The sequence below is a fragment of the Homalodisca vitripennis genome, chromosome 5 (assembly GCF_021130785.1).
Source record: "Homalodisca vitripennis isolate AUS2020 chromosome 5, UT_GWSS_2.1, whole genome shotgun sequence".
Classification (NCBI taxonomy): Eukaryota; Metazoa; Arthropoda; class Insecta; order Hemiptera; family Cicadellidae; genus Homalodisca; species Homalodisca vitripennis.
The window spans coordinates 74,157,994-74,279,889 of record NC_060211.1 but is presented as its reverse complement, the minus strand read 5'-3'; the positions used below and the strand labels follow the sequence as shown (position 1 = coordinate 74,279,889).

Sequence of the window (121,896 nt, the reverse complement as noted above, 5' to 3'; positions counted from 1 at the left end):
TCGAAAAATAAAGCTTATAACTGGAAATTTAGTTGCCTATATAGTTTTTTGCTCTATGGTATTGTCAGCAGTAGTGAATTCTACAGTACAAGACACATCATTTGCATGATGTCTTGCCTTATAGGTAGATAATGCACTTCCCTCCTCATCTTGCGGCGTTGCCACATTTTGATATCAGCTGATTCTCCGTTTGAGGCGACGCGACGATGTTTCGCTTCGTTCCAGATGTTTACATCCGTTTTGTTCTTCAACGATCAATTTTTCTGTACTATTATTATTAGCTCTCGTTCTGTGCCATAATGTAAACACGTGTTAATTTAAATCGTGAATCGTGAAGGTAAAGGATTGAGGGAGATATTTGAGTTAAGTAAGTTAAGATAAGCAGTTAACGATCACTCGATTGTTGAATTCAATCGATTGTCCCATCACTAGTTATTCTGTTACAGCTGGCAACTCTGCGCCACAACTCTCTGACTCAGGCTGTATTGATACTTTCATACTATAGTGTGACTGTTGGTGTCGATTATTTGTCTGCTGGTTGAGTGTTTTGGAATTCTCAGGTTTAGTTGTAAAACATTATACCTGAACCTGAATCCTCCAAAACTTATAGCCTGTAATCAAATTAGTTGTTTTCTCTTAGCGACTACAAGTATATAAATCGTTTTGTTATTAATTAATACGTCTACACACAATCTTCAAATTTATTTATATTTTGGACAAGATTTACTAACAAAATCATGCCGCTTACTAACGATGTGAGCATACTAGAATTTTATGGAGAAAACGAAAGATATAGATGTGGTTATTGTAAGTCTTCTGACACTAATTACAGTGATGGTAAGTACCACACTAATCGTACATAAATCTGTTAGGTTATGATGAAGTTACATAATTTTAGTAAACACAGGCCTAGCCTCTGGTTAGGTATTTGCTCTTCTCATTTGTAAACCTAGCCTAAAATTAGTTTTAGTCAGTAACAACTCTTCCAATATTATTTTTGGTATACTGTGACCTTTTAAAGCAAAATAATTTCATTTTCAGGTGGCTCACCTTTTCTTTCAAAAGGCCTTGTGGCAAAAATAAAAATTATTGGAAGAGAGTTGTTAGTTTGCAGTATAATAGCTACCATGACAATTGAATAAGTGAACCAAATTATTGTTTATTTGGTTGCAGTATAATAATAAGTGCCAAACACTCAAATGATCGATAATATTGAATCATCAATATTCTTCAGTAATGAATTCTCGCAACAACTGCGGCTGCAGTATATTATAAGAGGTCACCACTGCAATCATATTAGGGTACCAAATTATCAGTTAGAAATAGGTTACTTAAACTATCAAATACAAAAACATTTCAGTTACAGTTATTTACAATTAATGTTTATCAGATCTTTTTAATGTATTAGCCTAAATTAAAATATTGTTCCAAATTAATTCAAACAAAGTAATAGGATAATCACTTATATGGTATTTAAGTAATGACCACTAGTATATATGTTGTGTCACTAGCTGTCAAAAACATTTATCCTTACAGTAAAAAGTAACTAAATGTTAAAACAGTTTTGTTTTGTTACATGTTATTGATACACATAACGTAGATAGTTTTTTATTCATCAATAAGTTATTAATATTTTATATTTCAGACAGCTGAATTATATTAGGCTATAAACTTAATTGAAAATATCTATAACTTAATTTGTGTCAACATTTTTTTTTCTAACGTTTAGATAGTCATAAATATGATTCTATTCTGGTGGTGGCCTCCTATTATACTGCAGCGACAACTGCTTAAATCAAATTACGTTATATTTGAATTAAGTTGTATTTCAAATTACAGTATAAAAAGTAGAAGGGCCACCACCCAACCGGAAAACCGGGAATAAGTTAAGCTAGGAATTTTTATGAGAATTGGGAAAATGATAAAATCAATTTTTCGTCTCCAAGAACTTATAAAATCGAGACATAATTTTACAGCTTCTTGGATCAAGAATTTATTAATTTCAAAACATTGTATTATACGCAACATGGATTGTGAAATTATGAATGAAGATTGACATGTTCGTGAGCCTCATCTCATGGGTTGCTTAAATTAGTGTAGTGGTTTATTTTAGTTCTACTCTTATGCTGCGGCAAGCACACTCCCCCTCCCCAAAAAAAAAACATGTAACAATCTGTTGGACAACTTAAAATCGGCCGACAGTTTCGGTCTTTGGAACTAGTAACAGTAAAGAGGCAGAGCGTTAATGGCTGCGATATAAAAGGGTTTTTATTCAGTCGTCGAAGTGGGGCTATAAACAGGCTTGGTTCATTGTTTGACATACCCAGTCTTTCAGTACACCAGAATTTCATTTGAATTTTTACCAGGCCTGATAATATACCTTTTGAAAAAGAAAATAGTGGGCAAGCTATAACAATTAACGCCAAGAAAGACGCGTTTGCATCCAACATGTTGCACAGCAATGATAACTGCTGCTTGCATCTGTCGTGAGTGTTACCCATATGTACATCACAAACATTACACTTTGTTTAAGTCGCCAGCACTCACGGCCCACTGCTTACCACTCGTATCGCGGCAGAGACATCGGTTAGTCTATGAATGATTGCTCCTCGCACATGTTCTGATTGGTCATCATATTACATAGATTAAAACAAAGTGATGTATTATATAGGTTAAAACAAAGTGATATTTTGTTTTGATATCAGTCACATCCAAACCTCGACTAAACTGTATTTATACTGACAAAAATTGCAAGTTTTGTGTCCGACTGTAAAAATTGTATCTTAACGGGTGCAAGACTTCTCGTGAGCGCTGCCGCAACCATTGTCTAACAGTTGTTTGCAAGAACTGAAGATCAGTCTCGACTATTAAAATTTCAATTATAAACATTGCCGAGACATCACTGCGTGCATAAACACTTCGTATTGACTCGGAACAACCAGCGATACAACTGTAGCAAGTACTTGCGACAGTTGTCGTGAGTAAAATTGTTTATCTTGTTCACATTATGCGTCTGTAATTGTGCAAATTCTCTTGCAATTTTACTTGCCAGTGTAAATGTAGCTTATGTTGTGACCAGTCTACAGACGGCGGCCGACCGAATGAACCACGTACGTCTGTTTCGTCGTCGCAGCAGGATTGGTTGGAAATTCCGTCAATTCTCCGATCAACTATTTACCTGAACGACTTCCCCGCACACGTGACGATTGGTCAGACGATTCGAGCTGTTCAAACCAAATAGTCCAACATGTATAAGGGGTGAGCCTTATGTCATGATGTTTCGTAATCCATGACTATAATCTAACTGTTTCAAGAACTCTTGAAAGTGGAGTCACGACTAGTGTTGGAGAGCCGTTTGTGAGAATTAGAGAGCTATGTCGGAAAGGTAAGAAAATAAAAATAGGTACTAAAACAAGAATTGATTCCACAGCAACCGATAAGAAGCTAAATGTCTAACGCCAATATGGTACTGTGTAATCTTATCTGCAAATTGGCTCCATGAAACTGAATGTTCAAGGCGTTCGAGTGATGGGGAGGTTTTGCAATGCAAGTTAAAGTTATTTTTTAAATGTTTAAGGGTATTAATAAGAGGTGAGGTGGTTGCAGTTGGTATGACATGGGGCATGAACTTTTATTCTATCTTCTTTTTACATCAATTCAAGCTTGTAGCATGTAGGTAGTTTTTTTTTTAATTTTCTTGATATAAGAGCACAAACCGAATTGAAGTTGATCCAGTAATAGTGCAAAATTACCTCTAGACATCCTTCTTAGACATTAGCAAAATATACTTTAATAAACACTTAGTAATGCACATTTTTATATAGTCTACACCAGATATATATCTGGTATATATATACAGAGTAAGTTTTATGTCCTGGCACACCTGGATATAATTTAAACGGCCCGAGATATCTATGTGAAACCTTGACCCTACCTATTATAACATATTTTTTTAATTATTCAAGTTGTTGAAAATGTTGCCCCCCTTTCAACAAGTATAGGGATTTGTATTTGAAAATGTGTTAGTTGCCCCCCTTTACTCAATTGTAAATTTGTCATAAAATCTGTTAAAATAAACGTAGAGACCTCTAGTTTGCATTATTGGATTTCTTTTTTTATTCGCTTTAAAATGAGGGGTCACATGATAGGGGTTTGTATTTGAAAAAGTTTTGTTGAAAAGGGGGGCAAAATTTTCAACAACTTGAAAAATTAAAAAAAATTGTTATAATAGGTAGGATGAAGGTTTCACATATATATCTCAGGCCGTTTAAATTATATCCAGGTGTGCCAGGACATAAAACTCACTCTGTATGTTTATATATATATATATATATATATATATATATATATATACATTTTTCCCTCTCCAGTTACAGAACTCAAAATTCTTTGTCACAAACAGTGTTCAACTGTATAATAGCGTTAGTAGTTTCAGTTAGTACAACTTTATCTTTAATACTGCATAACTACTACCTTATTTAGTGATAAGGTTTTTAAAATACCAACTAATAAATGTTTTTACAGATTATAATTTTTGTGGCTTGACAAAATTCAAAATTGTCATTAGATGCAAAGATAATAGTTATATGTATCACAATAAGAAGCCAATGTAATAATGATAAAGGCAAAATTTCACTGAACATAATTATCATATTGACTGGATGCTGATCTCTGCCAGACTTATTCATGCCTACTATAGTTGAATTAATGACAGAAGGGTATTGGGACGAGCTCGACCGAAGACAGCCGAACTGCCTCACGAAGGCTCGCCCTACCGCTCCACCAATCACAGCCGAGCACTTTCCTTTTCGACGGAGGCAGCGTTGTCACGTCTCCTCTGTTGTAGCTGTCATCCGGTAGGTATCAGCTGAGTGATGCGCAGTAGCAAACATCATTGGTTGTTGGTTATGTATGTTGTTTCGTGTGGTGTTATATTGCGCTTCTGTGTATTCGTGGCCAAGTGTTTAAACAGTCTTTTTCAAGACTAAACCTTATTTGAAAGACAAGTGTACGCACGTACTTTCTAGTGTTACATTTTTGTGACAGACATTATTTAATTACTGTTAATTCCGTACCATGTCTCAGTGCACTGAAACAGTGATAAAAAAACGCTGTAGGCCTCGCACTCGCGTGATAAGTGTGCCTTACACCAAGGTTGGAGAAAAAGGCGTTCCATTGCGAGGCCAATCCCGGGAGTTGGTTTGTCGAGTGAGAGACTACTTCCAGCGAGAGAAAATTAACAAAGGACCGATACTTCCAGTAGACAAAGTTATCGAAAGAACTGCTGCGGCTTTGGAGATAGGAAAAAATACAGTTGTGAGAATTGGAAAAGAGAAAATACAAAGTGAACAGAGTGGCTTGAAACTGAACACTCTCGATAAGAAATATTCAAGGTTTAAGCCTGTTACGGAGCTGGACACCTTTCAGAAAGATGCCATTCGCCGCCATGTCTACGGATTCTTCGTAAGAAGAGAGTATCCCACAGTAAGGAAGCTACAAGTAAGTCTTGCAGAAGCAGATCTTTTTCGTGGAAGCAAATCATCTGTTGCCATTATATTGAAGAGATTGGGTTTCAAACACAAGAAATTTGGCAGCCGTAAAATATTAATGGAAAGAGGAGACATCATTGCTTGGAGGTGCAGATTTCTTAGAGAAATAAAAGATTTAAATTTTGAGGAAATAGTTTGGGTTGATGAAACTTGGGTAAATTCTGGGCACTGTAAAAAAATTGGACGGACTGATGATTCTGTTGAAGGTACGTTTCCTGTTCCCGTTGGAAAAGGGGGGAGGATAATTCTTTTGCATGCTGGCAGCTCTGCTGGATTTATTCCTAACTGTGCATTACTTTTTACATCAAAGAAAACCAACGAGTATCATGAAGAGATGAACCACAAAGTATTTTCAAAATGGTTTCAAGATGCTTTACTTCCAAACCTAACGAGGCCCTCGCTCATTGTAATGGACAATGCAAAGTACCACTCAAAAGTAGTTGACAAACCACCTAACAGCAGTTCTAGAAAGGATGAAATAATAGAGTGGTTAAATAATCATGACATACAGTATGAAAAGGCGATGTTAAAAGCCGAATTGTTAGAACTTATTCAAAGAAACAAACCTCAGACAAAATATGAAGTCGACGAAATTGCGAAGAAACATGGTCACCGAGTACTTCGGCTGCCACCATACCACTGTCACTTCAATCCTATAGAATTAATCTGGGCTCAAGTAGAGGAATATGTTGCAAGAAGCAACAGGAAATTTAACATAACTGAAATATTACAGTTGACGAAAGAGGGGTTGGAACGTGTAACAGAGTCTGATTGGAAGAAGGTAGTAGACCACACGAAGAATATAATCCTAGATGCTTGGAAAAATGAATGGTTGATGGAAGACTCCGTTGAGCAGATGGTAATAAACATCGGCAATGACAGCTCCAGTGAAGAGGATTCGGACAGTGACAGCAGCGACAATGAAGAGGAAGAACGCGGCAGTAACGTGAATGGTATTTTCCCTCTCTCTCCGGTGGCAGAAAGAGTGTTGGACTTCGATGAACTGTAAAAAGCCGTATTGATTGATAGTTTGTAATGATTGGTAAATATTACACCTTACATGTTACTAATAAAATTTGTTAAATGCATTTTAATGGCACTACTTATTTCCTGGTTAAACTGTGCAGCAAAGTCAGTTGGCTTTTTGTATATGTACTGTTTAGTATTTAATTTACTCAGAAATAGAAGTAATTCCAGAGGTTTTAAAAAATGGGCGCTATTGAAAAATAAATGAAAAAATTATAAGACTTAAATAAAAATAATCGACTCACTAAATCTTACATTTTGTAAATAAATCCACGTTTTCTATATATCAAATTGATTTCCAAAATTGAATGATAAGAAAATTTTTAAAAAAATACATCATCACAAATCTGTGGTTTAAAGTTAGTAACATTTAGTACAAAATTAAAAATATAACAAGTTTCGAAATATTTTTACAGATTTTTTGTCAAGTAATTTGATTACATTAAGTTGATTGATAAAAGTCACACTGAAGGAAATTTCATATCATAGTCGGATTGACGCCCTAGTCGCAAATTTTGCATTTTGGTCACCCTAGCAATTTAAGTTTAGACTCAACAATTAACAATTATTATCCTATAACGGTTTTAACAGGATACCTTTTATTGGTTAAAAATACTATCCTAAACGAGCTTTATCAGGTTCAAACTACAGTATCTTTATTTCTTTTAAGTTGATTTTTGACCGCGGCACAGTGGTCATTTCAATGGATTTGCTAAGACTGATAAGACTGAGTAAATAATTATAACTTAGCAGACTTGCATTTACTTAACGAATATAATTTTAATTCTTTTCACTATACTCCTTGGTGTTTAGAAGGTAATTATTAATAACAGTAAAATGTACCTTATTCAAATTATTATTATTAGGCCTATGTATATATTTTCAATAATACACTCGTGGTTTCAGTAAAAATCCTTTACAAGGTTTGGTTTCTGACTCAATTACTTATAAAATAACAATTCTCAAAACAACGAACGCTATTAATTTATCGCTTCGATAAATGTGTCCACATGTTTCCGCTGCGAACCACCCCTACCTAGAAGCGGTTGATGTGAACGCTGTGGATGATCGAGTCAGACAGAACAACTTGGCAACACTGTAGCCGACCGGTCCCGAAGAGCCCCGAACTTCGGCCATCGCTGCCGGGTCTCAATACCCTTCTGTCTTTAATTCAACTATAGTTAGTTTTCAGGTTTATCACAATAAAACAAATATGTTTTGTAAAAGATAATTCTACTTGATATTTTTAGTAGTTTTACATTAATATACTTGCACCAAAATAATATAGCTGATCATCCAATTCCTTTACTAGAATAATAAGAAATTTTGTTGGTTGATTATTCATTTATGCAATAAATTTGGTATAAAGTGAGTAATTGTTTTCTTTATTTTACCTTAAAATTTAAAAATATGTTCTTAAATGTTGAAAAACTGGACCACTCAATTGTTGAAGCACAGTTTCGGTCAACATCACATTAATTAGGGCTTTTTTGTTTTTTTTTCTGAATTTTATCATTGTTACCAAATTAAATTTTTTGACTCAATTAAATGCCACAAAACCCAAATAAAAAGTATTAACTCTGCTAGTTTAAATGTTAAACTTAAATGATGTTTAGTTTTTAAGTGTCAAAAGGTGGTTTTTTAATTTATTTGAAATTTTTAAACCGTCCTTGGAAAATTCTCTCCCATTGTGAGAATCAGTCATCTTCATTTCTAAATAAGTAAAGTGATTGAATTTATTTTTTCATGTGGTCAAATAATATTTGATGTGGGCTTGAAGCTGGTGTAATACACATAGTCCGGTAAAATAAGGATGCAACCTCGGAATGAAAGATAATAAGCTAAAAATTTGCATACGTCTTTATTTTGATGGTATAAAACTTACCTCAAAAGTCTCACATAATCACGTGTACGCGTCTTTAGATATTTAAGGTCAAAGTTCACGAAAATCAGTTTTTTGAAAATATCTCGTTTCCCTTACGCTAAATGACTTTGAAGGTGGTAAGAGAAATTGTAGAACGAAAAATTTCTCTTCAACTTTTGTCTGAAGTAATTTTATGTACGCTCAACTCTTTTTGAGATACAGCGCAAAGAGTAGTGGACCGCTTACCTGTATATACGATAATGCGAGGTCAGCCAGTAGAATACAATAAATAAATGAGTTATATTGTTAATTATTCACTTACTATTATTATTATTACTTAATACTATTATTATTGTTAGCATTATTATCATTATTATTACATTTTTATTATTATCATTATTATTATTAAATTTTTATTATTATTTATTATTTAATATTCCATATTTATAGATATTAATTATAAATTATATATTCTCTAAATAATACTTATTTTATTTTTACCAAACATACAATATTAAAAGAAATATTTCAAATGAATTTTAATTATATATTTATTTATTGATCCAATAATCAATTTATTAAAATTGCAAATATAAAATATTTGTTTTTATTATTAATGATTAATATTTGTGTTTTAATTTTCTTCTTCTTCTTCTTTTTCCTCTGGCTGTTCAATATTGGATTCATTATCATCATTCTCGTTTACAAAAGTATCAGAATAGAAAGATTCAAGAATATCAGGTGCATATTCACTTCCTTCATTGAAACCATCTGGTTGATGAAGCGTTGAGGCATGATTGTCCATTACACTACCCACAAATTAAAGTGCATCGCAATCCTGATTTCCTGCATCCGCAATTAGAACCACAACCTTTCTTGCAATTGCAAAATATTGTATTCAGCAGTTCTTCTGGTGCTGGTGGTAATAATGTTATTGGTTCCATTTTGCAGTACTCAGCCGAATTCCTGGGGTTCTAAATCATTTCCCAACCAAATTTGGGTCTGATAATAGACACGAAGGATATGCTGACGAGCTGCTGTACTTGAAGGTGGAAGACTTGATAACTGCACTGGTTTGTTGCGTCTTGTTGATTTGATGAACTGGGTGTATCGAAAAGAGTCTATATCATCTTCTGATTTCGGAGCATTATACGTTGCTAAGAAAATACTCCATTTTCAAATAATTCTTGTACAGAGCAGTTTTTTTTTGTTTAAATAGTTCAGCTGATTGATTTAAATCGTGATGTTTTTCGAACATTAAAAAAAACGATATTTTATCTTTTTTATAAAGCGCAGAAGTCGTATCATATCCACTAAACGCGTGTAAAAATAATATGTGTTTCTTAGAATGAGGGTATTTATCAAAACTTTTCGATAAATACAGTTTTGTCTCCACATTACTCTTACCCATTTTTTTTGAAAAATATTTCTTGTTGATGTGATTGAAAACGTCCTATCAAGATAACTAGCAAATCAATATCTTCTCCTACACTGACAGAAGTAACTTTTTTAAAGTACAGACTCTGCAATAGCTGTTTCTACAATGATAATATCACTATTATCTCTGGCTTGTTTTGTAGTGATATTAACAGTTTTTAATTTGTTGATAAGCATGTCTATAAATATTTTTTTATTAGATGAATTCGATAAAAAATTTTCTTGGCTAATTGGCACCTCCATTGTTTCATCAAAGCGGAGTTCGTAAGATTTTGAAACACCAGCAGTTCTTCTTAATTGTTCCATTGCTTTAATGTTCTTAGTGTAGTCTGAGTAACCATCAAATACAACAACGATACTTAACCCATAATGTGTTTGTAAATATTTGACGTATTTATTCAAAATATGAGAGATAGTATCATCTTTATTCCATACAACGCGATGCAAGAGATATCAACCATCGATGATATAATATTCATATGATATAATATTCATAGTAATATAGTAATATGGAAGAAAAGTATTTCTTTTAATATTGTATGTTTGGTAAAAATAAAATAAGTATTATTTAGAGAATATATAATTTTTATAATTAATATCTATAAATATGGAATATTAAATAATAAATAATAATAAAAATTTAATAATAATGATAATAATAAAAATGTAATAATAATGATAATAATGCTAACAATAATAATAGTATTAAGTAATAATAATAATAGTAAGTGAATAATTAACAATATAACTCATTTATTTATTGTATTCTACTGGCTGACCTCGCATTATCGTATATACAGGTAAGCGGTCCACTACTCTTTGCGCTGTATCTCAAAAAGGGTTGAGCGTACATAAAATTACTTCAGACAAAAGTTGAAGAGAATTTTTCGTTCTACAATTTCTCTTACCACCTTCAAAGTCACTTAGCGTAAGGGAAACGAGATATTTTCAAAAAAACTGATTTTCGTGAACTTTGACCTTAAATATCTAAAGACGCGTGCACGTGATTATGTAAGACTTTTGAGGTAAGTTTTATACCATCAAAATAAAGACGTATGCAAATTTTTAGCTTATTATCTTTCATTCCGAGGTTGCATCCTTATTTTGCCTTATTTTACTGAGTTAACAGCTGTTGTATGTGGTTCAGCCAGACAAGCTGTTAAGTGCGAGGCAGGTTATCACTTGCTACTAGATCCTAGGTATGAAGTGGTGTTTACAACGTAAGATGTGGGACTGCTTCCTTAGAAATGGTGCTTTAGACGGTGTAACCATTGTGGTTTAGAAACTTGATTTTCCAAAATATGCGTTGTTATCCATTCAACATGTATATACATTTTTTAAACTTAACTCCAAACAGCTAGGAAATTTTTTCTTAACTTTTCATGTAAGAAATTTTGTTGACTAATAACAATCTTTAGTTTAGTGTCTGATTTGGTGAAATGTAATTGTGCCTAATCTGTAATTTAAATGTTAATCCAACAAACTGAATAACCATACAGTTGGCCAACTGTAATAATTTCGACATACTGACTTTAATATTAAAATTTCCACTCAATCACTCACTGTCTTATGCAAAAAGCAAAATTAATTTGATTATTCTAATTCTTGTTTGCAAATTAGGTATACAAAATAAATCATGTCATTGTCAGTGGTTAACTGGAAATAGAATGCTATAGACCTGCAACTTTTTGTTTATTGATCAATTGTTTCTTGTACTAATATAGACTTTTTAGGATTAATACAATATTATTGGATGCAAACTTGAAATAAATACTTTATTTATATTGATAAAATAATCAATATAATCTCAGTCCTTTGTTTTTAAAAGCTGTTATATCTCGGTAGTTTGAAAGAGTAGCTAAATAGAACCTTTTAATTGTTTAACTTGACCTCATTAAATTCTAATATACTCGTAGATGTGTACATTGTTGTGAAGCGTTATTCTGTTTTTGAATGCACGGAATGTCAAGGCAGTTAAAATCCATTGTATGATAATGGGGATTTATGGTGAAAGTGGAGTTAATGACAAAAGGGTACGGAAGTGGGTTAGGCAGTACATTGAAGGAAGAACAAATGTCCAAGCACCACAAAGTGGTAGACCTTTCACTGTGAAGAATGACTAGGTTAGGAAAGTGGATGGAAAAATTAAATATCGCAGACAGTTCACAATGATAGTGAAATAGATGAATTTCTTTTAAGTTTCAACGCACTGTTGTAAGAGTTAGCACAAACTGATTTTTCCTGCAAGGTTCTGAAAATACAGACATGTATGAAACAAAACAGTTGTTGGCAGTGTTCTTTATTCCATATAACCCAGACCTGATCCCTCTGACTAAAACTTGTTTTTTCCTACACATGAAACACAAGTTTCTTGGTAAGCACTTTCAATGTGATGACAATGCACACAATGGAGTAGGTACGGCTTTCTTTATTGGTGGAATATTTTTTTGTTTAAACAAGTAGATAAGTTGTTCAACTGCTGCACAAAACTGTGTAAAAAAATTGTTTAACGAACAATTTTCATATGCATAAAGTTTGAAGAATATCTTTGTTTTAATTTTAAAATGCTACTAGCAGTTGCCCGCGCCCTTCGCATAGAATTTTGTACGTTTTACACCTGTATGAGAACTTCTGGTTGGAGTGAATTATATTTCTGACACCAATATGGAGTTTGCCTTCTTCCCATGATGAAGAATATATGTTAAAAAGTGTACATTTATGTTACAAATATAGCCTCGAAAAGTATTTAATATAACTAATAAGAATACACCTTTGAATACTTTTGTATTTTTTTTTTGGTACAATGTACATTTTAAATAAATTGTTAAACGATATAAATTGATCATGTATATAAATTAAACAGAAATTTAGCCACCAAGGTAGTTAAAACATCAATAAATTTGATCTAATTATTTACTTACTTCATTTATTTACCTCGACCTCTACAAGTACCTGAAAATGGATTCTTAGAATCCGAAATATACATTGTACTAATAAAAAAATACAGAAGGGTTCAAAAGTTTATTCTTATTAGTTTTATATTTATGGTCATTTTAATTTACTTGGGTCTTGGCACTTTTTTTGTTTCAAAGCTGATTTAGCCTCTCTCCTGATCAAGAAAACAGCTCTGAGAAGCCTATTTTTTGTCTAAAGACAACTTAAATAGGGTTCATAAAAGTCTTTAATTGTATGGTAGAAGTTAAACTACATTGCCTCATATCTGCACTGCTGGAAGTTACCCACAGGTTTGGACGAAATTTAGTAAGCATTGCATGTATAAACATGCAATGCTTACCAGCAGTGGTCTTATGACAAGTTATACAACAAATTATATTTCCGACGCCAATGTTTAGTTTGCCTTGTTGCCACAATCAACAAAATATCATCAAAATGCTTTAACTATGCCCATTGTAATTTATTTCGTTCTTAGTATGTTTTGTTCCATAGTTGGTTTTGTTCCATAGTTGGTTTTGTTTTGTTTTCCGATCAAAAAAAAGTATATCACAGAACAGAGAAGCCTATTTCTATCAAAAGAGAAGTAAAACGGGTTTTATATCAGTCTTTAAATTTATATTAGAAGGTTTTTTAATATTTTAGAACATTTAGAGTTGGAATTGATACATTAGTTCAAAAGAACAGTCCAGGGAACTTTCGTCTAACATAGTTCTTATCGACGCTTCAAAGGCAGTCTTCAGACTGAAATTCTGACCATCTTAAGTTTTAGGATTTTTGTACGGTAGAATAGTACTTACCTAATCGCTGAAATCTAGAACTACATGAAAGTTATGGTTACTATTTAGAAAATGTATTCACTGTAAATGTAAAGAAATTTAAAATAATAAAATAGGTTTACACAGAACAGGTGATTACATTTAACAGGCTCATTCAATTAATATTACACAACTTTAGTGACCAAGAGGGATTTTTCACTATTTTAAAGACCAGTGGGGTTCAGCCCGGAGAGATTTTTGAAATAAGAATAGGCCTATATTCATCCCAGGAGCCGTAAGAATGTCCATGAAAAATTTCAGTACAATCGGTGGTACAAACACACTAACACATACACAATAGCACATTGAAATAAAAAATGAGGCAAATATTGTTTTAATTATTGTGGTAATTAATTTGTCTTTGACAGTTATAGTACGGTATTTATGACAATAGTGCAATAAAAAGTACACATTTATAAATACAATTAATTCTAAAATTTAATATAAAAGATAGATGAAAAAATATGTAAGTAGATTAGTATCACTTACATTTTAGGTATTTTAAACTAATCTGATTCATAAAATTAACTGAATTGAATGATGTGTAGAATGAGTATAAGTGATCTGGATAGCCTTTACTATTTAAAGATGGATCCTTGCAATCATTAGCTCAATGATCAGCTAAGTTAAGGATACTTACATTATTGTACCACTTACGTACTAATAAGTCATAAGTCATTAAGAAGTTTTCTTAATGATTCTCACCCTCCCTGAAGCCCAAAATTGCCCCTTAACCCTCCATCAGGCGCTTAAAATTAAAAACACCATCAGGCGCTCACGGAGGTTTCCTCCAGGTTAGCGAAAAATGGATATCATAGTCGTTTAAACTGTTTTCATTTGTTTAAAACCCTGCAACTGGCTTTAAGCGATTATCGACGCATTAACTACAGTTTCAAAATGGCACTAAGCTATTTTCGACGCATTAACTATGTCGTAATATTATCTCTCACAGCAAGTCTATTTTTACTTTGTTTGAAGTAAAACATACGTAAATCTAAAGATAAAGATTCAAGGTTTCATATTATACCATAAAACGCTCTATAGTTAAGTTAAATCTTTCATTATAAAATTCTAAACTTGGATGTTCACATTTCCGATTGCCATTTGTTTGCGTAATTTCCGAATACGCTAAAATTACCGTATGTTTGTAAAAATTCCCTATCGTGAGTTTACGTTCTACACGATCGTAAGTGTCGTCATTGAAAACAGTGTATTCTTGGCTTTCAGAAACATCTTTTCAATAGCCAGTAGGAAAATTAATGTTTATAAAATAAGCGTTTGAAAAGCTCGTGTTTTGTAAAATCCCAAAATGCCTAATGCGTCGAAAATAGCTTCATTAAATTTTGTTATTTTTGTTACTTTATCGTTGTCTGGAAATAGTGAAAATCATATCAAAACAAAGAAGAAGAAATGCTCTAAGCAACAGTATAATAGACAACGAAGACTATGAACTAGTATTTTATTTTTGTTCTGTTGCGCAATCACCGACTCAGCCAGTAGAGAAGAACAACGCATCGCATGGTTGCCATGTTGATATCTTTGTTTGTTATTACGCCATTGCCGGTATTAGTGTATTGCTTGCTATTTATTAGGATATTTTAGACATTTCGTTATTTAGTGTGTATAAATAAAAGTTTGTTTATTGTTTTTTTTTTTTAATTAGTGAAGTGAAAAATGTAGAGGTTAGGTTAAGTTTTAGGGAACAGGTTGGATTTTTGTGAAACTGAAAATAAGCCTATGTTCACGTAGGTTCAGTGTTTTATAATTTTGTAGAAAATTTAATTTTAATTAAAATTAAATTTTGATTTAAATTTATGCAAAGGTATTTATTATAAAAGTGAAAAAGTTTTTTTTTACTTTTTCTGAAGGTATTAGCGTTTTATTTCTATGACCGTCGCTTGTTTTATTTTTTTAACAAAAAAATAATATAAATAAAAATACATTGTTGTACATTTTTGTAAACTTCAATAAACGTACTATCTTTATAAATAATATTTGGATGAAAAGAAAATTGTTAGCTAAAAAAGTTAGGCATTTATTTCACAATTTTGACTTTTGTAAAAATTTAAAAAAAAAGTTTGTTCCCATATAAAAATATCTTATACAATGTAAACTTCTATAAATGTCATATTTTTCTCTTCTAAATATATTTATCTCTTAGAAAAAAATATTTGTTCATCCAATAGATTCCAAAATGTCAAAATGGTATACATAATAGTGCTATACAAACTTTTTTCAGATTTTGTAGTTTTTATAGATATATTGTTCAAAAGTACCAATAAACTTCTTTTACCTAAATATATTTTTTGTAATTTGTAATTGAGGTATATAAGCAAACTTTTGTATATTTTAGAATTATTCTAAAAACTTTCATATTACCTGAGAGGGTGCTATACATTTTGAGAAAAATTTATTCTTTACTAATATTTTTAACGTTAATCTGTAAAAAAAATAAAAATACATTAAATGATTCAACCTTTAATATTTTTTTGGGAAACTGCATTTATTTCTAAAGACATTGATGTTTTTAAAATGTTTTTATCTTAAAAAATAGATGAGCAGTGATTAAAATACAAAACCCTTACAAAATCACCAAAAAGTGCCTGCCATTTTGGGAAAAATGATGGCCAGTTCCAGGGTTAAATATTCATACTGATTTAATTACAATGTAATATATTCATTTTTTAGAAATTAAATAAAAATTACTCTCTTATGTGATGAATTTTCCAAATAAGAAATTCAAAATTAAAAAAATGTTATTGTATAATAACAACATGATTTATTTTAAGGAATAATGCAATTAATTGTAAAAATGTTTAACCTACTGTAATAATATATGGAAATTAACTTAGTTTTTAACTTCTTACAAAAACAACTTACTTCAAATCTTGAGATATTATACAATTGTAATGTCAATTATTACTCTAAAATCAAAATTTATTCTTTAATAAACATTTTTTTAAACACTACACAAAGTTTCAAAACATTTTTCCTTCTGGTTCTTATAACGCCGATGTTCACTCCATAAACAGTACTGAAATGTTCCCTAGCACACTGGTACTGTACTGACAAGTCTCTCGTCTTCATTCTCCATTTCACAAAATTCAAATAAAATATATTGTAAAACTTAAAAAGAAACCATCACAGGTCACACATTTAGGCGCACACGGATTATTACTCCATAAAAACTAAACACTGTAAGGCGCTCACGGAGATTTCGTCCAAGCACTACAAACACAACATCGGGCGCTCACGGAGGAATCGTCCAGTCTCGCACGGAAGTAGACCTCATACTGACAGATTTTGACAAAGATAAGCGGGAGGCTATTGTTTCGCTTCCCCGAAAGATGCTCGTGAAGTACACTGCGGGAAACGACTGCCAACATCAGAAAAGTAGTACTATTTTTAATAATAAAAAATACACGGAGGAAAACTCTGTTTAGCGCCCGATGTAGGGTTAACTAAACTTTGCACACTGAAACTCCTTCACTTTTGTCCAAATTGGCCAGAAGTGGAATACGGACGGAAGTCTAGCATGCACAGAATAGAATATTATTATAGATCAACTTTATTCCCTTGTGGCCTAGGTGTAGAGAGCAATCTTCAGTTAATAGATGTTAAATAAAACTGGCAGAGCCAGTAATGCATATCCACTTATAACTTAGGTAAGTGGAGGAGGGTGGAAGTACCTTCATGATTGGAGTTATTTTCCTCCTTCTATAACAACAAAACAACAACAAATATTTGCATCAAAATTATACAAAAGCTGGCAGCCTAAATAAACAAGCCATATTGATCGCTTACAGGTTATATTGATGGCTGATTAGTTTCGAACTTTAGCCAATCACGATACAGCTGCTCACTTGCCTTTACAAACATCTGTTTGCACTAATAGCTCTGCCAGTTTTGATTTAACATTTGTTAGCTGAAGATAATGTTCACTAGAAAACTAAGATGTATAGATATGGTACATTTTCTTTACTGTTTCCACTTATCTAAATTCTTTCTCAAATCTAAATTCATATGTATTATTGACTTAGCAAGGTTACTGACTTAAACGTTTGTTTTTATTTTGTTGCAAAAAGACAGTTTTAATGTAAATAATATTTTTTACCATTCTTATGGAAATAATAAATTTTGGTTTAAGTTGTAAATCCATACTAAAATGTTACAGGAATGTGGGCACACGGCTTGACTGTTCAGGACTACCAGGACTTGATAGATCGAGGATGGAGACGAAGTGGGTGTTACTGTTATAAACCGACCATGCACCTTACTTGCTGTCCAATGTACACTATAAAGTAAGTATTACTAATCTGAGCTGATCACTTCAGAGTACAAACTGACAATTTCTATCTGTCTTAAAAGTCATAATACATTAATTAATTATTCATTGACTTAGCATTAGCGAAGTGTGTCACTTGAGGGCTGGACAAATTTTATGTCTGTCTGTCCGCACGATGTGAGAACTAATTGACTTATAGACTTAAAATTATACATGAAGCTTCATCTCTTTCTTTACAGGCAACGTAAAGTTTGATGATGGTACATGTCAGTTCACTGAATTTTGCTAAGGGTAATGAACATTGATCTTATGTGTAACCATTTTCATGGTGGCGATGACAAAATCACAGAATGAACAATATAAATACAATCATATGAGATTTTAACACAATGATATAGTAACACATGTAGTCACAAACTGTTAGAATGAAATAAGATGTAACATTTTATATTAAATCTCAGTGAAGCCTGTTATGGCAACACATGGTGCGGCATACTCCTACTTTGTGTATAAAATGTGATTTATCACAAAATAAAGAATTGTACCATTTTTATATTAACAAATTTGTGTGTACAAATTAAACAAAAATTTTGTAAGTTTTGAAAGGTTTTAGTTTTACTAGACGAGTCAGTGAAAGTGATTGTGGCAGATATGATATGAGACAACTCTTTGTATTGACAGAAAATCTCTTTGTTTTATTTGATAACAATTAAGTTAGTTAGTATACATGTTAGGAAACAACAAAGTGCAGAAAATATGTTAAGTTTATAATGCCGAAAGAAGTTTCAAATGCAACCCTGATAAGCAGATTACAATAATGGTTTAGAACAATGACAATACAATACAATATGCTGATAAAGATTTTGTTGTGGTTTGGTCAAATACTATACAAAGTCCTAACATTGCTTCTATTGATTTCTATGTTGTAGCACATGAAACTTAAGTTCCTCAGGTATCACAAAAAGGTTAAAACAACCTTAAACACATATAATTGAAACTAATTTGGAAGTTTAACTCTAAGCCATAATAAAGTACTTGAGTGAACAGTTTGAATAATTAACATAAAGTAAACATTAATATAAAACTAATTATTGCAAAACATTGCATTAAAAAAAAATTAAATTGCAACAATCTGAAACACTTTACATTATGAATTATAAAAATTAAGTAAGTATGATTATTGTTTGCAAAAAGTGAAATTTAAGCCTTGTCAGTAATTGAAATCAGGAAAAGTGTGTTATTAATTATATAAAGTATGCTAACAATAAGTATGTTAAAAATTTAGTTGACTTATAAACTACTCAATTGTCTCTGGAATGGAATGAGATCCATACCCCTCCCAAAGGTCTGTTGGCGAATGCACTAGGGTCGTAACGTAATGGAGTTATAGTCTTAGAGCTTGGGCTCACAGAGTACTTAGTCATTATCGCTGCGATCAAGATCTTCAGCTCCAAAACAGCAAATCTCATAGCTGCGGACAGATTAATTTGGACATAGTTGGTTATGCGCTTTTAAACAGATTGTGTATGACAAAGCACACTATTTTTATGCCCATTTGCAACCGTTATATGTTACACAAGAAAGGAAAACTGTAGGCTTACTTTTACGGAACTGATGATTAGTGTTAAGCATAAGTGTCTATAATTTCTGTTATAGGCTACACATTTGTAACAATAAAGAATACTCTGTAATACAGATAAACGATAAATTGTGTTATTATTGTGACAAGTTTTTGTTATTTATTCTATTTTAAGCCTCAGCTCTTGGCTATTGCTGGTTTGTTTTGGGTCACTGTGGCTATTATTTATATCACGATTTGAACTCTTGATCTCTGTTAGAGAGCTGTGACTTTATCCACTAGTCTATAGAGGAGGACATTGTGACAAGTTATTAGTAGCAATAGCAATATTACGAAATGAGTCATCTGATTTATTATTTTTATCAGTGAAATGTATACCATAATGAAGTTTTATGGATCATTGTACTAATTAATGTAAAATTTATTTTATTTAAGTTAGTATTATATTCAATAAGTAATTTGTCTGGCACTCGTAGTAATTATTCATTTGGATTTAAAGTCCATTTCTTAGGATGTGAAATGAATAAAAAGATTTATTTTAGAAAAAATTATAACAAATTTTGATTAATAAGTTTTGTACCACTTGGTATTTCTTGCATATTTAATTAAAAAGTACCAACCTATTTAAGAAATATAAGGAAGTGGTTGGTTTAAAAACTTAAGTGTTCTAATAATGGACAATTTCCACTCCACCATGGACAATTCATTTTAAAAATGGGTCCACCAATGTCACAACGAGGACTGAAGACTTCAAATAAAGACCCAACAATTCTTGAAAATCACTATTTTCAATCACTGAACGTTGATAAAATTTTGAAATTGTTGTGGATAATCTTAGCTCTCGTAAGTTTCATGCCAGATGGGTTCCAAAAATCCTTACAGAAGATCCCAAAAAAAACAAAGGCTTGTTGCATCTCCAAATTTCCCTGAAGACTGATGAACATAGTAGTGAACTTCACAGTTATATCATAACTGGTGATGAAATATGTTAATTGTGAGACAAAAAGGCAGTCTGTGGAATTGGAACTTGGGCGTTTTTTTCAAAAAAACTAAGAACATGTACCCAACCTTTGTCAGTCAGAAAGATCCTAGCAACTGCTTTCTGGGACAATAAAGGTATGATTCTAGTTGATGTCGTTGAATGAGGCATTTAATGCATAAAGGTATTATAAAACATTGAAGAAACTATGGCAAGTGATACAAAGCAAGCGTCATGGAAAACTGAGCTCAAATATTTTGTTGTTTTTTTTTTTTACGACGATTACACAACCAGCCAACTTACCCGACAGCTCTTGGATGATTTTGATAGAAGTTCGATCATCCTCTGTAAAGCCCAGATCTAGTGCCAAGTGACACCTCTTTCCATGATGAAGACCTGGCTTACAATGCAACGCTCACAGTAGTGGCACCAACCTTTACAATGGCGTTACCCAGTGATTAAGATCTAAGGTGGTATATTTCTTAAAAGTTGGCATTGAAAAACTTTTGTTACACTATGATTTTGATTATGAGGGATTATTCTTCTTTCTTTCACTTTAATAATTTTTTTATTTCAAAACCTCTGTTACTTTTGGGACAGCCCTCATAACTCCCATACAAGATCATTGACATTTATAATGTGTAGTAATGTATTACTTGGTATGTATTAGTAAGTAATTAGAATGAATTTTGATTACCAATGCACATCCTTGGTCCATCACCAAATGGTGAGAATATCGGCGATGGCTTGAAGTTCTTCCCTGTAAATCTGTCAGGATCGAAGACCTCTGGGTTGGGATAATATGTAGGATCTGATTGGATGCTCTGAAAGGGCACTATAACAACTGTTCCTTTCTCAATCACTAGGTCTGAGTCTGGAACCTTGTAGGGAATAGTGCAATTCCGGAGGTGAATGTGGGCTATGGGGAAGATCCTTTGGGCCTCTGCAATCAAAAGTTGTAGTTTTTGGATAGTGAAATACTAAGGTAAATTTTATCCTGGTCATGACTTTACAAAGTAAATTGAAACTCAACATATGTTTGATAATAAAATTGATAATCATCAATAACTGTTGTAAAATAATTTTATAATCATGCAGTGATAATTAATCTGCAGGTCATGAGATTAAAATTTTATAACATGTTTTGAAACCTTTAAGTCCATTCAGTTATATTAATAACACAAAATTTAATTACACTGTCAAACTTTTATTGAAGTATTATATCATGAAATATTTAACCCATTGCGGATCGTGAAAACGGCGCGCGCGCGGGCCTTAGAGTACGAATTAATCCGTATTGCAACGCAGCACCCGCAGTGTTTGCACGCCTACCTGCCTGCTTAGCGCGCTCGCTAATTATACATGTTTTGTTTGTTTGTTTTATGTTGTTATTTATGTTATATAAACATTATACAGATCATATTAGACAAGTATATTATACTAGAAGTATATTCATAAATATCCTCGGAAGCACTACTTTGAGCGTTTTTATTGATATTGAAATGATGTTGAAATAGAGTTTCCACATCCGGTGGTGTCCCAGGAACAATGTCTGAAATAGTCTGAACATCTGAATCATGGTCACTAGCCCGCTCGTCACTGTCAACATTAGTATCCGCGTAATTATGAAAACGTGGACAAATACGCGTGATAGAACCGTCTCCATCCTCAATAACACTATCGATATCACTTTCATCACTTCCACTTTCTAATAATAGTCTATCTAATTCAGATGATCGTAAATTGTCACCCATTTTATTTACGTACACGCACACGAGGCAAAGGAAAATAGAACGCCACGACTGTACGCCTCAGACAAACAATTTGTCGCAAATAATAACGTTATTGACCGATAACGAGGGGAGTATTTGTGGACGAGTATCAGAGATAAGATAGGAAGCCAGTCCAGGAAAACTGACTATAAATATCTCCGAGGCTTATAACAGCGATAAGCGTTCAAAACAAATGAGTCATCCGTACCACGTCATCCGCGTGAGGGTCACGTCATTGTGCTTTTGGTCCACGCCTCGCTCCGCGTCACCCTCACGTCGTTGATCCGCAATGGGTTAAAAGCTTCATTCCCAGAATACACTATTATATACTAGAACTATATATCGGGTGTGTCATAAGTCACAATAACATTCAAATGGGAGATAGGTCAGCCAATAACTAACCCAGGTTACAAAACTTGATCCCAGTAACATTCTTGTAGTGTATGAGATATTGACACCTTTTTTGGAAACCTCACAAACAAATACTTTCGATTTACATTTCATGTATTACTACTATAAAACTAGGACTTTTGTATTATCTTTCTTTCAGCGTAAAACCATAATGTCAGGAAATCCAGTTCAACTGAAAAACAGGTGAATGCCATCACTATTACCTCATTGAACTAATGATAATTTTAATTTTAAAGAATGCAATGTACCCAGGGAGGCATTGCCTTATTAGGTTCCATTCTCTGGCCTCCCAGGTCTCACTTGCCTCTCAGGTCCTCAGTAAATCCATTGGATTTTTACTATTGGGGTTACCTTAAAGAAAAAGTGTAAACTGTACGTGTATGTGATATTGATAGGCTGTGGAAATGTATTCACTACTGCGAAAACGTATTTAATAGCATTGCACATATATGTGCAATGCTACTGAGTGAGCAGCATTGCATTCAAGAAGCTGTTTCAGAATGCAGTGCTTCCTGAAGTGCGTGAAGATTCAAGCGATCTTTTATAAGAAGATGCTATGCCTGGATACCAATTGGTGGATGACAGTTTGAACATTTATAGGGACAATTTCAGGATAAACCACATAGCAGTAGCAAAAATCTTTCGCCTTTGAGCCCTACATTGACTCTTTAATATTTTGAATAACAATTTTAAGTGTTTATTTTATAATAACATTTTATAAACCCTATTTTTTAAAGTGGCAAATTGTATTATTATTATACCATTTTGAAATCCTCACAACAAGAACATGTTTTTAAACAAACATGTTAGTAACTAACATTTTTTTTAAAGAACAAATTATTGAATCTTGAATTATTGAAGATTGATTATGATAAGTACCCTAAAATGGAAAACAAATAGTAACAAAAGTCCTAATTTTGTAGCAGTAGTGCATGAAATATACGTCTAAAGTAGCTGTTTTTGTGGTTTCCAAAAAAATGTCAATAGTTTTATAACTAAGCGACTTTTACTACGGTTATGAATAGTTAATTTGGGTTAATCATTGGCTAGCCTAACACTACTCTGAATATTTTTGGTAACATAGGACACCATGCATGTTAAAAATAGCCTTGATTATATTAAAATAATATTGGTTATCTTTTGGAAATGATTAAATCACTGATTACTGAATATGCCAGCCTTTTTTGTTTTAATTCCAGCCCTAGATGTATGTATTGTTTAAATTTCTTAAATAATGTTTAATTCTGATTACCACTGTTCTTTTAAGAATTAATGGTGATGAAAATGAATCCATAAACATGCTGTTCATCCAGAAATCACAATTCCACGTAAGCTTTCACTATATTCAAAGGAACGTTTTATCTACTAGCATACAATTACAAAAGTACAAGTAATAATCATTAAATTGGTTTCAATTAATGAAAAAGTTCTTAAAAATTAATTTCATCTTATTTTCTAATATTGCTTTATTTGAATTTTCAAATTTATAAACATAAGCAAATTACGTTATTCAACAGAATACGTGTAGACTAACTCAAATGAATTCAATACTTCTCGTCACAGGCAGTGACTAAATTCAAATCAACTCTCAATATAACGAACAAAACATATATCAAATTCACTTCTACTCAACTCATTCATAAAAAAATAACAAAAACATATGGTTGTTCAATAATAGAAGATATATTTAAAATTATTGTTGAACTATTTTATATTATTGATTTGTGATTCCCAAAATATTAATAACTGAATGATTAGGCCAGATTTTATAATGTATATGAAATCACCTTCAATAATAATTATTTATACCATTACCAGCTTATCCATAGAATGTCAGAATTATACTTCTTTCTGTTTTTAATTGACTGATAAACAGTTACCCAGCTGACACAAATTATTCAACATATTGATTACAGAAGATCACCATAAATAAATTTTCAATCCCAATTTATTCAGTATATATCCTTGAACTTACCTTTTCTCCAATTAGCATATTTTAAACGTATCAAAACTTTGTTGACATAATTCTATTTTGATACCATTTTGTCACTTGTCTATTTGGCATTAAGTAAACTACAAAATAAAATCGACCAGATCTTCACATCATCATAGCGGATCCCAATACCCTTTTGATCTTCACACCATACCTCCACAGAATCTGAACCTTGTCACACATGTCCTATTGGTTATCACTGTCTGAGTAATTGATCCATCACTGCCCGACTAAGAGCAGCTCTCCCACGTCATCAGTATCTGTGAGCTTGTTAATATTCATTGACTATTAAAATTTTAATAATTGTTAGATTTCTTCCCAATTTCAAAATTAAATGTTGTTTCTTCTACCAAAATGCCCAAAACCTATGATTCTAATATTAAGTCATACCTCATTTAATTTTTTTCTGCATTTATTCTAAGAGTTATAGTTACCTTTATACAGTTCTTAAAACAAGAATTATTAAGTCGATTTGTTAAATCAAATATCACTATTTATTATTGAATTTTAACAGTTTATTTCTAACCTTATATTGTGTCTTTTTTAAGAAAATAAAATAAAGAAAGTTACAATGCTTATCCAGAACTTCACCTTGTATGACCTGATTCAAATAAGTCATCTCTTTGAGGGCCTGGTAGGACCACTGCCCGTTGTACTTGGCCAACACTTCATCAACTTCGGCTTGTAGTCTCTTTTGTGTCTCAGGGTAGTGGCCGAGGAAGTGTAGAACGATGCTGGCTGTAGTTGAGACAGCCTCTGAACCAGCAGCAAGAAATGCAAACAATTGAGCCGCTAGTAGTTTTTCTGTGAATTCTGTAAAATTGTTATTGTTACTTTCTCATTGTAATACATGAAAATATGTGACGATGCTTAGAATCAATATTCATGTGAGGTATTCAGAGTAAAATCTTGGCTCTAAAAAAGTGGATCCTTGTATGAGTTTTCGCCTCCTATTTGTGTTCCCTGGCAAAGATTCATGGGTGATTCAGTTTTAAATGTGGCATACTGAACTAACTTTGAAATGTAATTTCTAAACAATATTTAAATATGTTTTACTTATTAAGAGCATTTACCCAAAAATAGTTGTAATGAATTTGATTAATTTGTTTCTAAATGTAGTTAAAATGTACAGTTGCATTTGGAAATTGCATTGTACAAGATATTAACACTCTAAAGTTATGCAACATTTAATTTTGGATGAAAATTATACTATTTAGACCATTAACCCTTTGAATGCCAATGTCCGATTTTACCAGATGTCAAAAGTCTGCCGAAAAGTGGCAACATCCGATTTTACCGGACGTCGAAAATTGGCCAAAAAATGCCAATGTCCAAATTTACCGGAGGTTCGGGAAAAAACCACTACATATCGAAAACTTTATATTTTTAAACTAATATTATATTAAATTGTTTGTGAAAAACTGTTCTTTTCAGTGTTATAGTACACTTCTGATCAATTGATTTTAACGAAAATCAACCTAGAACTAACATATAAACATTTTTGGTTGATATGACTACATTTTTCAAGAATTATAGACAATTGAATGCCCTTTCCAGTGATATGGACAAAGAAAAGGATATGATTTTTTTGGTAATGATATTTAGGTTGAAAAATGAAATTTAAATAAATCCTGGAATTTTTTGAAGTAAGTCCTCATTTGATATTCCTAAATTTAATTTTATGGTAACTTTGTTATTTTATGTTAATTAGCCAGAGTTTTCAAAGAAAATGTACAAAACCAGAATGTTGATAGCTTATTAAATAATCAAAACTGTGAATTTTTTACTGAAATCTTGTAAAATGCTTTCAAAAGGGCTGGCTGGCACTTAGGTGCACCCACAAGAAAAAACCTGGCACTTTTCAGTACACCCACTCAATAAATACTTGGCACTCAAAGGCTTAAAGAAAGCAAGTGAACGATTGATGTTTATGAAATTCCCCACACATATTAAAAAATCCAGTCCAATTTTTACATTAAAAAAAGAGACATTGTTCTTGAATTTTCACCAGCTTACAATTCTACAATAATGTCAAAGAAGATGTCTGAAACTGAATTCCTCGTTGTGCTGTGATAACATTTTGATTTAGGATAAAAAAATTAGCTGAAACTATTACAATAGAAATTAAATAAATAAACAACTGAATTTCCTACAAGAATGTAATTCTTTATTACAATATCACGCACTATGGTAGTAAAAAATATTTTAGTAATATGTGCTGCCAAGAAACACAAAATACTTACAGTGTCTGCATAACCGTATATTATGTGGGAGATACTTGTAGTAGTAATCTTGGACAAAAATCAAACCAAAATTATTATTGAGTGAGTAAGCGAGCGAGATATTCTGTTTTTATTTCATAGAATGTCGAGTTATGTTTGTTAGTGCTGATTCTTTTACACGTATTGTAAAAAAAGTATTGCATTACTGTTACTCTTTAATATTTAAAGACCTCTCTAACATAAACACTACACATTTTTGGAGTTTTGAGCTCACTAAACATGTAATCTTAATAACTTATTACTTAATCTCGTCTGTTTAATACAGATGAAAAAGAATACAGAAAAAAGACAATATTTTAAATAATTAACCATTATTGTAACCAAATGACGAATTACTAATCTCCAAGATTATGTAAATAAAGAACTTGTCTATTGTCTATTGTTTAGGTTTAATATTATTCTAACTGTTTTTTTTTTGCATTTTTATTATCTTGTCAGGATTTTGTTTGAGTGATGCTCCATAGATACTTATTCCATATTAGGTTAAATGTGAATAAATGAGTGCATAATTAATTTTTTTAAAGCACTTTGATTGAATAACTTTTACATGCGCCATAAGTGCACTGTCAATATATTTATTCCAAGAAAGATGTTTATCCATGATTAAACCTAACAATTCCACACAGTTTTCTTGTGTTATGAGATCATCGCTAATTACAAGCGCTGATTATAAACTTTATCAAATTTGATTTTAAAATTTAATAACAGTTGATTTTTTAATAACTCTTCAACGTCTGCTAGTTCAAGATAGGCAGAAAGTAAAACCAGCCAAGTAATTGTTCAACAATAGGAATAAGATTGTCCAATTAATAAGATGGATAAGAGCAGGACTGAACAGTTCAAAAGACAGGTGATCTCTATAGCATACCCTATTCGTGCAATCTCATAGTACACTGGTGAAACAAAAATAGCCAAGATTTTATTTTTGCCATTAACTATAACAATACTATAGAACACCAATAAAACATTAAGTTTGTTGTTAAGTTCATACCAAATAAGGAATAGAAAATCTGAATCTTTTTACAACAATCAAAGCAGTTATTAATAACAATAAATAATGATATATAAACTGTAATTTTATACAAATAGGAGTTACATTAAATACATATAAATCAAAAGCTTAATTATTAATAACAGAAATGTATTGTTGCACAAGGAATGTCAGGGAATGAAATAAAAAATTTAATCAAGCTGAAAAGTGTCATTCATTGATGGGAGAAATTTGTTAGTGCCGAACATCTACATTTTATTTATCTGGCACCTTATGAAAAAGCAAAACTCTTAATCAATGATAAGAGATTTTGGTGCAAAATAGCTCAAAACTTCAATATAGATTATGTTTCCAGGCTTCCAAACATCTGGAAATCAGTAATAAAGGTTTAGAAAAAAAGTGAAAATTACTATAAATTTTGGTTATGTCATTGGTCTATGTCATATTTTACAAAAATAGGAAACCACGTTTTCCTAACATATGACAATGGTTAAATGTTCGAATAACTATTATACTTTCAAATCATCCATCAAATTTCAGACACAGAATTTATAATGTTATTCGGCTTATAAAAGGATTGGCAATTAACAAATCTTGTACTTTATTGTTTACTTTCTAAGCAGATTTAGGGAGGCGGGGTGTAGTAGATGGGTTTAGTTCCTTTGTTATCAGCTAAAACAACAGTTCTTAGAAAGTGTCATTTTATAATTAATGGTAATCGAAGAATTCGTATAGGTTTATAAAAGTGATTTCTAGCATTGCATATATTAGTTGCCAGTGGAAATCATATTTTTCATTTCCATCTACCCTACAATAATCATGCAAGGTATTTTAATTTGAACTTCAATTACCAATTTCTAATAGTAATAAATTATTTTTAAACTCACTCAAATTACTGTCCTTTGCATCAGTATTGTATTTATATTGAAGTTGAATATCTTCACCAGATGTGTCAATGTCATTATCATTGGATAGTGTTGTGTTATTTGTATCGTCCTGCTCTTTCAAAGTTAGCAGCATCTGGAAGAAGTCTTCTCTTCTTACATTGTTCTTGAGACGATGTTGAAGTGTGGCTTTGGTGATGTTCATGAAGTAATTGTTAGCATCTGATGGGATGGCTTTTATACCCAGGAAATTTGCCAATTTAGGATAAAATTGTTTTAAAGCTATTCTAAGTGGAGTAAAAGCAGAGTTTCCTATTGATTTGTTGACCATCTCTTTGAATTTTTGTAATTCTGAACTCTCAGATTTGATTTGCATCCCAAATGCACAACTAGCAATCACATCTGTGGAGAACGAGAACATCACTGATTTGGTATCAACTTCCTCTCCGGTCGTAGCATATTTCTCAAGCTGTTCCACCAACTCTGCTCCGCAGTTGCAGATCTGTTCTAGCATTCCCTTCAGTTTGCCAGTAGTGAAGGTTGGGGTCAGCTTGTTTCGAAGGTACCGCCACTGACTGCCTCTGAGATTTGTCAAGTTCACTGTTAGTGGTTCGTTCTCCATATCTAATGGCAAACCTCTGTCCTCAAAGTATGAAAAGTCTTTTATCATAATCCTTTCTATGAGCTGTAGGTCTCTCACCATGAAGATTGGCTGTCTGAACTGGTAAAATCCACAATATCTTTCCTTGTGAAATATTTTATAAATCTCCCTAATGACATCTGCATGTGCTTTGTTTCTTGCTAATAAATCATAGTTTGAATCGCATACCAAGAGATGAATTGAGACAAGGGACATTTCTATCTCCCCAATAGCGGTAAAGAGGTGTAAGATAGTAATAGAGAATGGTTAAAAGAAGAGACAAAACTATGATCACATCCAAGTACCATGTTTCTAAGATGAATGCCATTTTTTGTTGTTGTTCCTGGAAATGAAAATATATAAGTCAAAATTAAGGCAACTAAGTTAAGAGCGTAATATAAGCTCTGACATTTGCTAATTAAATATTTTAACAATTGGATATTTTTCCACATTGATTAAAATAAGCAGGGCTTTATTAAATGTTTCTTTTAGAGAATGCAGCATTTATTGTTTATACTTTCTTTTTAAAGCATGGTTTGAATCTTGTGACCATGAAGAACAGTTTTGAAATTTTTAAAACTGCATTATGTAGGACTGTAAATAACAAAAGTGATCTTTATTGTGAGCATTTTGTGAAACATAGATGTTACCTTTTAAAAAATTGTAATGATAGAATTGTAAAACGAGTATTTGTGTAAGGCAGTAAAAATGTCAATAATTAAATGATAGAGATATGAATTATGTGACAAATATAAAGTGTAATTTTCACAGTATGCTATAGATAGTAGTGATGACTCAAATTTAATGTTAAAAAGGCATAGTAGGATAATAACATCTATGTATGCATGGTATGTTTGGATTATAACATAGAAAGGTTTAATATTAGTGTTGTTTAAAATCCTGTTTCTTTCATTAGTATTGGCCTAGTTTTTAAGGGTTTTTTCTATGCCAGAATTTTTATTTAACATAGTAAACTTTAATAAGGGAAAATAGTTCAAACAAATTAGCAATATTAATAGTGTAAAGTAACATTGATAAGGAAATAGAATTTAATATTAGGTAATAAAAACACATACCATAAAATGCTGTTATGTTATACAGGATGGGGCAGCATAACTTCCTTTTTTTAAATGCACGTCATTTATTTGGTTAATGTCATAGCGGAGTACTAGCTCTCGTTCGAGAGGTGGGGCTATAAAGTTTTGTCCTTGGCACAGTTCATCATGTGGTGGAACAGTGAGGAGCTTGCGTTTGACGTTGAGGCCAACTTTCCAAGTGGATGTTCAGTAATCGCAACCCAGCGCGCCATTCGGAATCGCTTTAATTTAGCCCCGTTGACCCCTGTTCTGGAATGGAAATCATTTGTTATGTGGACAAACTTTAAGTGCGACAAAACGAAGAACTGGAGTCCCACAGCCCATTAGATCACCTGAGAACATTGAGGCAGTGAGATTACGATCACCACAATGTTCAGCGCGCAAACATGCATCTACCCTTGAACTTTCCAATCGTTCTGTGAGGAGAATTCTCCATGAAGACCTACATTTCCATCCATACAAGATGGTGATTGTGCAGGAACTGTCAGAACGTGACTATAATAATCAGAGGAACTCGTGTTAGGTTCTTCTGGATGTCATTCCTGAGGACGCTATTGTATTTTTTAGTGATGAAGCCCATTTTCATTTGTGTGGGGTCCGTGAATAAACAAAACATGCGCTAGTGGGCTGACACCAATCCTCGGGAATTGCATGAAAGACCTTTGCATTCACCTAAAGTGACAGTGTGGTGTGCAATTTTCTCATCTGCAATTATTGGTCCCTGGTTTCTTTGAGGAAAGTGAAGTCACAGTGAAAGTAAATTCGGGCTGGTATGTACACATGTTACAGGAATTTCTTTTCCCACGGCTAGATGAGTTGGATTTGGGGGACATTTGGTTCCAGCAGGATGGTGCAACGGCACACACCGGCAAGAGCATCGATGGTTGTTTTGAGGGAACACTTCCCAGAATGCCTTATCTCAATGGTTGGCTCAATCTCCTGATTTGTCTCCTTGTGATTTTTTTCTATGGGGTTTTTTAAAATCCCATGTTTTAATATGAACCGTACAAAGACCCTTCAAGATTTAAAGGACAACATCCAGAAATAAATTGCCAACATAACGCCTGCTATGCTTGAATGGGTAATGACAAACACCAGAATTACCTTATGTATACAGAATGGGGGACATGACCTACCTGAGTTACTCTTCAAAAACTACATAAAAAACTTTATGTATGCACCTACATTGTAAAAAACCAAATACAGTTTTTCTGGCTCATACAATGCATTTTATTAAGTTTTGAAAAATGGAAGTTATGCTGCCCCACCCTGTACAAACTTTACAGGTTTTTAATTGCTGTATAAAAGTATATGATTTAGATTTATTTTTGTGTATTTGTTTAAGTTGTCCTTATTGTCATTCAAATATAGAAAGAGTAAACATTACTTCAGTTAATAATATAACTGTATATGTTTATTTACCAGTTAGTACTACTCTAGACTACAGTTCATTTCATTCTCGAGATATCGTGATACAGACATAAACAGACAGTTGGACAGAACATACATTTTGTCCAGTTCCCAGATAGTTAAAAGAGTAATTTTCCCAGTACCAGTAGTGGCTTGCACCATTATTGAGCTAAATCTTGTTTATGTACAAGTGCAGTTTCATGCATAACGTCCACAGATAATAATATTCTGTGGATGGGGGATATCCTATGAATAGTTAGGCTACTCAAATGTTCAGACAGATCCTGTAATGAAACTGTCCATCATCAAACACTACATTGCTTATTTAGAAATGAAGTTAAATGCTAAATTTCAAGCCCTTAGCTCAATCTCAAGATATCCTGTCAAAATTAGATACATAGACAGACAGATAAACAGAAGAGGGGGTTTTTCCAGGGTGATTGCAAAATATTATACAAACTTTCAAGTCTGTAGTTCCATTCTTTTTCAGTATATTTTCCTTAATTATAGGACTTATAGTTATGCTCAGCCAAATCCCATAGAGAGATATACACTATTATCAAACTCAATGTTTATTAAAAAATAAAGTTGCATGGAAAATTTCCAAGTTCATAACGCAATTAGTATTCAATGTATTTAGTCAAAAACAGATAGACTGAGTGGGAGTTTGCCAGCCCTCTTGTTGATAGCTAAAAATACCAAAATTACATACAAGTCTTTGAAATCCATAACTCAATTAGTTCTTGAAATTCTTAGTGGAAAGGAGACAGACTGAGTAGGGATGTTGCTAGCCCTCTTAGTGATAGCAAAAACGTAAAATATTTCAGTTCTATAGTTCAATGTTTTTCTTGAGGTATTCTGCAGAAAGTTAGACTTCACTAATGCTTAGACAAATCCCATAAAGGAACATGTATAATCATCAAACTAAATGTTACCTGTACAGTAATGAATCTTCATGCAAAATTTCCAAATCTATAGGTCAATTCGTTCTCTAGATATCGTGGTGACAGACATACATCAGAGAAATTTTTACCAGCTCGCTCAGAACAAACCTTAACGCTAAAGCTCAGCTAATTAGAATTGTTTTGTTCACATTTGTATTTTCCTGAACACCACTATTAAATATATATTACAACTGTAAAAATGTCTCAAAATTACAGTTTTATTAATATGACCTGAACTTAAATGAAATGAAATTAATCTTTATTTTGAGGTGGAGTTACGGCTTCCATTCAACCTCAAGATATTATACAACCTTGTATAAATAACAATAATATTAATATTTACTTCCAAACTGAAGAACATAGTAGACAAGTGTAAAATTAAAACTGAGCAATACACTATTTATGGGATGGCATTAATATAAATAAATACATTAAAAATTTAAAACTTCATAATCAGTTACTAACTTACAAACTGAACAATATACTAAAAAATAGGAGATTAATATGAATTGCATATGAAACAACATTAATATGAAACAAAATAAATTAAAGACAACATAATAAACTTATAAACGTATTCAGTTGATCAATCGAATTATTAAAATACGACAAAAAATCATATTTATAATAATGTAGAAACTCCAATTATTTGCCATTCATGAAACACACAACCCACAGGCACCAATGACCACCATTCCTACAGGTCTCACAATAAATCCTTTACCATTGTCTGATGAGGACACGGCTCTAAATTGCAATTTCCACAAACGGCAAGCTTGAACAGTGAATGAACTTTTAAAAAACTGATGAACAGTGGACAGGAATAGCAAGTACAGAAGCTCCCCTACGTGTGAGGATTGTCCATTGATATCAGATATGAGAGATATGATATGTCTAAAATTGTCGGACAGGTAACTAAGATTCGATTCAAATATAAAAGAGTAAGAGTATGATAAACACATAGTTTCAAGAGAGATAGTTTTTTGAAATAAGGAGAAACATGTTCAGCACAACCAAGATTGAAAATAAATCTGATACAGTAGTTGTACAATATGTAGCTTAGATAGAATAGAATATGAATGGCTTAAGTTTCCTTGGTCCAGATTATCATTGTACTAACTGTGAACTCTCCAACATATATGGTTTCAAGATTTCGTGTTTTATTCTGTCATTCATTGGTGTACCTTTTTATTTACAGGTTACATCTGAATTGTATATGCCAAATTTTATGAGTGTGTTTTCGTATAGATAAAAATAATTATATGGGTATATGTGTTATCTTGCTTGATGATTATATTGTCAGTTTGTGGTGTTCGCTTATTTAATCTTTGCAACTCTTAACAAATTTCAAAACTAAACTAAAAAAATAAAAATACTACAAAACACATTAATTGTTTTAATATTGACATCAAATTAAAAGTCAGAGCAAAACTGAATGAATGAAACATAGATGCTTTGCTGCTGGTCTTAAATTTAGTTACATGATTAAATTAGTAAATGTGGATTTTCTAACTTTTTTTCATCTAGTTGTAATAAATGTATTGTACAGACAATTTTAAGTGTTTTTTGTTTTTTTAAATTCATATATTTTTCGTGGTCTATTTTCATGTATTACAATAATTTATAAAATGCCTACCATTTTAGTACTAATTTACATAAATTATTTTTGATAAATTTTTTACCTAAATTACATTTTAATAAAGACACAGTAACATATAAAATTATGATGCCGTTAAAATAAACCACCTATGAAATTATTAAATTTTATCTAGCTAATATAAACACACAAAAGTTAATCTTGTATTTCATTTCATTTTTTTGTGTGGAAATAAACGTGATTTGATTTGATTTAATCAAAGCTAGATAGGATATACGGTTTATTTTCAAGCTTACTTTTATTTATTTAGATGTTAGAAACACACTCACCTAATTTGTCAGTACAATCCAGGGACAACCTGTACATATAGCCTGTAGATTTTATGAAGAAATTAAATTGATTACACACAAAAAACGTTAAAAATAATTTTGAGTAGCTTATAATTTAAAACACAAGACAGTTACCCATAGTAAAATGTGGTTCATATTTTTTGTATTATTGTAAATAAGTTTTGATTCAATGTATATGAGGGACTAAATTACTTCAAATCGTATTAAGGTACATTGTACTAATAACAAAATAAACTGTTTACTGAATGTAAATATAATCAGATTACTGTATACAACCTTTAGTCTCGCATGAATGTACCACTGGTTTGAAAATGCCAAAATTCAATGAAGCATTAACCACAAGACCACTATTGTTTGTTCTTCTTAAATTTTTTGTGTCCTCTTGTAAAAAACACTCACTTAAGACCATCAGTTTCAAAACTAATGTTATTATCATATTATTTCACAACTAAAAGAATGTTTTTTTTTTAACCTGAACAAAAAATGGGGGGGGGGGGGGGTGGGGGGGGGGGGGGGTGGGGGGGGGGGGGGGTGGGGGGGGGGGGGGGTGGGGGGGGGGGGGGGTGGGGGGGGGGGGGGGTGGGGGTTTTTTTTGGTGTTTTAGTTTGTTTTTTATGAAGTTGTAATATGGTTGTTTTGTTATAATGGCTAATCCAGACAATCCAACTATTGATCAATTTGTAAGTAATATTATGAACCATTTCATTGTCAAGTGCGATTGATTTTGATGCTGTGGACAATGAAGAGGGTGAAAATATAATTCTTCATAATCCAAGTGAAAGTGTGGATTAATGAATGGAATCCGTTTTACTAAAAGTATATAAACCATAATTAGTCTAATTTTCCAAATGTTTACTACGAACAACATAGTTTGAGTGCATTTTATTGTATTTTATGTGCTATTTTACCTTTTGTATGTTATAACAATTTTATAATACAAATCTATTTAGAAAACCTTATGTCTCACACAGGAGTCAGATTTTATAACAAAATTGCTGGAATATATTAAATTAGAAACCAATGGACAAATAAATTAAAATATATCCTAACAAACTTTTTATTTTCTAGGACATTTCCACACAGTGGATAAATTTATGGAATCATAACCATTATATATAAATAACTAAATTCAAAATTTAAGAGTAATATTTTAAAATTCTGAACATGTTTATCTTTAATTATTTTGATATCTTCAAGATTACACTCATTTAAATTTTATTTATTTATTTTGTAATAGTAATATATGAGTAGGAAAAACATTAGTTAAAAAATGGTTGTATTCAATTGACATTGATAACACAACTTAATGTTGATAAATATGAATAAAATATTTGTTACTGTTATCTATATATATAAAAATGAATGTTTGTGTGTTTGTCCTTTATGGAATCGTGAACTATTGGACCGATCATGATGAAAATTTGTACGTATATGTATTTTTTCCACGGAGAAGGTTTATAAGCTATGCCCATCCCTTTCCCGATTCAGGATTCCGCCCCACTGGTTACAGAAATACCCATAAGAAATGCATTGCAGCAAACATATGTTAACGTCTTTTCAAATTTTTAATCAGCTGTTCTTTGTAAACATATATTACACTTATAGTTTTAAAGCATAGAGTAAGCTTAAGAGAAACGACAAATTTTGTTTAAACTGTTTTTGCAATCACTGTTAAACATAGACTTTACTATCCAGATAATACAATTCAAATTTGACGTAAAAATTCACCTTTAACTGCAATATTTATTTAATATAAACCATGCTCATGCTTGATCAGAAGAGTAATGCAGATATCATAATTACTATCTTACGTTGGCTACAAATATAAAGAATGTTATTAAAATCAACCTTAGTTGTTTTTTTTGACAGAAGTATGGTTCTCAAAACTCTGTGTGTACATATTCTCTCGATCGAGACAACAAAGCAAGCTCAATCGTGGCATCGGAGATATAACTAATTTAATCTAAAATTTATTATAGTAAAAAAAAAAATTTACTAAGTAATATAAGGACTTCGGTTCTTAAGATTTGCGTGCGAAGCCGTGGGTAACAGCTAGATAGAGGCAGGAATATGGTACATACCTTCATAATACGCCCAAGAGGCTCACGATGGAACGACTATCAATTATCTCAGCAATGTTTAGAATGTGATAGAAAAAGAAATAAGTGAATATAGTGTACTGTTTTCAACGGGAAATTGCGTGCGAAGCCGCGGGCAAACTTTTGCAAAAAATTATTGAAATGCGCAGCAAAGCGCGCCGGGCCCGCTAGTTGTTTTATAATTACAATATTTCAGTTTTTCCCTTTAAATGCTATTGAACGAATCTTTTTATACATGTAAGCATTTAAATTTGTAATGGTGGCAAATATGTGTAACCCTGTTACATAATAGTTTGATAATAATGTATTTATCATATTCAAAACACGACTTTCAAAGAGAATGATCACATACTTAATTTGACATTAATAAAGGATTAATGTGGACACAAACCTCTTTTTTGTTCTTCTCTTCATCCTTTTCATCTTTTCCATTTTTACTATCAGATTTGTCTGATTTACCGTCACTCTTTGTACCATTAGCCTCTTCTTCTTTTTCTTGTTCAGTCTTCAAAGCCTTTGTCAACCGAGCAGATAGTTGAGATTTCAATCCTTTAGTCGACAGTGAAACGAGCCTCCAACTCTTCACGAAGATCATGCACCTAAAGAATAAGTTCACCAAAATGACTAACTTGCTGTTTTGGTGTAAAACTTAAGTAATTTTGATAGATTTATTCTACCACACAGTTTATACTAAGAAACATTAAATTGGATACAATAAGATATGTCTGAAACTGCACATGTATTATTGAATAACGTGGTTATTGATTGTAATTACTGATTGTACGATCTCTTTTTTTGCTATTTACTTAGACAAAAAATTTTTTTAATTAATTATTCATTGTTTCTACTTGTTTAAGAGAGCACTCTAGTTAGCTGTCTGCCATGCATCTGAGGCTCTACTTTTAATATGGTTATAAATAGAAACTCGTCTCAAATCCATAAACATGGAACTTAGATTCTAATATTTCACAAATTCTAACAAATTATAAAAAGTACAATTATCTGTTAATAATGGGTTATAATTTTCGCCGGTAATTTTGTCATCTGCAGTGAATGTGTTAAACTTGATTTCTTGTACAGTAGAACCCCTCATATCCGGCCACCACGGGACCGAGCCCCTGGCCGGATAACGATTCGGGCCGGATAAACCAACCTACAGTACACAGCACTTGACGAAACAAAACAATTGTACTGTACTGTACTAACCGCACTGGAAATAATCAACGAACTGTTTACAGGTTAAACCTATTAGCTCAACTGAGGACAACACAGGAAAATGTAAACAAATAGATACACAAAAATAACGCAAGAGTCGTGGTGACTAGTGCGTGCAACTGCGCGTCTGCAAGCCGTGGTAAATAAATTTTCGATATTGGCTTCCGGGAAGTGGCCGGATAAAACCGAGGTGCAGTAAAACCGAGGCCGGATATGAGGGGGTTCTACTGTAGTTACTATACCTGAAGATTCCAAAATATAAATAAACATTGATAAAATAAAAAAAAAGATTTTTACAACTTAAGCATTTAGTCACAATATAGACTAACGCTTTAAGGTTGTTTTATACCTGAGGAAGAGGGTAGTTTTCAATCCTCGGACTGTAGTTTTATACAAATTTTGTAACATACATTGATAACAAATATCTGAAATCCTATTATCCTTTCAAACCATCTATCATCTATTATATAAAAAATGATTGTTTGTGTGTTAGTCCTTTAATGGAATCATAAAACTATTTGACCGATCATTACGAAAATTTTGTATGTATATGTATTTTTCCACGAAGAAGGTTTCTATGCTGTCTATTGATGTAACTCGCCTCCAGGTGGCGTTGCCAAAGATAATAGTTTTCAAAGCGTCTGCACATTATAAACTGCAATTACGAGACAGTTACGAATATTTAATAGCCAAACACTATTTGAAGGCGCTAAGTTATGATGTATATTTTGTCTTGAAGATAAATTTTCTGGTTAAACTTAAAGCTTGAGTGTTAGACCACTTTATAATAAAACACGTGTACAATGGCTATAAACATATAAAGATTTTCTTGATCGTGGCAACAAAGCAAACTCTACATCGGCGTTGGAAATGTAATTTACTCGAGCCAGAAGAGCACATACACGGGTAACACTTACGAAAAGCGTGCGAAGCCGCGGGAAACAGCTAGTTTAATTAAAACAATTTTCATTTCTAAAGTGAAATTTATGGATTTAAGACAAGTTTCTATTTTCAAACACTGCTTTAAACTTTAGCTCCATGTTAAAGGCAAAGCATCTGATGTACATCTAGGGAGCCTCTTAATTTGTAAGCTTTTCTTCTATCTTAAATGTTGAAAATATGACTTTTAATTTATTTATACAATATTTTATTATAAGCAACTTTAATGTCAATTCTAATTCTATTTTTACACTAGAATAAAGTTGATAGGAATAGTTAGTTATTTTAACTGCATTTATTTCAGGGACACATGAATATGTGTTATATATATACACCAAAAAGTTTAAATTTTAAGCCAAAATTGTAGCCTTGATTCTCGATTCTGAATTCATTACGAATTCCGATGTTATATTTTGTAACTAAAAATATAGGCTAATTCTAAAAAGTGTTATCACTATTTCAAATATGAGTAGGTCCACAATAGCTATGCATTGAGAAATATATTGTGAATTTGGAGTGGTGACAAATTATATGAGACAGAAAATTGACAAATTTATATCCATTTGAATGGAATATGCCTTTTATGAAAACAGTGCTGCTGTAATTAGCCCTGTCACAAGCAGTGCTACAAAATTCTTGGTTTTAACAATACAGAGTTTGTCTAGAAAATAATGTCAGTGATATTTTCCTTTGAAGTTGTATGTAACAGCATACTTAGATTGGTTGTAAATGGTATAGGAAGAAGTCAGCCAACAAATGCTGGCTCAATCAACCTTCTCCTGCCAGCCTGAGAATAAGGACAGAGGTTTCTTTGGAAGCTGTTTAGTGTCCTTGTACCAGTAAAAATGCAGAACTCAATAGTAGTAATAATTTTCATATCAAAAATTTTGTAAATATGCTGAAATCCTACGACTGTTTCTGCCTGAACTCTGAACCCACCCGGTTGCACTCGTGTTTGGACAATTTTATCTCTAACTTTCAGCCTGGTACTGTGGCGTGTGAAAATAACTCAGCCTCACCTATCGGACCATTTGGGACTTCTTCTCAGAATCAATTCACAATACCTAACATTGAACAATGAAGGAGTTTCTCATAATAGCAGACCTAGAACTATTACATACAGATTGACAAACAACTTCTGCATCAATAAGTTAAAACATAGATTAAGTAGGATTAACTGGAGTAATGAGTTCTCATTAGCTTGTAATGTTGATGAAGCCTTTAAATCATTCATGCAAATTTTTATCTGAAAATTTTAATGAGTTATGTCCGATAAAAACTAAGATTTTTAAAAAAACAGTGGTGATAGAAGCTCTAGGTCAGTTATAAAACAAAATTGGTACACACTCTACCTTGGTAAAATTAGGTTACTGTTGGACATTAGTTATGATAAAGTTAAAGCAAACCCTAGCCTTATCCTAGCACATAATAGACTTAAGAAATTTTATAGAATGCAAATAGATTTGGCAAAAAAAGCTGCAAATGATAAATTTATACTAGAATCTAATAATCAATGTAGAGCAGCGTGGAAAGTTTATAAATTCTGTAACAGGCCGTGTAGCAGATAAGAGTGTAAATGCCAGTATACCCATTACAGCAAATCAGTTTAATAATTTCTTTGTAAATATTAGTAATAGTTTAAGTAATTTGCCTAGCCAAAATGTAACTAGTTCCTTGGATATTTTAAGCTCATCTTCTATCAAAACTCCTGTTTTACCTTTCAAATGGCAGGAGATTAACAATATTGATATTCATAATACTGTAAAAGAATTTAGCAACTCTAAAGCTGAAGATGTTTTTTGGTATGTCCAATTTTTTGATCAAAAATATTATTGAAGATATCTCCTTTCCTTTATCATACCTTATCAATTGGATGTTTACTGTAGGCACCTTCCCACAATGTTTGAAAATTACAATTTACTGTTCCAGTTTTTAAAAAGGGAGATAAGTCCTGTATAAATAACTACCGCCGCCCTATTTCCTTAATTGCTGTAGTCTCTAAAATAATTGAAAGGTTACTAAAAAAAACAGATGGAATATTTTTTTGAAAATAATCGGATACTGAATCCTGCTCAATATGGCTTCAGAAGTAAATTATCTACCATTAAGGCTCTTGAAAAATGTCATATCTACTGTTCTCGAAAGTTTTGAAAACAAGGAGGAAGTTGCAACCTTGTTGTTAGACTTAAGTAAAGCGTTTGATTTGGTACCACACAGTGAGCTAATTGATAAATTAAAGTATTATGGTGTAGAGGGGCGTGAGCTGTCTCTTCTCACCTCTTACTTGTCTGATCGTTATCAGTTTGTAAAGGTTGGTGACCAGAGGTCAGACCTTCAGTGTGTGAGAAATGGAGTCCCTCAGGGCTCTGTTCTGGGTCCTTTCTTATTTGTTATCTTTGTTAATGATTTGCCTGATTTTGTACCAAATAAAAGTATTCTTTACGCCGATGACACCACTCTATTGTCATCAAACAAGAATAGCATGGTAAATAAAGTGATAATTAATTACATGAAAGAAAGATCCTTCCTCTGGTTTGATGCCAACAAATTAAGCGTAAACGATGAAAAACTGAGGAGATTGTCTTTAGTCTGAGCTCAAAGGTGGACAGTAAATCTGTAAAACTGCTGGGCATAAACCTGGATTCGAAAGCTGAATTGGTGGGTTCACATAAACTCTCTTTGCTCTCGCTTATCGAGGGTTATTTTTCTATTGAAAAAATTAAAGTCCTGTACAAGCAAAAATCTAGTTATGAACGCTTACTTTGCTTTTTTTAATGCTCACATTACTTATGGCACTCTCTTGTGGGGCAACTCTGCTGGTGCAAAATTAGTTTTTAAGACTCAAAGAAGGGCATTACGAGTTATTGCAGGTATTGGTGAGAGAGATTCTTGTAGGCCTGTCTTTGTTGATCTAGGTATTCTTACCCTTCCATGTATATTTATTTTGCAAAGCCTAATTTTCCTTAAAGAAAATCTTAATTTATATAAATTTAGAAGTTATGTCCATAACTATAGTACTAGATCTCAGAACTTGATAGACCTCAAATACTTTAGATTAAGTAAAACCCAGAACAGCCACATGTACATTAGTGTAAAACTTTTTAACCTCCTACCACCAGATGCAGTTACCACTACTTTAAGGAATTTCAGAAGTTGTCTTGTGAAATGGCTGAAGCAGAAGGCTTTCTATTCAGTAGAAGAAATACTTTTACATGATTTAAGTGACCTTAAATTTTAATAATGCTATGTTTTAATTTTTAACATTTATTATTTATTGTTTTTATTGTTATCTGTTGTTTGTTAATTCTATTATTAATTTATTATTATTTATTTTAGCATTAAGTTTTAATTAATAATATATTTTGACTATTTTTTAATTGTATATTTATTTGCATTTCTCTATAGAGATGGTGTTCTTGACTGTTGATGTAATAGTACATTATTGTAAACCTTATCTGACTTTGTCAATGCATACAACATTATGTGGGACGACAATAAATGATTCTTGATTCTTGAACCTTTGGATGGCAATTAAATTTTGCATTAACTGAAAAATCGTGGCAGAAAACTGTTCCAATGATCAAAGCAGCTTTAAGGAAGATTCCTTGTTGGACTGACAAGTGTTGGAGTTGAAAAAGGTTTTTTACGAAAGACAGGAAGAGGTAAATAAAGAAGCTTATGCTAGAAAACCCATTGATGAGCTTTACAGGTGACAATATGTTTAACACAGTAGTAATTTCCAGTTATTCATTTTCTCAATGCATAGCTATTGTTTGGAGTAACTCATATTTCAAATAGTGATAACATTTTTAGAACCAGTCTATATTTTTAGTTACAAATAACATAGGAAACCGTAATGAATTCAGAATTGAGAATCAACACTACAATTTTGGTATCTTTGATATCAAATTCAAACTTTTTTAATATTGGCCCATCCCCCTAAACTATATTTTTTCCCAAAGCTTTCTTATTTCTCAAATGTAAAACTAAATCTTAAAATTGTTTATATATAACAAAACACTAAATTATAAATTTCCTTAAGATAACTAAACCATTTAAACATCAAATTGAAGTTGAAATAACTAACTTTTGTTTTCTATGCAGTATGGGAGGAACATTGACCTTGGCATGCTGACAGAACCGCTGCGCGGTGACAGTCTACTACTGCGACTGATGAGCCAGCCATCAGTATGATGTTTACAATGCATCAGATGACAAAGTTTGTTCTGTGGTACATAGAATTGAAATTATAGCTTGTTAGTGTGCAGTGCCAGTTTCTAGTTAGGTCCAAATTCGCCAGATGATCAAACAATTAGTCACTGGTTTAACAAGTTTCGTGAAATAGAAAGTGTGCTGAAAGGATATTCGACTGGGCGGCCAAAAGAAAGTGATGACAAAAATCTACATTGTTAACCCCATATCCCAACAACTGTGACAATTAACAACACCACTTGTGTGAAATGCCGTAAACATTGTACTCCCAACTGGCACCAGGCACGTCAGTCGCAGTAGCAGACTGCTACCGCAAGGTCAACGTTTCCTTGCATGCTACATGAAAAACAAAACATAGATACTTCAACTTCAAATTAAATCGTTTTACTTATTTTTAATATTTGTTAAGTAACTGCCATTCAAAATTCTGGCATTTTTTTTGTATAGATGATCAAAATTCAAGTACTTCCCAAGAGAACCCTCTTGTGCCCTGGAGGGATATGCCAGATAACTGGTTTCTAATCTCAGATTAACCACCTTTATAATCTTTTGTACCTACCCAGATATATATATATAAGAAAAATCAAAGTAGCTCAGGTAATTACAAAATTGAAGTAATTCCTCCAATCTTACCTTCATAATCTTAGGATCTAATTGAGAATAGTGACTCGGTTCTCTCTTTTGAATCTCTCCAACACTGGTGTCCTACAACGAAATCAAGCACAAAACACAATTAATATATACACTGTTATAAGGTAAGCAGCTCAATATATCGTACAATCAACACTGTTAAATTAAGACACCCAAAAACGTGAATGCATCACTGAATAACCACAGAAAAATATTTGAAGTCCTTTGAAAGTCTGTCAAAAATTGCTAAAGTTGTAAAATTGTAGATCTGAACTATGATTGAAGCTCTTCGGTGAAGATATCCGGATCAACCACGGACACATTACAGCTACACCCCTAATCTAACATCTAAAATTACAAATAAGCTGCAGATTGCAGTGCCTTATCATCTCCCTCTGCCTCGTCGTCCGGGTTGAGGAGACGCTCCAGCTGTTTCTTATAGTCGAGGAGGAGACCATCCCACTCCAGACGAGTCGGCAGGCAGTTCCACACATCTGGCAGATAAAGTACCACGGTTTCAACACGAGCAGGCACCGTCTTCCCCTTATGAATGGTCTCAGCCCGATGGTAGTAAATCTCCACAAAGCGGTACCTGAAAATAGAAATCAGTAGGAAACCCTCAGTAGTTCAATGTACAGTGGCAATGGTTGAAGAAGGGTGAAGTCCACCTGTGTCAGCTCTCGTGACAAAGTGTTCTAGCCCTCACAAAATTCTTTTTTTTTTACTTAAATGGACCAAAGTCAACAACTAACCAACTTCCCGATTGCTGCAGTCAACAGACAAAGACCTCTCCAACATTCCTGTTACATCTCGGCTTACCGAAGACGTCTCCAAATTTCTTGAGGAACCTGCACAACTGACTTCCACCACTAGTTGTGTTGTCCCGAGAGGTTGTAAACTTATTCAGAGAAAAAATTTCAATAGTAAAATTTCATTTTCTTCATGAAAATCAAGAATATAAAATTAAAATTAAATTGTTGCAACAAACAGAATAATTTGAGTTATGTTTCATGTCATACTTTTCATGATTTCATCATGAACCATTTAAGTTTCTTAAACATTTTTATGTTTTGTTTTGTTTTTTTTTTTATTTGACAAACTATTATTTTTTTATTTCCTTGAGTATCAAGATAATTACAACTATGTTATATTTAAAAGAATTCACATACCACTGAGAACAGTTGGTTAAATCAATTCCGGTTAGAGCTTTGCAATTACGAATTGCCGTTTTGATAAGAACTGTAGGATCTTTCTCTGGATTTGGCCCATCCAGGGAAGGACTCCAGGGACCACCGATGGCCATGGTCTCATTCTTTCCTCGCAGACCCACGAGGAAGTTGACAAGACGAGTGGGATGTACAAAACCTCTGTCACGGTCATCATAACTTCCTTCCTTCTCATCGGCTAGTAGACAACACTTCTGGTAGATCTCATCCAATTCAGGCATACTCAGCAACATAACCTGAAATTATTCAATGTAATAATTAATCTAGGAAATGTATAGATTTCTCGTTTATTTTTCACACAAATTCATGAGAATTATTTTGCCTAAAGAGGCATCACTGAATAAATCAATGGATATAGGTTTCTTTTGATCATACTTCTTTCAAGAGATGTAATTTTCTTTTAACCCTTTGACGGCCACGGGGCCGATATACTGGCTCTCGAATTTCTTTTCCGAAACGGCCGTGAGCCAAGATATCGGCATAGAAAAATCAGTTCGAAAAACGGCATCGCGCCGAGAAATCGGCACCCTTCATTTGATTAAATTATTCCCTTACCTCTTTATTTTCGGTTTGTAATATAATATCAAACGAAACGTAAACATATATCCTTTCAAATTATTATAATTATTATAAAATGTTTTTACTTTTTTTTGTTCAGTAGAAAGATGCAATTCAGAAGGCAGTGACGTGTCAAACAAGATGTTCGGTTCTCTTTGGTAGCAGCTGTTTGTTCGTTGTGGCTTTGTACACTTGGTTTTGTTCTTAGACGTTGTAATGTGAGGTTATGTTACATTTTGCTGTGAAGTTTAGTAATGTTTCTTTTCTGGTTTACATTTAGCAATGAGTAACAAAAGACGTCGTGAAGCATCGCCTGTAAGTGAGGACACATTGTTTTCCTGTCTTCAAAATGCTAATGTTAAGGACTATTAGTAATGACACTTCCAATTATGATCTCTTTTCTTCTGAAGACAGCACTAGTGACTTGGACGATACGGACGATGATCCTACGTTCGATCCTGCCAATTTAGGGCCGTCTACATCACAAACCAGATTTGGTCTGCCCCTACAAACTAGGCCTAGATTTTTTGATGTGAGTTCTAGTTCTGATTTCTGAGCAAAATGTTAGCTTAGGCCCTAGTGTAACAAATATTCCAAGGCCTAGAGGTAGGCCTAAGGGTAGTACTAATGCTACTCCTAATGATAGTGACTTAGCCTATTCTCCAGAAAGAATATGGGTTCCTGTCAGTGAAAATGATGATTCATCTATTAGGCCTAAACATGATTTTTCATTCAATGAGATTCCTGGTCCAAGACATTGCCCCACCTCCAGACTCAGCTCCCATTTATGTATGTGCTGCTTTTTCTCACTAATAAACCTTATTGAAAATTTTGTTACCGAGACCAACCGCTATGCTCAAGATGCCATAAATAGTATGGAATGAACAGGGTATGGGAAAAAGTTTCTTTTGCGGAAATGAAAGCTTTCATAGCAGCAAATTTGAATATGGGACTGAATAAAAAACCTTCTATAGATATGTACTGGAGCTCTTCTTCTTCTCAGGTTACACCATGGTATTCTCGATTGTTCAGGCAGAAATAGATTTGAAGATATTTTAAGATTTTTTCATATGGTTGACAATAAAAAATTTGGCAAAACACGGTACCCCCATATTATGACCCCACAGCAAAATTTCAGCCACTTGTAGACCATGCTAATAGAGTTTTTCCGTCAATATTATATCCCTAACCAGCATCTAAGCATTGACGAGTCTCTAGTTGGAACCAAAAATCATACCCAACTATTGCAGTATATGCCTAACAAAAAGCACCACAAATGGGGGATCAAACTTTGGGTGCTGTGTGATTCCGTCTCAAATTATTGCTTTAGCATTCTTTTGTTATAAAGGAGCTAAAAGCAATGAAGACCAGGAAAACATAAGAAAAAGAGGTCTAAGCTTTTACTGTAGTTACAAAATTATTGGACATGGGAACTATCTGAACAAGGCTTATCACTTGTATACTGATAACTTTTTCACGTCCATATCCTCTAATTGAATATTTATATTCAAAAATGACATTTGTAACAGGTACAATCAGGAAGAATAGGAGAGGAATCCCTGATGAATTGTTAGGAAAATACAAGGTAGGGGATAAAAGATACATGAGGAGTAAGGAAATTTTAGGTTTAGCTTATAGAGAGAAGTCATCTCAAAAAAGTCAGGTGATTCTTGTGTCTTCTGATAGCAAAGCTGCTAACGTACAAGTAAGCAAGAATAAGGAACAAAAGTGGTAATAAAAACAAAACCAGACATGATCCACCAGTATAATAAATTTATTTAATGGGTGGGATCGACACCACGGACCAGAATGTTATATTCATATCTAGACGAGAGGCGTACCGTAAAATATTGGCGTAAGATCACATTCCAATATTTTGTCTAGAATGATTTTGAATTCTTATATTCTATACAAAATGAACTGCAAAGACAAACCTAAGTCACGTTTGAATTTCACAATAAATGTTATTGAGACACTTGCTCAAGGACTGGCTAATTGCTAAGAACATTCCAGCTAATTTAGGGGAGGTGATGGCCAAATGCCCCTTAGTCGGTTTGGAATGGATAAGATTCCTGAAAAGAAAGAAAAGAATTGCTGTGTCTGCAGTACAAAAAAATCAAAGAAGGAGAACAAGACTGCATTGTTTAAAATGTACCAAAGGAGTACATGCAGAGTGTTTCCATAAACACAAATGTGCATAAAGAAGCACAAAAGACCGTGTAAATATTGTATATAGATTTGTTAACTATAATTATTATTACTATACATTTTTAAATGTTCATGTATAAAGTGTTTGAAGACAATTGTGTAAACAAGAGAAAACTATAAGGTGACCATTCTACAGTAATTCACATGGCCTATGGACAAACAAGAAGTTACAAGGTAAACACTTGTTATAGACCAAACTTTCATGTTGATTCGCATGGGTGTGCTGTGTTGTAGTTTTCTATAAAAATATTTCTAAAAACTTTATTTCTGAAGATATCCATATGATTTTTTCTATACTTGTTTGAAAATATGTATACTTTCTTATAATAATAATGGTTTCCTTGAAATAATTTTTTTTATCCTAGTTGTCATCAATTAAACACAAAAAATAAAAAAAACATCCTAATTTTTTTGAAAAAAAATAAATAAAAATTAATAATAATAAAAAAGTTTAATTGTTACAAAAAATATATTTTGATGCTTTTATATATACTACTAAATAAAACAAAAAAACAAACATCACTAAGATACTACTATTTATAGATGAGTTACACCAGTGTTTGTAGGAGTGTGTCAAAAGTGCCATTTTGAGGCTGGCCTTTTTGGCAAGTAATCTGGATATAATGGCTGGGGTGTTTAGAAGTACAAATGAATTTATGGCTTGGCCTTCAAAGGGTTAAGTGCGCATTAAAACAGAAAACCCCATTATTAAATCAGATAAAAACTTCAAGTTTTGTTATGTAATAGTTTATGAGTAACACAGCTTCCCACAAAATTAAAAATCTAGGTCCGAGTCACAGAAGAACCAGTATTTTTTGTTAAATAATAGTTCTGCCTTATTCATGTGAAACTTGGATAGAATGAACCAATGCACTATGGTTCATTACCCATTTATAATCCATTGATTTAAATTTAGAATACTAAAGCACTCTGAATAAAATTATGAAATAAATGGTATAGAAGTGCATACGGTACATTGTCGTTTTTATAGTTTGGGTTGATAGAAGTATAACTGAATAGTCTATTACAGTTTTATTTACATTACATGTACTTTTAAGAACAAAACAAATATATATACAACATTTTCTTTTTCCATATGGTATTCTTTTAAATGTTTCTCAAAAATAAGATTTCTCCACCTTCCACCCTTTACTGATCTATCATTAAATAAAACACGATACCTTGTTCACTTTTTAATTTGAGTACATAAAATATAATGTAAGTCAATAAGCAAGTTTACACATTAATCAAAAAACTCATTCACTCTATAGTGACTCTGTCACATGCTTCAGGTATCTGAATTCAGATTTCAAGATTTCAGACGCTGCACTAAGCGGAAGGTGAACTGAAGCTACTAAATTCATCATTCACATTGATCAACTCTTCCCAACATAGTTACGTTATGTGTAGAAAACTTGGTTACTCCACTATGCTTAGAGATCGTGTCTAAAACATCATAGTGCACTCAATTGTGCACCTGATGAGACAATGAGAATACCTTTTCACCTAGATTATACTATATTTTGTATGTAGTCTAGGAGTCTCTGATGTCAAAACAATGTCAAAAGCTATTGTTTTTATTATGAGCTTCTCCGTTACCAACTTTTTTGTATCCCTTCAGACGGACATGACTTCAGATTCCAGGAGTTAAGTCTGTGACTGCGTAAGATTTTATTTAGGCATTGCAATACTGCACTAAGTGAAAGGTGAACTGGGGCTAAACTCAACATTCTCAATGTAAATGTTTCTATTATTGAATATCTTTTAAAAGGCTACTATTGCATAATAAACAACTTGAACATTTTAATTTCATAAACATCAGAATACAGATAACAATATTGTAATAAAATACAGAACCAAACATTTTTAAATTGGGTCATTTTTTTCTGTCCTATGTTTCAAATTTTATATCCTTTAAACATTTTATCAAAATGTACCTTCTCAACCAAGTTCCACCTAATCTGATGTGTGAGCAGTGTTCTACCTGATCTGTTGGGTGGCTATATCCTTTCCACCAAATATTGTTCCCTTGTCTCTTCCACACATCTTCCCTCTTGAAAACACTCACACACAATTTGTCATTTCACCCACCCCTTGGTCTTGTACCCTGTATCGCAACTTAATTAAACTCAGTATAATAATTAGCAACTGAACATACCTTAGCAGAAAATAGATAATCAGCATCAGGAGGGTCTAGAACAGCATCATTCTCTATTAGTGGGTCAACATCTTTGTGCATCACATGGAATGCGCACGGATGATCCAGAATCAAAGGTCTATGAGGTGGGAACACCTCTACCCACTTGAAAGTGCTCAAGAAAAAGTCTGACGGCATGTACATGTTGGTGTAACGCTTTTTTATCTCTATAACATCAGCCTCTGGCCTGGAAATTTAGGTTTAGGTTAGTTTTATTACTAAATTTTCACATGTTAATGACCAAGAATAAACCAGGAAGTAACATATTTGTTTAAATAAATTTAAGTAGACTAATATATTTTACTTTTATTTAAAGCCCATCTGTATTTTTTGAATAAAAAATGCTTTATTCAAAGGTAGATATGATAAAAAAATTAAGATTAAACTATTTTAAATCAAACAAACTTTTCTGTTTAGCCGTTCAAATCGATATATTAAATAAATTTTGTTTAAGAGTAGAATATTTTATGACAATAAGCAGATACTGTACTAAAACTAAACTGGTTTGTTAGCCTATTAATTGAAAAACTATTATTATTCATGTACAGTTAAAAAGAATCAAACTAAAATGTACACTACTCACATATCAAGATCAATTTTAGGTATCTGGACCATGTAGCGAGGGACAACTCTAGTCTTCCTCCTTCTTGTTGGTGTCTTACTACGTTTGCGGAGTGGAGGGCTTTTCATTCGTTCCTTCTCTTTCTCCTTCTCTTTTTCCTTTTCCTTTTCTTTGTCTTCCCTGCAGAAATCCCTAGGTATTACATTCCAAATCATTTAATTAAAATTAATAATCCTCTCTATATATGTAAATATTTAAATTTTCTTATTGTGGTTCTACATTTAATTTTTGTCACATTGCACTCTACTTATATACAAAGTAAAATATGCATAGTGAATTACAAAGCAGAACCTTCCTTGATTGATAATAGTTTATTTTTTTTTTAAGGACAGGCTAATGCCCTTTTAAGTCTAATTCTGTTCATCCCCATGGGACATTGGCCTGTGCAAGGATCTTATCAAACAGAATAAGGAGGAGTGTCACTACAGTAAACAAGGATGGTACTAGCAACAAGTGCTATGGTCAAAGACAGGATTTGAACCTGCACGATCTCAAACTCAGAACCCAAATCTGACATCTTGGGCTTCTAAGCCGTCAACACTCTGCTAAGCCATAATTGACTAAATTATTGCCCTTAAGTTTGAGATGGTGGTTTTTGGTTGAGTTAATTTGTTCTCAATTTCAGTTTTAAAACTCATTATCACTTTGATTTCCAAGCACTGCAGTTTCTACTACTGTAAGGAGTTCACATGGGAGTAGAGGAGTGGTGTAATTTCGAGCGAATTACTCAAACTATCCATTCCAAAAATAAGATGTTATACTTCCCCACCCCTCTACAGTAGTGCCTGCTAAAGATTGATATTTTAGCCATTTTTAACAGTATAGTTAACGCTTAGAGTGCCACATTTTCCCAAGGCATATGCATAAAGTGCCACGCTGCTTTTTTTTCATATTTGTAAGCTTTTGGGAAAAAAGCTGAGTTGTAAAATAACTACCAAACAGATTGTCATAATTTTGTTGTTGTTCTTTTTCTCATTAAACGTAGAATGATACATATCATTACAAACCAAATTTTATTTATCAAAATATAAAAATTTCACTATTTATAAAAAAAGTTTTTTACTTTTTTGGAAAAAGTTAAGTTTCGACTTAATTTGAGTGTATACATTATTTTTAAGGTTTTTTTTCTTTATACCATGATGTAAGCCATATAATTCTAAATAAAACCCATGTGTAAAATAATATTTTAGAATTTAAAAAAACATGGCATTATATGTATAAACAAAATGCTGCCCGGTACCGACATTTTATAAATTGTACTTCATTTGTCAGAGTATAGAAATTACATAGTAATGGTGTAGTTTTCACAATAATTCTAATAAAACATCAATAGAACAAAAATAAATATGATTAGTAAATGTAGAGACACATACTTGCTAACATATCTACATAAAAGTTTACATTTACTAAATCACAACCCTAATACATTTTCACTGAAAATTCATGTTTTTCACGTGGACACAACTCAAATCACTATATTACTTTTGTAAAGAAATACGGTAAAATACTGTATAAGTTACTATTTTATTTTGTATTTACTCAAATGCTTGGTTATCGGCACATAAACAACAAGAAAGGCCATTACGCAATACAGTACTTGTCCGCTACATCGCATAACTGGAAGACAAAATCATCGCATAGGTACAAGTATTTCGGTATTATCGCAGCCCACTATTTTTGGATGAGTTTTCCTTATCAGAGATCAAAATAAAAATAGACACACAAATTACCTGACATTTTCGAATAATGAAATGTTGTTCTTTTAGTTTTTGTTTTCATTGATTGTCATAATAACTTGTAAATTCCAAAATAGGTTAAAGAAAGTCTGTTCTTTTAAATTCTGTAATTTATTTTGTCACCGATAAGGAAAAACTCATCCAAAAATAATGGATGATAAGTACCCAAACAACATAAGTTTCACAGATAAAATAGTAGAGAACCAACATAAAATTCGTATTTATTATATAGTTTCGAAGCTACTGAATACAGCTGTCTGGTTATTTGGCCAAAATAATCTTGTACTATATAAAATATTATCAAAATATGAAACGTCTAAATTGGCGACGCTGGCACTTTATGCACTTTTCGTACCGTCACAATTAGCAACGCTGTGGCACTCAAAGGGTTAAACTAGTATATAATGTAATCAGTACTCTTAAATTAGAAATTATCAAAATTTATTGATAACTATCGTATGTTTAACATAGTGCCTATTTAAATATATAATTATTGTTTAACTAAATTTTCTTATTCACGGTAACTATTACAAAACAGTTGACTTGTGTGTATAAACAGGGTGTTTGTTATAACTAGGTAGTCTTAAAAGATTATGTAAAATTCTGAAATATAATATTTTTTTGCTTACGGCCATTTAATAAATCATGTTTATGTTTGTATGTTTATTCAAATACTGTGTGAAGTATGGAAGAAAAACTTGAAGAATTGGAAGGTAAAGAAAAGAAACATTTAGAGAAAATAGAAAACCTATTGCAACTAAATACAAATGTTGAAGCTCAACTTAATAAAGAGAAGAAACTTCACTAAGAAACACAAACCATATACGAAGAACATGACATGAAACTGAGTCAACTAATTGATGGTCACGTAAAAGAATAACAGAGCTTGAAAAAATTATCACTGCTCTGCAAAAGAAAGTGAAAACCCAAGAAACTAAAACTAAATCTTTTAATAACTAAATGACACAAACTTCCCCTTGCACTGAAGTAATTAGAGACAGCCCTACATCTCTCCTACTTGATATTGTCACATATAAAAACAAAACTTGACGAAATGGAGATGGCCATTAATATTCTGATTTCAGGAGATGATCACTAAACCTGTATCCAAAAATAAAATAACATTTTTACAGAACAAAGCCCATACCTGTCTGCAAGAACTAGCCAAACCTGCCAACAAAATTTTCCCGGTCGTCCAACAATACAGAATGCCCAAGTGCTCTAAACAAGAACGCAGCCCAACTACTCAGAAAAGAGTATGCACTCCTCAATCAACCAGAAGAAGGAAGATAAATATGTTTAATGTCTCTCTCTACAAGTAGCAAACGTTGCTGAAAGATCAAATGCCCTTGGACCCCCAAAAACCTGCAAACTTAGAGACTAAAATGAAGCTAAGCAACGCCCCACCACTAAACTCAAAGCTGAGGAGAAACGGTGAAGACTATGAGGACTTCTTCCTGAAACACATTGCGTTTTACCTGGAGCACATGACAAAACACTATGGTTACAAACAAAAAGAAAATCAAAACAGTGCACACCCAACCCAAATCACACAACATAATATTTTAGACCAGCAACCTCAATCCAAAGAAAGACACAAAATACAACTCTAGAATGCAGTATGGCCCCACTAAAACTCTATTATCTAGGAACCCAAACACCTGACAGAAAATCACTACTGAAAATTGCACACCAAAACATCAACTGGCAATCCAACAAATTGACATTGTGTATTTTTGTGTGTTTTTAATACGATTGTAACATTGTTTAATATTATTAATTGTATTGTTAATTGTGTAGTTGTCAATTAGTTTCATAGGTTTAAACTATATGCAATGATGAAATATTGATATACAGTGTGAATTAAAAGTATGGATAAACTCTATTAGTTTTTGATGGATAAAAATGGAGGGATAGAACTTGGGACACCTTTCTAGAAAATAGAAGTGAACTTTTTAGTACCATGTTATAACTATGCCCATTTCCCCAAAATGGGATTTGGGGGGTTGTTCCAAAATTTTTAAATGTAAAGGCCCATTAAGATTCACCTCATTTGAAAGGACTTGACAAAAGAAGGAGAACAGTTGAAACTAAAGCTTTCTATCTCAATCCAGTAGAAAGTGGCAGCTCATGTTTGTATCTTCCTGTCTTCACGAAAGTCTTATACTATATACTTAAACATGGCCAGCTAAATAGAAAAAAACTTTCCTATGTTTTCACAGAATTAAACAAAGTTAAAAACTGAACCATGTACAGATAGTTTAATATATCATAGTGAAATAATACGGATTAAGTATTATAAAGAAAAACATTTTCCACATCTCAATAAAAAATGCTTCTAAATATTTAAAACATCAGGAATTACCTAGGGCGATCAATACTTCTTCGGTCATCCCTTCGCCGTTTCCTGTCAAAGTCATCATCATCTCTTCGGTTTCTCTTCATAGATCCTTGTCCTCTGTTTCTTCTACTAAAATCACCTCCTCCACTCATCACATCATCAGCTAAAAAATAATAAAATCTCTCAGTATTGTATTAATATGTAATTATTTAATTTATTTTCAAAATACAAACAACGGATCCTTCAGCCGATGAATAATGGAACCGAATCATGTATAACTTTTAACCCCAGATAAGTGCAAATTTAAGATAGTGCACTTGATTTTGGGTTTGGAAAATATTTCTTTAGATTAAATTCAAATCTCTCTAAGATAATTTCCCTGAATACAGAAAAAAATTGAGTATGATTTCAGTCTACATGAAATTACATGCTGACGTAGATAATTTAGGCAATGTTGTAATCAGGTCCACACAAAAATGGCTGAAGGTAAAATGTGTATTTTGTACACTATATCTGTTCAAAAAAATATCGCAACCTTTGTTATTTTTTAATAATTTATTTATTCATCGATCTCAATTTTCTTCCCTTCAAAGTAATCCCCATTAGATATTATACACTTGTGACAACGTTTCTTCCAATCATCAAAGCACTTTAAAAAGAAGATTTTTGTGATCTTGTTCAGCTCCTCCTTCGATGCCGTCTTTTAACTCTTCAATCGTAGCGTAACATCCTCTTCAGTTTCAGGAACAAGAAAAAGTCACAAGGGGCCATATCTGGGAAATACGGTTGGCTGCGGCATCATTATGTTTTAGCCAAAAAAATCATGCACAAGTAACAATGTGTGAGCAGGGGTATAACCATAGTGCAAAACCCAATGTTTGTTCTTCCACAAATCCGTGCGTTTCTGGTGAATTGCTTTGTGCATAACTTGCAGATAATATTCCTTATTGACAATTTTACCCTGTGGCAAGAACTCATGAAGCACCACACCCATCCAATCGAAAAAAACTGTAAGCATAACTTTCACATTTGATCGAACTTGGCCCGCTTTTTTTTTTCGGTCTTGGCTTGTCTGGCAGCTTCCATTGGAATGATTGAGCTTTCTATATCATAACCATAAACCCATAATTCGTCACTGGTTAAGACCCTACGGACCAAATTGGGGTCATCACGGACAGAATCCAACAACTCATTAGCAATGGTAAAGCGCTGCTCTTTTTAGTAGAAATTGATCAATTTGGCACGCAACCCCACATGCCCAAATCATTGGTAAAAATCGAATGGCAAAAACCAATTGATATGTTTAGGTCCTCTGCAACTTCTCTAATAGTGATTAGACGATTGGCCAATTCTATTTTCTCCACTTAATCAATGTTTCCGTCTGTGCTAGACGTGCACAGGCATCCGGCACGCTCTTCGTCGTTCACATCTTCTCAGCTCTCTGAGAATGTTTTGCACCACCGTTAAACAATGCTTCGGTCCAAGGTAGCTTCTCTATAAACCACAGTCAACATTCAGAATTTAGTTTTAAAAAATTGTATACAAATTATTTGATCCATTTTTTCGAGTAGGCACAAATCGAAGACGAGTTATGACACGTGCAGGCAAATCAGCTGTCAACAAATGAACATTCAATATAGCCGAACTTGTTGTGCATATGTCAGAGACATGTGTACACATGTAACGCCACAATAAAATTAAAAACCGACTATACATCACACGTGGAAATTAAAAAAAATCGAGACTTTTTTAACAGGCCTCGTACATGTATTATTGCTTCAATGGGTGACAAGTTTATTGCTTAAATTTATAGCTTAACCCTTTCAGGGCCAGGACCATATAGGACCAAATATGAGATGTTGCAAAATTTTTTCACATATCATATCCCCTTGTGACTAGTCAAAAGTGCCAGGCTAAAATTGACGATTTTGCAGTCTCTTAGATTAAAATTTATAACTTTTCATAAACATTAGAGAATGACCTAAAAGTTGCACCAAATTACTCGTATAGATATATACTATCAACAAAAAAATATATAGATGTAGTTTTAAGTAATTTAAAATTTAAAAAAAAATAATGTTTTAACCCATTGCGGATCAACGACGTGAGGGTGACGCGGAGCGAGGCGTGGACCAAAAGCACAATGACGTGACCCTCACGCGGATGACGTGGTACGGATGACTCATTTGTTTTGAACGCTTATCGCTGTTATAACCCTCGGAGATATTTATACTCAGTTTTCCTGGACTGGCTTCCTATCTTATCTCTGGTACTCGTCCACAAACACTCCCCTCGTTATCGGTCAATAACGTTATTATTTGCGACAAATTGTTTGTCTGAGGCGTACAGTCGTGGCGTTCGATTTTCCTTTGCCTCGTGTGCGTGTACGTAAATAAAATGGGTGACGATTTACGATCATCTGAATTAGATAGACTATTATTAGAAAGTGGAAGTGACGAAAGTGATATCGATAGTGTTATTGAGGATGGAGACGGTTCTATCACGCGTATTTGTCCACGTTTTCATAATTACGCGGATACTAATGTTGACAGTGACGAGCGGGCTAGTGACCATGATTCAGATGTTCAGACTATTTCAGACATTGTTCCTGGGACACCACCGGATGTGGAAACTCTATTTCAACATCATTTCAATATAAATAAAAACGCTCAAAGTAGTGCTTCCGAGGATATTTATGAATATACTTGAATATACTTCTAGTATAATATACTTGTCTCATATGATCTGTATAATGTTTATATAACATAAATAACAACATAAACAAACAAAACATGTATAATTAGCGAGCGCGCGCTAAGCAGGCAGGTAGGCGTGCAAACACTGCGGGTGCTGAGTTGTAATACGGATTAATTCGTACTCTAAGGCCCGCGCGCGCGCCGTTTTCACGATCCGCAATGGGTTAATGGATTACATAAAAAAAATTTTATTTTTTTATTTTTTTGTAAATAACTAAAAAAGAAAAAATAATTTTACTGTAGGAAGCTATGTTATTATATTGTACATTTATAAAGGAACAACCATACAAAATTTTGTGTTATTTCTCTCATAAATAAATTTTTTATGACACATTTTGTATAAATACGCATAATTGTACTTCGCAACAAGTGATAAAGCAACTGACTCTTACACTGCAAGAAACTTAAAATAAATATCCACATTATGGATGTACCGGTAAACAGATGATTGTAGGATCCATAAGCAGTTTCAATACAGTTAAAAACACTATTTACCAAGAAATATTTACACAATTTTATTTGAAATTTATTTACACTTTTTTCTATTTACAAATATGCTACTTACAATTTCACTCCCGTGAGATCGCAAATTGTCAGTCATTGTAACTACTACACACAATAGCTAAGCAGGTAACACTACTAATATTTACAACCACTAAATAAAATAATGAAGAAGAATCCAGCATACAATAGTACGATTACACTAAAGCATAAAGAATTAACAACAATAGATCGAGTCACCTGATAATGTCACGTGACAATTACGAAATAAAAATGCATAGACCTCCAAAATAAAAATTATATTCATATTAACTATCTACAAATATAGCAGGGAATAAAAAAACATAAAACTTTAATCATTTGACGTCGTATTTATTTAAGAAAACAACGAATATCAAGGCGGCAATATATTCACAAGTGCCGCCTGGCACATTTCAGACACGATCTATGGCGGCAATATATTGCCGCCTGGCCCGGAAAGGGTTAAGGAAATTATATTGTTTACATTCAACATAATTTTTAAAAATTGTAATATGACTTTTTTTGCAAATTACATTTTTTTATTAAGAACATACCACTCTCTGAAGCAATAAATCATGTACATACAGTAAGTTTCACAATTTTTATCTTCAGGCGTTCTTATTTGGGTCTGATTACATAATTGCCCAAATTTCCTACTATCATAAATGTCTATAATTTTATGTGAAATGGACAATTGTTCTTCTTTAGAGATATAATGTTGATTACTCTTATGTTTTATAAAGTAAAACATGGCTAGTCCAAAATATATTTCAAATCTAAGAAATGAAATTTCTTTCTATATTTGTAAAACAAATTATATTTTTAAACACCACTTTTGCACACTAAAATATTTGTTTTAACCAGGTTTTGAAGCAAATTGTATGAAGAAAACAAAATTATAATTTTTGTAAATAAGAATGGCTATACTTATAAGAAATGATTTTATAAAAATCTTTCCTACACATAAAATAGCTAATATTAAGTGAATCTATTTTTCTAATATTTTTTATTGAAAAATAACCTCCTCTAGATATTAACAAATCCCTTGATATTTCACATACAAATTAATTTCTGCAAAAACCAATATTAAAACAATTTTAAGGTTGTAATAAAAAAGTTTTACTTCAGCCATTTTTATTGTCATGTTCATATTGCATTAATGTTGTATATAAATAACAGAATACATATGAATACTATAAAGAATGAATATTGTAGAAATAAACATGTAAAAGGTAAAGAACACAAAAAGAATATTGCAACTTTAATCTAAGAATTTTAATATAAAGATAAAATACATTTCATTTTTTTAGCCTAAGGAAAGCTGATTGATATTGATATATCCCAATATTGAAACAAAAGAAAATGCTTTTTTAGCAGAACCGCTCAGCACTCATACCAGCAGCCAACAATAGCAAATATACAGGGCTTAAGATTCTAATTGGTTTCTCGTAGCAAGATTTCTATAAAAAAATTCTATATGCTTAACTATTGACTAATGAATACTATTGTACATCTGAGATAAGGTAATTAAGTTCAATTTACATGCTATTGATGCAGTCTTTCATATCAAACAATTTTATTGCAGTAAAACATTACAATTTTGCTATTACATTTCAGACCACATAATACTACATTTAAGTTTATTGGTTTCAAAGGAATTGTAACTTGCTCCATTAACAATTGGTTGAATATATTTCTCTACATGTAATATTAATGAAACTTACATGGAGGAGGAACACTGTTGTACGATGAGCTGAACCGTCCCACTCTACCTCCACCAGAGTGCATAGATTCCGAACCCCTTTCCATCGGCAGAACTTGTATCCTGGTGGCGTTCCACTTGAATGGCATGCTTGCATTATACATAGCTTCCACTAGAACTCTGTCCCCCACTGAAGGATTGGACCCCTTTACACAGCAACTGTTCACAAACATGGTTTCTCTGCACTTTACATGTATTATTTCTAAATATGAACGATTTAGGAATGGTTTATTTTTTGTCCCTTATGTGATTAAACTAAATATAATGCTCAACTGAGATATCTTGTTATAAGATAAAGCTGTTATTTTTCAATACCATACATATACATTTCTACTGTAAATATTTAGTGTTTTAAACCTTCATAGACAACCAAAAGTCAGCAAAATACAATGTTTTAGACTCAGGACAAAAAACTTGTTTCATAAACAGACATTTTTCTGATACTTTGATGTAAACTTGTTGTGTGATATTTAATCCGTACCAAATCATTAATTTATAGTTTTAAGGTAAAAAAAAAGACAAGCTGATATAATCAACAATGTTTCCAGGACAAAAAAACAAATTTTCTCCAAAAAATCATGTAATTATTTTTTTGAGAGTTGTTACTTATATTACAAACTTACATATCCTGATAAATATGGTTTAAAATTTGTTTACATAAAAGACCAATTGGTATGGTTTTGTTCTAATTTTGTGGGTATATCTGAAAACCGTCCATTACAAACACAAGGGTTAACTTTTCACCCAAAAATCCTTCCCAATGTAAAGAAAACAGTAATACGTAATAGAAAAAGTGGTCTCTTATTATAGCAAGATTCCAAGTGGCTTACTAAACCACTTACTACCACCACTAACCACATAGTCTGAGTAACGTTTATATATGTGTACTCAATACTTAGGTAGGCTTTTCATCTCCAAAATGGCTTAATACAAACAGAAGATAAATTTTAAATTAAGAAGACTTTTGTAATTTGAAGAAAATGTGCTATGTTATGATATCAAAATATTACCTATGTATGCATTTTGAAAATATAGACTTCTTAGTATTAATATTTTTAGAATACATTCAAAATATTTTTTTCTTCTATATAAGTAACCTTGTATTTACACATAGCTCATATTTTTTTACTTGTATGCGTACAATATTACATAGTACATTATTGTTATTTAGTGTTTATTTTGTATTTCAATTCATTTTTTGATAGTTTTGCAATAATATTAACTTGAAAAGTTGCATTAAGGAAATTTTCTCACACTTCCTATTATATTATGTATTATTTCCCTTCAATAGGAATCTTCTCAAAAATAGCCTCTTTTTAGATTCATTAACTGTGTCTCAGAATGTACTTCTTTAAATTATCTGCAAATAAAAGTGTGTCAATCAAAAACATATTTCAAATATTGAGAATGTACTTTCTTTCAATTATCTGCAAATAAGGTGTGCAATCAAAAACATATTTCCAGTACTGTACAATTTGCTGTAAAATTTAGACTATAATAGAAGTTTCACATCAAAAAATTGGAGCATAAGCGTGTAAATACAAAATTTGTTGTACTTCAAAAGAAAATGTATCTAATAAAAGAAGAACGTGCAAACTTAATAATAAGTAAATGATTACACTCATAAATTTAAATGTTTGCATCAGAGAATATTGCCAAATTGGGTGCAGAAGACAACAAAATTTTAATCAATTTGAATAAAGGTAGTAAAAGTCTAACAGATGTCAAGGTTCTGTGAAGATGTATATAAGAAGTAAAAATGAGTTCCCAAGCTGCTGATATTGATAATCATAATACCACAGAATTACAAAAATTGCTGCAAACTGAAAGGAGTGCAACCTCTTGCATGTCTATTAGATAGATGCTTACAAATTCTATAAAATACAAAGTCAAAGCTTTACGAACTAATATATTTTGATCGAATAAATCCTTGTACATAAGTCTGTGGAATTTCAAAGCATTTGGGAGTGCCGATGGCCGAGCGGTCTAATACGTTGGACTTTGAGTCTGAGTTAGAGATCGCGCAAGTTCGAATCCTGTCCGTGACCGTTGCGCTTTTTATCAGTACCATCGACCTTGTACTGTATCAACTCTCTCCCTTATTCTGTTTGATAAGATCCTCGCACAGACCAGTGGCCCATGAGAATGGGCAGAATAAGGCTTAAAGGGGGTCGGCTTCTCCTTTATTTAAAAAAAAAAAGTGAACAGTAAAATAATAAAAACAGTGTATGTCAGTACTAAATGGATGTCAGAAGTTGACACCATTTTTATAATATCCATGTACTTTGGACGTCAGGGTTAACAATGATTAATTAAATTTTAAATTACAGTTTAGTACTAAAGTGCCAAAAACCGGTACTTTTAATTCTTACAGACAAAAAACTTAGTTATTGTTTGTGAAGAATTTGCTTTATATATCTACACACAAAAACAAACAAGCTAAATTTTACTGGAACTCCCGTAATTTTAGCTACATTAGTTAATTTGCAGTTATTGCTCAAACTCAGGATTCTATACTTATCAATCTGAGAGTAGGCAGACGCTTTCCAACCAGACTGTTCTTCGGCTATTGGCATGACATGGTGTCTGATATTTTATCTTATAGTATAATTGAAAAATAGTATTTTTAACGCTGTGCATTTATATTTGGTATATATATACTTTACACAGTAAGTTATTCTTTCTTGCTTTCGTTACAATTTTGCAAGAACTTTTCTTAAGAGTGTCCCATTTTCTTGGATCATTTCACAAAATGTGATCGCAGCTTAAATCTGCTTTAGTTCCCTCAACACATTAATTATAATATATATTTAGGCTCTCAACTAATTAATTTATATAGCATAATTCAATAAAATAAAGTATCAACAATTTAGTACTCTGGTCCAAAATAAATATTTGCATTTAATCTACGTTGGTATTAACAGCAATAGGTTCTGTAATATTAACTACATGACCTGAAGTTAACTATGATATTGAATTATCCGAGATTACTGTCTCCGAATAATTGAGAGTTGATGAATAAAGTGAAAAGTAATACTTGCTCCATGTCCTATAGAAACTTAAAACTTCTGGAAAAAACAATTATTCATGATTAAATTTACTACTTTAAATTCTCAAAATTAAACTCAAAAGTTCATTTGTGTCTACACAAAAGCTTAATGCATAAAATACTTTTTCCCTGACAGCAAAAAGAAATTGAAATTCATTTTAAAAGCTAAAAATACGGAAAATTATTTCTTTCCACTATGGCGTAACCATGATCCTAGGTTCCTTGAATAGTGGATCAGTTTTCGCACAATCTCTCACCTAGATTGGAAGAACACTTCCTCATCCACAAAGCCAAAATTGTCCTGGACTTTAGTGACTGTGCCAGTGAAGACTCGCTGCTTTGGTGTGCCAGCAGTGTTGGGGGAGCCAGTGGAACCAGCAGAGGACTGGCCAGCTGAGCTATTGGAGAACGGTGAGGCGATGATGCTGCGGGTCGGATAACTGACAGCACCCACCTGGGAATACATCTGTGCAACAAACAGTAATCAGTGTAATATCCAACTTAACAATAACTCTTGGTACACTCTAATGTGGAACATTCCTTTCATGAAAATAAAAGTATATTTCTCCTCTATTTATAATGTATATTCAGTTTTTTTTTTTCAAGGAAAAGACTAGACCTTAAACATGAGAAAGCATTGATCAGACAGTATCAAAACTAAAATTATTCCTGCCACTAGTAATGACTGATTGAACTACGTTTAATACGAATTTAATCCAAATACATTTAATGCACTAAGGTCTAAATAGTGCTAGGTCTAATATAAGGCTCTTCTAATCAACTATTGGTTTTTCATTCTATTTGGAATCATTTTCATTTTGGGAACATATTTTTATTTAAGAACATGTACATAGCAAGTATGAGCTGCATATTAAAAATAATTTTTTTAACCGTACCGGTAATGTTTCATTACTTTTGGAAACGTAAATTCTCAAAACTCTTCCTATCTCAATATAACTGAAATTATAACCAAATACCTGCTGTTGTTGAATAGCACTCGGTGAAGGTTGAATAGATGCACCCAAACCACCTCCCATTTGATTGGATCCAATTCCACCCATCGATTGCATTGCTACTCCACTCTGAAAATTTTTCATATCTAATAAAGTCTGAGCTTAAACATAATCCACACAACATTTTTTTTATATTTTACATAAAACTTTGCAAAGGTTAAAGAACACAGAGCACTTACTTAAACATATCAATACATACAAATGCATGAGATCAGTCCAGAATGTAACCTCTGTTACACTATGAATCATTAACACTGGAATAATCCAGTTTATCTAAGTTTATATTTTTTATCTAAGAATACAACATTTACTACAATATATAAGTTATATTACTATCTCTAAACTACATTTTCCTACTATTATTTTACATGCTCTGACTGAATTTAACATTTACCACCTCTCTGAATTATTTTATAAATTATTGTGATACCGAATTCTGCCACCAGAGATAACAGTATTAAGGTCTTTGATGAAATGAAAGTAGTCAAACTACTTTTTCATACACAACAGATGACTATCAGTTAGTGCTAAGTCTGGGCTGTAAGAAAAACGTCTTACTGAGCTCTAAAAGCAAGATTTTGTGCTCTCCAAGAGCAGAAAGTGGTTACATTCAGTAATCACATTTGAATAAATCACAAAGTTCCAGATGTATATCAGCAGTTTGAGATATTTTCTAGTAATAACCATGATAATGAACAAACTTATACACATTGAGGGGATTTTAATTGTACTTCTCATTTTCATAGCTTACTGTAAACATAAGAAATTTACAACCCTCCCCATCACTGCAGATCGAGACAAGACTAACCTACAGTGGTGCCAAAACAGCTCCTGTCACTACATTACAATCACCTACATCAAAACATAATTTACTTTTTGGACATCCAACACACTTCAGGAATGGTAGTGATAGAAAATTATTTTATTTTATTATGTTGGCAACAAAAAACCTACCAACAATCAATCTTAAGTTACAGAAGATAAAATATTTATTCACAGCTGCATATGAAAAATAATTTTTTATTTTATGTGTTTGTATAAAACACTTGGTACTAAACTGTATTGTAGGATTTAACTCTACCAAAAGATACAGTGATTATTTGTTACGAGTTTTAAGTTTTTTAAAGTATCCCCAAACTTAAGGCAAGGTCTACCTGCTGCAACTGCCCCATCTGGGTCTGTTGGAACATCTGAGCCTGCGGGTACTGCAACATGGCTGCCGCCGCAGTGTTTCCAATCTGTGTCATCATCTGTGGCTGCATCTGGTTCTGCTGCATACCCATTGACTGACCTGCACATACAGTTTAGTTGTTAAACAAGGACAAACACACTTGCAGCACAAAAAATAAGTGTTCGCTACAATACAATATGAGACTACCACGACAATCAAACCATTGATATTTCTGATTATCTAAACTACCAAATAATAAACAACCAAAATGTCGAACCGAATTACGTCATAGCTTTGACAGTCCATATAATGTTCAAAGGCATTTCAAATTATAGTATAGTTAGCTATGTTTTCATAAATAAAAAAGTTATAATTTAATGATGGATTAAAAACTCTATGTGTATTTATTACATGTAACAAACCAAACAGTATAAATCTTACTTACTTCCTACTATTTTGAAGAATAAACCTATCTGACAGCTTGTGACACATAAAACGCATACGTTCATCACTATATATATATATAATACCACCAAAAATAATTTTAATATCTTTAAATTAATTTTAAACATAAATACAAAACAAAACAACTTATAATAAACTTTTAAATATCTATAATTAATTTTTTTTGTAGAATTGTGTATTTCTAATTGATCATCTAGTCTCATTATCCTTAACTTTTTAACTACTCAACATGCCGATAAAATCAAAATATTGTATTTAAATCTCTATAAACAACTATACAGTACATTTCTAAAGAATCGCCTGTAAAACTGGTAATTTAACCTTAATTTTACTCAGCAAGTTACATGTTACTCACTGAGCAGGTTATATGTAACTCAGAATGAAATCAATAGGTGTACAATAGATTAATGTCAAAAATGTTATAAACAAATAGAGTTACATAAACATTTTATCTTTCTATTTTGTAATTGATCATAATTTTACTAAATAGTTATCAGTTTTATTTAATTTTTAAAATCTTAGCTAACATTGTTATGTAGACTCTAAACATTTATTTCCAAGGCCCTTTGGTAAAGCAAACATGCCTGGTAAATTTAAATTTAGTTTGCTTTTAGGAGGTGATTAGATAACACAATCTGTAGAATGAAAAATAGTTACATATTTTGAAATTAGTGGCTAAAAATACATACTGTAATATTATACACTTAGCCTCCTATCTATATATACCAACTTGGTTATTATAACAAATTATTTTCTGTTGTTTTTACTTTATATTTGGGAAAAGCGGGAATTGGAGAGCAACTGTGTTACTTCAAAAAAATATCCTTTTATTTTTGGAATTTACCTTAAAAAAGTAAAATTTCAGAATTGGTGTCTTGAAAGTTATGTAAAAGAGTATCTTAGTTTTATTTGGCAAGATAGATATGGGCCACTTATGGATACCACATAAATTGGACTGAGCCTTGTAATTAATTAATATAATCAACACCTAGGCTAAGTATCCTAATCTAATAACACTCACCTTGACGAACCCATGGTGGGTTTTTAGATCCTCCTCCTCCAAATTGTGACATTTATTCTGAAAAAAGAAAATAAACAGCCAAAATTTAGTAGGCTGAAACATGGAAAAAAACAGTGTTTCAATCGTAACTTGAGACAAACAAATAAGAAAAAGTTAACCCTTTCAGCACCAGCCACATCATGCCGCGGCCTACATAAAATTGCCAAGATGAAATTAGCCAATATTGGAGGTTCGTGTTTGGAAATTCAATGTTCATTTGTTTATACAGATAAACTAGTTTTTATTTGCCTAGTAGTAAATTAAATGCTGTGAAAGAATATCCATTATCAAATATAATAATTTATTTGAAATTTTTTTCTAACCGTTAACAGATTTGAAGTATGATTTCACCATCCTGATGGACTCATTTTGAGTTGCTCTAGGTTCACTCTGTAAAGGCAAGCGACTCATGTTGAGTTGCTATGTTATCTCCGCTTCTATGACATATTTAACTATCACAGGGACTTTAACCCAGATAAAAATCAAATCTAAGTGTTCACAAAGAACTAAACTATCCCATAAAAGTACTGAAATTTTCAATGAACCTCATAATTTTACTTTGGGGCCATTCCATCCAAAATTGGCATTAGCATAATTATTTTAAAATATTTATTTTACAACATTAATCTTGTACATTAAAAGTACATTTTTGTGTTGGGTTAAACCAAATTTGATCAGGAAATCTTAATGTTTTCAAAGAATTATTCTGTAATGAAAAGTAAGAGAATTCTTTCCCATTTCCCAACAACATATATATTTTAACTAGTTTATAAACAACTAATCATTCTGTAGTTTGGAAGAAAATACATAGAATGAATGGCTCTCTCACAGACTCTGTATAATTCACACATAGTACTAACTTTGAATTGGTTTTCATTTGTAATTTTTACTGGACACATGCAGCTTGTAACACTCTTAACAAAAAAGATTTAAAAGTTATTGCTGTAACCTAACCAAATTTTATATAACCAAACCCATTGGTAAAAGCCAGGATTTAAATGTGCTAATATCATAATTGTATAGAGCTATAGTCAGAGCTATAACTAAAAGAGCTTTAAATAGTTTTTTTTTTTGTCTTAAATTAGTGTTATATGTGTACCAGATACTTTTACATGTGTTATGTTTGATTAATAACGTCTGTAAAATAATTTTCAGTGTTTATAAAGGTAAGCTGTTAAGTAGAATATATTTATAGCTAATTCCATCCAACCTATTAACAATTTTTTAGCCGTTTCAAAATATTTAATAGTTTTAATATCTTTAAATGTTAATAGTCTTATCACTGCTCCATTATTTTGTAAACTGTAAAGCACTTTCTTTTTTTTTATTTTTCTGAAATCAGTCACGTAATCATTCAGTGTTTATTTGGGTAAATTTTTAAAGAATGTAATAATAAATTTATAAAACAGCCATTCTTTTATAACAGACACCTCAGTGTTAAAAAATGAAATAAATTTAAAGTTAGTTTTTAAAGACATATTTATGTTGTAAAATACTTTGATTTACCAAATCCAAAGAAAATAGTTTAATAGAAGATGTATATTTATTTTTATTCTAGGTTAAAGTTGCCTGTTGATGAGACAGTCTACTAATAACAATAATCTAGTTTTTAAAACCAGCTGATTTTACCTAGTGTATAAGTGTTTCTCAGATTTGAGGTTAGAGAGAGGAAGCTTGGACATTTTACATAAACTTGAGCTGAATTTAAATAAACTTGGTAAGTAAAACAAGTCCTTATTTTCAAATAATTCTGACGTATGTCACAGTGTCACATACGTAACAAGAAACATGAAAAAGTTTAAACTGCATCTCATCTAGAATGTTGACATGGATAACATTTTGCAAAAGTAAGGTTAAGTTAATGATTGTTAATATGATATTTTTTATTTTATTTTAAATATTATTCTTTGGCGAGTAAACTGTGTTACGTATGTGACACATCAAAATGTTACGTATGTGACACATTAAGTGATGATACAAAAACTGTCAATTTGAAGAAGAATTAACTTAGGAAGTTAGTTAACCTAGCCTATCTACCAAGTTAATCTATTTATTTGTTTATTTTAAAGCCTCCCAGACTGATTTATGTACAAAAAATAAAGGTTGGCATAATGATAAAGTTTATAGTTTTTGCTTGTGTTAGTGATGATTTGAAGCATTGTAACAACTCTGTTTGGACATTTATAAAAGTTCTTGTAAAAGAAATTAATCAAATAGCTCCAGAAGTAAAACATTTTACATATATTTTCTGATAACTGTGCCGGCCAATTTAAAAGCCGGTACGCTATGTCAAATATTTGTTTTGCAGAGGAAGACTTTGGTATTGCAATGAACAGGAATTTTTTGCTTCCAGCCATGGGAAGGGGGCTGTAGATGGTATCGGAGGGATGGTAAAGAGGATTGTATGGAGAGCAGTAAAGGGTCGGAAAGCTTTTGTTAATACCCCAGAAGATTTCTACAGAGTGGCATTGGAAAAATGCAAGAAATTCGGATATTGTTTGTTTCAAAGGAAGAAATAGATCATAATAGAAAACATCTTGAGGAGATATGGGGTAAAATTCATCAAATAACTGGTATTCAAGCAATGCACCACTTTCAAGCATATAGTGATCACGAGATACTGATTAGCAGGACATCAAAATCACTCATGCTTAAAGTTGACATTAAGAATGAAGAATATGACGCTACAAAACTGTCAACCCGACGACGACTACACTATGAAGATGCTTACAGTGATGAATCTGATGATGATAAGTATGAGAGTACTGGAAAAGATGATGCACAGATGGAGACAGATGAAGAGCCATTATCAAACACTGATAGAAATGTCCAACACCCAAATCCTGGTGACTTTGTATTAGTGAAATTATTAAGTAATATAATGAAAGAATTTCGCTACGTAGCAGTTTGCCAGAGCAAAGTAAATGAAGATATTGTAGTCACTTTCTTGAGAAAGTATGGGGAGGATACTACACTGTTTAAAATTGATGAAAGGCTCGTGGCTCATAAGACATTATGGTGTTGGAATAACCTAAAATTAAAACCGTTGAGTTCGTGTACTTTATCAGTTTCCCAAAAACTGTACATGTTAAAGAAGTGTGACTATGTTCTGTTAGTTTTACTTAGAACAAAAGTGTACCCAACTTATTTAAAAATTAATATTGTAGAAATAGTTATAAGGAACCTTAATATACAGTATGGGGGATTTTATTATCTAAGTTTTATTGTAACGTTTTCTATGTGAATTGATAACAGTTACCTATTTTGTTGGTTCAGTTCAGTTGTAAGGATATCACTTTTAGATAGAATAAGTTGTTATTTTTATCATAAATAGTGTTCTTGGTACTCTAGTTATACTTGTCACATACGTAACAACAAATCACAATTTTTAACAAGTATTCAAAACATGTTGGTACACTGATTAATTAAGAGTTGTACGTAAATATTAATTAGAAATGCAATTAATTTTATTTTAAATTTTATTGAAGGAAAAATTAACAGAATTTTACCATTATGTACCTAACACTCTAAGGATGAGTGCCTTTCATGTCACAAACGTAACAGCCATAAAACCATGTATTGCTTGGAAAATAATAGAAATTCTTGTACCCAATTTTGTATACTTTTGAATTAAATCTCCTTCTATACACTGAACTGTGATAAATGTATTTATATAATTTTTACTTTAATTATATTTCACCATAAATGTGTCTAAGTGTCACATACGTAACAAAAGAATGGCTGAAAATTTAAGTTTTGTGACTTGTGTGGTCAGTAAAATCTAGATTATGTACATATATTTTCTGTTTTAGTTTGGATGAAGGAGTTCTACACCTCCAGGGCTTCAACTAGCCAAAAAATACTTTTACAATAAAATAAGAATATATCCTTGTTTTCTTTTATGGTTTTATGGATAATGAGCAAATTTAGACAGAATGAGGAACAGAGAAAAAAAACTGAAGAGCATAACAGAAAAAAAGAGACCAACCTGAAAAGGTAAATATGTAAAGAGAAATTAAAGGTTACATGTAGTGACTATTAATAAAGATTTGAAAGATAAAAATCTAAAGAAATCAAGAACTTATTTACGTTTGAGAACGTAAATAAAAGGAAAACTTACTTGTTATCCAGCTTGTAAATTGAATCTCCAATTGGGACTTATAAGTACAACCCCAAACATTTGCTAAAGTAGTGAAAAAGATGCTTCAGAAAAGCCATAGTAAAACAGCTGCAGTGATACAAAATTGACAGTGACACAACAGAATCTGATAATATATATTTACAAAACAAAAATATTTTGGGACCTAACATCATATTATTAAAAATTAAAAAAAACCAAAATTAGGGAATTTCTATTGCAGGCATAGTGATGAATTTCAATCAACATACAAATTCAAGAATTAACACGTTAACTGCCGACTCCATAAATTATGTTTTAACAGTAGAGCTCCAAATTTTGTTAATGGAAATTCGTGCCAGTTTGGGTTTTTTGCTCTTTACTGAGGACTAATAACTATATTTGTTTTCAACAGGGGCCTGATAAACTTCCACCAACTCTTCAGCTTTGAGATATTTCAAAAATAATTCGTAATTACATTTATCAAACTTTATCTTTTTAATGTTCTTTCTATGATTAATGTGAATGTCCATTATCTTAAGATGTTGAGCATCGTGATCCACAATTTTGGTTACTAAACCTTAAATATAACTTATTACTTTTAACATTTGTAATAAAATTATCTGTGGCTCACTTTGTGAGTTACTCTAGGCCTAATGGGAAAATCTATTTAATATTAACTTATATATTATTATAATCCATACTGTACATTTTTAGAATATTGATTAGAATTATTTTAGAATAGAACTTGGTACTTTGGGATTATACCGACCACACTAGTATGAAGAACACAAAAATAGAAATTTATAGAAACAAACATGATAGAACGAAAAAAACAACAACTCTTCAATTACAAAATTACAAACTTACAAGCATTTCCAGGTATTGTGATCGCTGTTATCTTATCTTTCTCGAGAATCCTGTGATTACGGCAGGCCGCGCGGCATCACGTGATTTGCACGGTACATAATTGCCTTTCCATTACAATTCAATTTATATTTCTGATTAGCCCCTCTAGAATTTGATATTTTACTGATAGGTACTATCTCGAGGGATGTTTTTCTTTCGTCGACATCAGCGCGGGGCAGCACCGAAGGTGCTGTCAATGCCCGCGCTGATGGCCGGAGGCACTCGCATTTTGGGTGGCGGAATGTGATCAAGAATAAAAACAAGTTTTTAGTGTTTTTTTTAATAAAGAGTTTAGTTTGGTAAATGATTGTTTTTGTTGAATTTTTGTGTTTGGAGAAATGTAGAGGTAAAACACGGAAGTACAACAAAGCGAGCGATGCACCAGCTGAACGGGCGGCGAGACTGCAATCACGTTATCTACTAGACGCTCGACTTTGACCTCTGTCTGAGGATGGGGAGGGGTTTGCGATAAGACAATTCCTGTTTTATATTGACGAAATATTGTTCTACGCTAATCTAGTAATCAGTAGAAACGAAATGTGAAATAACGATTCATGTCTGGGTGTGGTCGGTATAATCCCAAAGTACCTAGAAACTTTTGTAAATATTATCTTTTTTTAACACATTTATGTTAGATATCTTGTTAATGATGACATTCATGTATTTATTGCAAAGAATCAATAAGGGTTTCCAATTTGTTCAGAAAAGAGTTTAGATAACAATAGTCAGGAGACCGAAATATACAGAAAAAAAAAATAATTCCCAAAATTAAATTCTATTACTCTTACATTTAAATTCTTTTTCTGTTTACTGTTTCCTGCATCTCAGGGATCAAGACAATCTTGCTAGTAATATTTTTTTGAGCCAAAATTATAACCCCACCACTAAGAGCACCTTTACGGGGAAAACAACCTCACTGTGTAATTTTCTATGTTGAGATATAATAAGTCTGTTTTCGTCATATTATGTTCTGTTAATGCCAATGTCAGGTTTAATTTCCTCTAAATTGATCTAGTCGAGATGGTAGGTGCTGAATATTGCTATTAAATTAAAATATCTATCATTTTTTTAATTTGTTCTTACTATGTATATATTAATCCTGCCTTTTGTTGCCTACTTTTGTATTTGTATGTGATATGAGTACCAATATTCAAGTTCAGATCACATGAGCACTTGTAAAGGTTATGTTTACTTTAGTGCTACTAGTAACATATACAATAACCTAATATAAACCTACTTATATCACATAATAACATTGAAAAGTGTAATATTTCAATCCCTAGACTCATTGTTTGCACAAAATGGCCTCAGCTGTTACTGGTTACACAGTAACCGGCAGACTGTCTAGCAAACTATCTTTGTAATCGTACCGCAGAGAAATGCGCCTGTCGGGTAAGAATCCTCTCCTCCATTTCACAAAAAGCGGTTGCTCACAGCTATTCAGTAAGCTGTAAGTATCTCTAATATGTGGTTTCATATTAAAGTTGGTTGTTATTTTTTTAGTTACAACGTGTTATTCATGTTGTTAATGTATAATTCTTGTTGTATGATTATTATATAATAGACTATCAAAGTTAGGTAATATACAAAATCGTTCAATAATGACAATCACATAACAAGTATAGGCCCCTTATTAAAGTCTCACCATTGTTAAATGAATTAGAATACTGTGAACTGCTGAGAATGTAGCCTAATAATGTAAAGTAATGGTGTGAAATAGCCTTGTTTGTTGTGCAAAACAATAGTATAAATAATAATGTTCAGATTTGGTTTAGATTTTACCAATAACCTCATTTGAATAAACACAATCAGGTATTTCAGACTATACTTTACCACCTTATAAAAACTTAATATGTAAAAAAAAAGGTTACTTACATGTAGCCTAGGTAGGCCTACTGAATGAGTGCACAAATTATACCCAAGTGGTAAAAGATGTAAGAATCTTCACTCTTCCTTGTCAATCTTCCACCTACATTAATTATTACACTTTCAATATCAGTTTCAGAAAAGTAATTTAACTATGTGAAACACGCCCAATAAAATACGACCACTATACCATCCGAAAATTACTAAAAGATGGCGTCGTAAGCCGAAAGACAACTCGACAGACCGACCACCAAACAAACAGGGATGGTTGAAATGCCGCGGAACTGTTGTTTTGGACAGGTCTCACAACCGTTGTCCGATATTGTTAGTTGCAGTTGCAAGCTCAATGGTTCATACGCTATTTATTGGATTATACTGTACAAAACGATGGCTAGACTATTTTAAGACTACCTCCATCACCACGAACTCTATTCCTATCGAGATGATATGAACTGATATTAAGGGTCATGTCACCTCCAAGAACATAAACAGCTGAAGAAAACCAAAACCATTAATTGGTTTTATAAAAGATCAATTAAATTTAACAATTTCGAACAAGAACAACATATTAAATACAAACAAATAGTTAGCAAGATTTTATTCCAGAATTTATATTTCTTATTTCTGTTATTATAAACCCATAATTTCAATTTTAGAACATGATAACAATTATATATATATATATATATATATATATATATATATATATATATATATATATATATATAGGGTGATTCATGAAGTTCTCCCCCCACTTCTACAGCACATTTTACTAGTAAAAATAATGAAAAAATGTTATATAAACATATGTCCGAAAACGCTTCGTTAGCGAGTTACAGTTAGCGAAAGATTTCGCCTGAATTCCTGGGTAAAGAGTAAAATAAAGCCATACTGAACTTTTGGAAAGGTTAATTAAGTAAGAAATATCGTGGATTCTTATGTATTTTTACCTGATAAAGCTAATAAAATAGGTTTCAGAACTGTACCTGTAGTAGTTTTTTGAGGGATTCAGGGTTAAATGCAAAATATTGGGGCACGAAACAATGTTTTTTTAAGTTTGATGTACAATAACTTTGTTAAATTGGTAATAAATACATAAAATCAACAAACATTAATTGTAGAGAATTTAATTTTGAGAAAATTGATATAATCAAAGTCTAAAATAAAACAGAAATAAGTACAAAAAAATCGATTTTATTTAGTATAATACATTACTAGTTTTAAGCAAAAATTAATCAGGTTGGGCCAACCGTACGCACCTTTTTATAATAGATGTTCGAAAATGAGGCCATCATTATCAATACATTTTGCAGCACGTTTGTGTATTGCTTTTGTTGCGTTTCTTAATTTTTCAGGACTTCCCTGTATCTGCACAGCCGAATCCATAATACGGGCAATTAATTCATCACGAGAATTCACTTTTGTCTTGTATACAATGTCTTTCATCCATCCCCAGATGCAATAACCCAATGGAGATAGATCTGGTGATCTTGGTGGGCAAGGGTGAGGCCCTCCACGACCAATCCAGTGTCCAGGAAATTGATGATTTAAGTAAGCAGAAACGGCACGTGAAAAGTGGGGAGGTGCTCCGTCATGCTGGAAGTACAAATTTTTGTTGAGATGTAAAGGAACATTCTCTAACAGCTGCGGCAACTCTTCTTGAAGGAAATGCAAATAGAACTCAGCATTTAGGCGTCCAGGTAATATGAAAGGTCCAATCAGCCGATTGTGCAAAAGGCCACACCAGACATTGACGCTAAATTAGTGTTGAAAGTTTCTGTTCCACTACCTCATGTGGATTTTCTTCTGCCCATGAGTGTTTCATTGTGCAAGTTATTGACACCATCCCGAGTGAAATTGTGCCTCATCCGTAAACAAAATACGCTTGTAGAGTTGATTATTAATATTCAAAAAGTTGCAAAACTTCAAGCGAAGCGGACCATCCCCTGCTGTAGATGTTGAACCTTTTGTTTATGAAACGGATAAAATTTGTTTCGATTAAGTGACCTCCACACCGTTGACTGCGAAACTCCTATCCGCCTAGAAATGCGTCGTGTACTTACACCTGGACTGCGATGAACAGCATTAATAACAATATCATCATCAAGTTGGACAGCTCGTTCATAATTGCTTCTAGTACTTGGTAGTGATCCTGTTTCCAGAAGAGTACGAAAAGTTCCTGAAATTGTTTTGGTATCTGGAATCCTCCTATTAGGGCAACGTAGTTCATATTCTTCTACAGCAGCTCTAGCATTACCATTACAGTAACCCAAAATAAAAACCGTATCAGCGTATTCCTCTGATGTAAATAGGTAAGGCATTTTTTCACTGAATAAACAATCGAATTATAACTCACAGAAAAATTGCATTTAATAACACGATTCACAGAACCCGATCTCCTGCTGTAGCTTGCAAAACACCACTAATACACAGTTCTAACGTAACAGTACAGAATTACCATTGTTGATCAGCTGTTATTCGGTGCGTTACCAACTTAGAAATTAATAAAACAAAAAACTGTATTTCGATGATTAGTAAACAATAATGGGAAAATGTTTGCTTCATTTATTTTCGAACATTTGATGTAAATTTTTATTTAAAAAAAAATACAACGTAATAAAACATGATATTTTTATTTACAAACAAATTTATTTAACAGTTAATCTTGTTTTCTCAATTTATCTCATCATTAAGGAACAAACATTTTGTTTTTGTTATATTTTAACTAAATACCGTACGGTATTTCTTTACAGCTAGTAATGTATTATACTGAATAAAATCGATTTTTCGGTACTTATTTCTGTTTTATTTTAGACTTTGATTATATCAATTTTCTCAAAATTAAATTCTCTACAATTAATGTTTGTTGATTTTATGTATTTATTACCAATTTAACAAAGTTATTGTACATCAAACTTAAAAAAACATTGTTTCGTGCCCCAATATTTTGCATTTAACCCTGAAATCCCTCAAAAACTACTACAGGTACAGTTCTGAAACCTATTTTAATTTAGCTTTATCAGGTAAAAATACATAAGAATCCACGATATTTCTTACTTTAATTAACCTTTCCAAAAGTTCAGTATGGCTTTATTTTACTCTTTACCCAGGAATTCAGGCGAAATCTTTCGCTAACTGTAAACTCGCTAACGAAGCGTTTTCGGACCTATGTTTATATAACATTTTTTCATTATTTTTACTAGTACAATGTGCTGTAGAAGTGGGGGGAGAACTTCATGAATCACCCTGTATATATATATATATATATATATATATATATATATATATATATATATATATATATATATATAAAATACTATGTATACTAATTAATGTAAAAAAGATGTTCAAGTGAGATAGGTATTATTGAGCAAATGAGTTGAATATTTGGGATATTTTAGAGAACACACTCGCAGAATAATCCTAACTACAGAACCTAAAACAAACAAAAATTTCATGATCATAGGTTAAAATAGAAAATAAATGTATTTGTTTACTTTTATTTAGTACCGTACTGTCATTATTTAGGCTTTGTTTTAGTGGTACTAGCAACTAATTTACCCACTATTTTAACCGGATTTAACAAACGTTGCTACCCTTAAACTACCCTTGATTATGAAACCTCAGAGGTACACAGTACTCTCAGTTTTACAAACCTTTTTGCAAATCAGTTTCAAAACACAACCGTTCTTTGTAGATGATTCCTGCAACTGAGCAAACTGTGCGACGCACTGTGGGGGTTGCGACTAATTTACGTGGCCAAGATTATATTATGCCATAAACCTAGTATAACAATTTGGAAAGGTGTTACAGAATTGTTTAGTTGTTAAAGAAACTATTGTAAAAATAACTTTTACTCAAATTCGCATAGTGCATTCCTGAGTTGGTGATTTATACTAATAAACAGAGCTGCTTTATAGTTGCGGATAAAGGGAAACCTTTCAAAACGAAATCGTTTGTAAGCAAATATATGTATTTCTAAACACGTGGACTAGGTTCAGCTGCAATCAATCAGAAAGTATGTATGTAAGCATCTCTATATAACGACATGCAATTTTACGGCCATTTTCTTGAATCGTTAAAATTTGTGCTATGCTCTACATAGTAACTTATATATAACCATTGCTTTTCTAAACTTGGAATGGTAGCCTTCTTGAAACCTTGAGATAATGAAAAATAAAGTTTGTATAAAAGTTGCTTGATATTGCTTTAACTTTCTAAAAAAAGTGTACCTTTTGTTTTTGAAACACATTTACAATTCGCTCAAATGCTGACAGGCACCATTTTGAAATTTCTTTACTAGTTGAGATTGTCTGACAAATTTATTCACACTATTTAATTATGATGTTTTACCAAATTTAATTTGACTCGCGTATAAATTACGGCAATTATTGCGTTCCAAATTATTTCTTAAATAAAAAACACACGGAATATCGGGATTTATTTATAGGGGTTTATTAGTGCCCTACGAAATGTGTTATATCTTGAAACTTTTCAAGATATAAAAAAAACTCCAAAACAAACATTTATTAGCACTTTAAATAGTTATGATATTTGATAGTACGAAACATAATAGTTTTGAACGCTTTTTTTACGAGGCTAAGTTAAACGCCCACTTCCGGCATGTGTAGTGATAATTAGACCAAATTGGCTTAGCTGTCTCAGACACGAAACCAAATTTCCGCTAGCTGTGTCCGAAAGTATTAACTTTGCATATAACAAAAAATAGTTATTAAGCCAAGATTTTCTTGTAAATATTAATATTAACGTATTAAAACTGTAAAGAATAAAAGAAGTTAATAATTAGTTCTTACCTTTTTGTTTTAAAGTTCGCTTTAAAGCTAATTAATTTGGGGTTATTTTAGACAGGATCAAAGTCAACATTTAAAGTTAATATCCTTGTTAAAGAATTTCATGTTTAAAATTCATCACAGACAGGTGACGTATTTATAGGATAGATGCTGTACGTAGGGACAGATGTACCTAGAGAAAGAAGCTATTTTTTTTTATAAGAGGTACATTTCGCTGTTACAGCGGCACTCTGGTTTTTAGTTCTGCTCTTAATTGTCCCATTCCAGGTTGGACTAATACACTGTGTTGTGAAATTATACCTGAACTTTCTCTTTCTACCTCAAAAATAAATATTTGTTACTAGTTTGTGGTTTAGTATACTAATATTTACATCAGTTATTCAATCAAAGTAAATAACACGCTTTATAATATACTTTATAAGCACCTTTTACATACTAAATCCTAACCCAAAAAGGTCCCTTTTCATAAACAAAGAAATGTGACCTGATGTACCTAGGTACAGTATAAATGTTGTACCTAGGAACACGTGTAAGGGGTGTCCCCACGCACATCAAATTTTTTTCTTTCTTTTCAGAAACCTTGAAATATGGCACGGAGTGAAAAAATAAGAAAATAGATCAGCCAAGTAATGCAACCTTCACTTCTGCAGTAAAAGATGTGAAGAACCATTATTCTATTTGTAGGGCTGCTGAAAATTACTAAATTTCCAATTTAGCGCTTGCTCGACATGTGTCTTCATTCAAAGCATCAGGAGCAGTGTCCTATGAAAACTCTCCAAATTATTATACAAATAAGGTATTTAGAAATAATAATAAGGTAAGCTCATGAAGTTCTACGGGTGGAATACATGGAAAAAGTTGCTTACATGCATTACGGACTCAGTATACTTGATCTACGCAAACCTTCTTATGAGTTTGCGAAAGAACACCATGTTAAATATCCTATAAAATTGGAAGATGATAAATTAGCAAGAGGACACAGCATTTATCCGAAACTAGCATTACGTAAACCTGAGCCAACTAGTCTATCGAGGGCTACATCTTTTAATAAACACAAAGTTTGTCTATTTTCTCAAATTATATTGAAGTCCTTGGCCGCAGCGAGTTTCGCCCAGAGAAAATATTTAATTTAGATGAAACAGGACTGTCAACAGTTCAAAATCTACCCAAAATATTTGCGCCTAAAGGTGTTAAAGCTATTCGAGTCATGACATCAGCTGAGCGGGGGGCAAAACGTAATCATGATAGTAGCAGTAAATGCTATGGGGGACACTGTTCCTCCCTCTTTTGAGTTTTCCCTGTTCATTTTAAGGATCATATGTTTAAACCACAAGGTTCAATAGGAGCATCGGTACTGTCGGGTTAGTCAAATGAAGATATTTTTTTACTAATATTTTGAACATTTTGTGAAAACAGGCAAAACCTACCATTGAGAGCCCACGTTACTGGACAACCACGAGAGCCACGTTTCTGTAAAAGTAATTACTTTTGCCAAAAAAAGTGGGCGTGCATATGGTCACATTCTATCCCCCATACCTCTCACAAAGTGCATTCTATAGACCGCACAGTGTTTGGTACTTTTAACACTTACTTTCATAAGACTGTCTGACAGGATGTTATCAACTGGCAATCAAGGAAAATCACTCACGATTTATGATGTGGCTGAAATTGCAGGAAAGGTCTACAACAAAGCGTTTACATCAGCTATCATAATTGAAGGATTCAGAGTCACAAGAATTCTCCCACTTGATCAAAACATTTTTAAGGACTACGAATTTCTTCCTGTTAATTCACAAATCGTTCTGCTCCCGTCAGTAATCCTTGTCTTGTGGATCAAGACTGTCAGGTACCGCCAGAGTTGCAGCAACCAATAACCTCGTCTCATTGGCAGCCAACTGTACATACATCCACACCCCAGAATTTCCATCCATCACTGTCATCGCAGCCTCCGGTTAACAATCCATCGACATCCAAGTTTACAGAATCTGTCTTGATCCACCAACTCCTGAGTCATCACCCCAAATTAATCCAGTTTCAACTATTATTACCCCAGATATGTTTAAGTCATTTTCTTAAAGCAGGAGTCCTTCAAACTTCAACAATCATGAAAAACTAACGTAAAGGCAAATCAAAGACCATGACTGATACCCCAGAAAAAATTAAAATTGAGACATCGAGGCAGAAATAGATGGAGGAAAAACTGAGAAAGGTAACCAATCATGATAAAAAAATACTGCCTTGGGAATAAAAAGAGAAAAATGAACAAAGTAAGGTTGAATTACAAAAAATTTGTTCATGAAAGGTAAGTATTTAAGTGACAATGAAGAGTTGACAATTGATGAATGATCAGACTGATGATTTTTACGAGATAATTGATGATGGTTATCCTGAGGCAAAGGATATGGAAAAAGATCTTATTCCTGAAGAGTTGAAGACTGAAGATTTTGTTTTAGTTCAATGTCAAGAAAAAAAACCTAAAACATTTTGTTGCAAAATTCTTTGATAGGACAAGAAGGCAAGTTAAAGAAACATTTTTTTCCGTGTCATATCTTGTAAAATGGATGGGCAGTGAGAGGTTTAGAGCAAAGAGCACTGAAATATTTGATTTAAGTGTTTAATGATATAAAAGTTAAACCAGAACCTCTTTTCTTATGAAGGCACAGTAAAGATTGCAGCAGAAACAAGTAAAATTGTGTGTTTTTTTTTTAGGGTTCAACGTTAATTAAAAGTTGTGTCTAACATTTAAGTTGAAATTTTGTAGAAATAAAGATTCATTTTGTCTTAAGAAGTAGTTTATTTACCAATTTATAAACTGTCCCTAAGTACATCTAAAGTTGTCCTCCAGATATATCAGGCTGATGTACCAAGGGACACAATTAAAAAACTTGAATTATATTTTTAACACCCTTTCCTGCAAAGATGAAGACTTTATATTTTGTAAAATTGTGTGCAAAGAATCCTTTTTGTGAATATACATTCAATTTAAGTTGAAATATATGATAAACTGCTCCTAGGTTACAATGCACACTTTCATCTAATAGCATCAGGGTGTTACAGTGAATGGTTTCTTAGTTTTGAAGACTAAAATTTATTTACTTGTGTACACTTACTGTCTTAGGTATACATTGCTGCAAAAGACCTGAGAATTCTATTTTTGTATTTGCTCTACGATGCCTAATAACTTATACATAGCTAATTTCCCATAAAAAACTAATTTTCTAAATTTCCCCAAATAAACTGAATGAAAATAACTGGTTAGCTTGGTTATTTTAATTTAACGGATTAGACGGCTATCTTTGCTGTAACCAGTTAAATTAAAAAATATTAAAGACTATTTTTTTCTACACGTTAACTAATTGTTGCAGACCTAGTCCTATACATAGATTAGTCGTTTAATTCTAACCAGTTATTTTAGTTACGCCAGTCTCGTTCTCAAGCGATTACATTTCGCTTTTACATCAACTTTGGTGATTTGTAGTTGATCGGTTTAGTCGGTTCGGGGTTAGTTTGAATTTCCTAAATCGCTAAATTGCCCGCGCTGTGTTCCTTTTACAACAGGAAGTTTCCTTTCTACAACCCATCCCACTGACTCTCCATCTATATCAATTTATCAGGACGCGGACGGACACGGTACCTAAATTGTGATTATGGCATTTAAGCTTATTGTTCATAGCGTTATTGACATTGAAGTGGGTGATAAAGTAGCTGATAAAATGGTATTTTGATTACCAATGCACATCCTTGGTCCATCACCAAAGGGTGAGAATATCGGTGATGGTTTGAAGTTCTTCCCTGTAAATCTGTCAGGATCGAAGACCTCTGGATTGGGATAGTATGTAGGATCTGATTGGATGCTCTGAAAGGGCACCATAACAACTGTCCCTTTCTCAATCACTAGGTCTGAGTCTGGAACCTTGTAGGGAACAGTGCAATTCCGGAGGTGAATGTGGGCTATGGGGAAGATCCTTTGTGCCTCTGCAATCAAAAGCTGTAGTTTTTGCATAGTGAAATGGTAAGGTCAATTTGGTCCTGGTTCATGCATTTACAAACTAAACTGAAACTCATCATATGTTTGATTATAAAATTGATAATCATTAATAACTGTTGTAAAATCATTTTATAATCATGCAGTAATAACTTATCTGCAGACTTGTAAGGCGGTCATCAGATTAACATTTGATAACATGTTTAAGACCTTAAGTCTATTCAGTTATGTTAATAACACAAAATGAAATTATACTGTCAAACGTTTATTGAAGTATTATACCGTGAAATATTTCAAACCTTCATTCTTAGAATACAGTATTAAAAAAAGTATTTATTTTTCTAACTATATATAGGGTGTCCCAAAAGTCAACAATAATGTTCAAATGGGAGATATGTCAGCCAAGAATTAACCCAAGTTACAAAACTTAACCCTAGTAAAATTCTCTTAGTATTCAAGATATTGACACTTTTTTGAAAACCTCAAAAACAACTACTTTCAATTTATCACAATATAATAATAACAGTGTAAAATCATAATGTCAGGAAATCCGGTTCAACTGAAAAACAGGTGAGTGCTATCACCGGTTTACCATCGTTGAAATAAAAGTAATTTCAATTTTAAAGAATGTGATCTACCTAGGGAGGCATTTGAGAACTAAGTGACTTTTACTACGGTTATGAATAGTTATTAGGGTTAATCATTGGTTAGCCTAACACTCCTCTAGATACTATAATTGGTAACTTGTGGGACACCATGCATGTTACAAATTGATTATATTAAAATATTGATTATTATATCTTTTGGAATAGATGACATCACTGGAATGTCACAAACTACTGAATATGCCAGCCTTTTCTGTTTTAATTCCAGCACTAGATGTATGTATTGTTTAAATTTCTTAAATAATGTTTAATACTGATTACCACTGTTCTTTTGAGAATTAATGGTGATGAATGATCACACATCACATCCTATTGGTTATCACTATCTAAGGAATCGATCCATCATTGTCTGTCTTAGAGCAGCTCTCCCACATCGTTAGTATCTGTGAGCTTATTCCTTTTACTAATATTAATATTCATTGACTATTCAAAATTTAATAATTGTTAGATTTCTTTCCAATTTCAAAATTAAATGTTGTTTCTTCTACCAAAATTCTAATATTAAATCATACCTCATTTAATTTTTTTATGCATTTATTCCAAGAGTTATATTAACCTTATATAGTTCTTAAAACAAGAATTATTAAGTTGAGTTGTTAATTTTCTTTTTGTTAAACCAAATATCACTATTTATTATTGAATTTTAAGAGTTTGTTCGTAACCTTTTATTGTGTCTAATTTTTAAGAAAATAAAACAAAGACAGTTACAATACTTATTCAGAACTTTACCTTGTATGACCTGATTCAAATAAGTCATCTCTTTGAGGGTCTGATAGGACCACTGTCCATTGTACTTGGCCAACACTTCATCAACTTCAGCTTGTAGTCTCTTTTGTGTCTCTGGGTAGTAGCCGAGGAAGTGTAGAACGATGCTGGCGGTAGTTGAGACAGCCTCTGAACCAGCAGCAAGAAATGCAAACAATTGAGCCGCTAGTATTTTTTCTGTGAATTCTGTAAAATTGTTATTGTTACTTTCTCTCATTGTAGTACATGAAAATATGTTACGATGCATAGAATCAATTTTCATGTGAGGTATTTATTCTGAGAAAAATCTTGGCTCTAAAAAATTGGATCCTTCTATGTATTTTCACCTCCTACTTGTGTTCCCTGGCAAAGATTCATGGGTGATTCAGTTTTAAATATGGCATACTGAAGTAACTTTGAAATGTAATATCCAAACAATATTTAAATATGTTTTACTTATTAATAGCATTTATCCAAAAATAGTCTGTAGTGAATTTGATTAAATTTTTGCAAAATGTTGTTAAAATGCACAGTTGCATTTTGTAATTACAAAATGGCAATGTGCAAAACATTATCACTTTAAAGTTATGCAACATTTAATTTAGGATAAAAATTATATTGTTTAGATCATTAAAGAGAGAGCAAGTGGACGATATAATGTTTATGAAATTCCTCACATATATAAAAAAAAAGCACTCAAATGTTTTACATTAAAAAAAGATACATTGTTCTTACATTTTTACCACTTTACAATTCTACATTAATGTCCAAGAAGATGTCTGAAACTGAATTCCCCGTACTGTTATTACATTTTGATTTAGAATAAAAAGATTAGCTGAAAATATTATAATAGAAGTTAATTAAATCAACGACTGAATGTTCTAAAAGAATGTAATCTTCTATTACTACATCACACAGTATATTAATAAAAAATATTTTAGTAATATTAACAACAAAAACTTTGAAGCAACAACTAAACATAATTAAATACTCAGAGTATGTTAACCCAAACACAAAATTTGCAGAGTGCCTTAGAATTTTCATTAGATTTTAATTTACAACTTTGTAGAACGCACAATAAATCTGCCAAAATAGGATAGTTCTGTTCATTGTACAAACTATGAGTAAAGAAATTAAATATTGATTAATTTGTAATATCAAATTGCTGTAAAAGTTATTGTACTCGTACTGTCATTTTGAGACTGGCAAAATGAGAATGTCAGTGTATTATAAATGCCACCTTGAAATTGGTGAGTTAGTTTTTTCAATGAATCCAAAATATGCTATTGTAAGATACAAGCTGGTGTTTTCCAACTTTCCCTGGGGCTGGTGATTCAGGGAATTGCAAAATCGATGGAGTTTTGAGTTGGCAAGAAATAAGATATTATTCTGCTGAAATACAAACAAGTGTTAAATGAGAGTTAAACTACATGTAGTTTACTACATGTATCTGCATAACTGTACATGTGCGAGATAATTGTAGTAGTAATCTTTTGGAAAAAATCAAACTAAAACTTGGAGATTACAGTCAGTGCAATATTACGCCTCAGCTTTCTTACTTCATATACATTACCAAAGCTTTTCCAAAAAGAAACCAACATACAATAAATCTAGGTTCAACAACCTTTCAGACTATATTAATGAAGATACAGGAAAGACCTTCAAGGGAACAATCCTTCCGTGACTCAAGATCACTCCATCCATAGCAAAAAGGAATTCATAGAGTGGACTCCTAACGAAATTATTCAACAATTTAATTTTCATGAAATTATGTTTTAACACCAACACCTATCTCTATGATCATGTAAATAAAGAATTATATATTTTGTATACTGTTATACGTTTTAAAGAAATAGAGAATTTTCTTTATTCTAAAACATACATTGTAATAGTTTAAATGTAAACATCAACTGCATATGAACAGTGTCAATATCTATAAAACTCTAACTAATATACGGTTAGTTTTTAAGAAGTTTTCTATTAATTGTTTGAGAATAATTGTCCGGTTGAATATAGAGCTCTTTATTTGTGAAATATTTCTTAACTTCACTATCAAAATGTATCCCCATATATTCTGTTTTCATTTCATAGAATATCAAGATATGTTTGTCAGTGCTGATTTTATTGAGTCCTTTGATATGTGCCGTAAGTACACTTTGTACAGTTTTCTGGTGTTATGAGATCATTGCCAATTATAAGTAATGGTTATAAACGTTATAACATTTAATTTTTTAAAAATTTAATAAACGGTTATAATTTTTTAATAATTCTTTAATGGCTGCTAGCTCAGTGTAGGTAGAAAATAAAAACAGCCAAGAAATTGTTCAACAATAGGAATAAGATCGGCCAATTAGTAAGATAGATAAAAGATGCAGAAATTAACTGTTCAAAAGACAAGTGATGTGTAGTATACCCCATTCATACAATCTCGTAATACACTGGTGAAACAAAAATAACCAAGATTTTACTTTTTCCATTTATCATTACAATACAACAGAACACCAATAAACCATTAAGTTCGTTTTTAAGTACATACCAAATAAGAAATAAGAAAATATCCGAATCTTTTTACAATAGTCAAAGGAGTTATTAATAGCAATAAATAATGATACATAAACTATAATTTTATAAAAATTGGAGTTACATTAATACATATAAATCAAAAGCTTAATTATTAATAACAGAAACATATTGTTGCACAAGGAATGTCAGGGAATAAATCAAAGAACATAATCAAGCTGAAAAGTGATAGTCATTGGTGGTAGAAATTTGTTAGTGCTAAACAACTTCATTTCATTTATCTGGCAGCTTATAAAAAGGCAAAGATCTTAATCAATGATAAGAGATTTTGGTTCAAAATAGCTCAAAATTTTAATATAGGTGATGGTTACAGCTTCCAAACATCTGAAAATCAAAATTATAATGTTATTCGGCTTATAACAGGATTGGCACTCAACAAAATACTGTACTTTGTTGTTCACTTTCTAAGCAGATTTGGGAAGGCCGGGTGTAGTAGAAAGGGTTGTTCCTTTGTTATCAGCTAAAATCAAAAGAGTCATTATATAATTAATGGTAATCGAAGAATTCGTATAGGTTTAATAAAACATTAGTGGTTTCTGGAATTGCTTATATTATTTGCCAGTGGAAGTCTTATTTCTATTTCCATCTCTACCCTACATTAATCATGCAAGGTATTTTAATTTAAACTTTAAATAATTACCAATTTATAATAGTAATAAAAATAATTATTTGTAAACTCACTCAAATTACTGCCCTTTGCATCAGTATTGTATTTATATTGAAGTTGAATATCTTCCCCAGATGTGTCAATGTCATTATCATCGGATAATGTTGTGTTATTTGTATCATCCTGCTCTTTCAAAGTCAGCAGCATCTGGAAGAAGTCTTCTCTTCTTACATTGTTCTTGAGACGATGGTGAAGCGTGGCTTTGGTGATGTTCATGAAGTAATTATTAGCATCTGATGGGATGGATTTTACACCCAGGAAATTTGCCAATTTAGGGTAAAATTGTTTCAAAGCCATTCTAAGTGGAGTAAAACCAGAGTTTCCTATTGATTTGTTGACCATCTCTTTGAATTTTTGTAATTCTGAACTGTCAGATTTGATTTGCAACCCAAATGCACAACTAGCAATCACATCTGTGGAGAACGAGAACATCACTGATTTGGTATCAACTTCCTCTCTGGTTGTAGCATATTTCTCAAGCTGTTCCACCAACTCTGCTCCGCAGTTGCAGATCTGTTCTAGCATTCCCTTCAGTTTGCCAGTAGTGAAGGTTGGGGTCAGCTTGTTTCGAAGGTACCGCCACTGACTGCCTCTGAGATTTGTCAAGTTCACTGTTAGTGGTTCGTTCTCCATATCTAATGGCAAACCTCTGTCCTCAAAGTATGAAAAGTCTTTTATCATAATCCTTTCTATGAGCTGTAGGTCTCTTACCATGAAGATTGGCTGTCTGAACTGGTAAAATCCACAATATCTTTCCTTGTGAAATATTTTATAAATCTCCCTAATGACATCTGCATGTGCTTTGTTTCTTGCTAATAAATCATAGTTGAATCGCATACCAAGAGATGAGTTGAGACAAGGGACATTTCTATCTCCCCAATAGCGGTAAAGAGGTGTAAGATAGCAATAGAGAATGGTTAAAAGAAGAGACAAAACTATGATCACATCCAAGTACCATGTTTCTAAGATGAACGCCATTTTGTTTTGTTGTTCCTGGAAATGAAAATATATAAGTCAAAATTAAGGCAACTAAGTTAAGAGCGTAATATAAGCTCTGACATTTGCTAATTAAATATTTTAACAATTGGATATTTTTCCACATTGATTAAAGTAAACAGGGCTTTATTAAATGTTTCTATTAGAGAATGCAGCATTTATTGTTTATACTTTCTTTTTAAAGCATGGTTTGAATCTTGTGACCATGGAGAACAGTTTGAAATTTTTAAACTGCATTATGTAGGACTGTAAATAACAAAAGTGATCTTTATTGTGAGCATTTTGTGAAACATAGATGTTACCTTTTAAAAAATTGTAATGATAGAATTGTAAAACGAGTATTTGTGTAAGGCAGTAAAAATGTCAATAATTAAATGATAGAGATATGAATTATGTGACAAATATAAAGTGTAATTTTCACAGTATGCTATAGATAGTAGTGATGACTCAAATTTACTGTTAAAAAAGGCATAGTAGGATAATAACATCTATGTATGCATGGTATGTTTGGATTATAACATAGAAAGGTTTAATATTAGTGTTGTTTAAAATCCTGTTTCTTTCATTAGTATTAGCCTAGTTTTTAAGGGGGTTTTCTTCCAGAATTTTTATTTAACATAGTAAACTTTAATAAGGGAAAATAGTTCAAACAAATTAGCAATATTAATAGTGTAAAGTATTTATTGCTAGGGAAATAGAATTTAATATTAGGTAATTAAAACACATTCCATAAAATGCTGTTATGTTATACAGGATGGGGCAGCATAACTTCCTTTTTTTAAATGCACTTCATTTAGTTCGTTAATGTCATAGCGGAGTACTAGCTGTCTCGTTCGAGAGGTGGGGCTATAAAGTGTTGTCCTTGGCACAGCCCATTAGATCACCTGAAAACATTGAGGCAGAGGAACTCGTGTTAGGTTCTTCTGGATGTCATTCCTGAGGACGCTATTGAATTTTTTAGTGATGAAGCCCATTTTCATTTGTGTGGGTCCGTAAATAAACAAAACATGCGCTAGTGGGCTGACACCAATCCTCGGGAATTGCATGAAAGGCCCTTGCATTCACCTATAGTGACAGTGTGGTGTGCAATTTTCTCATCTGCAATTGTTGGTCCCTGGTTCTTTGAGGAAAGTGAAGTCACAGTGAAAGTAAATTTGGGCTGGTATGTACACATGTTACAGGAATTTCTTTTCCCACGGCTAGATGAGTTGGATTTGGGGAACATTTGGTTCCAGCAGGATGGTGCAACGGCACACACCGCAAGAGCATTGATGGTTGTTTTGAGGGAACACTTCCCAGAATGCCTCATCTCAATGGCTGGCTCGATCTCCTGATTTGTCTCCTTGTGATTTTTTCTATGGGGTTTTTTAAAATCCCATGTTTTATATGAACCGTACAAAGACCCTTCAAGATTTAAAGGACAACATCCAGAAATAAATTGCCAACATAACGCCTGCTATGCTTGAATGGGTAATGACAAACACCAGAAATACCCAATGTATACAGAATGGGGGAAATGACCTACCTGATTTACTCTTCAAAACTACATAAAAAACTTTATGTATGCACCTACATTGTAAAAAACCCAAATACAGTTTTTCTGGCTCATACAATGCATTTTATTAAATTTTGAAAAATGGAAGTTATGCTGCCCCACCCTGTACAAACTTTACAGGTTTTTAATTGCTGTATAAAAGTATATGATTTAGATTTATTTTTGTGTATTTGTTTAAGTTGTCCTTATTGTCATTCAAATATAGAAAGAGTAAGCATTACTTCAGTTAATAATATAACTGTATATGTTTATTTACCAGTTAGTACTACTCTAGACTACAGCTCATTTCATTCTCGAGATATCGTGATACAGACATAAACAGACAGTTGGACAGAACATACATTTTGTCCAGTTCCCAGACAGTTCAAAGAGCACCAGTAGTGGCTTGCACCATTATTGAGCTAAATCTTGTTTATTTACAAGTGCAGTTTCATGCATAACGTCCACAGATGATAATGTTCTGTGGATGGGGGATATCCTATGAATAGTTAGGCTACTCAAATGTCCAGACAGATCATGTAATGGAACTGTCCGTCATCAAACACTACATTGCTTATTTATAAATGAAGTTAAACGCTAAATTTCAAGCCCTTAGCTCAAGCTCAAGATATCCTGTCAAAATTAGATACATAGACAGACAGATAAACAGAAGAGGGGTTTTCCAGGGTGATTGCAAAATATTATACAAACTTTCAAGTCTATAGTTCCATTCTTTTGCAGTATATTTCCCTTAGTTGTAGGACTTATTAGTTATGCTCAGCCAAATCCCATAGAGAGATATACACCATTATCAAACTCAAATTCAAAAATAAAATTGCATGGAAAAGTCCATAACGCAATTAGTGTGACAGACTGAATGGGAGTTTTACCAGCCCTCTTATTGATAGCTAAAAATACAAAAATTACATACAAGTCTTTGAAATCCATAACTCAATTAGTTCTTAGTGGAAAGCAGACAGAATGAGTAGGGATGATGCCCCAGCCCTCTTAGTGATGGCAAAATGTAAAATATTTCATTTCTTGGTCTAATTTTTTTTAGGTATTTTGCAGAAAGTTAGACTTCACTAATGCTTAGACAAATCCCATAAAGGAACATGTGTAATCATCAAACTAAATGTTACCTGTACAGAAAGGACGCTAAAGCTCAGCTAATTAGAATTGTTTTTTTCACATTTGTATTTTCCTGAACACCACTATTAAATATTTATTACAACTGTAAAAATGCCTCAAAATTACAGTTTGATTAATATAACCTGAATTGAAATGAAATTAAAAATATCTTTATTTTGAGGAAGAGTTACGGCTTCCATTCAACCTCAAGATATTATGCAATCTCGTATAAATAACAATAATATTAATATTTACTTCCAATCCGAAGAACATAGCAGACAAATGAAAAATTAAACTGAGCTATACACTATATATGGAATGGCATTAGTATAAAAAATGTCATTAAAAACTTAATAATCAATTACTAACTTACAAACGGAACAATATACTAAAGAAATAGGAGATTAATATGAGTTGTGTATGAAACAACATTAATATAAAACAAAATAAATTAAAGACAACATAATAAACTTATAAACGTATTCAGTTGATCAATCGAATTATTAATATACTACAAAAAGGTATTATATTTATAATAATGTAGAAACTCAATTATTCGCCATTCATGAAACACACAACCCACAGGCACCAATGACCACCATTCCTACAGGTCTCACAATAAGTCCTTTACCATTGTCCGATGAGGATACGGCTCTAAATTGCAATTTCCACAAACGGCAAGCTTGAACAGTGAATGAACTTTAAAAAAAATGATGAACAGTGGACAGGAATAGCAAGTAGAGAGGCTCCCCTACGTGTGAGGGTTGTCATATAATATCAGATATGAGAGATATGATATGTCTAAAATTGTCGGACAGGTAACTAAGATTCAATTCAATATAAAAGAGTAAGAGTATGATAAACACGTAGTTTCAAGAGAGATAGTTACGTTTGAAATAAGGAGAAACATGTTCAGCACAATCAAGATTGATAATAAATCTGATACAGTAGTTGTACAATATGTAGCTTAGATAGAATAGAATATGAATGGCTTAAGTTTCCTTGGCCCAGATTATCATTGTACTAACTGTGAACTCTCCAACATATATGGTTTCAAGATTTCGTGTTTTATCTGTCATTCATTGGTGTACCTTTTTATTTACAGGTTACATCTGAATTGTATATGCAAATTTTATGAGTGTGTTTTGTATAGATAAAAATTATTATATGGGTATATGTTCTATCTTGCTTGATGATTATATTGTCAGTTTGTGGTGTTCGCTTATTTAATCTTTGCAACTCTTAACAATTTCAAACTAAACTAAAAAAGAAAAATACTACAAAACACATAATTGTTTAATATTGACATCAAATTAAAAGTCAGAGCAAAACTGAATGAATGAACATAGATGCTTTGCTGCTGGTCTTAAATTTAGTTACATGATTAAATTAGTAAATGTGGATTTTCTAACTTTTTTCATCTAGTTGTAATAAATGTATTGTACAGACAATTTTAAGTGTTTTTTGTTTTTTTAAATTCATATATTTTTCGTGGTTTATTTTCATGTATTACAATAATTTTAAAATACCTACCATTTTAGTACTAATTTACATAAATTATTTTTGATAAATTTTTTACCTAAATTACATTTTAATAAAGACACAGTAACATATAAAATTATGATGCCGTAAAATAAACCACCTATGAATTATTAAATTTTATATAGCTAATATAAACACACAAAAGTTAATCTTGTATTTCATTTTTTTGTGTGGAAATAAACGTGATTTGATTTGATTTAATCAAAGCTAGATAGGATATAGGTTTATTTCAAGCTTACTTTTATTTATTTAGATGTTAGAAACACACTCACCTAATTTGTCAGTACAATCCAGGGACAACCTGTACATATAGCCTGTAGATTTATGAAGAAATTAAATTGATTACACACAAAAAACGTAAAATAATTTTGAGTAGCTTATAATTTAAAACACAAGACAGTTACCCATAGTAAAATGTGGTTCATATTTTTTGTATTATTGTAAATAAGTTTTGATTCAATGTATATGAGACTAAATTACTTCAAATCGTATTAAGGTACATTGTACTAATAACAAAATAACTGTTTACTGAATGTAAATATAATCAGATTACTGTATACAACCTTTAGTCTCGCATGAATGTACCACTGGTTTGAAAATGCCAAATTCAATGAAGCATTACCACAAGACCACTATTGTTTGTTCTTCTTAAATTTTTTGTGTCCTCTTGTAAAAAACACTCACTTAAGACCATCAGTTTCAAACTAATGTTATTATCATATTATTTCACAACTAAAAGAATGTTTTTTTTTTAACCTGAACAAAAAAGCACAGTATTAATTTAAATATTTGCAATGAAACCACTTGTAAGATGAAAAGTCAAGAGTATTGTACAAAATGCCAGATGAATGATTCTGGTGTCTAGTGTTGTGAATGATTCTAGTGTCTAGTGTTGTGAAGAAAACAAACTATTGCCCCACCCTGCAGAGCTCAAGGCCAAAGCCAGAAGCCACAGCTGTAGTAGCCAAAATTAATTTTGATGTTGACTCAATGACTTGTGTCAAAGTCAGTTCACTTTTTGATCATTTCGGAGAGTTTATCTATAGATTGATAAATTAACCATTTCCGCTTGAAGTATCTCTGATAGTTTATCTATTAGGCTAATTTAATGTGGAGATAAAATGTATACATAACTTGTTTTCTCTGTATAAAATATATCTGTCAGATTTTTTGTTCTAAGAAAGTATTGTTGTTGAATAAAAAAATCATGTTTATTTTAAAGTATATTTTTATTATATAGTTTATAGAAAAGGAACACTTTTTACCAGTAAACCTAAAAAAAAAACAATACTACAAATTTCAAACTAGAAAATTGTTTTTTTTTCTCATTTTTTTGCATAAAATGAAGTGCTTAACAGTACAGTACTTAAGACAAAATTAGTCATTACAAAAAAATGTTATACACATTGAGTTTTGATATCAATACTATTAAATAAAAATTGGATGATGTCTGTCTGTCTGTGTGTTTATATGTGTGTTAATCAAGCACGTAAAAACTACTGGCCCGATTGTACTGAAATTTTACATGGGCATTCTTTGGGTTCCTTCTTAACATATTCCTATTTCATAAACATTACATCATAGGCATATTAGCTGAAAAGCTTTGAATTTAGGATACCTCCGCAATGGCCTAAAATACTTCAATTGTTACTGAAATTGTTTATCATTTGTTGGAGACATTAGAGTACTCATAACAACCGTTTCACTCTCCGACCCTAAAACACTTATTCCTCAATCACTATTAAACAAAAAGAATAAGTATGAATTAAACTGAAAATTTACGATCATGTAAGATGAAGTAATTAAATGTTATCTAAATGTTAATGATAGTGGGCAGATTTCTTTTAGCAACCAGATAAAGAACATTTCATATTCTATGATTGTGTAGCAATGAAATGTGTTTTAAAATGGATTTGAAACAATAGAGGAAGTGTGTATCAGATGAAATCTTGTGGCTCATAACGGAACTGCATCTGTCTAAATAAATTACAGTGCATTGGATGGATCCAGTGCATCATACAAAATCTGTGCATCTAAATGTTCAAAGGGAGTTTCCTCAATTCTTGAGTGAAAAGAGATTTGGATAGATTATATTTAGACTAGTAAACCCGTACAGCTAAGCAACGTTATTCAATATTGTGTGGGAGGGGGGCATGTTAGTAATTGTTTACTTCATCAAAGGAGAAAATAGTATATGAGCAGTAACATATTTAGTTAAGTAATTACAGTCACGGCTACCAAATAAGGTGGGTGGGTGGATTTGCGCTGCTGCCACGTATGGGACCGGTGAAGCGGAGGAAGGTCGAGAATCGGTCGCTCTCAGGCACAAATTGGCAACGCTGTGTGTACATTGTTGCCTAGTCCAAGCGTCGCGCTGACGCTGCAGCTTCCACACGCCACCCCGCCGGTGCCAGTGCCAGTCGTATTCTACTGTCTGACTAGTTAGTGAGTGTAGTTACATTCTGAAAATGGAGGAAGCTGGTAGTTCATGTGAAAATGAAAAAACACCTTCTTAAGTGAGTTGAAAAATTCTTAGGTGACAATATTAAATATTACGTACAAAACAAATTTTCAAATATTTAAACATTTACTTGTAACAATAATTCACTGGATTTTAATCATTCTATAATATTAATTGTAAGGTAGGCCTAATAATAATTATATAATTTACAAATAATAACAGTACATTATTTCCCAGATAACAATAATTAAATTATAATCCGTTCACGCTACTATAAGGCAAATAATTCATTAAACAATAAAATGGAAATCATGAATGTTGCCACCCAATTTTATTTTGCACGCAACACAAAACACGAGGTAACAAAATTTGCAAAGTCTGTACCGTCTCGCTTACACTAAATAAAGACAAAGTGTGTACACGGAATAAATAATTTCCGTTCGCTGAACGGATCAGTTAGAAAGCACTAGAGCAAAAATATAATAAACTTAACTGGCATAGTTAAAAAAATTAACAATTTAGAACGTTACGAAAGACAGGATAGAACACTTTGTGACACGAAAACGTACACAAGGAACACAAATTACAAAATAATAAATAAGCTACATTTAACTAAACTACGAAAATATGTGTCTGGGTGGGAGAGAAAAAACCGCCAACTATATTAAGTAAAGAGAGTGAAAAGGAAAAACAATTACCTGCCGAAAGTAGTGGAGTTAGCCAGCCATGGGCATCAGGACGAGCAGTGAACAGCCAGAAAATCAAGTCGCTTCTGCCGAACGTGTCTGACCGCTCCGAACAGTAGCCGCTGCCGGTAAACAGCTGGTCGGTAAACAGTCAAGGTCAACCACCTGACCTCTACCAATCAGTCCATTCAGGCAGAAAATAATCAATACTTTGACGGAGTGACTCCCCCACCGACTGACAAAAGTGGCCGAGGTGGGAAATGTAAAAGACAAAAATTGTCCAAACTGAGCCGCGGCTCAGTCTATTATTTTACAACATGAAATTAAACTTAAGAATATGGTATCATTTATCATATGGAATAATCTTAAAGGTGTGATTTATAAATGCCGCTTTTTTATACCTTAGTGTCATATTTTGTTAGAGGTTTCAAATGAAAGAATTGTATGAAAAACTTTTTATGCTGTATTTTTTCAGATGTTCAGCTTTGGAGTTCAGACTGTCAAAATCGCAGAAGAAGAAACTAAAAAGAGTCCATGCTTTTTTGGCTCATGGGAGGAAAAAATCAGAGATGACTGATGATGGAACTAACGAATCAGTCTCAGATATGGAATCTGGAGGTAAGAGGTTTACGTTTAGTTTAAGTTCTAACTTTCATTGTATATTATAAATTAAAGCACACAGCAAGATTATATATAGGGTGGCCACCCGACCGGGGAAACCGGGAATAAGCCGGGAATTTTTCTGAGAACCGGGAAAATTTAAAAAATAATTTTTCCGCCTCCAAGAACTTATAAAATCAAGACATAATTTGACAGCTTCTTGAATCAAGAACTAATTAATCACGAAAAATTATATTTTACGCCACAAAATTGTGAATGAAGATCGACGTATATTTGTGACCTACATCTGATGGCGGTTGATCTAAGGTTACCTCCACTAGTGTAGTGTGTAACGGATACGTTTACATTATAATAAATAGTAAAAAAGATAGGTTTTGTGAAAAATATATTAGCTTAGACTCTTTGTCTTTACAGGGTCGTTTTACAATGGGTGCGGCGTAGGGCAGCTATGTGTGGTAAAATGAAAATAAAATTTTGATAGAAACAAATTTTAGATTTATTGAATAAAAACCTAATACTAATGAAACATGATTTTGATGAAATGAAATTATGGCTATGCTTAAAATAACATCCTACAACACAAAATCCAATTAGCTTGAAATAATTAATTAGAAAATACCCCTACTCCCTAGCAGTTAAAATTTAGAGTCTGATTAGTTAAAAATGTTGATCAAAAAGGTTTTAAATACTCTTAAACATATTCACCAAATCCCATGATGGCGACACGGCGGTCCTCACAGATAATTGAAAAATTTAAATTTGGATCACATTGAAAAAAGACTGATTAATAATTGAAAAATTTTGAAAACTATTTCACAACGTACTACATCATCAAGAGGTCGAGGAAGAAGACTCTCTCTTTCCCAAACTCCGCGTCAGTAGCGCAGAGAGGGAAAAGTGATACCCTTCAAAACGGAAAATTTTCCGTTTTTCTGGTCGAAAAATGATCCGCTTTTACCTCTGGCTAACAACCCACTCGAATTCGGTGCGCAGAGAAACGAGTTTGCGTTCCCGCGGGGTCGCTACCCTCCAATGAGAGTAATCCTTACGTTAGCCAATCGTGGCACGCGTTTTGCCGTGTTTACCTTTGTTTCTTTGATGTTGATGAGGAACTATCGAGTTTTTATTAAATATGGCCACTTTACCATTCGAGATTTATGTTTGAGGTTACAAAACTGTCAGTGACGGGCTATGTCACCATGCACAACTAAGCTTCATAATGAATTGAAATTTGATTATTCTCAAATATGAGAATGATAACATTAACTAAGCAATTAAATTGTCGGTCTGGATTCCTATTCATTTAGATTTATTATTAATAGAAAAATATTATTTATTGTATTATATTATTCCCGAATTTATTATTAATTGTAAAAGTTGATTTAGGTTACAGGCTAGGCCTATACCCGTTACAGATACCCCCCAAATTTTGTGGTAAAATTGAAAATTTTCATTACAAAATTTTACTCATTAAAACTTTTACAGTGAATGATTTAAAATAACAAAGATATACATATTAAACAATCCTAACTACAAAACAAATAAATTGAAGAACAAAGAATAAACAACTGTCAATTAAATCTAATTTTACAAATTTTTTCTTCATGCTTCTTGACGAACAAATTTTTTACTTAAAGTTAAAAATTTTGTGAAGTTTAAGTTTTGCTATTGTCTACAGGCTAAGTTATCACAGTTTACTCTCTTAGTTCATAGACTTACAGTCATGGTGAGTTATCACAGCTTCTATACTTATTGGCCCAGCGCTTTATCTGTCTGACTTCATTTAACATCACCTTTGGAAGTTTGAATTTGATTAAAAGTTCTTGCCTTTCCATATTTACTTCATTTAACATCACCTTTGGAAGTTGAATTTGATTAAAAGTTCTTGCCTTTCCACATTTACTTCATTTAACATCACCTTTGGAAGTTGAATTTGATTAAAAGTTCTTGCCTTTCCACATTTCTATTTCCTTCTGTGAGAACAGTTTTTTATTTCATCACTTGTTTCCAAAGTGAATTGTATTATTGCAGTGAATTGATCCAAACGTTTTTGACTTTTCCTCACATCCAATGCTTTTAAAATGTTCCATTTTAAACACTATTCTCATCTTCACTGACAGAAACTTCTTCAAACTTATGTGTCCTTAGACTTATTTCAGACATAAAGAAAAAGCACACCATGACTTCAAAGTGTCCATACTTGTGGTAGATTCATAAAAAACACACCATGACTTTAAAAGTGTCCAAGTCCAGTTGCTTTTGGTGATTTAATTTGTTGTGATTTGCCTGTGATATTCGCGCACGTCACTTTCACATCTTACACTAAACATTTCCTAATATTTAAAATTAAAGTTTTTCACAAATAGTACTTACATTATTTATTAAAACATTCTTACAACTAAGTCAAAAAACAATCAACATAACATAAATATGAAACCATTATTTTTTCAAATAAATTATTACCACTATTGTTACTAGATAAAAATTCATTCTCAGCATTTTTCATCTTACAAATTCATTCATAATTAACTAACAATCTCTCCACACAGTTTATAAAATTTTTGTTTCTCTCTTTTTTTTTTTAGAAATTATACACAATAAATGGTAAAAATGTATTTAATTATTTATCCTTTGTAATAATCTTGCATAATTGAAATATTTTTGTTTTGTTTATTTTAATCAAGGTTATAATAATTATAACCCGTCTATTTTGTAGTTTATTTTTATTTACCCTCCTTGTTACCTATTTGTTGTACTTTTTTACTTCAACGCACTATCTAATAGTTATCACCTTTTATTAATTAATTACCAATTTTTTTAACTAATGAAATTCCTTTGCAACCCCCCAGTCATAATAATACAATTTTGTCCCTTTGTTTTGAGTTTTTATTTTTTTTTATATTAGCTGAATTCTTTTCTTCTCACTCATTTATTTTGTATTTCATTTAATACAATATTCTCCTAACTTCCTCATACCATAAAATACCCATTTCGCACAGTAAAAATCCCTTTTAAGTGTCATTGCACTTCATTAATTATAAGTTGATTAAATGATTATTAAACCAAATATTTACTAGCCTAATATATTTCCTTTTTATTCATCCCCCCTCTGAATTTAATTAATTTTAGTACTGACTTTTGAATTTATTTTATTGGCTCAATTCTATTTCATACATTATCCTGTAACTCCTACTTTCCATTCCACTTTTAAATTGTTTCCCAACCTCTCAATTTCCACTCCTATTCTCTACTATTATTTTATCCACTCCCATTCACAATATATCCTTCACCTTTAGCCTTTGTTCAGTGTATTTTTACACTACCCCTCTATCTATCATTATCATATTAACTATTAAACAGGCCTACTTGACCTACCTCTAACATTTTACTTTAAGAATAATTACTTTTATACCAGTATACCCCCCCAGTTTGCTTTATTATTATTATCATCTCAGTATCCCCCATGTTACTTCTTATTATTATTATTTTATCCGTACAACAAAATAAAAACTAACTCATCAGAAAAACAATACATTATTTCAATAATAAATATTTTAATTAGTCTTTTTGTGCTTTTACTTTTCTCTTCTTCTTTCTTTTCTTTAGAAATTTACTGTAGTTTCAATTTAAATAAACTGTGTTTCCTTACTTGAATGTCATTCTCCCTATTCAATCCAATCATATTTAATAATTTGTTATGAATCTTACACTTTTAACTATTTACAAACCCAGAAACAATAAACTGTGTGTGATTATGTAACTTGTACTGTAAGTTGACTTCAATCGTCTTAGATGAGTATGTTTTTTGTGTTGACCACCCAGAAACAATAAACTGTGTGTGATCGTGTACCTTGTACTGTTGTCTTGAAATCATATTTCAAGTAATGTTTTTTGTGTTAACCACCCAGAAACCTAACTGTGTGTGATATGTGGTTTTTGACATTTATTTGTCCCATGGCCGTCAAATCGTACAAAATCCAGCCATGCCATTTATTCTGTTTTGTAAGACTTTATCTTTCGAAGGGAAAAAGCTACAAAGGAATAATAAAAATCACGAAACCCATATTTTTTAACCCTCCATCTTTGTTTGAACTAAACCAAATTTCGATAAAACTTTTTTTAATTGTGTTACATTAAATGTTCCTATCACACCACCATCTTCGTTGACCCACAACATATGCATTTTCCAATTTTATTTCTGACACCCTATACGGGCCCTCATAAAGCAGAAAGAACTTCTTAATTTTCTTGTCAAGTTTGTCAGACAGATAATGTGTTTTTACTAGAACTTCATCTCCTATACAAAATCTAATTGGTTTGACCTTATTATCAAATTTTCTTTTCCTTTTTTCCCCTTTTGAAACTAGTCTATCTTTGACTAATCTTTATTTTACCTGGATAATCAGCTAACATTCTTTTTCTCTTTGGGAAATTGAACCATATCCTGTAAAAAAATTCCTATCTTTCCTACCAAACATTAGTTCAAACGGGATTTCTTCCGTGGTCTCATGCACGGAATGATTTAAACACTTTTCAATGAAATTTAGTACTAATGGCCATTTAGTATGTTTCTCATGGCAGTATATCCTGCATATTTTAGTAATTTCCTTATTAGCCCTTTCAACTGGATTTGAGGCTGGATGCCAAACAGAACTATGAATAGTTTTTAATGTTTAAGTCTCTAAGGGTATTATACCATAAATTACTAGTGAACTGCGAGCCATGATCGGACAAAACACTACCTATCTCACCTACCTCAGGTATGTATTCATTGATCAATTTATTTAGTAATTACTCGGCTAGTAGCTCTTTTGACCGGATACAACTTCACAAATTTAGAAAACAAATCCAACACAACAAAATATGTATTTTTACACCTCCTCTTCCTACAGGCAATTCTCCTATCAAGTCAACTGAGATTATATCTTTCAATTTTTTAGGAATTATTGGTTGTAAAAATCCTATTGATTTAACAGTGGTGTGTTTGGCACATTGACACAATTGACAACATTTTTAACTGATTCTTTACTGAAAGTTCCATCTTAGGAAAAACACAATATTCCCTTAGTATTAAATAAATTTTATGTCCCCCCAAATGACCATATTTTTTCAAATGTGTAAATTGAATTAATTCTGATTGAATTGCTTTTGGTATACAGACTTTAAAACTATCACCATCATTTAAATCTTTCTTAAAAAGTATTCCATTATGAATAACAAATTGATCTTTTATTTGTTGATCATTACCATCCAATTTAGTAAAAATAGGCCCAAATTTATCATCACTCCTTTGTTTTTCTTCTATATTTCTGAACATTGGTTTAATCTTCCTATCGCTAACTTCAATTTCAATTTTATTTTGCAAAACCATTATCGAATTCCTTTCAACTGGATTTTTTATAATTTTCGTCCGTTACTCTTGAAAGAATGTCAGCGGGAATATTTTGCCTTCCGCTGATGTACTCAATAGTGAGATTGTATTCTTGTAATGCCAAACTCCACCTCAAAATTCTACCATGAGATAGCCTACAGGTTGTAAGGAAAGATAATGCCTTGTGGTCTGAACGAACAATTACTTGAAAATGTCCAATAATATAAGATCGGAATTTTTTACAAGCAAAGACCACAGCCAATAATTCTTTTTCTGTTATGCTATAATTTTTCTCTGTTGCTAAAAGAGTCCTACTTGCAAAACTTATCACTTCATGTTCCCCCTGATCATTTACTTGATAAAGAATGGCTGACACACTGATGTCTGATGCATCTGTACTTAAATAGAATGCCCTACTCCAATTTGGATGATGTAACATAACTGAGTCTAAAAATGTTTCTTTTATTTTCTCAAACAGATTTTGTTTTGTCTTATCCCAAAACCATTTACTTTTAGAACTCAAAATGTCACCAAACTGACCCGTCAAATCTGAATGGTTCTTCTGAAATTTTCTGTAATAATTACATAAACCTAAAAACGATTGCAGTTCTTTTAAGTTCTTTGGGGTTGGAAAATTCTTTATCTTTTCAACTTTATCCTCATCCATCTTTATCCCATCTTTACTAAGAACAAAACCTAAAAACTTTACTTCCTGTTTCAAAAAATCTGATTTTTTTAAGTTTAACAGTCACTCCACACTCTGCAGTCTTTTCAGTACTCTATCGATATGATCTAAATGTTCCAAAAAAGTTCTGGACGTAATTAGAATGTCATCACGTAACAAGTTTACGAAATTGCTAAAACTCATGGCCCAAAATTTTATTCATCACTTTAGTAAAATGAGCCGTGCTTACATTCAAACCAAATGGTAATCGCTTAAATTGCAAATTCTTTCCGTTGAATGTGAAAGCTACAAAATTTTCTAGATTCTTTATCGAGTTTGATCTGGAAAAAATACCCTTGCGTTAAATCTAATGTTGTAAAATATTTAACTCCCCATAAATTTTTGAAATATATCATCAGTTGTTTCTGTACTTTGTCTATCCGGAACAAGATACGAATTTAATTTCCTACTGTCTAAGCACAATCTTATACTCAAATCTTTTCTTTACTACACAGACTAAGGGATTAGAAAAAGGACTATTTGACTCTTCTATAATATCTTGTTGTTTCAGTCTTTCTAATTCTTCCTCTACAGATTTTCTTTTACTGAACGGAACCGGATAAGACTTGCCAATATATGGGACTTCACTTTTAACATTCAGCTTTGCTGTGTATCCTTTACACACACCCTGGTTGATCCGAAAAAACTTCTTTATTTTTCAAAGAGTACTACTCTTAATAATTCTAGTTCCTCATCCTTAATACTCACATTATCTGCCTCTAATTCACTTATTCTGTCTACTAACCTCTGTTCAATTGCTTCTGATTCAGATTCATGTTTGATCTTAGTAATTTTTTTGTTCTAGGCCTACTTGATTTGATCTGTGTTCAAAAAATGGATTTAAATTCGCTAAAGTATTGTCTATTTCATTTTCATCTTTAACAAGTTAATTCTGTTAATATGTATTATTCTTAACCCCCCCACAAATTCTTCACCATTTCTATACACTAATTTTAGTCTCTAGATATTTCCCGTCATGTCTATAGTATAAAGTAATTGGTATCAAAGTTTTAGTACAGCCTTATGATTGCTGAAAAAGTCACAACCAAGTATCAACTCATTTTTAGTCCTTGAACAATTAAAAATGTTATTGGGACAACTTGTTCACTCAATATTTACCTCTAGTCCTTATTTGAACATTTATTCTTTTGGACCTGACTCCTGTAACACCTACAATTGACAGATTACTAACAGGTAGCTCTGGAATGTTGTACCCCACTTGATTTTTTATTTTCTTATAGAATTCATCTGACATTAACATGCTTGACTACCTGAATCTACTAAACACTTGTATTTTTAACCCCCCCATACCAATATCAATTTCTGGTAACGACTGAACCTTATCACGCATTACTCCATCATTGTAGTTGCTTTCATCTAAAAAATCATCCGCTATATTTTGATCCATAATGATTTGATTCTGGTTACTTTGCACAACCCCTTTCAACTCTTCATTAGTTTGATTGAAAAACTCATCAATGCTTTCTTTTAAAAGTTTCAACCCATCAATATTCAGATGAACCAAATCAGCAAATGTTTTTTCCCCCAAAGTTGATGTTTTGTTCAAAATATTTTAAATTACACCCTAACTCATTGTGGTCAACAAAGTGTGGTGTGACATGATTAATTTTGATTTTATCCCCATTGTCTAATGCCCGTAATGAACCTGTTAAAATCTTTAACCTTTCCTCTGATACCAATGTCTTTGGCAAACTTTCGGAATTGGAGGTAGAGTCAAAATTATTAATTTCTTATTACTATTTATTAGGTATTCAACTAAATCTTTCATGTCAGTTTTCATTTGCTCAAGTGAATTATTTTTTAGAATGTCATTTGTACCAATAAAAATCATTAGGTTTTCAGATAAACTTGATGAAATGTATTTTTTACCTGCTCATATAATTGTTTAATCGTTTGACCCCCCACACAAAAGTCCTATTGATGTTCTACCCACCAGGGGTTTTGACTGTATCCATTTGCAAAATTTTGTTTGATAGTCTACAAAACTGACTATCGCCTATCAATTCAAAGTTGTTTATTTTTGGTCTTTCGTCAAAATTTAAGTTCCGAGTTATTTCCCCTGGAATTGTTGGTTGTCAATCTTGACCATTTTCAATTTCCCTAGGCCCATCAAAGTTTTCTGAATTGTTCCTATAGTTGTGTCCCCCCCGGTAATTTGGTCCACCCCTGTAATTTCCCCTACCTCGAAATGTTCTGAAACCCTCGGGTCTGTTGTATCCCCTATTATTTTCCCGATTTCCTTTCAAAATGATTCCCATTAGTGTGATTGGCCCTACCATTGTTGGTATGAGAAAATTGTGTGGTATTTTACTGCCCTGTTCTCATGATTTGGCCTATACTGCTGTCCTTGGGTACTGTCATGAAAGTTTTGTGTTGGCCTTCCTGTGTATGTTTTTTGTCTATTTCCATTTTCATGATTAGTGTTTGTATGTATCCCTGAAACTTTCTTTTTTGAAAGGCTTTACATAACTGAGCTGATTTAATACTACTTCTAGTTCTTCCCTACCAGCAAGGGATTGTAGAATTGCCAGACTGGCACTTATGTGTGGCGGCAAATGTCGACAAATAAAGCCAACAAACGTAAGGTTATCCATCTGGTTGTCCAATTTCTTTGCTATGTCAAAATACCCAAGCACATAGTTTGTCAAATCGGTTTTTACCTTCGCAAAAATTCCCATTACCCATCAATTTGTTTTCAAAATCTTTTTGTTTAGTAATGCCCCAGAATCTCTTTTTGAAATCATTTTTAAATTGTTCAAAACTCTCCCATTTGTCAATGTTTCTCCGAGCCCACTCAGATGCTTCCCCCTTCAAGTATTTTACAATATACAAAAGTTTTGTTTCCCAGTGTTCTTGATTACTATTAGTAAATTTTTTCAGCCAATTTCAAAAAAATTCATAGGGTGAGTCCTATCATTACCCTCATCAAACTCGGTCAAATAGAGTTCCGCCATAATATTACAAGCCGTTGTTGATTAAGACCGCTACCCTCCATTTTTTACGCTTTTCACAGTGGTCTGAACTTTGTTCGACTCAACTAGTAGGTCTGATTCCTCTTTTAAATTTGATTTAGATTCTTCCCAGTTTAGGCCTACCTTAGTACTTTCACTCATCCCCTACATAATCTTTTACGCTCAGTATCTCCGTTGCATGTGTATCGATTTTATTTACTATCTCATCAACCCGAGAACTAATCTGTGAAACCTCTTGATCGAATTTTTGATTGACTTTAGCAATTTTAGTTTCAACTTCATCCCCCACAACTTTAATCTCTCCCTTCAATTCACTTTGAACGTTCTCAATTTTTGTGTTTAATTTTTGTGTTTAATTTTTGTGTTTAATTTTTGTTCAATTTTGTGTCATGCCCGTTTGAACGTCATCCATTTTGCTATAAATATCGGTTTTTTAGGTCATCCATCTTGTTATAAATATCGGTTTTTACCTCATCCATCTTGTTATTTAACCCATCAAATTTTGTCATTGAGTTGTGTCATCAAAAACAACAATTGCTGATATGCATCAGTTCTATCTAGGCCTACCATCGTTTCAACATTATTCGCATTAGCCAAAGAGCTGTCTGATCTAGGCCTATTAGCTAGTTCCGCGAGCGTCATCTCACTACTACTGTCCGAATTGTCAATATTCTCTAAGTTCTGATCCATCATTTTTAAATTTTGATTTAGTCTATTTCAAATTAGAAAACCCCTACACAATTATTAAGCTAAACCACTTTTAGCTGCCCCACGTTGCTGGGTGCCATTTGTAACGGATACGTTACATTATAATAAATAGTAAAAAGATAGGTTTTGTGAAAAATATATTAGCTTTAGACTCTTTGTCTTTACAGGGTCGTTTTACAATGGGTGCGGCGTAGGGCAGCTATGTGTGGTAAAATGAAAAATAAAATTTTGATAGAAACAAATTTTAGATTTATTGAATAAAAACTAATACTAATGAAACATGATTTTGATGAAATGAAATTATGGCTATGCTTAAAATAACATCCTACAACACAAAATCCAATTAGCTTGAAATAATTAATTAGAAAATACCCCTACTCCCTAGCAGTTTAAAATTTAGAGTCTGATTAGTTAAAAATGTTGATCAAAAAGGTTTAAATACTCTTAAACATATTCACCAAATCCCATGATGGCGACACGGCGGTCCTCACAGATAATTGAAAAATTTAAATTTGGATCACATTGAAAAAAGACTGATTAATAATTGAAAAATTTTGAAAACTATTTCACAACGTACTACATCATCAAGAGGTCGAGGAAGAAGACTCTCTCTTTCCCAAACTCCGCGTCAGTAGCGCAGGAGAGGGAAAAGTGATACCCTTCAAAACGGAAATTTTCCGTTTTTTCTGGTCGAAAAATGGTCCGCTTTTACCTCTGGCTAACAACCCACTCGAATTCGGTGCGCAGAGAACGAGTTTGCGTTCCCGCGGGGTCGCTACCCTCCAATGAGAGTAATCCTTACGTTAGCCAATCGTGGCACGCGTTTTTGCCGTGTTTACCTTTGTTCTTTGATGTTGATGAGGAACTATCGAGTTTTATTAAATATGGCCACTTTACCATTCGAGATTTATGTTTGAGGTTACAAAACTGTCAGTGACGGGCTATGTCACCATGCACAACTAAGCTTCATAATGAATTGAAATTTGATTATTCTCAAATATGAGAATGATAACATTAACTAAGCAATTAAATTGTCGGTCTGGATTCCTATTCATTTAGATTTATTATGAATAGAAAAAATATTATTTATTGTATTATATTATTCCCGAATTTATTATTAATTGTAAAAGTTGATTTAGGTTACAGGCTAGGCCTATACCCGTTACAGATGAGTTTATCTTGGTTAGTTCTAGTCCTGTGGCATGGCAAGCCTCCACACCCCCCCCCCCCCGCAAAATAATACCTAATAATAATAATACAATGCATTGGACAATTAAAATCGGCCGACCGATCGTTTCTGACTTCGGCATTAAACGCTTTAAGTAGTAACATGGCAGAGTAACTGCGATACAAACGGGTTTTTTGTACTTAAGTATTATTCAGTTGCCAAAGCGGGGTCTCCAGACGGTTGTACAACTCTTATTTTTTAGAGAAAATAACGTTTTGGAAAGACGTGTGCTAGATAGAAGTTTCAGAGTTCGATTCGTTGAATACTGTAATGTTTGACGGTTTGATAAGAGGTGCAGCCCAGGTTTTTGAGTACACCAGAATGTCAGTTGGATTTATACAAAGTTTAATAAGATACCTTTTGGAGAAGAAAGTAGTGGGTCAGTTACAAGTAACATCGAAAAGGGGTTGTTTGCGTCCTGTTTCACAGCAATGACAGACTGGGCTGAGGGTTGAGCGGCAGGAGAAACATGTTTAGAATTGGCAGCGGATAAGCGCCATCATGTGGTACTGACTGCCCTGCTGCTCATGTCTGCCATTGCTCGTGTTGTGTTCCTCATATGTACAAAACTCACCACCCACCCCTAACCGCTCATACCGCAGCCGAGGCCTCGGTTGGTCAAACACACTCACACATGTTCCGATTGTCATCACATGACATATGTTTTGATAGCAAGGTAATATCAAAATCTCACTTGGAACTCCCATATTGAAAACAGGATATCCAAAGCGACAATGGCCTGTAAGAGACTTTATGGATTTAAATGGGGACTTAAACTAAAAATGATATATTGGATTTACAAAACCATAATTAAACCAATGGTCACATATGCTGCCTTAGTGTGGTGGCCGAAAGTAGGACAAACAACAGCTGCTAAAAGGCTACAGAGTCTTCAAAGACTAGCTTGCTTAAGGATCACGGGAACGATGAGCTCCTGCCCAGGACTAGCAATTCAAGCGATCCTGGGATAAACTCCTCTGGGGCAGGAGGTGGTGAGAACAGCCGCTCTAAGTGTAATGAAGCTTCTAGGAACAAAGGTAATAAATGCTACCTCCTTAGAAGGCCATATGAAGATATTGCAAGTATTTCCTGAGGCTGAAATGCAAACCAAAAATTAAGACGCAATGGTTAAGAAATACTCCTTTGACAATCCATATAGTCTCTATCAGAAGTAGGGAGAAATGGATTAAAAAGGAGACCTACCCTTGAAAAAGAGTCCTAAAGTTTTACACAAATGGTTCACGCCTTGACTCTAGGGCAGGATACGGAATACACGGACCAGGAGTCGACGTGGCTGTGCCCCTAGGAAGACATGCCACGGTTTTTCAGGTGGAGGTCATGGCAATAGACTCATGTTCCAGAAGACTCATACAAATGAGGACAAAAGGATTAAAATACCTAATACTTTCTGATAGTCAGGCTGCATTGAAGGCACCCAATACCTGATCGTTTGATACAAAAGCGGTCTGGGAATGTAAGAATGCTCTAGCAGAACTGGCAATGAATAGCAGAGTAACACTCGGTTGGGTACCGGGTCATGAAGGCATTCATGGAAATGAAAAAGCAGATATCCTTGCCAAAAAGGGAGCAGAATCCACAATGGTGGGGCCTGAGCCAGGTTGCGGGATAGCCTTCTCCAACATTAAAGCTCCGGTCAAAGATTTAGAAAAGAGGATAAGACACAATAATTGAGGCTCAGGATTAAGACTATCCAAATTGTTTATCTCTCCTTACGTTAAAGGGTGGACAGCTCTCTTAGATCAGAATAAGGAGGATATAAGGATATAAGACTAATATTAGTAATGTTGACAGGACATGGCCCTCAAAGGAAGCATCTTATGAAGGTAGGCCTTAGCCAGACTAACGAGTGTAGACTCTGTGGAGAAGAGGAGGAATCAGCAGAGCACATTTGGTTAGATTTTCCTGCCATCTTAGAAACTCGGAATAGATACCTGGGAGCATATCTCCTCAGCCCCAAGGATATCAGAGAACAGGAGCCCTCAAATCTGATTGGTTTTTGCAAAAGCCTCAGACTTTGAGAACACAAAATTAAAGTAAGGGTGGCGCAAAGGTCCTTTTAGGATTAAGCATGGGGACAAACTGTCCTTTTCCCTCAGGAAGGAAAAAAGACATCAAAATCTTGACTGGGCTGCGTTGACACCGGCAAAAATGGCGCAAGTTTTGTGTCCAATTAAACATCGCTAGTCTAAACGGGGGCAAGAGCTTTTGCGAGCGCTGCTGCAACCAGTGCCGGACAGTTGATTACAAGAACTGGAGAAGAGTGTCTTCTATTAAAATTTCAATTATAAACATTGCCAAGACATCACTGTTATGTGTGAACAAACTTCGTCTTGACTCCTGGAACAACCAGCGATACAAGTACTTGCGACAGTTCTCGTGAGTGAAATTGCTTATATTGTTCACATTATTTGCACATTGTGCGAATTCTCTAGCAACTTTACTTGCCAATGTAAATGAAACAATGTACAAACGGCAGACGGTCAGCCGATCGAATCAGCCACACTCATCAGTTTTCGTCCTCAGGGCGGCATTGGTTGGACGACGGCTGGAAATCCCGTCAGTTCTCCAGTCCACTATTTACCGGAACGACTTCTATGCACACGTGATGATCGTTCGGACAATTCAAACTGTTCAAACCAAATAGTCTAACGTGCATGAGGATCTTTATGTCTTGTTGTTTCATAGTCCTTAACTGTTATCTAACTGACAAGGTCTGCACTGTCATTCGTGGACAAAAACGATCGGCAGTACTTAAATTACTGATTGGTGAAACAGGTTTTTGTAGTTCTTTGTGTATAAAACTATTTAGAAATATATAGCAACAGGATAAAGTAATTTATAAATAATATTATAATTGATGTTCGTTTTTTTGTGTATATATTTTTCAACGCTAGCGTGTCTGCTGGTTTTATGCGCGGACTTTAGCTCCTCAATAGTATACAGACGATCGCTAATTCGTATTTCATCCGTACATCATACTTTGCATGGTTGTAAATAAATATATTCTCTATAAATATAACATCTATACACCTTTTATAAAATGTAATATTTTATGGAAGCTCATTTTATAACCTACCATTTCTATTACTTAAAAAGGAAAAATGACTTGAAATTTAAATATATTTATTTCACTGAATCTCTGCAAATTCCTTTGAAGTAACGTGGTATTCTTAGGCTTCCCCCTCCCCCACAAAAATAAAATTAAATAAGTAGAGTTCAGATGAAAGTATTTGGTTTATTTGTTGATTGCACTGAACTGAACTTGTGCATCAGCGAAATCATTGTTTCATATCGAAAATTCGTCCACCACTAGACCTATGACCTGCAATACTGGGCTGCAGTCGGCCCCACGGTAGCGCTGTGTTGGTATTTATTTGTTATCTTTTGTATTTCCAAATTTTATCCATGTATTTTCTAAACATCACAGAAAGGAAAGTTATTAGGTATACACAGTGTAATGTCGACACACTGAAAGACACAGAAATAAAAACTAAGGAGCTTAAAATATGTGATAGCGATAAATCGTCACCGAATTTCTCGCATATCGCTAGCAACGAAATGCTAGAGCACCGCAGCTTTGTGGCATTTCTTGGAAATACTGCTAGTGACGATAAAACGTCATCGTTAGACGACGTAAGGGTTAAATACAGTACTACAGTTGTCTATTTGGTTTGAAAATAGACTAGATAATCAGAAATTTTCGACCGGGAAAAAACCGGGATTTTGAAAAGAGGTTTTGAGTGGCCACCCTGTGTATATTTTTATTCCCTTGATCCTCTACCTTAAATTTGTATGTTTCAGATGATGCAGGACCAGATTGTGGGTTAAGTGACATGCCTGGTTTAAATGAGAAAGCAGAGAAAGCCAAATTAAACCTTGCAAGCACAGTTATAAACTCTGTCGACGATGCATTGAAAGAGAGATTGATAGGTAAAGAAAACATTTTTTTGCTATACATCTGAACTTGTTATTGCACTTTAATATACTGAAACTTTTATGCAGTAACTTAAACTTACAGTATCTTTGGTTATACACTTGTAGAGGAAGAGCCTTAGGATAAAAAAACTGAACAACCCACTGAGCGTGGTGGACTCAAAACCCTTGTCACAGATTGACTCCAACACAGAATTAATAATTTCTTTCAATGATATAAGTATTATTTATGGAAATCCAACAAAACCAAGTGTATTAAAAATATCGCTATGTAAGATATATAAGAACAGTATTAACCCTTTGCACTCGAGAGAAAAATTTTTGGTCACTACCAACCTCTATTCAACAAGTACTGGTGAAAACCTCGGAGCCCTTTTTATCAATTTTGTAAAGGTTTTGTTAAAAAGTTGTAACTTTTTTATTTTTGCAGATAGAGTTATAATTTTGGTTTTGTTTTATTTGTCATAAAATTCTATATTGTAAAAAAAATATATATTTGTAATTACCTTATTTGTAATACCTTTTTTCACTTGTAAAAAAAATTTTTTTTGTAAACATTTTTACAAAAATTAACATTTAGCTGTTATAACTGAAAACAACTGCATTGACATTATATAAACTATTATTATTTCTAGGTTCCTTACATAGTTGTAAACATGTACATAACATTTCATAAACTTACCTCTATAAACAAAAATGTTGTAGGCAGTTTTGTAATTTCCGACAATTTCCCCAAATAGTGAGTTATTTGTCAAATGATTGAATATTTACTTTTTTTATACCTTTTTATGCCCGTAATACAGGTACTTTGGGATTATACCGACCGCACTAGTATGAAGAACACAAAAATATAAATTTATAGAAACAAACATGATAAAACAAAAAAACAACTCTTTAATTACAAACTTACAACGATTATCAATGGGGTCAGATTCCGTTACATGCCCCCAACGCTTAAACCTTTTTCAATGAACTTAGAACGTTATAAAACGATGTAGTTGAGTAACAGAACTAACATTCCATCAATCAACAAGCATTTCCAGCATATTGTGATCGGTATTTTTGTCGTTGTTATCTTATCTTTCTCGAGAATCCCGATTACGGCAGGCCGCGCGGCATCACATGATTATTTACGTTTTTTGCACGGTACATAATTGCCTTTCCATTACAATTCAATGTATATTTCTGATCAGCCCCTCTAGAATTTGATATTTTACTGATAGGTACTATCTTGAAGGATATTTTTCTTTCGTTGACATCAGCGTGCTGATAGCCGGAGGCACTCGCATTTTGGGTGGCGGAGTGTGATCAAGAATAAAAACAAGTTTTGTGTGTTTTTTCAATAAAGAGTTTAGTTTTTGTTTGGTAATGTTTGTTTTTGTAGAATTTTTGTGTTTGGAGAAATGTAGGGGTAAAACACGGAAGTACAACAAAGCGACGTACCAGCTGAACGGGCGGCGAGACTCTGCAATCACGTTATCTACTAGACCGCTCGACTTTGACCTCTGTTTGAGGATGGGGAGGGGTTTGCGATAAGACAATTCCTGTTTTATATTGACGAAATATTGTTCTACGCTAATCTACTAATCAGTAGAAGAAAAATGTCAAATAACGATTCATATCTGGGTGTGGTCGGTATAATCCCAAAGTACCGTAATACTTCCCTCACTTTCACTTTTGGCATCGCCAGATGATTCCGAATCTGATATGTTACTGACAAAAATATCACCCAGATCGTCAACATTGACTGAAATAACTTATCAGACTAAACATAACAATGAAGAGATCAGCTGTTGAAGTTGGGATCAAATCAGCTGACGAAAATGGTGAAGTTGACAAACCTCTACAATACAATGTAAAACTGCAAAATCACCGCTATAGAGTATAAAGGTTTACTACGTTTTTACAACCAACAACTATCCAGCTTGCGTATATTGCAAATTTACCGCATTTGGATAATTTATAAAGCCAGTATAAAGGATTTACCAAACGTCCGACATTTCGGACGTCCGAGGTTTTGGCCTAAACAGCAAACGTCCGAAATGTCGGACGTCCGAGGTTTTGGCCAAAACAACGATGTCCGATATTTCGGACGTCGGAGTGCAAAGGGTTAATAAAAATCTTATAGAACATATTTGGTACAATTTTTCATTCATTTTCATGTTTGAAGAAGTTGAATTATGGTGTTAACCCATTGGCGACGGATGACGTATATTGCCCGTCATCATGTATACAGCGCGTAAAGACGGATGACGGACAGTGTCCGTCATGAATTTTTGGGATTTGTTCAATCGATATAATTCTCGGTTATTTGTATGGTTATTCCGTTCACCAACAAGCGATCGATTAGTTGAATCGTATTATTCGGTATCTAACATCCGAATACAAGAAACTGAATGCAAAAACCGAACATAAACCTGAATACCGTAAACTGTTTTGCAATAGAACAGCGATCAGTCGAGCAACATGGCGTTCTCGCGATGAAGTGTTTCTCCGTTCGTCGGAGTTATCTGTGTATGTGGATAATGTACTGAATGAAAGTGATAGTGATAGTGGTGATTTAGATGGCGAAACTGTGAATATCAATGACGATAATGATGAAATCAGTGACAATGACGGGCGAAGTGATAGTAGTGATGACGATGACGACAATGACAATAGGCCTAACCTCCAAACTTGGACCTGGACAAATGACACAAACACAGTAAGGCAAATCAACTTTACTGGAAATTCAGGTATAAATCCAATTGTTTCCAGGCAATTGAATGCTGATTGTACAGAGCTAGATGTATTGAATCAATTTCTAACCAATGAGTTCTGGGATAAAGTTGTAAGTGAAACTAACAAGTATGCTAGGGAGAAAAATTCTTGGTGGAGGTGATGTTAGGCCTAATAATAATTGGACTGATGTAACCAAGGATGAAATGAAGGCTTACTTTAGCCTTGTTGTTTTGATGTCACAAAACCCAAAACAAAAAGTAACTGACTATTGGTCTCGCAGACAAATAATTCATTGTCCTATCTATAGTGAGGTTATGTCACGTGACAGATTCAAATCTATTTCTAGATACTTACACTTTTCATCCTCACTTCTGCAAACTGACAAACTAAGGAAAATCCGACCAGTTTGTTGAATTACTTTTGTCATCATTCAAAAGGGTATTCAAACCTGGAAAGTTTTGTTGTATTGACGAAAGTTTGATGTCCTTCCGAGGAAGGTTAGCCTACATCCAATTCAACCCTTCAAAAAGGGCTAGGTTTGGAATTAAGATTTATAAGGTATGTGATTCTGTAACAGGGTACTGCTACAATTTCAAGATATACACTGGGAAGGAAATTACCAATGACACTACAATGCTAGTTAGTGAACAAGTTGTTTTGACAATGACAGAAGACTTAGTTTTGGTGAAGGTCGACTTATGTTTATGGACAATTGGTATTCATCGCCAAACCTTTTTTTGGAGCTCCTAAACAGAGATACTTATTGCATTGGTACATTGAGAGCCAATAGAAAAAAATGTTCCCAAGGAAATAAAAAAAAGAAAAAACTGAAGAAAGGAGAAATAACATTTTCGCTCAAGTAATAACATGTTGTGTCTGAAATGGAAAGATAGGAAGGATGTGACAATGCTTTCAACATACCCACGAGAGACCAGATTTCCAAGAAGTAACTTCTCAGCGAGAAAGTAGAAAACAAAATCCAGTAGTAAGCCTCAAACCAAATGTTGTTGTAGATTACAACAAGTATATGTGTGGGGTAGACAAGCAGGACCAAAAACTTTCCTCCTTTCCAGTAATGCGTAGGAGTGCCAAAGGGTACAAAAAAATATATTTTTTTACCTTTTTGATATTGCATTATGTAATGCTAGTATTGTACACAACTTGGTCACTAAAAAGAAAATTCATCTTTCAGAATTTAGGCTAAACATTGTTGACCAGTTACTATCAACAGTTCAGCTTCCTGATAGGCCTACAGGAGGGAGGCCTTCACTAGACCAACCAATGAGGCTACAATGTAAACAATGGGGACATTTCATTGAAAAAATTCCTCCAACAAAACAAAGCTAGACCATCCAAAAGATGTAAAGTGTGTTATGATCACGGAAGGCGATCAGAAACAATTTACCAATGTAAAAAATGTAAAGTTCCTTTACATTTGGAGAAACTGTTTTGAAATTTTTCATACAGTAAATAAATACTAAAAAAAAGTAAAAATGTATTTGTAATTATTTGTAAAATATATACCACACATGAATTCCACAACAAAAACTTTTTACAGGTAAGTTTATACCACCATAACTGAAAAAAACTATTAAACGTTTTTTAAACAAAAAAAAAACTCAGTCCTGGGTTGTCACAATAGCGTTAAAATCTCAGTCTCCAATGGGTTTAAATTCAAATGATAGACTGATATTGTGGAATTTTTCATTTTGTGTATGGGCGTATTTTGCATGTTAGCTGTATGATATGAACTGTGGGTAAGTAAATTAGTGAATAAATGCTGGATTTTGTGCTTTGTTGTGGTTATATTATGTGAAATACCTGTATAACAGGGGTCGCCAATTATTTCTTTAGGGGTCCTTTTTTAAAATTACATGACCGTCATGGTCCAGGAGGAAAATACCCTGTATGGACTTAACAATTGAAATAATAAACTGTACTATTTAAAATGTTTAGATATAATATCATTGAATAAATAAAACAAATAGTTTTGGAATATTATTTTATTAAATAATAAACAAACGTTATAAATCAAAGAAAGTACCATGGGGTTTTTACAATATTAATGAAAAAATGGTCCGGTCCTGGATTTTTGTTTAATGAATGATATAGTGATAGGGAACACCTGGAACAAGAAAAGGGAGAGCCACAAATACACAAGATACAATTGGAATTGTGAACAGCCAAGTTTAATAGATTATATATTAGTGAGGAAATGCCTGCAGCCATACATGGCAGATGTAAAAGTTATACCCAGTGAAAGTATAGGAGGAGATCACAGGCTGATAGTAGCTGATTTTCAAAGAATGAGGTTTGGAAAGGATACATGCAAAAGACTAACAAGAATCAAGACATGGAAGTTAAAAGATACGAAAGTTAGAGAGGAGTTTGTAAATAACATTAGAGGAACAATACCCAAGGGGGAGGTCAAAACAGGAGAGGAGGAATGGACAAATTTCAAGAATGCTATAGTCAAAGCTGCAGAAGAAACGTGTGGACGAACTTCTGGTAAAAGAAGGGATAAAGAGACCCCTTGGTGGAATGAAAGAATTGCTGAAGCAGTTAAAAACAAAAATAGAGCTTGGCGAGAATGGTTTAAGGATAGGTCAAACGAAAAGAGGGATAAATGGAAGAGACTTGCAAGGGCATCAGCAAAGATGATGAAGGAGGCAAAGGAGAGGACATGGAAGGATTTTGAAGAAAAACTGAAATCAAACTTCAAAGGAAATAAGAAGATTTTTTTATGGGGTGATAAGGAACAAGACGAAACCTAAAGAAATGTTGACTAAGGTGGTGGATGTTTCAGGGGAAATCAAATGGGAGGAGAAAGAGGTTTTGAAGACGTGGAAAGAGTATTTTAAGGAACTACTGGAAGGAACAGAAAATGAAGAGGAAAGAAGAGATATGACAGAGAAGATGAAGAGGATTTTAGTATGTGCGAATTTGTAAAAAGCGGTTAAAGAGATGAAAGAGGAGAAATCTGCGGGAATAGACGAGCTGACGGCTGAGATGATAAAGGCGGCGGGTCCATTAGGAATGCAATGGTTGTACAGAGTGATGAGAGTGATTTGAAAGGAAAAGAAGATACCAGAAGACTGGAAAATGGGAATAATAGTGCCGATTTTTAAGAAAGGCAATAAGCAAAAATGCGAGAATTACAGGGGAATAACTTTGTTGTGCCATACACAAAAAATTTATGAAAAAATACTGTTGCAGAAAATTAGACCAGTACCGGAAGAAACAGGAAGAGAGGAGCAATGTGGTTTTAGGAAAGGTAGGTCAACGGTGGATGCTATTTTTGTGATGAGACAAGTGTTAGAAAAGAGGTGGGAATACGGAAAAGATACAATGGTAGCTTTTATAGACCTACAGAAGGCATATGATAAGGTACTGAGAGAAAGGATATGGGAGAGTATGAGAAAGAGAGGATTGCGTGAGGGAATAGTAGAAAGAATAAAGAACCTGTACGGCATATGTAAAAACAGGGTAAGAATTGAAGAAAAATATACGGAAACTTTTAAAACAGAGAGAGGAGTAAGGCAGGGAAGCATATTGTCACCTTTCCTTTTCAATATTATAATGGATGAAATTATTCTAGAAGTACAAGGAAACAGAGGAGCAGAAGAACTTAAGACAATAGCATATGCAGATGACATAATGATATGGGAAAATAGGGAAGAAGAGTTAGAACGAGAGTTGAACAAATGGGCAAAAGTGGCGAAGAAATATGGTTTAGAGATGAACATACAAAAATGTAAAGTAATGAAAATAGAGAGAAGGGAAGGAAATAACAAAGACGTGTTAGTTGAAGGAAAAAGACTTGAAAAGGTGAAGGAATTCTGTTATTTAGGAAGTATCATAACAGATAGGGGCACAATAAGAGAAGAGATAGGAAACAGAATATGGAAGAGTGGAAAGTTTTTCAATATGGTGAAGAAGATTGTGTGGAGTTGGAACATTGGGAAAGAATCAAAAGTATTGATGTATAAATCTTATTTCCAACCAATTTTATTATATGGAGCAGAGACGTGGACGTGGACTAAAAATGATTTAAGCAGATTGCAAGCTGCAGAAATGAGATTTTTAAGAGGGATAGAGAAGACTACAAGAAGAAATAGAATAAGGAACGAAATGACCAGAGAAAGATTAAAGGTAGTTTCACTGCAAGAGACAATGGAAGGAAGAAGAATACAGTGGATGGGGCATGTGAAGAGGATGGGAGATAATAGAATGCCTAGAATAGCACTGGAGAAGGAGGAAGGAGGAAGAAGACCAAGAGGAAGACCGAGAGGAAGATGGAAGGACCAAGTGTGGAGAGACATAGAGAGAAGGGGACTACAGAAAATACAGGTGGAGGAAGAGGAGACCTGGAATGATAGACAAAAGTGGAGGAGGCTGTGTACGACGACCCGTGATAACGGAAACGTCAGATGATGATGATGATGATGAATGAAAAAATGGCCATTTTTGCCTTGAACTATCCGTCTAAACTTTGGACTAAAGTTTGTGCAGGCTATTGTCATTAAATCTTGGACATGTTAGTTGGTAAGTCTGCTCCAGAATTTATTTTCAATGAAGTTCATCTAGAAACTTCAAAAATATAATTATGTTGATCCAAACAAAGTGAGATGTTCCAAGGCTAGTTTTTTAAATTCTGGATACTTATTGGAACAAACAAATTTTATCTAAAACTTGACAAGAAACTTCCTCCCTTTGGTGTTTTAAAACTAAATTTTCTTGAAAATCGATCATTTCCATCTGAAGCTTTGCTATATATATATATATATATATATATATTATGTTATTAACTCCACTTATAGGGTTATCTATTTATATTAATGTAATGAAAATAACTAAAACCCTTTAAATTAAAACTTTTTATTACATACATATTGGGCAAACTGGAAGAAATTTTAATAAAAGGTTTAAAGAACACATACAAGCTTTAAAAACAAATAACATGTCTACAATAAAATCAAATTTTGCTGAACACCTATTGGAGACTGACCATAACTACACAAATATTGAAAAGAACATGGAAATTTTTAGATATCGAAAGGAAAGGAGAGAAGTTAAAACACAAAAGAAGAATTACACATTTATCTAAAATTATAATAAAGATCCTCATAACATTTTAAATAGTAATCTGAAAAATAAGACAAATCCAATTTTTGAAAAAATTAAAATATTAAATACAGATTACTAATAAGAAAATTACAACTGTGTCATTTAAATTTAACATATGTTTAAAAGGTCCACATGTGTATATCTCATTGTTTATTATTTATTTATTTATTTAGAGGTTAATGTACACTGAAGATGGTTAAAAACCGAAACACGTGTATGTAATAAAAAGTTTTAATTTAAAGGGTTTTAGTTATTTTCATTACATTAATATATATATATATATATATATATATATATATATATATATAAAACACTATGTAGGATTAATTGTAAGACAGGGCCTTATGGCCCTAAATTCGCCCTTTTGTATATATAATACAAATAAAGTCATTTGAATTTGAATTTGCTCCATTCATCAGCAGGATCCAGAGAGTAAATATTACTGAGTTGACGACAATTTCAATTTTCTTAAAATCTGTGAATTTGTTTCCAAATTCCGATTTAAGATCCTTAATGACGTGTTGTATTGGTTGACGTCAAGCTCGTTGGCATTGCTCACTTTTTTTAATTATGGAAGTGCGGGCATTCATTTTTAAGATTGTAGGAAAAATACCTACAAAAAATTGAAGAATTGGGAAGAAAACTACAAGAAGCTATAGCCCAGATCGCAAAGGAAAAACAAAATAGACAAGAACTACAGAACTTTTACGAGGTTCATGATCATGACACAAGACGAGACTCTCATTTTTGTGATGAACAAGCAAATAAAATAATACTAGAACTAGAACAAAACAATCCTTAATCTCAAAAAGAGAAAAATCTGGACAAAGAGATTTTGCTGGACAAAACCAACAAGACTCAAAGAAATTCAAAAATGCATGTAAACGCAAAAACAACCAGCCACATTACACAACAGCACCGTCAAATCCAACACCAGTGAAGCAATTACATGTAATAATAAACAAGCCGAATTAAACAAACAAGATGACAGAACGGGCCTACCCAGACCAAAAAACTCACGCTAGCGCTTCAGAGAACACAACAGATTACTCAGAATTTTATGTTCCCAACTACTGACTCTCTATAATTGAGTGATTAATTGACCTCAAAGAAAGACCAACTAGAATGCTGTGGTAACTTTGCAAGAAAAACTGCTTAAGCAAGGTGGAACAAACAAACCCTGCAACACCACCAGCACTCACACAAAGTACAACCCACTGCAAAGAGTCTTCCTTGTTCTAAAAACCATAACACATAAGTAAGAGCAAAAAACAAACTGGTAGGGAGAGGAAGGAACCATTTTCAGTGTATCTCTCCAAGTAGCCAAAAACAAAGCTCGGCATGAAAACCTGCCAATGTAGAAACAGGCTTGAGAAGGACTACTGTAAATGAAGGATTAATTGAAGGGATCAGAAGAGAGAAAAAACCACCACTGAGTGCTAGTGCTAACCAATCCTCCCAAGTGGAGAAACCCTTGAGGAGTTTGTAACTAGAGAACTTGAAGCCCTCAAGGGATGCTCAGAAAATGACCATTTTCAAACACAGCAACGCCAAAAGAAACCCATCAGTAAAAACTTTTTTCTAACCTAAGTCAAACCCCACAAATATATATCAATATGGAAGTCGCCTCAAAAAATGAAAACGCTTTTTTAGAAAAACTGCCAACCCAAAACAGGAAAGACACAAAAACATACAAAAACCACAGGATTTTCATCAACTCCACTCTGAAAAAAAAGGACTCAGCCTCTCAGAAATCTCTCAATTTTCCTCCAGAATATAAGGGGACTGTCTAAAAAAGTTGAGAGGCTCTAAATCACTTTCTGAACCAGCTGCGCCCAACAGTACTGATATTAACTGAAACATGGGCTAAATCAAGATAATCTACGCTCAATATCAATTCATGGATATAAACTAATTACAGCTTTCAGCAGAGGCAATCATTAAACTTGGAGGAGTTTGCGATATATCTGGAGGAAAACATCAGGCATTGAGGGAGAAGCAGCGGATATTGCCAACTACTGCATAGAATTAGTGTGTGAAGCAGCCTTGATAAAGATCAAAATCAACAAACAATCACTACATATATTGGGAGTTTATAGACCTCCAGGAGGACAAAGTAAACAAGCAATCGAGAGATGATAGCTAGTATCCTGGAAAAATATTCGAGCAAAGACAAATCCAATACTTTTAATGGGTGACGTTAATTTTGACAGAGTAACTGACAATCCAGAAAACCAACATTTTGAAGAAGAGCTGCTAAGTCATGGAATAATACGCCTCCCTCTCCCAGAAACACGCATAACTAACACTTGCAAATCATCTATAGACTGCATATGCACTAACATGCCCAATTCAACTGTCAAATTCAATATTTTTCAAACAGGCTTATCAGATCACACAGGCCAAACAATGTCTTTTACACCCTAGAAAGTAAAATCCCACAAACATCAGTGAGTGAACACAGAAGAAATTTCAGTAAACAAAATCTTCAAAATCTTAAAACGGAGCTTATGAAAGTAGACTGGAGCTGTGTGTATAATGAGCCTGATGCTGAAGAAATGTACAATGCCTTTTTACAGGAATGTAAGGCTGAATCTGGACTTAACTTGCCCAAATAAGAAATCAAGAACCAAAAAAAGATCTAAGCAAAATGGCAAGTACGATGAAGAAGCCAGGAGATTGAAAGAAATTTTTTTCTCAGGGCCTTTCGGAAATATGAAGTAAACTGGCAATGCTGCAGATAAGGCTGAAATGATCACTAAGAAAAAAGACTACGACCTCAAGCTTAGAAAACCCTTAAACGTACTGCAGCAACAGAATACATAAATAAATCCGACAATAAATCAAAAGCACTGTGGACCATAATAAACTCAGAGAAGCAGGCTAAAAATCCAAGTGTAACACCTCTTCAAATGGAAATAAATGGTACATTTGAAAACAATCCCTCGTTGATTGCTGAAAACCTAAATAAATTTTTTGCAGAAGTAGCAGAAAATACACTGATAAAAAAACAGAAATGATCTGCATTATGTCCCGCAGTCAATTCAAAACCCTCCATTAGGCAATACATCGAAGTGTTCAACTTTGCTCCAACTAATGAAAAAGAAGTTTTAG

General features: G+C 32.8%; 4 protein-coding genes across 5 annotated transcripts; 1 reads left to right on the top strand and 3 right to left on the bottom strand.

The window, feature by feature from the left end:
- Positions 1–468: 468 nt before the first annotated feature.
- On the top strand, positions 469–17,951 carry LOC124362370 (arginyl-tRNA--protein transferase 1-like). Its single transcript, XM_046816809.1, has 2 exons — positions 469–837; positions 17,821–17,951. The coding sequence occupies exons 1-2, from the start codon at positions 738–740 to the stop codon at positions 17,949–17,951; spliced, it is 231 nt and encodes a 76-aa protein (XP_046672765.1). The 5' UTR covers positions 469–737.
- A 648-nt stretch (positions 17,952–18,599) lies between these two features.
- Positions 18,600–35,240, bottom strand: LOC124362368 (probable cytochrome P450 6a14). 2 transcript variants are annotated; one of them, XM_046816806.1, is made up of 5 exons: positions 35,137–35,240; positions 28,826–29,805; positions 25,257–25,478; positions 21,187–21,432; positions 18,600–19,402 (listed from the first exon to the last, which is right to left on the bottom strand). In XM_046816806.1, exons 2-5 carry the CDS (start codon positions 29,676–29,678, stop codon positions 19,233–19,235), a joined length of 1,491 nt encoding a protein of 496 aa, XP_046672762.1. In that variant the 5' UTR covers positions 29,679–29,805; positions 35,137–35,240; the 3' UTR covers positions 18,600–19,232. The 2 variants fall into 2 exon arrangements, with proteins under 2 accessions (XP_046672762.1, XP_046672763.1); XM_046816807.1 differs by lacking the exon at positions 35,137–35,240 and adding an exon at positions 34,840–34,978.
- A 2,071-nt stretch (positions 35,241–37,311) lies between these two features.
- On the bottom strand, positions 37,312–73,842 carry LOC124363516 (cell division cycle and apoptosis regulator protein 1-like). The gene is given in 14 exon segments (XM_046818764.1): positions 37,312–37,524; positions 37,526–37,558; positions 43,959–44,030; positions 44,337–44,547; positions 45,125–45,417; positions 50,106–50,331; positions 50,728–50,886; positions 54,868–55,006; positions 59,846–60,042; positions 63,190–63,398; positions 63,910–64,014; positions 65,100–65,236; positions 66,603–66,659; positions 73,543–73,842. Coding segments are annotated over 13 exon segments (2,046 nt in total). The 5' UTR covers positions 66,655–66,659; positions 73,543–73,842.
- Positions 73,843–80,155: 6,313 nt separating this feature from the next.
- LOC124363515 (probable cytochrome P450 6a14) lies at positions 80,156–87,699 on the bottom strand. Its single transcript, XM_046818763.1, has 4 exons — positions 87,000–87,699; positions 83,724–83,945; positions 82,074–82,319; positions 80,156–80,277 (listed from the first exon to the last, which is right to left on the bottom strand). The coding sequence occupies exons 1-4, from the start codon at positions 87,697–87,699 to the stop codon at positions 80,156–80,158; spliced, it is 1,290 nt and encodes a 429-aa protein (XP_046674719.1).
- Between the last annotated feature and the right edge of the window lie 34,197 nt (positions 87,700–121,896).

Coding starts and splice junctions, on each gene's coding strand:
- LOC124362370 (XM_046816809.1), top strand. CDS start 738: ATGCCGCTTACTAACGATGTGAGCATACTAGAATTTTATGGAGAAAAC. Junction 838..17,820: donor TGACACTAATTACAGTGATG/GTAAGTACCACA, acceptor AAAATGTTACAG/GAATGTGGGCACACGGCTTG.
- LOC124362368 (XM_046816806.1), bottom strand. CDS start 29,678: ATGTCCCTTGTCTCAATTCATCTCTTGGTATGCGATTCAAACTATGAT. Junction 25,479..28,825: donor TGCAAAGGACAGTAATTTGA/GTGAGTTTAAAA, acceptor ACAATTTTACAG/AATTCACAGAAAAACTACTA. Junction 21,433..25,256: donor TTTGAATCAGGTCATACAAG/GTGAAGTTCTGG, acceptor TTTTGATTGCAG/AGGCCCAAAGGATCTTCCCC.
- LOC124363515 (XM_046818763.1), bottom strand. CDS start 87,699: ATGGTAAGAGACCTACAGCTCATAGAAAGGATTATGATAAAAGACTTT. Junction 83,946..86,999: donor TGCAAAGGGCAGTAATTTGA/GTGAGTTTACAA, acceptor ACAATTTTACAG/AATTCACAGAAAAAATACTA. Junction 82,320..83,723: donor TTTGAATCAGGTCATACAAG/GTAAAGTTCTGA, acceptor TTTTGATTGCAG/AGGCACAAAGGATCTTCCCC.